The 144,179-nt window shown below is 40.0% G+C and overlaps 8 protein-coding genes and 1 long non-coding RNA gene across 10 annotated transcripts in view; 1 reads left to right on the forward strand and 8 right to left on the reverse strand.

The window, feature by feature from the left end:
* Positions 1-14,291: 14,291 nt before the first annotated feature.
* On the reverse strand, positions 14,292-26,334 carry LOC124159778. Its single transcript, XM_046535696.1, has 3 exons — positions 26,176-26,334; positions 15,325-15,547; positions 14,292-15,118 (listed from the first exon to the last, which is right to left on the reverse strand). The coding sequence occupies exons 1-3, from the start codon at positions 26,332-26,334 to the stop codon at positions 14,292-14,294; spliced, it is 1,209 nt and encodes a 402-aa protein (XP_046391652.1).
* On the forward strand, positions 24,454-88,809 carry LOC124159541. Of its 2 annotated transcripts, none has more exons than XM_046535421.1 (3): positions 24,454-24,588; positions 86,848-87,053; positions 87,822-88,809. In XM_046535421.1, exons 2-3 carry the CDS (start codon positions 86,911-86,913, stop codon positions 88,453-88,455), a joined length of 777 nt encoding a protein of 258 aa, XP_046391377.1. In that variant the 5' UTR covers positions 24,454-24,588; positions 86,848-86,910; the 3' UTR covers positions 88,456-88,809. The 2 variants fall into 2 exon arrangements, with proteins under 2 accessions (XP_046391377.1, XP_046391376.1); XM_046535420.1 differs by lacking the exon at positions 24,454-24,588 and adding an exon at positions 85,555-85,661.
* Positions 52,831-54,354, reverse strand: LOC124159542. The gene is made up of 2 exons (XM_046535423.1): positions 54,131-54,354; positions 52,831-53,585 (listed from the first exon to the last, which is right to left on the reverse strand). The coding sequence occupies exons 1-2, from the start codon at positions 54,289-54,291 to the stop codon at positions 52,943-52,945; spliced, it is 804 nt and encodes a 267-aa protein (XP_046391379.1). The 5' UTR covers positions 54,292-54,354; the 3' UTR covers positions 52,831-52,942.
* A 4,934-nt stretch (positions 88,810-93,743) lies between the features above and the next one.
* On the reverse strand, positions 93,744-103,175 carry LOC124159545. Its single transcript, XM_046535426.1, has 3 exons — positions 103,062-103,175; positions 95,214-95,476; positions 93,744-94,612 (listed from the first exon to the last, which is right to left on the reverse strand). The coding sequence occupies exons 1-3, from the start codon at positions 103,089-103,091 to the stop codon at positions 94,282-94,284; spliced, it is 624 nt and encodes a 207-aa protein (XP_046391382.1). The 5' UTR covers positions 103,092-103,175; the 3' UTR covers positions 93,744-94,281.
* Positions 103,176-110,775: 7,600 nt separating this feature from the next.
* On the reverse strand, positions 110,776-112,549 carry LOC124159546. Its single transcript, XM_046535427.1, has 2 exons — positions 112,475-112,549; positions 110,776-111,601 (listed from the first exon to the last, which is right to left on the reverse strand). Exons 1-2 carry the CDS (start codon positions 112,540-112,542, stop codon positions 111,259-111,261), a joined length of 411 nt encoding a protein of 136 aa, XP_046391383.1. The 5' UTR covers positions 112,543-112,549; the 3' UTR covers positions 110,776-111,258.
* Positions 112,550-112,557: 8 nt separating this feature from the next.
* Positions 112,558-114,153, reverse strand: LOC124159547. Its single transcript, XR_006864972.1, has 2 exons — positions 113,874-114,153; positions 112,558-112,698 (listed from the first exon to the last, which is right to left on the reverse strand). It is a non-coding gene; the product is annotated as an uncharacterized LOC124159547 (long non-coding RNA).
* Positions 114,154-115,478: 1,325 nt separating this feature from the next.
* On the reverse strand, positions 115,479-118,957 carry LOC124159543. The gene is made up of 3 exons (XM_046535424.1): positions 118,859-118,957; positions 117,729-117,955; positions 115,479-116,625 (listed from the first exon to the last, which is right to left on the reverse strand). The coding sequence occupies exons 1-3, from the start codon at positions 118,901-118,903 to the stop codon at positions 116,178-116,180; spliced, it is 720 nt and encodes a 239-aa protein (XP_046391380.1). The 5' UTR covers positions 118,904-118,957; the 3' UTR covers positions 115,479-116,177.
* Positions 118,958-121,695: 2,738 nt separating this feature from the next.
* Positions 121,696-126,182, reverse strand: LOC124159544. The gene is made up of 3 exons (XM_046535425.1): positions 126,099-126,182; positions 124,105-124,331; positions 121,696-122,776 (listed from the first exon to the last, which is right to left on the reverse strand). The coding sequence occupies exons 1-3, from the start codon at positions 126,141-126,143 to the stop codon at positions 122,335-122,337; spliced, it is 714 nt and encodes a 237-aa protein (XP_046391381.1). The 5' UTR covers positions 126,144-126,182; the 3' UTR covers positions 121,696-122,334.
* Positions 126,183-137,979: 11,797 nt separating this feature from the next.
* LOC124159548 overlaps positions 137,980-144,179 on the reverse strand; it is a 12,952-nt gene continuing 6,752 nt past the window's right edge. The window contains exons 3-4 of the mRNA XM_046535428.1: positions 141,641-142,355; positions 137,980-138,183 (exon numbers count right to left, since the gene is read on the reverse strand). Of these exons, the coding sequence (XP_046391384.1) occupies positions 138,037-138,183; positions 141,641-142,355 (862 nt within the window). The 3' untranslated portion in view covers positions 137,980-138,036. The remainder of the gene's footprint in view (positions 138,184-141,640; positions 142,356-144,179) is intronic.

The raw sequence follows: 144,179 nt of genomic DNA on the forward strand, positions 1-144,179 counted from the left end.
CCACGTGACGTCACAGGGACCTAGTTTCTATAGGAGAAGATAGGAGTTATACATCGTCTGAGGTTAAAACTGGCTAAGGTCGGAAAGTTTTCTTCGTTTGATAAGGTATTAATAATCCTTATTTAAGCCAAGCGCCACCAGCCAGCACGGTACTCAGCTACCCGCTAGCAGCCTGCGTCGTATCAGCACTAAGCCTCGCCTCAAGGTCACCTCACAGGGCGGCAGCGGGAACCAGAAATACGTCGTACGGAGAGATTTCCCGGCATTCATACTTACGCGTCGCGTTTTCGCGCGCTTGAAAATTTTCACTTTTCATTTAATCGCGAAAAATAGATATCGTCATTTAAAAATCTAAAAGCGTGAAATACATACTTCAGGAGTAATAATCTTTCGATTTAGGGAATAAAAAATAATAGGAAACCACCCTATTAAGGAAGTGAGACATGTTTCCTTGTACCTATACACACGGAGCGCTGTAGAACGAACTTTTTTTTCGCTGGGCTTGTAAATTTTTCCAGACTCGAACCGAGGTCCTCAGGGTCAAACACCGCTCGTATTCGCAAATATACTGTAATTTTCTATGACCAAGGGAAATTTCATATACCTGACTTCTTTAATCAGGAAGTTAGACATGGTTCCTTGTACATGTACACCCGAAGCGCTGTAGTACGAAATTTTTTTGTCGCGTGGGTTGACAATTTTTCCAGAGTCGAACCGAGGTCCTCAGGGTCAAAAACTGCCCATGTTCGCAAGTATATTATAATTTTCTATGACCATGGAAAATTTCATGTACCAGACTTCCTAAATAAGGAAGTAAGACATGGTTCCTTACAACCCATGCATCCGAATGGCTGCAGTGCGAAATTTATTTTTCTCGTGAGTTGACAATTTTTCTAGAATCGAACCGTGGACCATAGTAGACTCAAAACACAGGCGTATCATAAATTTTCATATTATTAACTATCTATAACAAAACTTTCACTTCCCTGCATCGATTACGTTGAGAGAAAACTGTGTTTCCTTTTACCTATGTCTCCCGTTTAAATGCACGTAAAATTTGAATTCCCGCCGCGCTGGAGAATCAAGATGGTGGATTACATTGGTCAAGTGCGTGACACGACCTGTCTTTTACTGACCTGGCCCCACGCTCGAAACCAGTTTTGCCCCCTCCAGATATTTACAACCTTCTTGATCCACACACAAAGTCCCCGGCGTCCTTCTCGACTACAAGTTAAGTTTTAATCCTCACTTAAAAATCTATTGGTGAAGCAATTGCAGTCCGTCAAGCAACATACTGTCTTTCTTCCCCTTTCCCTCCACCATGCCACAGCTCTCGTCTCCGGTTCTACAAGAGCATCATTCGTCCGATGATACTGTATGCCTGCGAAATTTTTGCCAAAAATAGAACTACTCGTCGTAAATTAGAAAAATTTCATAATAATTCTATCCGCTCTCTACTCCACGTTACTAGATTAGTTAAAATATCGCATGTCGTATCATTCCACAAACTCCCCTCTATGAATGATTTTACTTCACATTTAGTTGTTAATTTAAAGTCCAGGCTTCAGGGAAAAAATAATACACTACTTACAGTTTTATGGGATTACGATCCATGTATCCCAACTACATATACACTGCCTCACCAAGTTATTCATCTATGGATCTCTCCTATATCTTTATTTCCTTATTATCATAGGTTATTGTTTAATATGGTTTAATTAATTTTCATTTAAAAAGAACAAAATTGAAAAAAATAATATCGAAGAAAAATTGTTGGTACTCATACAATTGAAGAAAAAATAAAAAAAATAATAAAATGATAAAGAATGTTACCAAAATCGTAACACAAAAAATATTTCCAAGATATTGAAAGAAAAAATAAAAAAGTATATTTTGTCTATTGTTGTGGATTCTTATTTTAGAATCGCTCTGTTTTTTGTAATAAATTTTAAATTGAAGTTTGTATTTCACACAGGCAGCACATTTTACCAACAACAGTGTACATGTGCTCTTATTTTAAATGAACAATTCTGAAGTGGCTGGTTAGGGACATCCAAGGCTTACGGTACAGCAAGTAAATTAGCCCCTTCGGTGCGATCACACAGTGTGATTTTTTTTATGAAAAACGTGGGAATTGATGAATTAAGTTATACTTTTTCATTGGTTTTGCTAAATTGGTTTGCGTTTTGTGAAGATTTTCCCCTATGCCGTCGAAAGATTTGGATCCCTGCAATTTCTATTAATTTCAACTGATCTTTCAAGTTTCAACAAGTTATAATGCTATTATTGCATCCTGATCTGTTATTCTTAATATTATTATTCAGAGAGTCATAAAATGCGGCGAAGACATAAGCCTATTTTATTGCTTTATGTGGAGGCTAGCTTGAGAAGAGTTATGAAAAGTTCCAAATATAATCTTTTTATTGTACTTGATTGACTGAGAAACACATAAATATTGCTTTTCGTCCCATATTTTCTGAATATTTCTTTTGAAGTTTCGCTTTGTTACACAGGTATTCAGGGATATATGTATACATACGTATATCGAGAGGTTCTGGGTTCGAGTCCCAGTCAGGTAGCATTTTTACCCTCTGATTTCTGGCTTTTTCCATCTACCACAGCACCGTTGTACTCGTCCTTTTTTATTATATGTTCCTATTCCTTGCTTTCCTTACCTCTGAATTTATTTGAATGTTTACGGTTCAGTTGTCGTGTGAATAAATGAAGTAGTATATATTTATAAGCGATGCCGTTTGGCATTATTCTATGTTAGTTTTAATTCGGTGTTGACGAGGAAAGGAAGGCTGACGCAACACTGTGGGTGTGTGTACGTAGTGAAACGTGAATTGACTCAAGCGCAAAGTGTTCCCCTCCTCCTTCTACGATTCCCTCCGATTCCCGATTTTGGGTTTTTTTCCCGCGTGCATACGTGCCCAGTGTAAGGTTCACGTTCTCCCCCACCTCATCCTCCCAAACAACACCTGCAAGTCGCGAACGGAGGGGTGATGCAATCCACAAATCCCCCATCCGCAAACTGAAAGCATGCTTCGGCTAACCCCCCTCCCTCGCGATGGTGACGATTTGACGAAAACCTGGTTTTTCCTGGGTTTTCCTCTCCTGCCCTAACTCCCCCCCCAAAAAACAACCCTCTCTGGGTTATAAAACCCGGGTGCATTCTGGCTCGAGAGGGACACATCTTCCTCGACTTTGAATTGCGGCCGAAGGCTATGCTCGTCGGAGTCGCGTGCCAATTATTACGTGGTGGAGAGATTGAGAAATAAAAAGAACGTGGACGTCACACGAAGGGGTAAAAAATCGGCTAAGTAGAGGAAATAGGAGAACCGAGGGTAGATATCCTGCGTCCAGAGGAAGGAAGTCACCCCACGACATCCGGATTTAAGTATCCTCTCAGCGCACGGTGGACGAAGACGCAGGAACTCTGATTGGAGCCCTACGAGGAGATCCTCTCCATCCATGACCCAACGAGTCGATAAGTATAACTGTCATCCCACATTACGTCCCCCCCTCGATTTGAAGATTTACGCAGAGACCCCCATTCCCCCCCCCCCACTTCAAGAAAAGAATAACCATAAAGAAGACCCGTTGCCCCTTGCATTTTTTTTAAATTCATTTTTGCCCTCACGCTTACCCCGTGAATGTGTGAATAATTTTAGCATTTAGTACAACGTGTTCAGGACTAGTGCTAGCGTTTTCAGTTCGTTTGTTTTGTTTTTCACGCCAGACATTCATAAGAAGCGAAGATTTTGTTTAATTTTTTTATTGTATTATAATTCTCTTTTGGTATTGGGTACATCTGAGTAACTTTGTTTTTTTTATTTCACTAGCCAGTAGCGTTCTTTCAAGTGAAAGATAAACGGTCAATTTAATGTGTTTCAGGGTATATTTCAATGTTGTCTTTCGCATTAAATGTTTTGTTGAATTCGTAATTTGTAATATGTCACATTTGAAGGACACCACAGGTGGTATAAATATAAAAAATGCCAAGAGAGGCCACAGAAAACTGAAACCTTACGTGTGAGTGTCCTTTTATTTGTGTTTAAGTTTTTTTTTTGTCCTCTCTTGGCATTAAAAAAAATATTTATTTCCTCGCCTCTGAATTTATTTGAATTTTTTATGCTTAAGGCGTCGTGTGAATGAATGAAGTTGCGTACTGTTCAACTCTATAGCGGGCATTAGAAGTAATTATGCTGCGGACCTGAACAGGATCCCTAAATAGGCTTACCAGGCAGTGTTCGTGAGCTGGAAGAAACGTTGCCAATGGTGTGTCTTGAGACAAGCCATGTACTTTGAGAGTAATAAGTTCGATTAAGTTGTATCCGTCGATATTAACAAGTTATAAAATCAGTCCGGCCTTTTTTTGATCACACTTTGTATATACTTAAGCTAGCTCAACGCCATGAAGACGATGACAGAGGTAGCCATCAAATCTTCACCTGTGCTCAATCTACTCACCTATTGGTGTACCCGTATTTACACCTCATCAAACATCTCAATCAAAAACATTACGCTTCCAATTATAAAGTGTGTCCCAAAAAGAATGACCCGATTTTAAATAAGATTATTTATTAGGAGGAAGGGCTTAACATCAGCATATTGTGTACTAAATTACATCTACATCTACATATAACACTGCGAGCCACCTCTAAGGGGTTTGGCAGGGGGTGATCAATCACCAGCATGCAGCATGCATTTGGACTCCCTCATGCACACCACACCGTCCAAAAAACGTCCCGTATACTAACAAACTATACTACTATATGCTGTTAGAAATAATAATTGAATTAAGAAACATGCATTAATTTTTACATAGGTTAGTAGGCTACACTACAAGTCATGCAATCTATTTACGAGTTCTATTGCTGCCGTTATAATCTCTCATCGATCGTGGAAAAACTGACATTCTGAATCTGTCTGTTCTACAATCCATCTCTCTTATTTTATTTATATGATCTGATCTTCCGTAGTATGTTGGCGTCCGTAAGATATGGTTAACTTTGCCAGAAAAGACACTGCTCTTGAATTTATCTAAAATGTTTAGTCTACTTTTCAATCTACGGCCCGACAGAGATTCCCATCCGAGTTTATCTAAGAGGTCAGTTACACTAACAAGACTATCGTAACGACCTTTCACACACCTGGCAGCTCTTCTTTGCACGCGTTCTAACTCTGTTATTAAGCCTTTTTCATGAGGGTCCCAAACACTGGCAGCGTATTCCAAATGTGGTCTAACGAGGGAAGAGTAGCTAATTTCTCTCACTTTGTCGTCGCACTTTCCAAATATTCTTTTAACAAAACCCATTTTACGATTATCTTGACCGGTTATTTCTCGAATATGTTTATTCCACGATAGATCATTATTGAGTCTAACTCCTAGATATTTCACGGATTCAACTGCCTTTAATTGGGTGCCCCGAATGATATAGCTACGTTGTAGGGAGTTATTCTTCTTCCAGAAATTCATTACGACGCATTTTTTCAAATTTAATTCTAACTGCCAAGCATCGCACCAAGCTTGGATAGCAGCAAGGTCAATCGTAAGTTCATCTATATCTTTGCTGGAACGGATTTCTCTGAAAACTACAGCGTCGTCTGACAAAAGTTTATAGAATAAATTACTCAAAAAAGACAAAAGTTTATAAAAAACGATCGTAAATGTTCAATGTGCTGCGCGGACGACATCTAGCCGATAGCTGAATTCATCCCAAACTGAGTGTAAGGTATCTTCTGTCACTGAAGCTACAGCAGCTGAATTTCATGTTTTTGTTCATCAATGTCACGAGGTAAGGGAGGAACGTAAAAACGCTGTTTAACATTTCCCAAAAGGAAAAAATCGCATGGTGTTATGTCAGGGGACCTAGGAGGTCAAGAGTGTAAAGCCTGTTCTCGCGGTCCTGTACGTCATCTTCAGCGAGATTGGCTGCACCTTATTGTTAGACCTAATTGTTAAACCAATGATCTAAGGGTTGCACGCTCCACATCAGCGCTCGTAGAGACATTCAGCGGATTTTTCCAAAACTCAAAATAATGCCGATCACATCTGGCGCTGTTTCGCTTGCCTCGTGACATTTGTTTCAATATTATTACGAGTTAAAATCGGGTCATTCTTTTTGGGACACACTGTATTATACCCTTTATAACACACCCACCTGGGTCATCTCCTTTCCATGACCTTGGGAGAACCCTATATTCAATTTTTAATTGACCAAAGTAAAAAGATGACTATTTGTAGGGTTAATAAAATAAAGATTTTATTTAGTCTCAGTTCCCAAAATTTTTATTGCATCTCAATAAATAATATTGCAAGGCAAGAGTCACACAGATATTGACAATATGTCAGATGCTTCCTCGGAAGAAATACCAATGAAAGTTTTCAAACCATGAACCTGATTTGAGTGTACAATGAGCTGTGTTTAATGATATTCAGTATGGTGCACAGTCTTTTAGCTTCATTATGATATTAGTAAGACAAATTTAAAGATTAAAATGATTGAGGTGTATGCGGGTCTTCATACATCAAAAATAAAAAGTAAATTCTCAATCAGAAACCTGTGCTTATCAATTCAAAGTTGAGGACGGCGACAAGACTGTAGACAGAAAAGTATGCATCCCCGATTTCTCTTCTTCTGCTGCGGACTAATATTTTTTTATTCGCGTTGATTACACAGGCCAGCAATGAAAAAACTTCTTTACTGAAAATACCTTATTCTTATGTTTTTAAAGTTGCTGAATCCAAATATGATGGTTTTAAAGTTGTATCACCCACCATTTATTCACATTTTATAGTTAAATTTATGAAATCCAGCAATATTTTTAGAATTTAACAGCTTTTTTATAGCTATAATAAAATTGAAAAAGTAGGTCTAATGAACGAAGATAATGGGGGACTACTGTTGGTACCTCACCGAGAAGTTCAGCAAGCGATTCATCGCAGAAAAAGCTTCACAAGAAGCTTCAAGGAAAAAAGGGAAAGAAAAGGTAGACCAATTCCAGTTGACAAGTGAACCCTGCATTATCACGCTGTAGTAAATACAAACAATTTTATGACGATTTAGTGAACAGTAAATACAAACAATTTTATGATGTAACACAGTGTTTCATTGATTTCCCTATATACCGTATAGGGGTATTAGACTAAATATATTAAATACATATTGCTTGGAAACTATGGGTGATACAAAAAAAACTAAGGCCAGGTTTGGATTCGGCACATACAAATCTATAAAGATCAGCTATTAAAATAAAAAAAGTTTTCAAGCAAAATTTTTTTTTTTGGCCTGTGTTATAGGCTTACGCTCGGAAACTGCCTTTTCCATCTTTGCCGTGATTTTCTTGATACTTTATGCTGCCGTTGAAGAGCGAGGGAACAGTGGAGTTGGGTTCACACCCCGTTTACATTACGAGTGTCCTTGCAATCGTCGGCAACAACGCCACTAAAAATAAAGTGTGGGTGAGCGAACCAACCAACGGTACTCGTACCTCATGGCGTGTTGCCGTTCCCAGAAAAAAATTGCAATACATCGAATTACGAACGGTTGCCAATTACTATTCAAAGTCATAGAATCGTGTCCAACCCGAGTTTAAAGCCCTGAAATTGAGTCAAGTCAAAACTTCATTCAAATTCCTGAATTTGGATAGAAGGGGCTGTACGAGGAGATATGTGTGGGGGTTTTCGTCAGTATGACCGCGTAGTTAGGTCCATCCAGGATTTTGACATGGGGGTGAGAGCTTACCGGAGATTTCTGGGTGTATGAAAAACACCCCAGGGCAAATGTCGTTATTCCCCCCGAAAATTTTGGGATTTGTGATATTGGAAACGTAATTTTTAGGACTCGAAAGTTATAATTTTGTACGGGTACATATTGAGGCCGCCTTACTCGTTTTTGACGCCTCTTTTAAATGCTCAAGCCGGGGGGTGGGGGCTTGTAACCCTGAAAACCCCCCTCCCCCGTGGCTTACGCCACAGGATAGGTCCATATTAATCCAACATAAAAAATATCACCAGCGATATCCTTTTGAAATAAAGAGATATCATGAGGATATCGCTATGGCGCTTAGAGTAGAGGAGACCATACTCAGATCCGTGTGAGCTTGTTTGTTCTCTTTATTAGGGCGTTATTTAATCGGTTTTCGAAGATGTCCGCTGAGTGGCTATGAATACAGAGCGATCGATGCATTCTCAATATAATATAACTTACCTCCGTAGTTCCGATTTTTTTGTTCCAATTTCCCCTTTGTGAAAGGTCTACCTGTACGGCGTGTAGGGCTGCCGCCCGCCCATCGGCTGAAATATTTTTTGACAATTTTAAATGAAATATTTTTTTCCTTTTGTAGTCAGAATTTTTCCGTTAATTTCGTTATTTGTTCCATTCCGATGCACATGAAGTTTTGCTTGGGTGGCCCGCTCTCACGGGAAAAGAAAACATGGTGTCGGTGTCGTAAGGAACTAAAATTACGAAGGCATAATTTTTCGGTGCAGTCTGATTCAAAGTCTATATTTTATTCCTATGTTGACGTACTTAAAAATAATTCGACGAATTCTAGTTGCTGCTTCTACTTTTCCAGTTTTCCGGCGTTTTCGATAATCCGGTCGCGTGCATGTCTAGGTTGATAACGAGATCGAACTTTATTTTCGATTGAGGAATTACACTCCTGAGAAATAGCAGAGGAAAGTAATGCTTTCTATAGATTTTACAATCATGAATATCAATTTCCGTTGAAAGTCTTAATTAAAGCTTTTCTACCCTTTGTGAAATACGGACCGCTTCGTCATTAGCGACGCGATTGGCGAACCCATTTTAATTCTCGGTGGGTGACAACATGTAGGTATATTGGCAATGGCTGGTAGAAGAGTCGTGTACTGAAAGGTATGAGCTTTTACGTGGTGAATTTAAGGCTTTAAGGTAGTGACGGCTGCGAGCCGCTCTGGGCGACCGAAGCCGATCGTTTTTTCCCCCTGCCGGAGTTCACATACCACTCAATTGCGGTACAATTAGAAGATGTAGGGACTTGCGGTTTTCTTTATTGTATTTAGGAGACGTTTAGTCACATAAATGAAGGAAATAAATAGTAAATATTGTAAATAAATAATATGTGCTCAGGTGATCGAGAAAATCAAGATAACCTGCCTCCAAGCTAAAGCATAAAGACATTAAAACCATCAATCTGTGGCTACATTTTTCTTCCACAATCACCTCGAGACCCACAGTTCTATGTGACTTCGCGTGGCCTAAAATGGGTGCACCGTGGAGTACTTCAGGCCCAAAACGGCGACAAAGGACGTGATTCGGGCCCGAATTTCGCATCCCCAGCCTGCTGGCCATTGTACAGCTCATCATCCATGTTGAGGAGAGACTCCATGATCACCGCAGCCCAATGACATCAGAGTACCACGACACTTTCATCCTCTTAGTTAGAAGGATTCTAGTCTCCGATGAAAACTCTACGACCAATACTTTCAAGATAATCTATTTTTCTCATGTTTTTTTATGCAAACCTGCATTCAAGTTGAACAATAACACGTTTTTATGTTTTTAAGGTCTGGAGCGTAGCCCAGATTATTTCTTCTCTGCATCGTATTGAAAACAAATGACACACGATACACGGTTTTTCACGGAGTTTATAAGGATATCAATTATACTCGCAGGTCATTAATGCAAAGAACTTAGCTGACTGATAACCCATCTGAATTCTACATAAAAAATTATGTTCCAACGAAATTATTTTTATCAGCTGCAAAGTAAGCTAAGGATGACTAAAATGGCAAGATGCTTATTCTTTTGTGTACACAAAAGGTTGGAGCCACTAATTAGAAATAATTTCCCCCAACTATGAATGGTGGATGAAGGAATGAGAGCCCAAGCACAAAGTTTTTTTTCCTTTTTTTGGTTATACAATAGAATTGAAGGCTTGTACAATTGCATCTAATTTTCTGTTATAGATTCTTCTTGTTGCCAGGAATAGTCCTACCTAGGTACGGCAAAAGGCTTTGCCTTGAAGATATAAGAGAAGCTGCTCATATCAGCAAGTCGATAGTGGAAAAGAGAGCGAGGATATAATTTCTCCCAAATGTAATTTTAAGCAAATATTTCACATAGCTATTTTTGTTGTAATAATTCTAACTATTTGGATTTCTGCTTCTTAATTTAAGATTTTTCCTCCAGATTATGTTAGAAAATATTTTTGAAATGTGCCACTTCTCAACTGTATTTTCTCTCTTTACTCTTTCTAATCGTATCTCAACTTCCAAAAATAGTAACAAAAGTAATACTTATATATGCTCACTATAGCTGTAGGCGTGATTTTTGTCATTTTGTCAGTTTTTGTAACTGTATTTTTTGCTAATCGATTGTTTATAAAAAAAAGTCTATTCATCGTTCACCTCGATAATATCTCTTCCCAAGCTAAGGTTGTCCAACTAAACCGTCCAAAATTCCTTCTCCTACACTCGCAATCCATTCAATCATGACAATATTGTAAAACCCCTGTACTTCGTTCGTTAATAAACCCAATATTTTGTCAAACACTTCCTCTACTTTATGAATGTGGAAGACTTAATTTTGTGTTTTGAAAAGAATTGAAGAAGCTACTTCTTAAGCTACAACGATTAAACAAGATCAAGGTTTGAGGCTAATGCTTTTACCACTACCGATTCTCCCAACGAACATAAGCTTCAGAGATTTCATTCCATGCGGAGGGGGGTGAGGGGAAGTAACAAAGTCGAATTGGCCCGAATTACGTCCTTTATCGCCGTTTTGGGCTTGCAGTACTCCACGGTGCATCCATTTTAGGCCACGCGAATTCGCATAGAACTTTGGGTCTCGAGGGGATTGTGGAAGAAAAATGTAGCCACAGATTGATGGTTTTAATATTTTTATGTTTTAGCTTGGAGGCGGGTTATAATTGGCCAAAGTCCAACTTGATTTTCTCAATCACCTGAGGACATATTACTATTCATTTCCTTTATTTATGTGAATACACGTCTCCTAAATACAATAAAGAAAACCGCAAGTCCCTACATCTTCTAGTTGTTCCGCAATTGAGAGATATGTGAACTCCGGCAGAGGGAAAAAACGATCGGCATCGGCCGCCCAGAGCGTCTCGCAGCCGTCACTGCCATAACGCCTTAAGTTAATCAGGGATGCATATATTTCTACCTTTGACTCTTGTCACCGTTCGCACCTCTGTACTTGAGCCTGCGTTTGCGATAGTCGGTATATTATTAGGAGGTATTTTATTATACCTTTCATGTCCTATCCTGAGACGAGTTGTGCGCAGTCAAAATACATCAGGGTGAATAGAAAACATGTAAGTTATGGGATTGCCTTTGTGGCGTTTTTTAGTGTCCCCCCCCAAAATTTCTGGTACCCCCCCCAGAAATTCCTCGAACTTCCTCGAACTTCCTCCGAACTTATCCGCAGAACTTCTCCCGCTAAGGACTTTTCGCGCTAAGGTTTTTCGCGCAAAGGCCCTGTAGCAAAAGGCCCTGTCTCGCAAAATTCTGTCTCCGGAAAATCCTGCCTCCGGAAAATGCTGCCTCCGGAAAGCAGCATCCGAAAGCAGCATCCAAAAGCAGAACCGGAAAGCAGCATCCAAAAGCAGCACCGGAAAGCAGCACCCGAAACCAGCCTACCTGCAATCCAAGACTTATATAGGACTACTGCGGAGGAATACTTACTACTTGGCGAGCAAGGGGAAATCGGTGCTAAGTTCATAGTTTTGCACTTTGGAGTGAGAAGTTTTACCATAGTCCTATCAACTCTCTCTCCCTCCAACACCTCACCCCACTATGTCTTTCCCCTCCTTGTGTTCCAATGAATATCCCTCTGATTCGACTGATGTCTCCAACCCAGAAGTTTGAGGGGAAAATTCTGGCTGGTATGCTGTTAACTCCAACCCAGGGACGTTGCTTTGCGGAGCAGCCTGTCAACAGGGGCAGTGTCGCAGCGGATGAATTCGCCCTGGCTACCCCCTCCGCTTCTTGGAAAAACCCCTCCCCTCAAATCCTGTCTTGTCTTGCAATACGCAATCTCTCTCTTCTGCTCGAGCCCTGGTCGTGGACGCATGGGTAGTGGGACATGGCGAATTTAGAAAAATTATACTGCTGGTATTTAGCTGGTAATGTTTCCTATGGGATCATTAATTACTATCATTGTTTTCTGTAATACTTCTGATTTTGAATACTCTACTTGGATAGATATAGAACGAAAATACTCGTAAATTATTTTTTGCAATTTTTTTCTTGTTGAGCTGATTTCCTGTTTGTGGAGTCTTTTCCCTGACCCAGCTCGTGACCGACGGTTGGAGTTTTTCCCTATGTCTGGGCTTACGTGAACAATCAACCAGATTTACGACGTAACGCCACACCTTTTTTATTTTGAATACGATCGGGAAGAATTGCTTGGCTAACCTTGAATGTTACATCATTTATAAGCGTAAGGAACGGAAAAGGCAAAGAATCGTATGAATGGTGGCTAAACGAACGATGATATTGGGAGCAAGAATTAGCATTTTCCATGTGCGAAATTAATACTGATGTTGCAGTTGTTTCGGGTTTCCCACCGGCTGAGGTTCTCCATCTCTGCCGACGTTTCGATGGCCGTGTCGAAATGGTATACAACCATTTTTATACAAAGTATCTGAGTAAATATCCATCCCCCATCCATCTATCCATCCATCCAATCAATCGTCCATTGTCATCAGCCCCGATGACGATAGACGACACGGACATCGAAACGTCGGCAGAGATGGAGAACCTCACCCGATGTCAAACCCGAAACAAATTCAACATCATCAAACGCCGGGAAAACCTCAGATCTTTCTTCTGCCAAATCCTGGATCGAAGAACATTATACCAGGGCTGCATTTTTAAAATAAGAGCCGTTTAGCTTTACACTGTAGCAGGTCGCACGCCGTCCGTAACGAGTGTGCGTGCCACCTCCCGGCATTCCTTTCAAACATCCACGTGTCAGTTGCAGTTCCGTATCTAACCTTTACGCTTTACTGTGGATCTTTTAAATGTTTATGATAATTGAATCCCCCGCTGCGTGTGAGATTCGGCCAGTGACACGATTTTTGAGTGCAAGAAACATGTCGGCTGCAGACATTCACCATCAGCTTTGTAAAATGGTTTCTGCTAATGCAATGAACTTGGTAAAGTGCGGAAATGGGTCGGAGAATTCAAAGATGACCGCTAAAATGTTCACGATGGCGATTACGATCGCTCAGGACGGCCATCTTTGATCACAAACGTCGTCGCGCTGCAAAATCAAGGCAACGGTGTTCTGGGACAGGCGCGGTGTTTAGCTAGTGGACTTTTTGACATTGGGAATGAGGATTAACTCAGAAGCCTACTATGCAGCCCTGACCAGGCTCTAACGCGCCATTCAGAGCAAAAAAAAAACTCGGCATCTTGCGTGAAATCCTGGTTGTCAGGGCAGGCGGCAAACTTCTTTGAAGAGTGGTTTCAAAACTTGGTTTTAAGGTATGATAAGTGCCTAAACAAACAAGGCAACTTTGTGGAAATATAAAAAAGTATGAAAATTCTAAAAATAAAAGAATTTTGAAAAAAAAATTTGGTTTATTTTGTACACAAAAACGCTGCCGCTTATTTAAAAAAAAAACAACCCTCGTTTATTCACATGTTTTATTTTCCGCTGGTTTTTTTCTTCTTCCGTGGTAAACTTGGATATGTGATTCAAATGCCAGTCCACCGGAATCTAGAAACCATTCCCACGAGGTCTATAACTTTAGAGAGAAAGCGTCAGCAATCACCGTAGGCACAAGAGGCGAATTTGGAATCAAAGTACATTCCACGGGGACATGTAAGGTGTTTCTTATTAAATTCTCCACTCGAGGAAATTGTGCATTTGTAGTAACTATGGCAATCCAACGGATCTGGAAACGAGCCCAACGATTGGCATTCGAAAGGCGGTGGTGTTGTCGGTTTACTGCACGAACCTCGCTCGCACATTGAATCGTCAGGGTTGAAATAATACCCTTTTTTACATGTTTCGTGCTTGACAAATAAGTTTCCGGAGGGGTCGCTGACGCAGTGGTAGTAACTGTGGCAGTCGTTCGGATCTGGATAATTTCCGAGACCCATGCAATCGTATTTAGTGGTCAATTCCGGAGTGGTTTCAGTGCTCATTTGGGTCGTTCCCGTGGTCTTCGGTGTCGTTTCTTGTGTTGTACTCACTTCCGTTGTCCCTGTTGTCTCTTGCGTGGTGCTTTGAGTCTCCGTAGTGGTCCCTGTAGTCTCCTGCGTCGTGCTTTTAGTCTCCGTAGTGGTCCCTGTAGTCTCCTGTGTGGTGCTCTGAGTCTCCGTAGTGGTCCCTGTAGTCTCCTGTGTGGTGGTTGGAGTCTCCGTAGTGGTCCCTGTAGTCTCCTGTGTGGTGCTCTGAGTCTCCGTAGTGGTCCCTGTAGTCTCCTGTGTGGTGCTCTGAGTCTCCGTAGTGGTCCCTGTAGTCTCCTGTGTGCTGGTTGGAGTCTCCGTAGTGGTCCCTGTAGTCTCCTGTGTGGTGCTCTGAGTCTCCGTAGTGGTCCCTGTAGTCTCCTGTGTGGTGCTTGGAGTCTCCGTAGTGGTCCTTGTAGTCTCCTGTGTGGTGCTCTGAGTCTCCGTAGTGGTCCCTGTAGTCTCCTGTGTGGTGCTTGGAGTCTCCGTAGTGGTCCCTGTAGTCTCCTGTGTGGTGCTCTGAGTCTCCGTAGTGGTCCCTGTAGTCTCCTGTGTGGTGCTTGGAGTCTCCGTAGTGGTCCTTGTAGTCTCCTGTGTGGTGCTCTGAGTCTCCGTAGTGGTCCCTGTAGTCTCCTGTGTGGTGCTTGGAGTCTCCGTAGTGGTCCCTGTAGTCTCCTGTGTGGTGCTTGGAGTCTCCGTAGTGGTCCCTGTAGTCTCCTGCGTGGTGCTTGGAGTCTCCGTAGTGGTCCCTGTAGTCTCCTGTGTGGTGCTCTGAGTCTCCGTAGTGGTCCCTGTAGTCTCCTGTGAGGTGCTTGGAGTCTCCGTAGTGGTCCCTGTAGTCTCCTGTGTGGTGCTTGGAGTCTCCGTAGTGGTCCCTGTAGTCTCCTGTGTTGTGCTTGCGGTCTCCTTCGTTGACTCTGTTGTTTCCTGAGTTGTTATTTCAGTTGTCGTAGTTGCCTGCGTAGTCGTTTCTTCTACTGGATCGCACACGAAGTCTACATTTCCCGAAACCAGTGGCTGCCAGTTGGTGATGAATACATTGTCGCATGAACCCGCAACGCATGGTTTTTCCGGATCATCATCTGAAAATATTTTCCCATTTTGGCATGTACAATTTTCCCTTTCATAATTGCCATCAATTGTTGGTATGCAATGGTAGAAATTTTCGCAGTGGTCTCCAGTAGCTGCACAGTATCCTATGCCGAGGCATGTAAATTGGCCGGTGTCGTCTGTTGTGCAGATAGTTCCAGGATCCACCCTCTGTTTCCCTCCTTCCTCGCCCCTGACCTTCTGACCCTCGTGCGAAGCGGGGTTGTAATCGCGGGGCAAACTGTGCGAAGCGGTGAACGCCAGAACCTGTGCGGAAAAAAATGAACGTTGAAAGGTTTGGATTGAATATATAAACAAAGTTCCGAAAGGTGGTTGCGCAGTAGTAAAAGACTGAGTCGTACATTGAAACTCTCAGTTCAGTATGTTCATGACAAATGGAAATGAGTACGAAATGAAAATCTGACAGAGATTGGAAATGGAATGAATTTTACTTTGCGGGTTTCATTTGTGATTAGCACCACACAGAGAGCCACCAACTCCTCCAAAATCCAATATCGCAGTTCAATTTGCCTTCTATGTTAAGGTGATCACAAAATCACAAGTAATCAAAATGTCGAGGAGTAGGAAACATTATTGTGGCATGATTAAAAAACTTCTTGTTGGCCATTTTGTAATCTTTGTTCAGATTCGACGCAAAATAAATACTTATAAAATTAAGGGTTAAATCGGAAAATTTTTATGGGTCTCGTGATTTTACGCTTGTTGAGGGAAATAAGAGGTAAGACATCATCCGCCTTGACCGGGTTTCGAACCCGGATCCCCCGATTTCCGGTCGAGTGCTTTATCCAGTCAAGCTTCCGAGGCGTCATTCTTCCCTGTGGATATTTTTGGACACTACCGGACAAGGTGTTGCTGGACTGCTGAGCATATGATGCCACATGCAGTCCTAATCGTGCGCACAGCGATGACGCCTCAGTAGCTTAACTGGATAAAGCACTCGACCGGAAATCGGGGTATCCGGGTTCAAATCCCGGTCAAGGCGGATGATTTTTTTTCTCTCTGTGTATCTTTCGCACGATTGTGCATTGCGGGTGACTCCCGTATAAGTTATCACCGTGGCTAGTCCCAGTTTAAACAAACAGTAAACAAGGTAAGACATCACAGTTATGCAATTTAAAGCTACTTTTACCTACGTAAACCTTTAATCGAAAAAAAATCATGAGCACAACGCCATAGTCGTTGCCATTCAATAAACTGTGAGCAATGGAAGGCTGATAATGCCCCCTCCATCCACAAATGATTCCGAGAAATTGCGCATCTGGCCATCTTGAGAAGCACCTCTAGAATTGCGCCCCATCAAATACATGCACGGGAAATCGGGAAACAATTTAATCAGTTCATCACCCCTCCACAGCAGTCAACAGTGCTAAGTCTAGGCTTGGGGAAACCAATAAAACACTAATTATAGACATTTTTAATTATTACCCAACAATTCACACATATCCCATATTCACACATTCGTGGGGAACACATATAAAGAATATTTGCGGCATAGCCCTGAAGAAATTAGGATTCGTCAAGCGTATTGTGGGAAGATTTTCGGATGAGAAAGTAAAAGAAAGGTGCTATTTCGCTCTCGTCCGACCGCACCTTGAATATGCAGCGAGTGTATGGGATCCAGTGCAGAAAGACTTAATCCGCGAACTGAATAAGATACAAAGGAAGGCTGCGCGTTTCGTCAAAAACCGCTACGGGCGTACAGACAGTGTTACCCAGATGTTAAGCGAATTAGGCTGGGAGCCGTTGGAGACTCGGAGGCTGCGCGCTAGGCTTAGATTGCTTGAACAATTAAGAATGGATATCTTTAAGAGCGACACAGAGAACATAATCTTAGAGCCACACTATATTTCCAGGTCCGACAGAAGCGATAAATTAAGAGAGATTTTTTGCCGAACGGATAGATATGGGAATTCGTTTTTCCCCCGAACAATAAAGGACTTTAATAAACGCTTGTCCCAACCTCGTTAGAGCACTTCTTTTTTTTAATAGCTCTAAACGGCTGGTGTCCTAACACCCCCTGCCACACGCCTTTTAGGCGGCTTGCGGGGTATTATGTAGATATAGATGTAGAATTCCGACAGCATGCATACTGCCTCATCTAGTTACTCCTCTATTAGTCTTTCCTATGCCTTTCCTTCTTCTTGTTTTGACAATGTCAACTGTTAAAATTTTTTATCATGTTTGAAATATTGAAAAAAAATGCAAAATGATGAAAACTGCTACTTGCAGCAAAAAATAAAATAAATGAAAAATGGCGAGAAGTTATTAAAAGATAAAGTGGTGCAAATAAATAAATATTTACTGTATAATTAACATCTTGATGCAATTTTTATAAACGTTTTGTTTTGATTAATGTTCTCTCAGTTTAATTTTTAAGCTTCTTCTAACATAAAACAACACACAACTCACACAGAAGACAAGTGCGCACCATAATTATTATTTTGCTAACTGGCTATTTGGGGTGAACGTGGTTTACCCCAAGGAGGTTGTAATATACTGGTGAGGGCACCAATGGTTCCGATCGTGGAGCGAAGTGTGTCAGAAACAGGGACGCCGACTTACAAAAAATATTGGGGGGCCCAAACCGGGGATATTGCCCCGGGAAATTTTATAAGTAGTGAGTTTTAAGTTTTTTAAAGCATTTTAAAAGAGTCATATGATCAACATTAGAACCCTGATAACTCGAATCTCGATGTCTGGACACTCCGGGGAAAATCGCCAAGCCTGGCACATTTTTTCCTCACACCCTTAACGAATTTTTGAGGGGACTCGGGCCCCATGGAGTCGGCGCCACTGGTCTGGTTAGGATTAGCCACGCATACTTTGACCAAAACTTGACAATCTCACAAGGGTCCATGCGTATGTTTTGGTGAATTTTTTTGTCATAACTCGTTATTGCATTTAACTGTATAGAACGCACGCAGTAAACCATTTGTACCTAAGGATCAGTGCTATAGTTGGGCCGGTATGGCGTACCCCCTAAAATCCAAACTCGTTATAAGCATACCGGTTAAAATACCTTTTTAATTAAACCGGTTACCTTTTTAAATGTAAAAAATAGCTCTACTGTAAATTTTCCAATGGATTTAAGAAAGAAAAATGGGAAATGATTATTTACTTGTTCAGAGTTATCTCGAGACACAACTTGGAACTAATATAAAAGTTGGAGTTTGACATTTCAATCACGGCTGGATGTATAATACATGTTCAGCTGTTGGCAAATTTTGCGGAGTACCGCCTAATTTTTTTTCCCAACTGCGGCACTGCTGAGGATGATTGTATAACAATCGAAGCACGTGTTGTACTCTGTAAATAAATTGTGGGCATACGATATCTTCTTTTTTTGTCATTTGCTATGTTCCACGACATCTCTCCTAAGAAATTTGAGTATCTTTAACTACTTTTATGGTAGGCTTCGCGAATTAATGTCTCAAACATATATCCTAGAGTCGTAGGGAAAAATTGTTGTCAATCACCACGGTCACGTTCTACAACCAGTTTGGCTGAAAATGAAATTTTACTTGTGTAAACTTGCCATTTCCTTGCTATTTTAATGGTATTTAATATTATTACAGCTAATGGTAATCAGAAATAAAAAACAGATGCATTAACAAAGCATACTTTCATGGATATCGCCACCAGTAAAGTGGCTAAGAGTACACAGAGTTTATACATAAATGTATGTATAGCGAATGATGGGAAAAATCCGATTAAATCGCCTGTTAAATACTAGTGATTGTTACGAGTCATTTTTCACTTAAAGTAACACATTGTCAGAACAAAACCATACCACCTCAAAATAATGGTCGGACACTATTGTCAAATAAAATTTCAATAGTTTTGTTCACTGGAGCGTAATGCAGAAACTAAACGAAAAAGAATTTATCCCGGGGAGCTAAACTCATGGTCGAAATAAAATCGCAGTCAAAACTACTTCGGTTCGAAACTAAACTAAACCTCCAGGCCGAAATTATACAGATTATATTTCGCACCGGAGGGACCACGTGCTTCACCTTCAAACAGATAAGTTTCAACCCACACACCGAGTGCGAAGTATGGTTGAATGAAGTAGAAGTTCGGCCTACCCTCATTAGATGTATGGGGCACTTAAATTTTTATCACTAACAGGAGGACGGTGGACGCAAACTGGCCATTCAAATTTTTACGCTCAATACTTTAACCCATCCATATTCTGTCATGACATGGGTCGAAACTATTTCCTCTCAACATCTCGGATCGAAACTTAACTATGAGCCGCACAGTGTCGATTAATTTAGTTTCGTTCCCGGGAGTAAAGTTTCGTCCCTGGTCGAAACTAAACTCCGAGGTGATTTTAATTTCAAGCGGGAACCTAGGCCTCGTGTTTTCGTTTCGTTTCACTCGGCATCCCTGGAAAGAAGCAATTGTGTGAATTTATATCCTCAGCGCATAGATTTCGAATGAGGTTGACACTTGCGACAAGATATGATGTACTTGGATCCTAGACGACGATTTCTTTTCACCTCAAAATGTAATATTCTTTTTGTCGTTTCAATTTGACCGTTTTGACCGTTCAATTTTTGACGTTTCAATTTGTCGTTTCAATTTGACCGTTTTCAATTTGACCGTTTATCCGTTTTAAATAGTTCGCGGTATTTTCCATTATTGGAGCGCCCGAGCGAGTCTGGCTTCATCCAGTGGTGCAGTGAGGGGGAGGGGAGGGTTTGGGGGTTTCCCCCCTCAGAACTCAGAGAAATTTTAATCCATTTTACTTAATTGGATTGATATTACTGATAGAATAGTGTAAGGATTAATAAAATATCCCTCAGAAAGCCGTAAAACTCACCATTTTGAACCATTTATCTTAAAATTCCGCAATTCATTAATCTCGCACCTACCGCCTATCCTGGTGGGTGTTACATACCCCCACACACTCCGGTATTAGTTGCACCAAGGCCAACCCCCCTCCCCCAGCCTTAATTCCTAGCTGCGCCCCTGGCTTCACCTATTCCAGGGCTTTGGGGTATATTCTAAGCATCCTTGATTGTGTTGCAAAGCGACCGGAATTCCATGGTTTCGGTGTCATCGCTTTAAGGAATGTCTGAACCACACCATTCATAAATCCAACGAAAACTCAGGTAAAACAGGATTTCTAGAATTCGGATTTGCATAAAATCGACCGTCCCTTGATCTCCGCAGACCAAGCCAGAAAAATCATATTCGATTTTCACGGTTTTCACCTGTTCGTTTTGAGTTAGGCATGCGCGGTTCAACTCACGATGCGTGTGACCACGAATATTTCAAAAGAGGATCCTCGTGTCGCCTTATAAATGTATTTTCAACGACCGCGCATTTAAATGGATTTACTGATGTCGCCACTCGCGTCGCTGACGAGCGAAGTGATCCGAGTTTCGCGCGGAAGTAAGGTATAATTAGGGGTGTTAACCGACATTTATACACGTGACGATGTGATCTATCGAATTCATTACTTTTCAGTGCTATTCCTCGCCATTACAAACATTACACAGCAAGGTATTGGGAAAAATTGGATCACATTGCATTCATCACCGCGCCGCGGACATTATTAAGGCCGCGTACATGCCGAAAGCAACCGGTGATAGCAACGCAACGACAACGCAACGGCAACTTGAGTTGCCTGCGAATAACCCAATGAGTTTAGTGGGCCTGTGTAAACCAAAGCGACTGTGATGCGACGGTGATTCATCGGTCACGTGACTGACCAACGGAGGCAACTCAAGTCACGGCTGTGCTGTAAACTCGGGTCGCCAGTTGCGCAGTTGCTCTTGTGAAGTGCAGACCGTACGTAAATATGGCCGCTGAACAACAAGAAAATATTAAATTTACTCAGTTCTTTGAACAGTTTAATTGTTTATGTAACCATAACAAGTCGTACTGTGACAGGGTGGTGACAGACAAAGCTCGGCAAGCTCTGGCAGATGAGTTTAAACTAACAGGTAAGATAACAAAGTTAACCGATTTGTTAAGTTCTATAAAATATTTAATTACAGTTCTTTACTAAGCTTTGTATCTGAAATACAGAAAAGATGTTGAAATATATATCTGAGATGTGTATAAGTGACTGGACAAACTTGTCAACTTGGGTTTCTTTTGTATGCACACGCGGTGTAAATCTAAAAGGAACTCCAGTTGACTGAGTTGAGTTGCTGTTGCGTTGATATCACCGGTTGCTTTTGGTACGCACTCGGCCTAAATACCGAACGAAATGCGACCGAAGTGGCTGCAGAAATCAACTTACTCTGGGGTGGAATTGGGCATCCTCTATGCGGACCCCTTTCGCGTGACGGTGGTAGTAGTAAGGAAACTCCTCATGAAAAAGTTATCATGCTCGGACCAATAAGGGCTCCAAGGGACTAATGATAACATAACCGCGGGGTCAGTTGAGAAACTTATCGTCGCTGCTTAAGTGTATTGTATTGACATGATACGGCAATCATAAATGCCAAGATATGCTAGAAATTGAAGAAAGAAATATTATTTTTATGTTAGAATATGACTGCCACGACCTTCATCCAATTACTTTCAATATAAATAGGTTAATCGAGTTTCTTTGCATAAAATGGTTATGTCAGTGGATAACGCGTCTTCATTTATGAAATTACGATTGGTTGGCATTCATTGCTTGCTGTCCTAGTTTTTCCTGTTCGTCCCTGTTTCTTGTGATGATTTCTTCTCAGACTCGATAATGAGTTCATTATTGCACTATTTCATCCTACCATTAAAAAATGCGTCTCAACTCGCGTTCTCATAATAATTAAACCCTTGGTAAATCCACATATATAATAGGGTGGTTTCCTATTATTTTTTGTTGCTTAAATCGAAAGATTATTACTCCTGGAGCACGTATTTCACGATTTTAGATTTTTAAATTACTATATCTATTTTACGCGATTAAATGAATAGTGAACATTTTCAAGCGCGCGAAAACGCGACGGCAAGGTATGTATGCAGGGAAAACTCCGTGTGACGCCATTCTGGTTTCCGCTGCCGCAAGTGAGGTGACTTTGAGGCGAGGCTTTGAGCGCTGATACGACGAAGGATGCTAGCAGGTAGCAGAGTACCCTGCCAGCAGATAGCGCTTGCCTTATATAATCATTATTAATACCTTATCAAACGAAGAAAACTTTCCGACCTTAGCCAGTTTTAATAAGTGATTATTGAGATATGTTTCCCTGAGCTCTGTCCCTCATGCATGCATTGGTAACCTCAGACGATGTATAACTTCTATCTACTCGTATAGAAACTAAGTCCCTGTGACGTCACGTGGAGTGGAATCGCATGGGCGCCAATCTAGCCTTGTCAAATGAGGATGAAATTGACCATTGCCATTCGTCTTAACCTGTATTTCAAAAACAAAATAATTTGTATGTATATTATGAATACACTAATTGTGGGTAACGAATCTCAATCAATACCTTTCGTTTTCTTTGATGAAGGAAACTACCCTATTATCCATATCATAACTTATCATGTATCTGTACACTGCGCAAAACCTCTACTAGGATCCCGTGCATGTGTCATTTTCGAATTTCATTGGACGCGAATCTCATGGATAATATTTCTCTAGCATGGCAGACATATTTTAAAAAATTGACACTGATTACTGAAGAGTTGATGTGGAGGTTGGAACTGCATAATTACATTTGTAAGATCAACGATAAAAAGATTTGTAAATTACGTCTGTTTTTTCTTTTGGAAATCGGTAGCATTAAAAATAAATCAATCAATAATTAATAGTCATTTCTTTAGCGAGCGTTTCGGTGCTCACTCCGTCGCCGTAGTTTTCATTCCTCAGTTTAGTGAACAAAGTAATACTGCCTGTGATGGCAAAATTTTTGTTTTCCGATTGAAACACGTTGAAGGTTTTTGGGCACAAGTATACCACTTTTAAGTTTTTGATGTTTTTCCCGATTCTTCGGTACACTGGTGTTACGGGCTTAAAAATCTGAGGAGAAGGCCTTCGAACCCATATTGAAGGCAGATATTAAAATAAAAGGAGAATTTAATGAGTTACGAAATAATACAGCAAAAGATTAGGGCATCGATGAAAAATAGCCATGATAATTGTACTCGTCGTACACAATACAGTAATAGAGGAACTGGCCATGACGAGTTCACTTGTCATACCCAGAGAAGTGAATTTTACGTTTATATAATTTTTGTTAAACGTATTATGACATTTTGTTCATCAAAATCGACCAATAACGAGCGAAATGTTCAAAAGAGTGGACGGAACATACAATGCGTTGATATTGCGCGTTATTTCCTTCTAGGTAGTCAAAAAATCCGTAAAATCCCCATAGTGTAAGTATTTAGGCCCTCTGAATTTCTGGAACCTCTAAGATATTGCTTAGTCAACCATCTTTTGTGAAAATGAGTGAGTGAGTCAGTGTTCTCCATTGTTTTATAGTATATATTGACACTCGACCAACTTCAAAGAGAAGCAGGAAAATTATAATCCGGAGTGGTCAAGACACAAGCCATGATCTATGAAAGAGATTATTTGTCCAACTCGTCAACTATTTTCTGTATAGATTCATTAGCTAGGCCCACGTTTTCGAAATCATAGGAAAGGATGTTTCAAACGTAAATGTAAAGTGAAATCTTACCGAAAAAATCAACGCCACCACCAGCTTCATGATATCCCTGTTATTCTATCGGAAGACACCCGTGGATTGTGTATGTAAGCCTGTTTTTCCAAAAATCACTTGTAATCTTTGAATGCACTCACAATGCACTTAGCCGGAGATAAGCTGAAACCACGCAGTTGGATCAGGGTGGAATAAAATCGTTGCTCATTATCTAATCGGGGTAAGAAGGCCAAGTACTTTCGCAGCATTTAAACGAAATTCGTCGAAAAAAAAGTTTTTTTTTCTGATTTATTGCGGCGATGACATGATTTAAATGCAAGATAGAATACAAATCTTTACAGGTTTTTTATTCAAGGACTGCTGCGGATTTTCTGATTCAGTTGAAGATTACTTTGACACCTGATTACCGTTTGTGTGTGCGTTTCGTCAGCACACACCACGTAATTGGATCATGCATTGGTGAACTTGCGGAGCGATTATGATCCGTAGATTTTTTATCGATCGGCCCTCACCGTCTCAGCCGCCGTTACTTTGGTCCTTTGGAGACGGCGGAGTGGAGAAATGAGACTATTCGAGAGAGAGAGAGAGTGCGAATATTCGGCATTTGGTGAGGTTTAAGACGTGACTCGGATCTCAGTTGCTGTCCTGGACCTGCCCTGAAACCACCGGATATCTAAGGTCGTATGCCAAAACTATTTAGGAAGTGTTTTCTGCGACTAAATTGATCAAATTAAATGCTAAGTATATTTCAAATTTTCTGATGCATTTTTCAATTGATTTTATAGACGTATTGGGTTCGTGTTCATAAACATTATTATCTTCAATTGCAGTATTGTTTGAAGAAATTAGACGCCATATCGTTTCATTCTCGAGCTATTAGTCGCATATCATCAGCGGGCCTTCCGCAAACAAGTTGATGGCGTCACCGACCCCTGCCAAGCGGGTCACCACGTATCGGACACTTCTGATCCGAATGCATCTTCTGTGGTTCGCAGCTATTCGTACTCTCTCGTGAGGAATTACTTCCCATTTGGTCTCGTGCACACACACCGATTTTGGACCGCCGGTAAAATATCGACGGCGTCTCCCATTGTTCACGGGATCGGCGACTCCCATTGGGATGAGTATGACGGCCGATATTTTGCCAGCCGTCCAAAATCGGTGTGTGTGCAAGGGGCCTTATTCAATCGGGGTGATCTCTCTCCGAACGAATTTCTCTGAGCGGTCAATGACAACTAGATAGTACAAGTAAAGGGAAATTGAATAGAAATAAGGATATTCTATGGCTTTACCATCGCAAAAACGAAGATAATGTCCGACGCAGGGAAATTTTGGACCTCTAACTTGACGACCTGGGCCATAAGGGTCTAGGGTGGGCATCTAGTGTTTGAAAATGAATGGCAGTGAGGGCGTATACAAAACATGTTTCAAAATTGTGCAACGGAAGCATTCTTAGACCGAAGGGAAGTAGAAAAGGATAACTCGGGAGCCGCAATAGGAAGATGTGAATTTTACTTGGCAATGAGGGAGCTTCGAATGAATAGGTAAGCCATCTGTAATGGATGTAGAATAAAAACTTTAGGGCTATGTCGTCCCGTCAGTTATTGGGTGGCCCCAACGTTTTCCGAGTAGGTTGTTGATTGTTTTTGCTGATTACGGGTTGCCAAGTACGGCTAATTTTAATGGCGGTGTCCCTGTAAAAATTGTCCTCCTCTTTAGATATTTCCAAGGTCTCTCTGACGAGTCTCTGTTTTTGAAACCTTTTACTTTGGCAACGATTTTTGCTTCCTTGAGGTCGATTGTGTGGCTCAGTGCTGCGTGTTCGGCTACCGCGGACTTTGTTGACTGCCCCAGTCGAATCGCTCTCTCGTGCTCCTCTCGGCGTGTTTTGACTGATCTGCCTGTTTCGCCGATGTAGTTCTTCCCACAGGTCTGGCAAGGTATTCGGTAGACCCCTTCGACTTGTAGTGGAGTTCTATCCTTGACGGTTTTTAAGAGATGTTTTATCTGCACTTGAGAGTAGATTGTCCCTATCTGTAATTTTCTTAGGATATTTCCTATTATGCCGGTCGTCCCCTTTATGTATGGCAGGAAGGCTTTCTTCTGGTCGCTGAGGTCACTTGTTGAGGAGTTGACGGCTTCTGCGGTGTTGTTTTTGATGACAATATTAAATGTTTGAGAGATAGCTCTGTTGTCGAATCCATTTCCCCGTAGAATGGCCTCTAGCTTCCGCCTCTCTTCGGCAAAGTTGTTCTGGCCACTTACCGTGTAGGAGCGGCGAATCAAGGTGTTGACCACTCCATTTATTTGGGCTGGGTGATGGTGAGATGAAGCGTGCCGGTCCCGATTTGTTGCTGTCGCTTTGCGATACACTGCATGCTCCAATGTTCCATCCTTCCTCTTTTCCACGAGAACTAAGTCCATGAATGGAAGTCTTCCGTCTTTCTCCACCTCCGTTGCAAACTTTGTTGTCCTTTATCCCGTTCAAATGAGTATAAAATTCTTGAAAATGAATTTGTTTCCTTGCCATGCGTAAAAAATTATACAAGTGTCGTCCATATATCTGACCCAAATCTAACGAAATCTGTAATGGAGTATTCGCAAAATGTTTTTGGAGACGGCGGTAAAAAAATCATTTGAGGCAAAAAAACCTGAATAATACCCCGACTCCTAGAGGGATAGCTGCAGCTTATTGATATAGCTATTCAAGAAACAAAAGAGTGATCTACATATACATAATACCCTGCGAGCCACCTCTAGGGAGTTTGGCAGGGGGTGATCAATCACCAGCATGCAGCATGCAATTGGATTTCCACATGCACACCACACAGTCCAAAAAGCGTCACGTATACTAACAAATTATACTACCATATGCTGTTAGAAATTATAATAAAATTAAAAAAACATGCATTGAATTTCGTAGGTTAGTAAAGGACTTCAATAAACGCTAGTTCCAATCTCGTAAGAGCACTTCATTTTTTTAGCTGTAAACGGCTGGTGTCCTAGCACCACCTGCCACACGCCTTTTAGGCGGCTTGCGGGGTATTATGTAGATGTAGACTACAAGTCATGCAATCTGTTTATGAGTTCTATCGCTGCCGTTATAATCTCTCATTGATCGTGGAAAAAAAGACATTCTGATTCTGTCTGTTCTACAATCTATCTCTCTTATTTTATTTATATGATCTGGTCTTCCGTAGTATGTTGGCGTCCGTAAGATATAACTTCGTTAGAAAATACAGTGCTCTTGAACTTATCTAAAAGGTTTAGTCTATTTTTCCATCTACGGTCCGACAGAGATTCCCATCCGAGTTTATCTAAGAGGTCAGTTACACTAGCAAGACTATCGTAACGACCTTTCACATACCTGGCAGCTCTTCTTTGCGCGCGTTCTAACTCTGTTATTAAGCCTTTTTCATGAGGGTCCCAAACACTGGCAGCGTATTCCAAATGTGGTCTAACGAGGGAAAAGTAGCTAATTTCTCTCACTTTGTCGTTGCACTTTCCTAATATTCTTTTAACAAAACCCATTTTACGATTAGCTTGACCGGTTATTTCTCGAATATGTTTATTCCACGACAGATCATTATTGAGTCTAACTCCTAGATATTTCACGGATTCAACAGTCTCTAATTGGGTGCCCCGAATTATATAGCTACGTGGTAGGGAGTTATTCTTCTTCCAGAAATTCATGACGACTCATTTTTTCAAATTTAATTCCAATTAAATTGGTGATTGGTGGTGTTAATAAGTCATGGGTTGGCACATAATTTTCTGAATCACGCGGTCATTCCACGTCCCTCTCTCTATCACTTCTTCCGCCGCTTTCCGTATTTAAAACTGGAATTCCATAGAAAGCCAATCGTGACGATGAAATCGCTGTATGCGGCAATGAGTTCTGAGCGGCTGAAAGAGGGTATCAGTGATGGCTTCAGCGACGGAGAAAGGGGCGTACCGAGTGATGTAAAAAAAAAGGATGGGAATCGCATCCCTGGAGCCATCGTGGGAAATGATCATGTTGCCCTAAAATCTAAATCCCCCCCATTTAAAATGTGAGTGGAAAAAATTTTGTTGGGCATATTTTTAATGATAAACAAACGGAGTAAACTCATTAGTTCTAAGTGAAAGAAGTTTCAGTCTTTCTGACCTCTGAGCAAACATTTAAGTTATTCTAAACTTGGCGCGGTGTTGCAAATAGCAGCATGAAAATAAATATTGCGCTATCTACTGTTTAAAAATGCATTATAATGTATAAAGAAACGCTGAATTAATTGATATGCCAATATTTAAATTACAGAAAAGTCTAGAAGCATTTCCTTAACTTTACGTCACAAACGTGTATTTTTTACTTATATCTTCTTCTCGCAATTGTCGTCTAGCCGTTCTTTGTATAGGATTGAATTCTGTAGAAAAAATTCTTCAAAGTATTTCTTTCTTGACCGTCTTCACCAATTTTCAGTAACTGATTGTGAGATAAAATGTGATTATGCCGATGTAACACCCTTTAGGACAAGAAAATTTGGATTCTTGTGAGGTAAAAAGTAGCCTTTTACTAACTTACATTCGTTACGTTGTAGTTTCCTATATGCGGTGTATAAAATTTGAAATGTACTACAAAGTAATTTTAAGTGAAATAATCATTTACTTATCTCAATTTTGAAGTGACTTACAAGGTTTTGATCGTAAAAAAAATATTATAGCGCCGCTGAGCCACTCTGCTTGCTTTGTATAGCCAGCTCCTTGCGAGCAGAGGGAAATTTCTGTGGAAGGAAAGGAGTTTTTTGTCAATGCTTTCTAGGAAATATATGCTTTATATTCGTTGGATATCCTGAATAGAGAATGCTCGTTCGCTATAACTGGGATGATTTTTATTTCAATTCATTGATGCTCGAAATCAAGCGAATTTTGACGGCTTGGAAATAAGATGTAAATTTCGCATTGGGTCTTTCGGCCTTGCCGCTAAAGAAGAAAGAATCTCATAATCCTTGCGAAGGACCACCCCTTCCAGTGCATGCCTTTTATAAAAGGGCATGTTCCTCAAGTTCCGTCCATTGGGTACAATAAGACATCGATAAATATATATGTTCTAATATTTTACTGCATTATTTTGTCACTGCATGAGAAGCGAACTGAGCCAAGCGAAGAATTAGCGAAGCTGTTCGGTTTGTCGTTGCAATTTTTTAGTAGTAAACGACTGTTGTGTGGTCTGCTTAGTTTGAGAGCGGTGTAGTTTTTATTTACACCAATCTCAGCTGTAACATGCCCAATCACCATGTCCATATCATGCCTAAAAAGCCAAGTGTTTCAACACTCGTAAATAAATGAGGGCTCAAAAGTCCTTTGTTTTCATTAATTTCGATGAATTTCTATCAAATAATAATGCGGTGATCATCAGAAGTCGTATGTCTTAAGCCTATTAGCTGCCGTCTGATTTTGTAAGGACTGCACGTATTCATTCGTGGTTGAGTAGGTGGTAGGCGGGGAGGAGCTGGGGTTAGGCCAGCTGTGCCCGCATCGGTCTCCCGGTCGGATCGGTTGGATTTCCCGCGGCAGCTCCTCACTGATCGTCGAGTGAGCAGTGGGTAGGGAATATTTGCAGTCCTGGCGAAAGCTGGCGGTCAGGCGGATGCATAAGAATAGGACCACCGGCAAAGTAATGCATGATTCTAAGGCTGAGTAAGGAAGACCATATAAATCATGTCAAGAACGGATTTGCTGTGAGATTTTGGCTATCAAGCAATACCAAGTAGTATGCCGCAGAAGCTACGTGGGGCAGAGCAAGCGTTCTATCTCCCAAAGGCTTAAAGAGCATGAAAGAGCGTTGAAACTACATCAGTGGGACGTATCAGCGGTCGCTGAACATTTTGCCTCCAGCCCTGGGCATAGAATAATGTTTAACGCTACACGGGTATTGGCGAAGACGGAAGAATATCATCCGCGTATTATGCGTGAATCCGTCGAGATAGCGAAAAGGCCAAACAACTTCAATAGGTAGGATGGATATAACCTAAGCCGCATATGGAGAGGTTCCTGGCCCAATCTAATGACCAACGACTATCGTCTTCCGTGAAAATTCAAAATTGGGTTAACGAAACCTATATAAGCTCGGGACGAGAACGGTTTCCCTCCCATTCTCTTGAAAACGCTCCCAGTAAGAGGAGTGAATCGTCGAGTCAAAAAATGTTACCTACGCAGCAATTCCCGAAAACAACCACCAACATTGGTAAAATAAGCTGTGAAAATCTTCATACGAAAAAGAAGATCAAGTATAGTTCAAAACAGTGGTATTCCAGAAAGGATTCAGAGATGGAGTTGAAGGAGATTCTGGTGAATGTGAGTTGGATGTAGATTTGATTAGCTGGAGAAATGGGTATGTGTAAAGTTAAACATTTATGAGTTGGTAGACATCAAATGAAAATAGCGATAAAGAAAATCAAGATACAGGGTGCGTTCCGAAAGTAATGCAACTGAATTTCCCGTGCGGATTTTATTTGTGGGAGTCATATAAAAACATTTGGAGTAGATGGGGTCAACTCTAAGATTTACCACCAGAGAGCTATACAAGCTGCGAAAGCGGCAGGACGTCAGTTATTGTAAACCTCTGCGCGCCGACCGTGTCACGGAAAAATGTATTCGTCTATTCAGCAAAGTGGAAGTTGCGATACGACAGTATTAATAGTGGACTCAATTCTGTATTTGCGCCGGGAGTCCCACACCATCCACTCACCTGAATGTCGGGCTCTCGTCGATGACTTCCTCTGGAATCGTCGGATTGAGACCCTTCCTACAATACGACACATTCACGACTGCCACATTCGCGGCCAACAACTTAGAAAACAATAAGTTTAAACAATTACACCCTCGCCCACTCGGGCGCACAACAAACAACAAATCAAGCGAGGGGCGATTGTAGTATGGGACTCCCTGTGGCGCGAACAGTAATTTTTGTGCTAGAGTGTATAAATCTCTGGAGGAGACTAACAAAATTATTCGTGAGGTTTACGGGGACTCTGTTCTGTCTTACACACAATTTTTGAAGTGGTTAAATGCCTTTAAGAAGGGCCTCGGAGAGGTAAATGCCCAAAATTGTAAAAATGAGCTAATCAAATGTGAAATCAGTGCTCGTTGTGTTTTTAGACACCGAATGAGTGATCTGTTAGGAATTTTTCTTCTCAAGGACAGATAGTATATGCTCTCCAGGGGCGCAGCTAGGAATTAAGGCTGAGGGGGGGGGGGTTTAGGTACAACTAATACCGGTGTGTGTGGGGGTATGGAATACCCACCAGGATAAGAGGTAGGTGCGAGATTAATAAATTGCGGAATGAATGGTTCAAAATGGTGAGTTTTACGGATTTCTGAGGGATATTTTATTAATACTTACACTATTCTATTAGTAATATCAATCCAATTAAGTAAAATGGATTACATTTTAAAAATTTCTCTGAGCTCTGGGGGGGGGGGGGGGGGGAGTTATCCCCAAAAACCCCCCTCGCTGCGCCAATGATGTTCTCTATCACATCTGCGTGCTGGAAACACTCCGGAAAAGTATCATCAGGACGAGGAAAGACATCTCCAAGATCTGGCAAATTCATCTCGACAACGCGTTACGAGTCCGCGAGTTCCTGGCAAAAGACGAGGTTCAAACGCTGCCCCCAATCCCTCGAGAGTCCTGAAGTCGCCTCAACAGACTTCTTTCTGTTTGCCTTACATTAAAGAAGCCCTGAAATGAACCCATTATTTTGCTCATGGCAGAGACGCAATCCGTCGTGACGAAGATCTTGCGAGAGGTTCCCGAAGACGCCTTCACCGGCGCGAAACAGTCATGGCGGAGTCGCTGAAAAAAATGTGTAGAAGGTCAAGGGCGGTATTGTGAAGAATTTAAAATGTTCGAGCAAATACGTGTGATAAATTTCTTTTAAAAATAATCGCATTGATTTCGCAACGAACCTTGTGTTAGAATGCAGCGGATTAGGTGAAGCGAAGACGAGCATTGAAATATTGGGAAATAAAAACTGGAAGGAGTGAATGCATTCTGTCATTCGGGAAGATAAATAACAAAAAATTGAAGGAGCAAGAAAGGCGTTATCATTAGAACAGCCAAATCAAAGAGAGCATTCCATTGAAAAGTAAATCTACTTAACATCGAGAAATTTAATCTTAGAATAGAAGAAACAATTTATCTGATCATGCATTCGGAGTGCGCTTCTCTACGTAAGTGAGGCGTGGACGATGACAGCAGCAGAGAAATCAAGAGTGGAGACTTTCGAAATGTGGAACTAGAGAAGAATACGAGTATTTATTATTCTTCTAAGTCCGTGGATCAAATGGTTAGACCGAGCAAGCATTGAAGAAGGCCTGAGGAGCCTCACGGAAACTTTAATAAGAAGACGAGACAACCTTATCGGCAATATCATGAGATATATGTTGGCCATCCTATGATGACCGGATGAAAGGAATCGTCGAGGGACAAGTAGAAGGCAAGAACGGAAAAGGGAGACCTCAGTGTATGGAACAGGCGAAGAAGAATATGAAAGAGAAGAAATACTTAGATGTAAAAAGATTAGCTGATAAGGGAATTGAGTGGAGAGCTGCGTCAAACCAATCTTAGGATTGTTTACCAGTTTATTTAAAAAATAATTGCATTAATTTCGGAACGCACCTTGTATTTGAATGCAGTGGATTACATGAAGCAAAGGCAAACTTTGAAATAGGGAAATAAAACTGGAAGAAGTGTACGCATTTGAGAAGTAAAACCTCAGTATTTACATCAGTATTCCAGATTTCATCAGAAATAAATTAGGTATGTTAAGTTTCCGATAGATCAGACATGCTGTATGAGTCGCCAGCATGGTGCGGAATGTTCAACAGAACTACCAAAGAAAAACTGGGGAAGGCGGAACGAAGAAATTTAAGGTCGATTTTCAAATGAAATTGGCGCACTATATATTGAGACCTATAGCAAGCTGAAAGAATTACATTCGTAAAAAATGGTGAAAATGCTGAAGGAAGAAATCTAAAATAGGATTCTTCCAGCGGCACAATACTGATGAATTATGCAGTTGATATAACGAAAAAAGTTCTATAACATATGAAAGGGATCTTCCATCGGAACAGTCTGAAATACGTAAGCTTCGAATTATTCTTGGATCAAAAGTAATCGCGATGTCTTTCACATTATTTGTCACGCCGCAGACGCGCTCATAAGTTGCCCCGGGAAACCATATTCACCCCTACTAGCCAGTCAGCAATATAATGGTTAAAATCTCTGCACTCTCTTCGGGTTGACATTGCAGTCAGCGAAACTGTTGTCGCCAAAACCCAATGGACGCGGTGAAAACCCGAAGAGAATGCAGAGATCACCTGATCAACACCGCGAAAATCTTCGACCCTACATACAAGAGTTATGGTACGCGTTTGCCTCTTGTGTGAGTAGTGTGGTATTTGTGATATTAGAAGCTTAAAAATTAAACAGAGTGAATACGAATCAAATTTAAAAAATTGCATTGGGATGTTTATTATGAAGTAAATACTTTTATTTATATTATTTTCTTTTTTATCACTTCCGGCCTTTTATTCGTTTTTTTAATTTTTTGCAGCAAGTAGCAATTTATATCATTTTGTAATTTTTTTGGTTTTCTTTTTTCAAGTAACTATTTCAAAACAATAATAATATTCAACAATTGAAATTATAAAAACTAGAAGAAGGAGGATACTTTTAGAATAAAAAATTGTAACTTGATGCGGCAGTATGTTGTTGGAACTGCGGAGTCATAATTCCACATGTCTGTGATATAGATATAAAACATAGGGTGCCATTTAAAAAAGACATACCGCTGTTTATATCTTTGTAAATAGCAAAGCTACAAGGAAGGCAGTCATGCTGATTAATGTTCCCCTGACGGCTAATGAACATTTGCTTGACACATTTTCAAATTTGCATCTGGACAAAAAGTTATTTCGGGTGGACAAGATAAATGGGACACCCTGTACTATTAAAGAGCAAAAAAATTAACTTCTGATGTGGCAACAATACGTAGCTAAAGAACCATGGATGTAGGGGGGCTGAGGGCAGACACGATATTTATAATTGTCTTAAATGGAGAAGCCAGCTCTGCACCGCAAAACTCCATGTTCAATGTTACCTACTTAAAAAACCTTTACGCAAGCGTTGTAGCGTAAGGAGGAGCAGGGTCGGATGTTGCCTTAATTTTTCATGCATAATTTACGCATCGGAAAACTTCTGTGCGGTATTGCACATGTAGTTTGAATCTTAAAATCAGTGGCGTAGCCTGGGAGGGAGTCCGGGGTGTCCGGACACCCCCCCTCCGAAATATAAATACACAAATATTTTTCCTTCGTAAAAGAAAACAATTTTTTGAAACATCAGGAATTTACAAAATGTTTCTTTAACAAAAAAAGCTTTTTTGATTATGAAAAGTGTTAAAATTAGTTTAAAACCCAAAAGTTAGTGCCCGGCTTTTCAAAAATTTTCGCTCCTGGTTTTACACCCTCCCCCCTCGAACGAAATTCGTGGCTGCTGGCTGAGGGCCAATTTGAAAGAATTGGATGCAACATAAACCTTCCTCTTGAAAAAACTACATACATTAGCCAACTTGATCGGCACACAGTGGTCCAGAATGGCGAAATGTGGAGGACGATAACTTATCGATGCCAAACTTGAGTATATGTTGATTGTTGAGGACGCTGATTTGGAAATTGAAATTAAAAAAAAACGAAATTGTACCGAGCATTAAAAATACGTTTGATAAGCTCGTGAATTTTTTAATTTTAGAATTAAAAAAGGTTTTATTGCTGAAACGAACGCCTAATTTTTAGGGCCTTGATAAATGCTATAATTTACAAGAAATTTAAAAAATGGGAAAACGTTTAACTACATGTATCGGGCTAAAAGGAGTCTATGTACAGGAATAAAACACTTTTTTGCCGAAAAAAATTAACTTTATTCATAAAGTAACGGACTTGACACACCACCCTCGTATGAAATTCTGATAAGGTATTCTCGAGATCCTGTCACCTGGAAAGTATACCCAATTTAGAATATTTTCAATAAATTCTTGTCATTTCTTCGGATGAAGCCTGACGAATGACAGGCACGATATTTATAATTGTCTGAAATGGATATGCCTGCACTACACTGCAAAACTCATCCTTGATCAAAGTCACTTAAAATGGCTTTACGCAAGTTGTAGCATAAGTATGATAAAGGTTGGAGATTGCTTTAATTTTTCATGCAAAATTTACGCATCGGAAAACTTCTGTGCGGTACTGAACATGTATTTTGAATCTTAAAATTAGGAATGCCATCTTAATACGTTTTTTTGCTACGGTAGACGTAGGTAAAACCGTTTACGGAACTCAAATACGAGGGTAAACTTGTTAGTAGGGTCTTCATTTTTTTGTAATTGCATGCGACCTTTATTTACATTGTTTGATACATCATTGAAAAGGTCAATGCTTCAACTTTTTTTCGATGTAATCACCCAGGCGCTCCGATGACTTTCCCCATCCGCACAGTGGACTTATGAATCCCGTCATCATAACAACTGCCGACCGCGTTGCGAAGGTAGGATTTGACTCATCTTGCTCACCGCCGTCCGTCACGAACTTCATCTCTCCTAGGTGTTCCTTCAGGTGGAAATCACTGGGTGAGTCCAAAATATGATCTCCCTCCTCTTCGAAATGGCGCACAACTTCTTCAGCACATTCCACGCGCTTCCTCTGGTGTTCTCCGAAGTGCTGTTTACTTTGCTGGTCCTTCACCTGGCAGCGGACATTTGCGCCGCAGGAAAAGAACTTGTGGCGCCACTTACGAACTTTTATTGCTTATGAACTTAATTCCACACCTGTTGTGTCGGCTTCAGTAAGTTAGCCCTATGTGGAAAATTCCTATGCAAACAGAATACTTTTACTAAAGCATATCTCGGCACATGAGGAGACTTATCTAAAAACTGCAAGAATCCTTCACTGAAATACAGTCAGCTCCGAAGCTATTATATGTACAATATTTGCACTTTCCTCATTTCTTGGTGGAAGAAGGAAATTGTAAAAATACCACCCGTTTACCGACTGGGTGGAACAAAGAAATACCCAGCAACGTAGGCTCAATAATATCCTACTCTTGGATGAAATTGCACAGATGCTATAGGAACTGAAAAACAAATTTCAACGGGTTGTTAGCAAACCAAATTCAGTAACCCGGGGCAGAATATAAATGAATGAAAGAACATTCTGTGATCCAGTAACGCGAGCAGAATGTAAAATGAATAAATAGGCATTCCGAACGGTTGATTTCACGTTCATGTCAACATATGACAGGAAGTTCTTCAACTTTTTTCTCCAAATGTTATGTAGGTGTGATAAATGTCTGTTTTGTAAACCCGTTTACCAAAATAGGCTATGAGGTAGAAACTTTATTTTATATCTCCGAAGAATTTTGGTTTGAAAAAGTTGTGAGTGCAGTTAGAACTCTTTCATTCTGAAGAGGTCACTTTCAGCGTGGCAAGGTTCAAGCAGCATTCCGGAAAATAGTCTTGGCAGTCTTCGTATATCTCACCTGAAATGGGCTGGCAGTAAAAGGGTTAACTAGAGGTGTCGTGGTGTCGGAACACCGATCCGGCACTGGTTATTACCAGTGGTGACTGTTATAAAAGAGAAATAAATGTCAAATAACATTTTTATCGATATTGTTCCCACAAAATTTCTAATATACACAATCGTAACAAAAACCAAAAATTTTGTAGTAAAATGTAAATAATTACTTGTAATAAAAAACGCCCAGAGCAATATTTCACTTCTAAAAAAAACGTTAAAGGAAGTGTGTTCCGGCTCTGCTAATTTTTCATTGAAGTCACTGCATATAACGAATATTGCGACGCACCTCAACCCGTTTGGATCACGTAATCTTCACTATTGTACGTCAACAGACACGCCACTGGATTTGACTCACGATCAGCAGCGAGACGTGATGCTTCCACAACAATCGCTCGGGTTTTCTGAAAATCCTACCCTCTACTCTGCGCTTCCAATGTTGGTTAGGTGGAAGGTAGGGGCTTGATGGAAGGATAAGTTAGTTGGAAGATCGAATTCCCTCATTGGCACGAGCTAGATGGAAGATGGGACTTTCTAGTCGCAATCTCGCCCGATAAAGACGGTTTATTATTATTATTGTGACTTCATCTGGTGCTCTGGCCGGCGACACGGCATTGGTGACAGGTAACACCGTTATATGCCGCCGTATTTTTGCTGCGTAAATTTTACTGAAGGGAGCCCCACTCTCGCGGGTTTTTCAATGTTGTACTATATGACCACGATTACGCCTTCATCAGGGTGTGTGGCAGTGGGTAATTCCATATACCAAGCAGCTGGAGATCATTATCTGAGATCGGCAGTCGAGGGTGGATTATTGGAGTTGACCTCCGCCCAAGATGTTTTTCCCAAAATTGTGTCGCGATTATTTTGCATCTCGTGCCATTGCCTCATCCCCGTATCAGTGAGTCACGTCTAATCTTAGCTGGATAAGCAGTCGATGAAAAAAATCATCATCCCCAGTCGATGAAAAACATCATCCTCCGCCCCAAAATCATCAGCGCGTGCGTACTGAAGGGAAGCCTTCTTCATAATGACTTTCCTTGCCAATGAACGAGTTGGCATCGAAATGAAAAGGGTTCTAAGCGATGAGCCACCGGTCGCATCCGCTATTACGCACCTTCAGGAAGGGTCGACAAAAGATCCACTAATATTAGGTTGGGGGAAAAAAAATCCATTATTTTGTAGGTTGGTGGCTCTAGGGATCGATATCTCGTAAAGTATAAATCGGACGATTTCAAATGTAAGCTCGTTGTCAAGGTGACATTTCGTAATAAATAAATTTAAATGTTGTTTATTGTTTGATCCACTCAGTTGTTAGTTACAGGGTGTTAAAAATGTAGGTCAGTAACGAGAAAATTCGGTACATTTTACATTTTTTCTTTGATAAAGGCGAAAATGCAGGCCAGGCGGCTGAAATTTTGCATGGTGGTTACGGTCCCCGTACTCCAACAGCTTTGGTCCAACGAGCAGTTTTGGTTTTATCGATTCCGTTCAGGAATTTTTGATGTTGAAGATGCACCTCGCACGAAGGCAGGCCCGTCATCGAAAATGTCGATAAAATCACAGAAATAATCGACGTTAGCCGGCATGTTAGTGATCTTAACATCGCCCGGAACCTTAAGATCGACTATAATACAGTTGAACACCATTTGAACAAATCTGAATCGAAAAAAAGCTCGATGTTTGGGTGCCATACCAATTAACACAAAGAAAAGGTGTATCGAATTTCCATCTGCGAAGCCTTAGGGCAATGGAACGAAAGCGACCCTTTTCTTAAACTGGGGATGAGGAATGAGTTTCGTAGACAATAATGTTCAAAACCGATCATGATCGAAGTGTGGTCAAGCTGCTCAATTGGTGGTCAAACTAGGACTAATGGCCAGGAAAGCTCTGCTGTGCACTTGGTAGCACTGGAAAGGAAACATTTATCATGAGTTGTTTTCATAAGGCATAACGTTAAATTCAGGCCTCTTCTGTCCACAATTGGACCGTTTGAAGCTAGCGATTGACCAGAAACGGCCAGAATTGGACAGCAGGAGAGGCGTTGTGTTCCATCAGGACAACGCAAGGTCACAAACATCTCACCAGAAAATCCGGGAGCTTGGCTGGAAAGTTTTAATGCATCCACCGCAAAGTCAAGATCGAGCACCTAGCGGTTATCATCTTTTTCTCCCATTGCATAACTTCCTGATTGTTAAAAAATTGGTATCAAGAGAAGATAAAGAAAAACGGGCACTATAGTTTTTCGGAAAAAAATACTAAGTCTTCCATGAGAGAGGCATTATGAAGCTATCAATAAAATGGCAACAAATTATCAAACAAAACGCTTCATATTTGACCGAAATCGGACAATCCAAAGCATGATTAATGAAGTTAATGCAAAAATAATGGATTTATTTTTCCCCAACCTATCATTTACATACCCTTAGGGTAGACCGGGGGTAATACCGTATGACGGGGCAATACCGTGCACCATAATTTTGTATCCAATGGAGTATGTATTGAGCCCTGGGAAGTACTGCCGCATAGCGGAAGGGAAGCGAAGCCGATAAAGACAATCTGGCAGCTTCTGCCTTTACGCACGTGTATGTGACGAATATTTTTCTGTTTTGTCAACTTTTTTGCGGTAATTTTAAAGACTAACTCAAACTGAGGCAAGGGAAACATAATATTGGTGACTATTCAAACTAGTGGGTTTTAATAGCCCATATCATGCGCTATTTTTAATGCTAAAAACAATTCCTATATTGTTCTTATTTTAAGTTACGGTTGAAAATTCTGCGTCATGTCGTTTTGGGGCAATATCGTACACCTTGCATGGGGCAATACCGTATAAGGCGCAAGGTGTACAGCATTTCCCCTTGTTGAACAATAATGCCCCGTATTGTACTATAAATTTTCTGAGAAACTTGAACAATGCTTATGTTAATTTTGAAGGACCTTTGAATGTGTGAGTTGCCAATCCTCCCAAGTGTAAGCGAACCCTGATAGTCCGAGCACACGACAGTCGGAACACCTCAATAATCCAAACGACCTTCATCCGTCGTGCCGTCAGTTTTTTCTGTACATGCTAATTATGGACTTTCGTATTTTAATGCTACAATAAAACATTTAATCGTAACTAGAGAAGGATTTTATTTAATCCTAGCTTTACGTTAGCTCGCTTTTATTACAACTAAGATAGGAGCAGTAGCGTAGCCAGGAATTTCGTTTGGGTAGGGGGAGGTCCAAAATTGGGGGGGGGGGGATTTTTGAAAAACAGTGCACTAAGTTATGGGCTTTGAACTAATTTTAATGCTTTCCATAATCGAAAACACTTCATTTGTAAAAAAAATATTTTGTAAACTCATAATTTTTTCAATATTTTATTACCTTTTATGGGGAAAATTAATTGTGTTTTTATATTTATGCTATATTTTACTTATTTCAATGATGGAATAAAACTTTAAATTAAATCCTCCATCTTTGCTTTCCCCCACAGTCTTGGCGATGTCGTACATCATCACAATCAGCAATTTCACTTGCTGGCAAAGGTTATTTTACAGATGAAGCCACGCCCGAAAGTTGCTCAGTACTAAATACAGAACAAACTTTAACTTTTAATTCTAGCAATGACCACATGTTTTCACTAAGAGGGAATATTTAAAACTAAACACTCTGTCCCGATTGTTGGCAGGTGAGAGTTAGTAACCAATATGCGAGTTACGCGTCCAATAATGCTCGGAGAGCGCAACAATATAGTCATGCATTGCGGAGAATACAGCTGCAGCCTACATTCGAATGACTTTTTCTCAGAAACGGTAAATCTTAGAGAAAGTGAAATGACAATTTTGTTGGTAATTTTCTTATCTACAATTTTGGTCTGAAAAATTTTTATCATAAAACTAACCGTTTGGCCAAAAAATGCAAAAACTCATTTTTGTGACCTTTGACCTTGATTAAAATTTTTGCACGCGCGGGATCGATGGGGACTTTTCAGGATTCAATTAGAGTGGTATTCCTAGCGTTCCTGGAAATGTTCAGCTTGTTGGCAATTTATGCAAGGGTACCCCTATTTTTTAGGCTAATTTGAACGGGCTTTTATCTTAATCTAACAATAAGTCGTTATTTCCGCAAATAAAAAGATTTAAAACGGCGACAACAAACTTTGCCTATGAGTCTTCACTTGTTTTTACCCTTCTTTCATTGCTGGGGACACGTTAGACGGCTTCTAACTTCGGATGTATTCGGATTTTCCCTGTTTGGGAAGGAGAGGGAACCGTACCGACTGGTTTGAAACCAATGACCATACAGAATCGCTGAAAGTGTCGTCGTCGGCACGGAATCATGTCCAGTCGGTGGGCTTGAAAGGGAAACCGATCGGTGCGGTACCGACGAAATACAGAATACGGGCCCTGGCCAGACCGTCCCTGGTCGTGCTCACTAAGCCACTGTCTAAGAGATAAACATCATTCTGTCGCCATTACGCCACGAACGTATTTCAAAGCACTAGAAGAAAGAAGTAACTTTGTACTCGGCCACGCGCCCAAAGTTGTTGCCAAGTTATAAACACCAAGGATGAAATTCGCCATGACAAAACATTTTGCTCGGCCGGGATTCAAACCCGGATCTCCCGATTGCCGGTCATAGTACACTCTACTGCTCTTTTTCTTATTTTCTTTTTTATGATTCAGTTTAAATTATGACATAATCACTTCGTTTTACTGCAAGTTCACAGGGCTTTGCCTTCAATAAATTGAAGTCATCTGCCTTTATTTTGTGAGGAAAATGAAGTGTATCTTTTTCTGAATTTTTGATTGAATACTTCTTGAGAAAGGAAACATAATAAAAGGTACACTGTTGTATTTTCCACAAAAGTTTACTTGACTGACCCAGGTATCGACATTGTACACAATGTCATTTTCAATTTCAATACATAGTATAGGTACATGTCAAAACCTGGGTCATTCAAGTAAACTTTTGTGGAAAATAGAACAGTGTACCTTTGTTATGTTTTCTGTCACAAATTTCCACCAAATATCGCCATCCAGCCTTAAAATGACTACTTGAGACAATTGGCTTTTGAACCAGTTTAGGAAACTATTTTTAAAAGTAAAAATGACGCTTGCCCTTTGGGACCTTATACTCGAACTTCGGTTCCTATGCGGAATGGGAATTTCGTACGTATTATTTTTCCGTATTGCGGCTGAATTTGTATGCTCGAGTTGTCGGGGAGGGCGATTCGTACGTCCTGGAAGCTCGCGTGGTCGTAGACTGGTCGAGTTTGTGTACGAACTGGCCTCAAAATGGCGGCTGTAATATTGCATATAATCTAAATCGTTTCTCGCTATCCCTCCCTAGATCCATCAGAAGCTCACATGGGATATTGTCCACGCCCACCGCTTTCCTAGCCGTCACATCACGAAGGGCTCTCTCGATTTCCGCATCTAATATCCCCGGTCCAAGATTATCCTCCTCCACTGCACTTTCCTCCTCTGAAGTCAATCTCTCCGGCCTGTTTCTTTCGTCATACAGATCCTCCACGTATTCCTTCCATCTACTCTGTACCCCTTCTCGCTCGGTTAGCATCCTTCCATCTTTAGTCTTAATGTTAGATGTATTCAACGGTGTTTGGCGAGATGTTGTGGAACATATTGCTGTTATAAATGAAAGTGAAAAAACTTTGTGAATGTCCACAGTATTTAATCAAGTAAGACGCGTTTCAGCGAAACATCGCTATCATGAGGTACAAATCCCTAGTCATCCTTTGTACCTGATGATAGCGATGATTCGCTGAAACGCGTCGTACTTGATTAAATACTGTGGACATTCACAAAGTTTTTTCACTTTCATTTATATTAATGTTAGACATTGTTTTCCTTCTTTTGCCGCCCGATAGCGGCTTAACTTTGGCGCACAACGCGCCTACCTCTCCCTCCTTCCGAATCATTCCCATTTCCTCACACTGTCTTTTCCACCAAGCCTCCCTCGCCCTCTTGGTTTCACGCCGTAATCGATTATTTATTTGTCTATATATTCTTTTGCCCTGCTCTGTGTCCACGTTCTCCTTTTACATGAAAGTGCGCAGCATGTTTGCCTATAATCCGGATGAGATTTTTTCTTTCTAAATTCAGTCGACGTAATAGGCGTCATAAAGGTAAGCACACTTTTTACGCCAAATATCGTAGAAATCAGAGGTCTGAGATAGATTCTTACGACCATGAGTTGCTTTAAAATTGAATGAGCGGCGTGCAGCATCAGCTGAGATGGTTGGCCGAATCCATGGATAAGTCAAACCCATCGCAAAGGAAAGGGGTCGGCCGTAATTTTTGATGTGAAAACTTCTTTAGCGGCGTTAAGCACTCTTGCGGGATGGGGAAAAAGCATAGAATTCGCGTGAGCGTCACCGACCCGACACCGCGATCGCTACATGTGTGTGTGTATAGTGTATGCAATGGTATAGGTTGCGTCACCGCTATACTTTTACATACTGAATACTCGCATCTATCTGCTTCTAGTTCTATACTGTACATATGTACTTTTTCTATACAGCGCGTATTATTTTGTAGACTGTTAATAGAGATTAATATATAAACTTTGTTAATATATTGTTAATATATAGACTGTTAAAGTCTTTTTGTTTTAAAAATATTAAAATTGAAAATAAAAATCTATAGTGTATATTGTATAAGTTCATTAAATATAAAGAGCTCGTGCATTAGCGTGCAGAAGAGTGTACACACTATAAAAATTCAGGTCAGTACAATTTAAGGCAGTTAGAATGCTGCAAATGAGAAAGATCTCGTTGAAGGAAAGCATTGGAGAATAGCCAAAATCGTAATTTTAAAGTCGAAAAGCATCACATGATCTATATTCAAACAGAAAAAGATATATCCAATAAGACTATAAAGTTTCGGCAAAGGCAATTTAAAGCAAATTACATTGTAGCATAATTTATAGATGCAAAAATTTTGTACGGTAAAGAAATAAAAGCATATTATATTTTAATATATAAATGATGTTACTTTCTATTCATACACATCGTATTTTAATATTTATTTAATAATAAACAGTTTGCTGAAAAAAATAATTTAAATTTTTGTTGAAAAATGAGTATTACTGGAAAAATTAGTTCTTTAATAATATTACGTCTATATAAAAAATGAATGGATAATAATGATTTCAGTTTTCACTTCTGTCGGCCAGTCCCACGACTGCCCCGTTTTTTTTTCTTTAAGAAAGGCATTCCTGTTTATTTATATCGGCTTATTTATCACCATTTATCACTCGGTTGTGGAGACTGAAGTACCTTTCTTTGATGACGTTCGAGGTAAGAAGCAACTTCGCTAACTTTGGCGTAAATGCAATCATGTAAATGCTAAAAATATTTGCGTGCACAATGGCAGGTATACCCAGCAAGAAGAGATAGAGATGGTTTTCACCGGACGAAACGAAAAAGCGCAGAAGCGCAATTCCGCATTCCTCCCTAACCACATCCCTTCCCCCTAAATAGCAAGGATCCCAGTAAGCCTTGAAAACCTTAAAACCGTGAATAAGCCGTGAAAAAAACCTGGAAAAAGCCGTGAATTTCGTCCTAAAGCCTTAAAAGTATCTCAATCTTGATTTTACGATCGTACAACTACGATTGACGGATTGAAAGAAAAATGGATATTTCGATCGCATTTCAAGGACAGTCACGCGCAGACATGGCCACGGATTTATAGTTTCTTGAAGTTCAATTATTGTTCGGTGCAGGGGCGCAGCTAGGAATTAAGTCTGGAAGGGGGCTTTTAGGCGCAACTAATACTTACGGGTGTGGGGGTATTGCGTACCCACCAGGGTAAGCAGGAGTTGCGGGGGCCCTCTTCCAGAAAATTTTGAAGAATAATGGTTCAAAATGGCGAGTTTTACGGCTTTCTGAGGGATATTTGATTAATCCTAACGCTCTTCTATAAGTAATACTGATCCAAATAAGTATTATGAATTAAACTAAAAAATTTCTCTGTGCCCCTCGCTGCGCCACTGGTTCCGTGTGCCATGATAACACAATGGCCTTAAGCCTGTATTAAAGCCGGAAGACTGGTAACCAAAGTGTTCATTAACACTTGCAAAAATTCAGACACTTCTTAACTTCCCCCTGGATGCACCCTGGTCCCTCCATTTTCCCACTCGCAACCTTTAGCCGAAGCTGAATTTTGCAAACTATATGTGACGTCAGGAGAGATAGCACTTTCATTCGCACTTCGTTTGCATTCAAGGCATCTTTTGCGTCTGTTAACTTTGTAGTTAACGTGTGGCCGATGATTGTTACGTGATCAATATTTCTGCCTAAAATGCCTCATCTACAAACCGTAAATCTGAAGACATTTAGACCGTGAAAACCTGGAAAAAACCGTGAATTTTTTAATTTAGTTCGAGTGGGAACCCTGAATAGTTTTCCACCTGCAAAGCCATAAATAAACATGATAAAATATACCTGATACGAAAATATTAAAAACCCAGTGGAGAGAGCCAAAACAGCTGGGACTAGTGTTGTAAAACAAAAACAGAAATTCCGGCGAGGTGAGGCGATGGTTTTGAAAATTATCCTTCCAATCTGTTTTTTATATCTTAATTCTGGATTTAGTTAAGCGTAATAACTTTTTCTCCAGTAACCCGACAGATTTGATCAAAGGTGTGCAATATTAGTATGACCATTGAAAGAAATACCATACTTAAATTACAGTTTAGTTTATTATTATATGAACTTCAAAATGGATAATATTCTAAGAAAAGTAAATAGTCAACGCTGTTGCATCGTCTAGAATAGCCGTAAGGTACATTAGGGCATTTATAATTTGATTTAAATACTAAGTTATTTAAGTACGTGAATAAGTATGCTATGCGGCAGTTGTTTCATATGTTTCTCTCCACTCCACCTTTTCAGGCACTGTTGAGTTGTGGCAGAAAAAGTATGCTATGCATTCAACGTGCAATATTTCTACATGGAGATTTCAATAATGGGAATTAAATTTTATTTTTGTGGAAAATTGCACGTCAGTGTTTCATTATGAATCAATTCCACTCCATCTCGCTTGATTCCTCGAATTTTCTACATGGAGAGTTTTCCCACTTTCCTCGCTGGATGTTAGGGACAAAGCGATAGCTCGCGGCGGCTGAATATGAACTCTTTAGTGACCAATGTAACTCGTCATTGTGATTGACAGTGCAGTTTGCCATTCGACCTGGCTAGCATGAGATATTTACACGTATTTCTTTGCACTTCAGGCGCTTCAGGCGATATAGCTCTGAAGAAACACGCGTTATATAGGCATATGTAAGCTACCGCTATCTCTCGGAGTTTTTCCGAACAACGTTGATGCCTCATGAATTTCAAAACGGTTTCGAGCAGATAAAACTATCTCGTTAATCATTGGTAAGCTTTCTTTTTAATTTATTGTTCATGGACATGCTGAAATCCATGCCATTTTGTTTTATGTCATTTCAATATGGAGTCCGTCTGCGTCCCGCGATTCCATCCGAGGCTCATTCGCTCAAACTCCATGTTTTCACGGAAGACATAGTTGGCAAGGTTTCCCACTTCCATTCCAACAGTGTTTTTTTTCGCGTGACACCATCACGTGGACTATCTTTCGTCTGGCTCCTACCCTTCGACCTATCTGGCATGGGTGGCCCTATCGGGAATAATTTAGAATTAATCCCGCCAGTGCAGCTCTAGGGGTCATAGGAACGCGCAAGCCTTTCCACCGCGATAAGGTTGTAGCCCAAGGGAAAGGTATTAAGAACTAAATGGTGGAATGAAGGAATCTTATGGTTGCCGAAATACAATTGGAGACTCAAAGTCCATTTCGATAACACTCGCCGCGCTCTTGGGAGAGAGGTTGTTGTCACCTCTCTTATTATTTTCGCCACGAACTCATCACCTTCGCTTCGATAACTCATGGATGCTCTGCTGGCGATGTGCTGGCTCTAAGATCCTCCGTTTTCCTTTTCTTGGCCCTTTCACTGGACTTCTCAAATTGTTTTTTTTTTTGTTCGACCAATTTCAATAAACCTTCAAAAGTAGCAATTTTTAATAACATATTGAATTAAGTAGAATGAATATCACTCTAAATTCATCACAAATTCCCCATTAAATACTTACTGAGTGTAATGGGTTGACGTTTAAATAAAATCGGAGGAAATTTCAACTTCTAATTTATGAAATCAGCGAATTTTCTTCTAAAAACCTGTCATTTCTTTTGCTTTCCTTCCACCGGCGAAGATAATTTGAGAAAAAAAAACACTTCTCCGCAAATGTTTTTAGGATAACTTTTGAATTAACGTCCTCATCTAACTCTAACTTGTTGCTCCAGCAATCCAATAAGTATTGATTTTTAAACGATACGGACCCTTTTCCACTTTCAAGAAATTTTTCATGCATCTCAAGACGCGTGAAAATTTTCATATCCACTGAGATCTTAGCCGAAGGCACTAACAACGACATCTAAATCATATACCCTTATGGCACCAAAAGTAATAACAAAATTGTTTGGCAGGGGTTATCGAACTAAAATACTATGGGCACTCTTCTTCAATCCTACAAGTCTTCTTTACAAAAGTTCGAGGATACTCGACTTTTTCAAGACTCGATCTTCACGCTTGATGAAACTCACTTTCATGTCTTTCGTTTGGAAAAATCTGAGTAAAACTGAGTTTTGGCGAGAAAATTTCGGGCAAGCGATGTCTAGAAGTAATTTGGGTTTTCCACAGTGTGAGGTTCGCGATGCTATTATCGTCATTTTCTAGGAAAATTCACATTTGAAGGGTGAAAAGGCTTACTCCGTTCAACCCCGGTGGCCAAAGTGCAATTCATTACTAGTGTACAGAGAGCTATGGTTGTGTTTTCCCGATGGGCTCAATAAATAGCCTAGGCCTTTTGGCAGTCGTTTGCCCTGCATGCGGTTGAGTAGGCCGCTAAGGAGGCGACAGAGAGACAATTTTCCACGTGAAGGCGAAAACTAATCCGTCTAACGGAAGGAAAGGGTGGAGTGGCATTTGAGGGATACTTTTTTGTTCTGAATGCATTCAAGTTTTTGAGGATTACTATAAGCACAGATGCGAACTTTCTTTCCATAAATATATCCTACCCCTCGAGTCCTTAGGCAAATTTTATGCTCGTAGACAGCATGGGCACGCGTAAATAAAAGGTAAGGTCAACTGGAAACTATTAATGATAAAATGTTCTGCGTATGGCAAGAGATGTTTAGTTATAGGATAAATATTTGTTGTAGAAATAAAATATCCAACAATGTTGAATAACACCCATAAATACTGGATCTCCTCGAGCCCTACCACGCACCAGCCAGGCCGCCGCCCGCGTCAGCGCATTGCATCATTGTACTTAAATCAATGCTGAGGTCGGAGTAGCAACTAGTAGCAAAAATTTTCTTTTTTACTGCGTAGAATATACTTTTCCCTTTGTATTGGTGCAAAAGACACCGCGTAGGAACGTGGTGCTCTAAACGATGTTGTACATTTTATTTGAAAATTCGAGTAAAAAACACTGAAAGTTAAAAAATATATATAAAATAGTAAACATAGTAAAATCAGAATAAAATTTATGTCCCACTGTGTAAAAATGTTAATATATGTAGTTAAAAATATTTTTGGCTAAAAATATCGCGTAAAGGTTGTCCTGCATGACGCTGAACTTCTTCAAAATCGACCGATTTCACGCAACTGTGATTTTTACGGTGAATGCTCCATGTTTGACGGATCACTGCAGCCGCTCTGATGAACAAAAATACTAACTTAACAGTGTATTTTGTAGACCATATTCTGTAGAATCCGAATATAAGGTCCAAAAATGCCTTGAAAAAATTCGAAAAAACGACTTTTGGCCAGTTATTTTTCTATTTGGGACCACTGTGCAGCGTTACTTTGCAAGAATGTAAGGGCCTCGCTAAGGTAACCTTGGGTCCTTCGTAGAGCTGATGGGACCCCATCACGGACTTAGAATAATCAGGACTGGGCACATAAAGCTTCATCTGTCATCGCTATTGTCGCCGACGAGAAATTATTCTCATAGATGGCAGCACTGTAGCTCGCCCGAAACATCTACGGAGTTTTATGGTGATTGTACGGGAGTGACCTTTTTTCAGCAAACTTTCGAATATAGAAGCTACTTGAGAACGATCAATTTTCTTGAGATACCAAGTGCGATGTATAAGGAAATTTTTCTCGATGAAGTTTTTTTATTCTTTCGAGGGAAAGGACGAATTCCTTGCAGTAGAATTGACTTCGTTGACATTTCCATATCTATCCCTTAAGATTTTCAGCCTCAAACTTTTCGACCACAACACAGTGGAAATGTTTATTGGAAGCCGCTATTCCTGTTGAAATAGGGCACCTTAAGCTAGTCTATTAGATAGGGTCTTATCATTTTATCCTGTTCCTTCCGCCTCGATTAGTAAAACAACTATGACGTGCAATTATTTCCAGTCTAGCATTCACTTTCGTAGCATCACATACGCAATGAAACGGAGTTACCTGTACACCACTTAGAAGCTAAATTTCACTTATAAATTGTTGAGATAAGTATTAACTGTGTATCCACGCAGTGTGTACAGTTTAATATTTTACATTGTTGACTGCCCTAATGAAATCCTAGCAGATGATATTTAATGAGACACTAAATGCAAATTTCGGGGGCCCACACTTAGGTTTTTCCACATTTCTATCGCAGGAAAGAAATAAAGTGTGTTAAAAATGCTATTCAGGACTTGATTCGATATTTAAAGGATTTAAATTTGTTGTTTAGAACCTCTTTTATAACATACGTTGATAAAATACTACCACCTCTAGTCTGGGACTGTTTCATAGCATGATATAATCTCTTTGAATCGGAATTACACGCTTATAGCTCAGGAAGTTGAATTCCACTGATAAGCTTTTGCGATAAGTATTAGCTATAATCCCATTCTGTAGAGTTTGTGCTTGATTGACGCCGTTGATTGATCTGTTTGAAGCCTGCGGATGAAATGCAATGAGGTAGACAATGTCCTGTTCGGGGGCTTATTTCATAGATCTCCACGCATTTATTTCACAGAACAAAGATTTTTAATTGTGAAAATAAGTTTCAGTGCTTAATTCAGTATTTAAAAGACATAAATTCATATTGAGAGCCTTTTCCGCAAAGTTCTAACAAGGTAAATGAATAGGAGCACACGGGCGAGCTTTGGTGCTGCCATCTATGTTTGAAACCATCGCCGGGCGACATTATGGACGACATCGCCTGGCATTATATACCAGGGTTCGGGAGTTGCACTGGGCTGGACCGTAGCCCTCGGTGGCTACGGCTGGACCCCATTAAGAATGTCAGGTTATTGCCACAAACAAACTTCTATGATTATGGTAACATCCTGGCTAAATATTCGTGAGAATTCTCCTTGATTTTTGCTTCCAGATGACCTCATCACTCGAAAATGGTCGCAAACATTTTTTTATGTGCAATTTAAATGCATTTTCAATGTTTAATTATAATGTTAAGCTAACTGCACCAAGTTTCGCCTGACAAAAATATTTTTTATTTATCTCTTTGGAATTTTACTTCCAAGAAAGGATGAAATTCACCACTGTAGCTATGTATTTTCTGGAAACTTTATTTTTTACGAGTAATATCAAATCTGAACTTACTATTTCCTACATTATTCATCCAATTAAAGCGAGAATCATCATGTTGAAAGCTATTTAAAATATTTTTGAAGTTCTTAAACGAATATTCATTGTATTATGTGTGAGTGGCCTATAAATGTTCATTTACCTTTCTTCCTGACTCATATTTGAAAGTTTAAATGTGCTCCCTGAACGTTTTTTGAACGATTTTTCACACTGGATTCCCTCTGGATTGTATTTTTTCATGCTTTTCCACTGTTATCATGTAACGTTGGTTGGAAGAAGTGGAAGAGTAGTTGGTTGGACCACTGGAGTGTTGGCCTTCCATTTTGGAGGCCCTGGTTCAAAGCTCCTCCGCGGCAGATATGTTTTGTGGCGGAAGGCTCAATCCATACTTGAAGAATTTTGTGGAAGGCAACTCATGTACCGTCCTCCGTCCGTCGGATGGGACGTTAATTCGCGGTTTCCTTGGCGCCTTTCGTTTAGATTAGACTAATTCTCTCCCGAAATTGTGAAATGTGGAAAATGGGAATTGCTCCGGCTTTTTCATTTTCATAATTCTCTCCCCTTCCCATCTCTCATGGCACAATTGGGGTATGTAGTCGTTTACCTCCTCCAAATGACGCATCTTCTCAATGAGCAGCTCTGAATTGATAAATGAACTTTTACCTTGGATTAATGATGAAGGACGTGAATGGTTAGTGCAGAAGGAGTCGCAGATCTTTAGGGGAAATTAAGTAACGTTTGAAGTAAAAATATGTCACAGTATCTGTGACCTCTGAAAAAGAATCAGTATATCATATATTTAGATATAAGTGGACACTTAAAAAAAATGTGTCGAGTATAAGATACCTAGGATTACTGACAGTATCCTACTTGTTTATCAATACTTGTGAGAACAAAGAATCGCCAGTTTTTGTGAAAACAGCTTTAAAAACCCGAGTATAATCCAGTGTCATTGCCAGTAGATTTAGCGAGGAATCGCAAGTATAAACTAATCGCTACTCAGTCCTCGGCACTGAAATTTACCTCTATCAACTGTAATCGATAAGCAATTGGAAAGCAATTGATTGGAATTGGAAAGCATAAGGAAAGCGGTCAGACCACTTCTACTTTGAGTACAATATATGCGGGGAATACTTCGATGCGATGCCAGGGCTCCTTGGGGTCGAAATCACGCCGGGTTGCGTATCGTATGGTAAGAGTACTACAACTGAAGCGGGAATAAGTTTTTACATCGGAATAAGAATCATCAATCATTTAGTTTTCCGAAGTCGTCAAGTTAGACGCTGTCAGGCGATTAATGGCCTTTGAAATAGCGACATCAGATTTCGACCTTATTGGTTAAGGGTTGTCTGATGGCGACTCCGATTTTTCTGCATACTTCCATCCTTCCATCATGGTGCTTCGAATGGACATATCTGTTGGTCACCTCCTAAAATTACCAACTTGAAAACCTTGTAAGACCATTAACGCCTCTGAGAAATAGTGGCTTGAAATTTATAATTTCAAATCCCACCGCACCCCAAATAGAGACGTTTAATGAAATAAACATGAGCGGTTTGGAAAGTGTTTTTTTAATCTTAAAATAAAACTTAGTTACCCTGGATATGACTTTTCGCAGGTATACGTCGGAATAAAGACGAAGCTCGTCTCAAGTATTTTAACTTTTCTTTTGATGTGTCGATTTTTGACGTTCAGGTACCACTGACCTTATTTAACCCCATTTATGGTTCGCTTGGCCAAAAATATGTTCACATCATTCAGACACCCTGCCCTGCTGTTATTAGTCAAGACTTTCCAAATTATATCTACAAGCATCGGACCTGATCATCTAAATACACCACCACCACCTTGAAGTGTTTATTTACACAGACTTTTCGCTCTCATTCCAATATGTTCTTAGAAATGTCCACTTCGTGGCAATGACTGCGGAGATATCCTCATCTCATAGAGCATTTGTGCTCGGGAGGAATAGCATTGATAAATTATGAATCCGAAGGAATGCGGACTATAGCTTATTTCCCCGCCAAATTGTGATCGCTCTTTAGTGAGCGACGCGAGTGGCGACTTTGGGAAACCAAATTCAAAGCACTTCGAATGATAAAAGACAATACATCTAGTACTCCACTGGAAAATCCTCTATTCTAATATTCCTGTTAATGAATTTGGATGGTGAATCAGTTTGCAGATAAATATAATGAATAAATGAACTTTTCCCCCTTACCAATTATTTATTATTATGAATTAAAATTGAAGCTCATTTGTCTGAGCTCTGTCACCGAAAGCGGAAGGTCCTTGGTTCCATTCCTGGAGAAGCTAAACATTTCCCTCCTCTTTTCTGCCTGCATTCCAGCCCAACACCGCAGTTGCGTCCAACGCTGTGCATTTGCGTTCAATCCATTAGTTTTACATGTTATGCAAAGAATTTAAACACAATGCATATTTTAAGTTTTTATATATTTCAGTAAAAATCATGTACAATGAAAATCATCGTGTATTCCTTAAATCTTGGCAGACCCAGTAGATATTTAAATAGAAGAAGGAGTGAATGAAGTATTGTATTTCATTGCACTCCTTCTTCTATTTAAATATTGACCGGGTCTGCCCAAATAAAAGGAAGACTCGATGATTTTCACTGTACATGTTTTCTTTTTACCTGACACATGATTTTCAATGTACATGTTTTATCTACAATGGAATGCGACTTAATCACCAGTCAGTTGACACTTTGTCGTGAATCGTAAGTGAGAATTCCGATGCATCATGCACCACGTCCGTCACTGGCTCAACAATCGTTTCCTGCGATGCACCGCTGAGCGTCCGGACTGAAGTAGGAACCGTCACGGCAACAAGTGTATTTCTCTTGTATTTTCCCGGCGTACATGTAGCACATGTGGAAGCACTTGCAATTCGACGGATCCGCATAATTTCCCACTCCAGGACACTTGTACCCCGGCTGAGTCGAGGTCGTTCCTATTGTAGTAGTTTCACTTGGGTTCGCAGAACTCGGTGTACTTGCAGTTGCTGCAGTTGTTGTATCATTTGCAGTTGATGCAGTTGTTGCCGTGGCTGATGATGCAGTTGTTGTCGGGGTTGTTGTAGCGGAATCTTCCGGGTTAAACATCGGGTAGAGAAATTCGGTACCATCGCCAGCGAAACCCTGGATACACTCGTATGAATAATTGGTGCCCGCGATCACTCCGCTCTGACCTTTCTCTTTGCACAGCGGCACCGGATAGTCTTTGCACAGATCCCCACTGTCGTCAACGCACTTTCTCTGCTTAGGGTCGAACGCAGTTTTATCTTTGCAGGATACTGATGTAGCCGTTTTTCCCTCGCACGTGTAGTACTTCTTGCAGTCGTACGGATCTGGATATGTGATTGTGTCTGTGCTGTCGGTTCGCGGGCAATGGAATTTGTCATTGTACCTGTGAATTGCAGAATTGTGAGCATTAATTTAAACTCCTTATTCAGTTACGGAACATTTACCGATAGTTTTGAAATCTTCTATTATGTTTGAATAATTTTTGAATAAACATATATTTCCGCTTTCGTCAACTTTTTTCTCCATTTGATGATCATATTAGTAACTTATGATTTATAGATAGAGATTTATGGAACCTTAGTCATCTTTGTCTTGTTTACATATCTTGACCACGACGGATTTAGATAGCAATTGACATCCTTTTCTTGTTTTGCCAACTATTATGCGAAAATCCACAAGAAAAATCATAGAAATAATGAAAATAAAATCTCATTTAGCAATTTGGATGCCTGAATTCATTATTATGAATCACCGCTAAAAACTATATTTGCTTTAGTAAATCAATTCAGGCTGCCTTCAACTTAATGAAAGCGAGAAAATTTACTCAGCAAATATATTTGCTCTCAGTTCTAAACGGGAAACTTGTGCAGACTGCAGACGAAATTATTATTTCGGGTTTGCGATCCATGAATTTAAATTGGGACATACCTGCAAACTCCATTGACAACGCATCCTCCGGATAGCTCGTCGCACGAGAAGTCACCCGTGCATGTCGTGGGTGATTCTTCATTAAATTTACCAGGGTTTTTCGAATCTGGTTTACAGTACACCGCATTTGTACAAGTCTCGCACATGAGTCCCTTCTTCATGCATTCCCTTTTGTATCCCGCTGGAGGCTCAGGAGCGTGTACGTATAACCCAAAGTCTCGGAGACAGGCCTGCAAAAATGGATACAAAAAGTGCTTCCGTAAGTATTTGAAGCAACAAGAATATTTGGTATTTGGAGAGTAGGGATGACAATAAGAATTTCTCGACAATGCTTGTTTTTGTTATTTTGGTACTACTTATTCTAAGCCATATTCGAGATATGTTTTTATAAGTTTTTATAAGTTTTAAAAAAATGCCGGAGAAAATACTGGAGTAAAAAAAATTAAAGAATTTGAGAATCATCGAGTGATGAACTGTCTACTCAATGTATCTGGGATTATCCTAATGATAGCCTAAGTGTTAATTGAGTAATCCGTCTCCAGTAAAGACCGGTTGAGAAGAAGGTATGCATGCTTATAAAGATAATCGAGGAGACACTGAGAATTCCCAAATTAATTTACACCATCATGGCAAGCGAGCAACCCGAAGATGGAAAAATGGTTTGACGTATCTCTATCTATCATCTAACTACATGTTATGTTTCTTGGAATGTAGGGACAAACGGCACGCAGCCAAAATATAGCGTTGAATAAAGGTTTTGAACCCCCCGCGAACGAATATTACAGAAGATGATCCTAGAGTCGGCTACCAAATGTTTTTGTTTTTGTCACCTAGCGCACTTTGAAATGTGTTTACAAAAGTCGCCACTCGCGTCGCTGACGGACAAAATGATCCGAGTTTTTTATTGAGAAAATGAGGTATAATTTTGGGCATAAACCGAAATTTATGCACACGATGATGTTATTTATCAAAATTCATTATTTTTCAATGCCATTCCTCGCAGTGACAAACACTATACTGTAAAGTATTGGTATAAAAGTGGATCGCATTGTACTCATCACCTCGCCGCGGAAATAAAAAAAATTATTAAAATGCGATCCAAGCGGCATCAGAAATCATTATTCTATTGGTTGGTTGGGTCTCTTCTATTGATTCTATGCAGTCCCCTTGCTCCCACGTTCGGGATTTGCACTCGGGTCCACCGGGGAGGAAACCTCGAAAAGTCTTGCCACAATACAATCCGTAGATACTTAATTAGGGAGGCTTGGCAACGTACGAGGTTGAAGTTCTGCGAATCTTATATTAGCAAATCCAAATTTACCAACTTGCTCATTATCCAAACTTGCCTTTAGGTTGAATCATCGAGTAATGGATGAGATTATGAAATCCCTCAAGCCTATAAACCCACCCATTAAGCTGTTAGGGTAACCTAACATTTTTTGTAGGTACCCTCCATTCCGTCCGTGAGTACCCGGAACAGTTCACAGTAAGCCTATCCCAACCATATTTTAGGCAATTGTGAGAAACGTCCATCGAATGTCTACACTGCGGCCCCAAAACAATTCAGCCTCAAAATTTCTTAACAGAATTATTTTGCTTCAAAGATGGAAAGCTACAAAGCCTGTTTAACTCGTAGTTCAGGATTGTACATTTTAAAGACTAATTTTTTTCTCAATCGGGCTTACGTTTAATTTATAATTGGCGCGGGGGATATTTTTCTCCTTTGCGTTCATGCATTTGTGTATGCGCTCTGATCAATTAGTTTACGGCAGGTTTTGTAATTACGAATCAAGATGCGCATTAACTTGCTAAAGTTGAATCCCCGTCCGAAACGGGGACGCTTTGGGACGCTTTTTTCGGAGGTAGTGCATAAGGAATTGCGTTTTATCGACAGGAAGGTAATCAAAGTTACAGAATGTTTTTATAAGAAAAATAATTACCACAGTAAATAATATTGCTCATTTGAAGGGCTTTCAGATTCTGAATTCGAACGGCGGAGGCGATTGGGATATACTGACCAGTATGACGATCACCGTCAGGAGAATCAGCTTCATCGTCTGCATCTTCGTGGATGAGGTGTAAAAATACTTCTTTCGCGCGCTTGCTAGCTTTGCAGGTATCTAAGCAGTGAGTAATTTTCTCCTTTTTATATACAATCACTATCTTTCCAAAATTTAATCGATCTAATCTATCTAAATTTGATATTTTTCGCGTCTTCGCGCACTGTCTCGAGGCCGCACGATTAAATATATCGAATGAAAGTGCTGACAAAGGAACCCTTTGTCGTCACTGCTAGTGGCTAAAACATTTCAACTTCTTCCTCCGACTAGAGATAAGACGTCTGAAACCATTTTTTTCTCCTCCTTGCTTCATCACTCGCGAATAAGGTCAGCTAAGATTGAGGGCATGTTTTTGAGACCCGAATTCGCCAGTTGCTTAATCGATTATACATATGCACAAGGAAATCTCCAACCTCCCGACGTCTGTCGTTGTTCTGTGTGCAAATTCAGACTCAAAATTCGAGGACTCGTTCAGTTCATCTTATCACAATAGAAAAATAATTTCTTGTGGTTTTCTCGTAAGATGGTCGAATTTTGGTGGCGTAGCAGTAAGCAATCATTTCTCCCACCAACTTTTTGGTTTTTATTTTGACCATCTTCTGAGAACGTCGGTTTCCGACTCGATAGAAACAGAGAAAATTATGGGAGACAGGGCGCAGCCTTGTCTCACTCCTTCCCCTATTCCTGCTTCTTCGGAGATATTTAAACAGATGTTTAAAAAAACTAAATGACACGTATATTTCACATTTCACTGTCCTTTGCCTTCATTTTCACGCGTACACGCTGAGACCCTTTCACATTGCCCTCACGTTTCATTATTCATCTCGAGATGCATACCCCAAACTTTTGATTTTCTAAAATTGAGAACTAAAATAAAATAAACCCTATATTTTACTGCATAACATGTTAGAGAGTGTAATAAAATATTACTCGTATTTAAAAAAAATTCATTGCATAAAACTTTTTCTCCATGTGAGGGAATGACGGAATAGTATTTAATTTCTTATTTTTAATGATAATTTTATAAACCTAAAATCTTTGATTGCCGTAATATGGTACAGTTTGAAGGTTTGTATGAACCTTTTTATATTTTATCTGTTGCACGGAGACTTTTCTTGATGCATGTGGGACAAAATATTTATTTTTCCATTATCGTGAGTGGAAAAACTAAATATTTTATTACCGATTGTGGTAACGGTCGTAATGTAAATATTTTTAAGGAAATTTTTAAGGAAGGAACTCAAAACTCCCCCCCCCCTTCCACCTACCTTTTCCTCCCCCACAGATACCACATAATATATAAAGATATTTTATTGCTTGTAACCTTTGTACCTTAGGATGACGCCGCTGCGTCGAAACTAATCGTACCACGAAAATAAATTTGTGGATTGATACAAAGTTTGTTCGTTTTTATTTAAGAGAAGAGCCAATTCAGCAGGGACACCGACCACAACATTAGCCGCGCGTGGCAACTAGTAATTACTCCCTAGAAACAACATCCAAGTCAGCTTATTAAAACCACTTGTCTGTTTCCACACACTTTTATTTACACCGACCATGGTTTCGGCTACTTGTGCCATTATTAAGTTGCCGAAACCGTTGTCGGTGTAAATAAAAGTGTGTGGAAACAGACAAGTGGTTTTCATGAGCTGAATATCAAAGATTTCCTCCGTATAACGCCGGATGCTGTATCTTTTCACATCCAAGTCAGTCAGCAACCTCTCCTCAACCACGCGAAACAGGTAGCATGTAAAAATATTAGTGAAGAACTTAGAGCAGCGGTTCCCAAACAGGGGGTCGCGACCCCCAGGGGGGTCGCGGGCCGTTCGGAAAGGGGTCGCGAGATGTGCGAATAATAAAGTGAACTATGTACTTAAACTTAGAAAACGATTTTTAGGGGGTCGCGGCTAAAACGTATGGGCTAAAATGGGTCGCAGAAAGAAAAAGTTTGGGAACCGCTGACTTAGAGTAATGATTAGCAAAGAGCGAAATTTCACGCATCAGTCACCCTCGTCTTGTCTCCAGTCCCGCCGAACAACTTGAGCTCACTTGGGGGGCGGAGGGGAGGATATGGGGCATTTGGAGCATTTCGTGGTTTCACTACTGACTGAGGCAACGTGTACCAATCCACCGTGAAACATTCTTCCGTTCTTACCATCAATTTCGATCGTCTCATTTCGGAAGTGACGTCACGCAGTGCGATTCAAATCCGCTTCAGGTTCTGCTCTGAAGAGCGCATAGTCGGAGAGCACGTGAGAGCTCAAGGATTCACCCTCACTCGCTCTTCAACCCTTCGGTCCCTTGCAAACACACCGATTTTGGACGGCCGGTAAAATATCGGCCGATATATGTAATATTTCTAACCCTGCCGCGTGAACGGCGGTGAAATAAACAAGAATTGCCATGAGAAGAAATTCCCCTGGACCGGGAATCGAACCACGGACCTTTGGCTTTCCAGGCCTATCCGCAGACCACTACGCTATCCAGGTTCTTTAATTCCCATCGCAATTATACCGAGGCTCATGGTACTAGTTGTTAAGCTCTCACGGTCCATCAAGGATGGCAACGCGAGGGAGAAAGGACTTCCAAGAAGCCACAACCGGCTTCTTGTACCGGCCGGCCTTGTGGCTTCTTGTAAGTCCTTGTGGCTCCTTGGAAGTGCCATCCTTGATGGACCGCGAGGGCCTAACACCTAGTACCATGAGCCTCGGTATAATTGCCATGGGAATTAAAGAACCTGGATATCGTAGTGGTCTGCGCATTGGTCCGGAAAGCCCAAAGGTCCGTGGTTCGATTCCCGGTCCAGGGGAATTTTTTCTCGTGGCAATTCTTGTATATCGGCCGATATTTTACCGGCGAAGCGATGCTTGCGCACACGCCGGATTTTACCGGTCAAGCGATAAATTGCTATGTTTTTGAGCCGGCGCCGGTGATCCACAGTGGCAATGGCCGGCAGGTAACCGGCGATTGATCGGTGTGTGTGCAAGCTCTCATGCCCTCCCTTTGTTCAATTGATTGGAATGCGGACGGCCGATATTTCACCGAACGTCCAAAATCGTTGTGAGTGCAAGGGGCCTTCGACTGCGAATACGAGAGGAGAAAGTTTCCGTTAATTTTGTGGATTCGGATGATGGGATTTGATTCGAGTCAAAAAATTCGGTTCTTCAAAGCGTTCACAATGGATCGTGTGAATCTCGAATCCGAGTGAATGTTGAATACATGTGAATCTCAAGGTGTCCAGCGACCGGGAAAATCGGGAAATGTGTGTGAACGTTTTAGTCCCTGTAATTATGCATGGATGATTGATTATTTTTTTCTCCGACCTGGAATTTCAACATCTTTTCTTTCAAATTCATTACATGCAATTTTAGATACAAAATACCAAATTTCCAATACAAAATTCAGTAATTTTAAGTGCAGTAACTGAGTAAAATTGTTACAGCCGCTTAGAAACGTGGAATGTCAGACAAGACAACAGAATCGAGATATCCTAGCTCTCTTTGACTTAAGTAAGATTCAAAAACACGAAGAATAGAAAGCCAGGTGACGTTGAAATCTACTTATGAGGTAGAAGCCGCTTCTTAGCTTGCATTGAATAAATTTAAATTTGCAATTCTATGTGTGTTAACTAGTCTATTATTTGTCCTTGTAAATGATAAAAATATAATATTATTTAAAAGTGTTGATGTAATTTTGTGTGTTTTAAAATTATTATCCATCGCAGCAATCACTTAGGGTCAACCGGGAATTATGCATGATTTTTTCACATCATTTAAGCAATTCATTTCACCAACGCAAGAGGAAAAAGTTGGCAATTTTCAGAAATAATCGAGGTTGGTAATTTTTCACCAAAGTTTATTGCTAATGTCGCAGGAAAGGAAATATCAGATCGGGTAATTTATTTACTGTTTATTTGAGAATATTTGCACGAACTCTCAACTTCTTAGTAAAAAAAAAACGCTTTTGGCAAGCTTTTATCGATTTCAGCCCATTTCACGACGCTGGCCTAAAGCAAGACACAACGACACGATTTGACTGACGTACTCAAAGGTGTTTGATACTTTGCTATGTTTATATTACATACTTCATGCACTCCACGCCAGACATGACTGGACCGTCATCTCTTTCCTTTCCCGTGGTCTTCGCATCCACATAGAGCGCGGCGGTAGCGTAGCTAACAATAAGATCGAACGAAATGATCAAAATCCAAGTTAAAAAAAGTCAAGTTTGTATCGAAACTCGAATATCTTTGCTTGACAGTGGTGTAGCGAGGGGGGAGGTCTGGGGGGCTCTGGAAATATAAAAAAACAATCACTTTCCTTCATAAAAGAAAACAAAATATTGAAAAATCATGTATTTACTAAAGAATTCTTTGACAAATTAATTTTTTCGACTATGAAAAGTGCTAAAATTAGTTTATAGTACTTAGTACCCTATTTTTCAAAAGTTTTCTGAAATCTGGACTAGTTAGAAACTTTCGGCATGACGAGCGTTGCATGATGGGCCATCAGTCACGTGAATGGACTACTGTGAGGCAGTCGTGCGAGAGTGATCGTGGTGATAAGTCAGTTATGACTGCGTTCTTCATACTTGTTTGTGACTACAGTTTTTCTGGAATCATGACCGAGTCTAACGCACTTATTTCGGTATATTTATTGCCAAAATTTACCGAATCATGCAGAAGTCATCGCTGTTTATGGTTGATAAAATCAAAGGAGTACTCAAGCAAACAATAGGGTGGTTTTCTATTATTTTATTATTGCCTAAATCGAAAGATTATTGCTCCTGGTGTACGCATTTCAGGCTTTTAGATTTTTGAATGACGATATCTCTTTTTCGTGATTAAATGAAAAGTGAAAATTTTCAAGCGCGCGAAAACGCGACGGCTACGTAGGGATGCTGAGAAAAGCCCTTTTGACGTATTTCTGGTTCCAGCTGTCGCCGTAAGAAGTTACCTTGGTGCGAGGCTTTGAGCGCTGATACGATGCAGGCTGCTACCAGGTAGCACAGTAGGTACCTTGCTAGCAGGTAGCGCTTGGCTTAAAATAAGGATTATTATTAGGGATGGTCGGATCGGATACCTCGGATCCAAATATCCGCAGATATTGCCCTTCGTCGGATACATCGGATCCAAAGCCGCGGAAGACATCGGATCTGGATCCGAAGTTACGTAGCAGAATTTCGGCCGTGGAAAATAAAAAAAGGGAAAATACGATTGGCACATAGTGTGACTCTTCCCAAGAGATCGAACAATCATCGGGGAATCTTAGCGTCGCGTAGGATAGTAACCACGTCAAAAGTAACTACGTCGCAGATATCAGAAAACCACCCTCGGCCGTCCATCAGCCCGTGCCTCTGTTGATTTTTTTGTCCGAAATCACACGGCCCATAAATAATTGTCTTCGTTAGGGGGGGAGGGTCCAAAACCAAGGGGGAAAGTTTTGAAAAAACAAGGTACTATCGTTTTCAAAAGTATGTAGACACCCAGGAGTCCCAGTTAACTGATGGGGCCGGGTGGTGAAAACCTCTGAGGTTGGCACATAAAGCGACCTGCATCCCTCACTCGCATGCCATCAAGAGCTGACGAGGATGGAGGTGGACGCGACCTAGCTACCGAAGCCGGAGTCAAACTACAGGGAAATGAGCCCAATCAGAATTAAGATTAGTGGATGGAATGCATTTGGGTAACTCACGTTGCGCGGTCTGAGTGTTTTCTTTCGGGATCCGTGGCAAGGTTTTCCTATCTCTAGATTCATATTTGGACTCACCTTTTATCTCTTACTAATACGTCGCTCCGAGGCCGAAAAGGTCTATACTGTGCGCGGTAATTGCGGTAAAGTTCTGGAAGGGTTCGAATCCGAATTCATAATATTTTTTTTTCTACTTTTTATAGGAGATGTCCTGAACATCAACATAATCGACGCAGATCACTCAAGAAAAAGTTGCACTGATTTTTTTTAAACCACTAAAGTTGTAAAATGATGACTTTATCTAAGCTAACACATTTCTAAACAGATTCGTTCACGGTAAAGAAATAATTATGGGAGGTGAGAATAGTTGTATCTTCATGTCTCTTCGGCTAATTACTACCAAATCTCCTTAGACTGTAATTCCTAAACATAGTCATTAAAATTCTCAAAAATATCAGATACACTCGTATTTGCAATCATTTTGACGACCCTATAGAAATAAAAATAATTGTAAGTCGATCGTTAAGTATAGTTTTTAAATTTCTATTTCTTCCACACCAAAATGTGGGAAACAACGTGATTAAAAGTTCCGATGCTTTCCTTTTAATGAGTGTGGGTCCACTATTAGTATAAGGACCATGTGGAAGTAAATTGGTTTCTTCTCATTTTAGTCTTGGCAACACATCATAGTCTGCTCATTCATCCCACCTAAATGTATCACAGCAAATTCCGGGGTGAGCGGTATTAATAAGTTTGAAGATATGGGTGATGTCAATTGCGTTCCTAAGTGTAAAATTATTAATAGTATTTCATCATCATTTTCATTCATCATCATCTACATACTACCCTGGAAGCCGCCTCAATAGGTGTTGGCGGGGGTGTTAGGATACCTGCCGTTTACACACAAAAAAAATGCTCTTACGAAATTACGCCTATTATTTATTAAGGTTCTTCATGGTGCGAGTGGAAAAAGAATTCCCATACCTATCCGTTCGGCAAGATATCTCTTTATTCATCTTATCGGACCTGGAAATGTAGTGAGGCCCTTATAATATATTCCCCGCGTCGCTCATAAATATATACATTCTACATTGCTAAAGCAATATAAGCAAGCCTAGCGCGAAGTATCAGAGTCTCTTGTGGCTCCCAACCCAATTCGTTTAATAACCGTGCAAGACTTTCTGTACGCCCGTGGCAGTTTTTGAGTGCGAAATAGCACCAATCTTTTACTTTCTCGTCCGAGAATATTCTCACAGTACGCTTTACTAATTCTAACTTCTTCAGAACTCTGCCTTCACCTTACCTGTCGCTTTTATGTTAGAACTATCCACTGCACATACATGGGGATAGTTGGATGATCTCCGAAAGAAATGAAGCGCCATGGATAATTTATGTATATAATGAATAAGTCTTGTCTAGTCTGGTAAAATAAATAAAAATGACCTTTTGAGTAAGTTGTACAGTTTTCTCTGTTTCTTGAGGACCCTCCCGACATTATTGTTGTAACAGCGAGGTTTTTTTACTACCGAACTTCAGTTTGTACGGAATATATATGTTCATTCGTTGGCGTAGAATTTCTAAGAAGTATTTCCATGATAATTCAGTGTTTTTATTATTTGTTTTAGCTACGAAGTCCGTATACGATGTATTAAGCTTCTCGCCAAATTTAATGAAGTTGCAGGTATCAAATAAACAAATATTCCGTTTTGGTTTTACAAATGAGTCTACTCCAATTTTTAAGGTTGTAAAAATTACTCTGAGTTCACTTAAACCGTAAATAATATAGATTTGTTTTATCAGCTTATGATGGCTTACTGCTGAAAGGCCTTGTGTTTTATTTCTCCCATAGACTTGTCAACTACTTGTGTAAGTGAATGAATGAAGTAAGATCACGATAATTTCCCTACTCTTTGAATTCAGTTTGCAATACCAATTTGGAAATGGGAGATTAAAATTTCCCCTAATAATTATTACACCTTTACTGTCTCTCAAAGTTAATGCGGATATTTGATTTTCCTATAGGGTGATTTCCCATGATTTTTTAATTGCCTAAATCGAAAGATTATTACTCATGGATTACGTATTTCACGCTTTTAGATTTTTAAATGACGATATCTATGTTTTGCGATCTAAAATACATGTAAATGAAAAGTGAAAATTTTAAAGCTCGTGAAAACGCGACCGCTAAGTATGAATAGTGGGGAAAGCCAGTGTGACGGATTCTCGTTCCAGCGGCCGCCGTGTGAAGCCACCTTGGTGCGAGGCTATGTACGCCGCTGCGATGCAGGCTGCTAGCAAGTAGCAGATTACCCAGCTAGCAGGTAGCGCTTGGCTTAAATTAGGGTTATTAATACTCGTTCAAACGAAGGAAACTTTCCAAATAATTTGTGTATTATGAATACACTAATCGTTGGTAACGAATCAGAATCAATGCTTTAGTTTTCATTGACGATGGAAACTACCTTATTGGTAAGTAATATCAATTTCGAAGTTTGGAGGTCTATAAAAAGAGCAAAAATGTATAATCCATTAGTTTTATTGCTTGATTGTAGACAATACTCTTTTTATTCACTGTCGGTAATTTCGTGGGCATTTCTGTGTAAATGTGAATTACCTGATATTAAAACTCCGCCACCAGTCCTATCGCGTCGATTGCATCTGTAAGTTTTATAAAGCTTTGCTGTCGCTTGTATATCCTCTTTAATACAACTCTGTTCCTATGAACATATCTGCGTCCTGAAATATATGCTCGAATTTTGCGCTCTTGTTTTTTATGCTCCGGCATTACCTACGCTAAACATGATATCATATTTTGTAGACTGACTTTCGGTTGACTCTTTTCCACGCTTATGCTCTAGGTGGGCAAATTACACTGGAATTGCCTATTACATTGATTTAATTACTTTCCCTGGAGTACGCGTTTTGGAATTTTTGTTCTTTTTTCCGGCACTCACGCTCCTAAGTTAATTTGATGTTAAAAGTTTCGTTAATAATGTTAGTCGTTTAAAAAATTCAGTAATAAATTTTTCTTGAGTCATATGGGTAGATTATGTTGATGCTCAGGACATCTTCTATAAAAAGTAGAAAAAAATATTATGAATTCGGATTCGAACCCTTCCAGAACATTACCGCAATTACCGCGCACAGTATAGACCTTTTCGGCCACAGAGCGATGTATTAGTAAGAGATAAACGGTGAGTCCAAATATGAATCCAGAGATAGGAAAACCTTGCCACGGAGCCCGAAAGAAAACACTCAGACCGCGCAACGTGAGTTACCCCAGTGCATTCCATCCGCTAATCTTAATTTTGATTGGGCTCATGTCCCTGTAGTTTGACTCCGGCTTCGGTAGCTAGGTCGCGTCCACCTCAGTCCTCATCGGCTCTTGGTGGCATGCGAGTGAGGGATGCAGGTCGCTTTATGTGCCAACCTCACAGGTTTTCACCACCCGGCCCCGTCAGTTAACTGGGACTCGTGGGTGTCTACATACTTTTGAAAACGATAGTACAAAGTAGATGGTTTCAAACTATGTTAACACCCTTTATAATCGAAAAAAACTTCATTTCTCAAAGAAATCTATTGTAAATTCACGATTTTTCAATATTTTTTTCCTTTTATGAGGGAAGATTAGATTAGTAGATTAGATTAGTTTATGCGGTGGGGGATCAGCTCCCAGGGCACTTAGACCTATAGGTCCATTGTGCTAACCACCGATAATGGATCATCCATAGAGGCCAATGTCCTTAACGAAGGACAAAAGGTCCCCAATGGGAAGATCTCTTACTTCCTTGGGCTCTATAAAAAGTGAGCCCAGGTGTCTATATCGAGTCCTCATGATTGCGGGACACTCGCATATAAGATGAGTTGTTGTTTCTTCTTCCATCTCACACCATCTACACCTATCCCCAGCAGGTGCATATGTCTCATTACGTGATAGTGACCCGTAAGCAGGCCTACTACCGTCCGCACTTGACTTCTGTTCATAAGAAGAAGTCTTCTCTCGAGTCTAGGAGAGATCTCTCCTATAAGGGTTTTTGCCTGACGTAAACCCGGTGTTTCCCGCCAGATCTTTAGGTGTTGGGTTGCTCCCCACACTTTAATTGCAGCCATCCCAATTGATGGGGCAACTGGCACAATTGGTTCTGGGCCAATTGGATTCTGTTCAGCGCCGGCATTTGCCAGTTCATCTGCCTTCTCGTTTCCGGTGATACCTGAATGTCCCGGTACCCAGAAAAGTTCTATGTTGCAGCGGCTGCCCAGAATATTGAGAGCCTTGTAGCATTCAGCCAATAGTTTAGATCTGCACCAAGGTGAGTTCAGGGCTTTTAGAGCAGCCTGACTGTCAGTGCATATATGGATTGGTCTCTTGTAGATACCTGTCTCCTCAATAGCGTGCACACAGGTTAGGATAGCAAACATTTCTGCCTGAAACACTGTGGCATATCTTCCTAGGGGAACATGTATGCTCCTAGGGGGAGACTGGCTGTAAACGCCTGCCCCTGCTTTCCCTTCTTTCATGGAGCCATCGGTGAACCACACTTGGGCTCCATTATGAAGGGCTTTCCCCTCTTCTTTTGCCCAGCATTCCCTGTTTGGGAAATGGGTTTTAAAAAGAGGCGGTGAAGAATTGAACGTCGCCATCATGGAATCCGAACCCATCTCAAAAATGGTGCTAGACTCCCTCAGTCCCGTCCACAGTTGTCTGTGTCCAGAGAAATTTCCTCTGTCGTACCACATACCTAGATTTCTCAATCTGTATAACGTGGCTCTTGCATGAACCTCTACTTCCACATAAAGTGGGGGAAGGTTCAGCAGAGTTTCCATCGCCAAGGTTGGAGTCGTCCTCATTGCTCCTGTAATGCCCATACAGGCCATTCTTTGTAGGTGGTTAAGCTTGTTCCTAACAGTAATTTGTTTGGTCTTATTCCACCATACAATTGAGCAGAGGAGGAAACTAGGTTTCACCACTACATTGTATAGCCAGCTAATGGCTCTGGGTTGAAGGCCCCATGATTTACCAAGGGCTCTTCTACATGTCCATAATGAGGCACATGCTTTTTTGAGTTTGCTATCCATGTGCTCTCTCCAGTTGAGCTTGGAATCTAGAGTGACTCCAAGATATTTGACCGATGAGGACGGTGTTAGTCTCTTTCCCAAGAGGTAGGGGGAAGTGAATCCCTCTCTCTTCCTTTTCTTATTGAAGAGAACAAGATTGGTCTTCTCTGGATTAACAGAGAGTCCTGTTTCGGAACACCACTGGGCTGTTTTGTCCAGGGCTTTCTGCAAAAGCTCACATACTGTGTCTAGGAATCTACCTGAAACCAAGATCACGATATCATCAGCGTATCCTTGTGTGAATACACCGGTATTGTGGAGGTTTGACAGCAGACTGTCGACTACCATATTCCATAGTAATGGGGACAACACCCCACCCTGTGGACACCCTCTTGTCACAGTCACCGTCAGCGAGCTCCCTCCAAGACGGGCGGTAACAGTTCTTTGCTCAAGCATGTATCTGATCCATCTCACAATGTGTGTATGGATTCCATGCCTGTCCGCTGCCAGGCAGATTTGTTCAAAGGATGTATTGTTGAAGGCTCCTTCTATATCTAGAAACGCTCCAAACCCATACAAACCATGTTCCAGTACGTTCTCTATCCTACAGACTAGGTTGTGGAGTGCAGTTTCCACAGACCTGCCCTTCTGGTAGGCGTGCTGATGCGGATGCAGAGGATAGTCCCTAAGGGGACCATCTCTGATATATCTGTCAACTATCTTCTCCAGCGTTTTCAGCAGGAAAGACATTAGGCTAATGCCCCTAAATGAGCTGGCCAAAGTGTAGTCCGTCTTCCCTGGTTTTGGGATAAAGACAACTTTGGTAGCTCTCCACTTCTTTGGGATATACCCATATGCAAGACAGGAGCGGAATATCCTTACCATGGGGAGTAATACCAGCTCCTGTCCCTCTTGTAAAAGTGCCGGGAAAATTCCATCTTCGCCGGCCGATTTGTAAGGGCTAAAACTCATTATAGCCCATCTAGTTACTTCATATTTAACGATGCTGGAGGCCAGTCTCCAGTCCGTCACAGCCGGACGGGTGGGAGGCTTCCATTGTTGCATCTCCTCCGACTCTTTGGAGCCTGGAAAGTGAGTCTCCAACAGAAGTTTTAATGCTTCCTTGTCAGAAGACGTATATTCTCCCGAGGGAAGCAAAAGAGACCCTACTCCGGCTTCCGGGTCTTTTGCAATGATTTTATGAAATCTTGAGAGTTGTGGAACTGACTCCACATTCTCGCAAAAGCGCCTCCAAGACTTCTTTTTTGAGCTTTTGATCGCTGATTTGTACCTACGTTGGGTGTCCTTAAAGGTTTCCCAATCTTGCGGCAACCTGGTTCTCTTTGCTTTATTAAAGAGTTTTCTTGTCTCCTTTCGGAGACTTTCTAACTCTGCTCCCCACCAGGGTGGATTACCACTCTCTTTCCTGGTTCTTAACGGGCAGCTGACCTCGTAAGAGGTGATGATGCACTTCTGCAGATGTTCCGCAGCAGCATCAATCTCCTCCACTTTGTTGAATTTGTTAGGAATAGTCTGTGACAGTCTATCCCTTAAATAGTCTCGGTACATTACCCAGTTCGTGCTACTAGGATTCCGGTATGTGGTTCGCTTTTCAGCGGCGAGCATAAGTGTGAAGAGAATATGCCTGTGGTCTGACAGTGAGGCCTCGTTGGATACTCTCCATTCACCCACTGAGCTTACCAGTGTATTGGTGCAAAAAGTAATGTCTAGCACCTCCTCCCTCAAACCGTTTGAGAATGTGGGTAAGGAGCCCCTGTTGAGCACCTGGAGGTTAGTTGTCATGAGGTATTCCACTAGGGCTCTGCCTCTATCGTTGGAGTCACTGCTCCCCCACACAAAATGATGTGAGTTAGCATCACACCCCACTAGTAATTCTAGACCATTAGATCTGCAATAACTTACCAACCTCTCCAACTCCGCAGTCGGCGGCAGCTCCGGAGAGTCATATGGTAGGTAGGAGGAACAGGTAACAATCCTCCTCATGTTGGCACCAGTCCCCAGAGTCAGCAGGACTGCCGTCTGGTCCCTGGAGGTAAATTGTGGTAAGAGCATGGCTCTCAACCCATTAACAAAGACACATGTCCTTGGTCTATCAGCATTGGTACAATGAAACATTTTACCAGATGTTGTACTCAAGCCTCTGACCCTACCTTGGAAAGCCCATGGTTCTTGGATCAGAGCAACATTGACCTTACCTTCATAAAGGATCCTTTGCAGGACCCCTGAGGCGGCCTTGGAGTGTTGGAGATTGGCCTGGAGCATAGTGATGCCTGCCATGACTATTTCTCCACTCCCTCCTTGCTGGTTGAGGCAGCTTCTTCATCAGGGGGTTTCGGTTTATCCGTCCCCCCTGCAGTCCCCAGGAAAGCAACCTCAACTTTGCTAAGGCCGATATGCCTTTGAAAGTTGGGGCCCGATATGATGTCGGCAGATGGCTCATCGACACCCAAAATGAAACGGGTGCCCTTTGCAAGCACCTGCCTGTCATACGTCCTCCAAAGGCTGATGTTAAGCCCAGGATTGACGCGTTTAAGTCGCTCTTGAAGAGGCTTGACCTCTGGCCTGCTGTGTCCTGGGACCCAGACCATCAGTCTCCTCCTCTTTATGAGGGTGTCCGCCTCAACACATTTACAGACGATCCCTTCTACAGGTCCCATCTGTTCCGTGGCGGTCACCAGCCACGACGCTGATAGATCGTTGCAGCAGGCAACCTCCATGGCACCATTGATGAGCCTGGTGCCCATAAAAATCGGGAGCTCCTGGCCCTCTGGGACAGCGTCCCAGAGTTTTTCCAGTCGCCCCTCGATCTCCGCAATCCATTCCTCCGTCACCACCCCTGTCGGGTAGTTATGAGGAACGATGGCCATCCTCTTGAGGTCCTTGGTGACCTCAGCATATGAGGGTTTAACCCTCTTATTGTCTCTCGCCTCGCCGGAAGGAGTGTCGCCAGGGGTTCGGCTCCGTTTTGCCGCGGCCTTCGGGGTCTCCGCACCAACCACACCCCGCTCGGGGCCCCTGCTGGGTATATTGTCCCCAGCAGTACACCCTTTCGCAGGGGGGGGCGCAGATCCTCCGGCAGCCTTAGCAGCCCTTTGCCTCTCCCTCTTCCGCAACCTCTTATTCCTCTTGGCGGAAATCTTGCTCTCTGTGAAGAGCCTTCTCATGTCAGAGGCCACACTCCCTAAGGTGGAAGCACCGGAGTCGGACTCCACTGTCATGGGAGTATGAGGCATCTCTTTCAGTGTTGACTCCGAGGAGTCTGATAATAAGCCCTCCTCCTCCCCCGAGGGGTTGGAAGTAGGTCCAACTTTGGTGGGGATCCCCGAAGGGCCCCCTTTTGTCAGGGCGGTTGAGTTGCTCCCGTCTCGATCCCCACAGGGGCTCATCAACAGGGCCTCCTCCTCCTGCCCAGATAGAGACAGAGACCGCCTTGCGGCAGCCTCCGATGAGGTTTTAGATTTTTGTTTTATATCCATGAAAATCCCACGAGTAGCTAGGGAAATAAAGGTCCTGCCCATACAGAGCCCCGCATGTATGAGTAAGGCTAAATAAAACCGGAGGTCGCCTGGTTTCCGGAGTCGCCCCTGCTAGAGACTTCTCACCCTCCGCCCCACCTCACGTGGTCACCTTGGCGCAGGGGCCCACCGTAGTGAAGGGAGCAGTTTATCGACCAGCCAGGTCTAGATCCGTCATGTTCTGCGAAAACCAGGGGCACCTCGTGGAGGATGTGGCTCTACACCACGCATGACGGTCTTGGCAGGCAGCAAGTCCAAAGGCCCGCTAGCCTGCCCTAGGATCACTTATCCTTCGCCCCCTTTATGAGGGAAAGTACTTGAAGATTTACTACGTTTAGTGGCAGAAATATGAAAATGCATTTTGATCCGAAAATATCCAATCCGAAAGATCCGGCTCCGAAAATCAAGGCACCCATTCGAATCCGGATACGAAAAAAATCCTGGGTCCGTCCATCCCTAAATATTATTACCCTATCAAACGAAGGAAACTTTCAACCCTAGGGCAATATTAATGGGTGATTATTAAGAGATGTTTCCCTGAGCTCTGTGCCCCATGCGTGCATTGGTAATCTCAGACGATGTAAAACTCCTATCTACTCGTATAGAAACTAGGTCCCAGTGACGTCACGTGGAGTGGAATGGCATGGGCGCCAATGTGGCCTTTTTCAAATGAGGTTAAAATTGACCATTAAAATTCTTCTAAACTAGGATTTCTAAAACCAAATAATATGTATATTGTGAATACGCTAATGGTGGTAAGGAATCGCAATCAATGCCTTTCGTTTTCTTAGATGAAGGAAACTACCCTATTGGGACATTTCTTTCAGTTCCCTCAATAAGTTCATGTCTCAGAACCGTTTCATTTTTAATAACCAACCTTTACACCAAATCTACCGTTTTCTTTTCCGTGTTTCACAATCACACTCACAATTGATTATTAAAATTTTAATAATAACTTGTCTTTGCTGATTGAAATTCATTGTCCACGGCACGACGAATTGGACTGAAATCAGACTTGTTTTAGGCGTGCCGTGCAGTGTATAGCGATCAGATCAAGTCGTGCGGAGTCCGATCGTGTATGGGCCGCTTTACGACCGGTTCACTGCGGGCCCTACCTTCGAATTAGTCGGGAATGTCGGTGAACCTAAAGGAAATAATACATCGCTCTGCGCACGCTTAATCAAGGCAAACGTTATGAAATCCAAAGCTATTTATATATTCTTAGTTACCAAATATTGAAAAATATTTCTACGTTAGATAACATTAGATTAGGGGTCTCCAAAATGCGGCCCGCGCACTCGTTTCAAGTAGCGGGTGATTCTCGCTCGTTTAACTCTGTGAGACGCCGCTAGGAGCATTGCAGCGCTGCACTGCTCGTCAAAGTCGCCTTCAACTGTTCGTAAATAAGTAATACGCCACCGGATTCTTCAGTAGACGTTGGTATCGAATACTTCAGTCATCGGCAAATTTGCTATTCGGCCCGCGGGGCGATTCGGAACTTTGATTGTGGCCCTCGTGGCCTAGTAAATTGGAGAAACCTGCATTAGACAATAATATCGCAGACAATATTAATTAATGGATTTAATGAAACTCACCTTTTTATGCGAACTAAAAAAAATTAACCCTGCTATGGCCGACTTTAGAAATTTTACCGATAAAATGTTCAAGTGTTCGAATCACTTCGAGATACTTGCAAGTATGGCTATTTTACTCCAAAGAGGATGGGAATGCGGCCAAAGTTGATCGCTCCATATACAGTTTTCTTAACGCCATAATGGTGTTGTTAATTCTGATTCGAAAACGAAATGCATTTAAATAATTCGGTTAATTAAAGGGACAGAGAAGTGAGGGCGAAAAATAAATCTACTCGTGCAGCCAATGGTGAACATGCATGAAGTTTGTTCAGCACGCTACTAAGTCCCATCGAATGGAAAAATTTCTCAAAAGTCCAAATTCCTAAGCCAAAACTCTACCACAATCATCATTGAATGCTGATTAAAATTGCTGGTATATCACTTGAAGTCACGTGACCCGAAACGCCTTCTGACGTCATCGCACGGTACACAATTCCCTTCGCTAAGGGATTAAAGCCTTGATTGAAACAGATCAAAGTAAATAATTATCGCCGTGCTTTATAGTTGTTCTTTAAAAGATATATTGACTTAAGTGGAGTTAAAGAAGGCACAATACGACAGTATATCTTTGGTCGATTCGCTTATGGCGGCTGATTTACTGAAAAACAGGGATTGCTTTGACACTACCGCGATGCGTGGAATAGAAGCGAGCAGGTAAATAACTATGTGATTGATATAGAATATATTACGAGCCTATTTAAATATATTCATTTATTTGTTGACGATTGAGATTTAATAGAATCATTTTTAGCTGAAAATCTTTTTAAAAAATTGTGTATGTTTCCCATTATCTTTCAACTTTGAAATGAAATGGAAGCCGAAGTCGCCGCCCTGTTTACATGAGTTGGTGACGGCATTGTATTTTTGGCTCATAGACTCGTTCAGAGAGACCCGATCACTGATGGGAAGAATCGCTCACTAGATTTTTAATGACCACTCGATGCGCGAAGCAGATGAGTAGGGGGAGAGGCTGTGACCAACCGTTAATGGTGCGTGACGTCATCCACTCATCAGTGAAATGATTTTGGCTGTTGAGTTTTCGTCGCGAGTATCTCTAGAAGTAATTGACGGATAGGAAAAGTGAAAAATAAGAGTAATTTTGTTTTCAAAAACTCCATAAAGGTATACGGCGGTAAAAAAGGTGAATACATGAATGCAGGCTATCGTTCCCGGACTAGCGTATGTAGCGGCTTTGCCTTATTCCGTACACAGCGTACATCATTCGCAGTGAAATTATTGTTGAGTTCAATGAGATTCAGTGTTACGTTGGGACTATTTTGGAATCTAATCAATCACTAAGATTACCGCAAGCAGGAAAAAATGCATTTTTTAAATTTCAATCCGTTAATGCCACTTGATGTGCCATTTCGTAAGTGTGGATTAAAAAAAAAGAAGTCGTAGTGCGTGTTCTTGGCTCGCTATCGTTTCGATCAGCTGCCTATCACCGAGCGTGAGCGTATTTTCTATCTTTCATTGTTTCTTTATCTCGCTTTATCTACGTTTGAAGATTTTTCAGATCCGTCAACTTATGTAGTGACGCACGCGCCCATTTTCCGGCTCGAATAGCTAGACGTCGGTGGCAAAAAAAATAGATCCGATAGATTTTGCGATTATCTGCGTTACTTTTCAATACGTTTGATCACCTGAGTTTTCTTACAGTGACCGCTTACGTCCACCCAGATTTTTTACTCTTGGTAATCGAATCCAATGCTCGGATTAGGAAATTAATTTTCTAAAAAAATTTCCTATTCATCGGAAGCAAGTATACCTACTAGAAATCTTCAGCCCACTCGAATGCATATTGAAGTCTGGTAAGCGATTCTTGAGTGCTCGGTACTGCGCAATGCCTTCAATGATCTATTGACGTCAATGCATATTCCGACTCCTCCGTGCCCCAATGATAACGAAACAATTGAATGCTATCCAGCGTGCGGGGGCAGTTGAGGCAGGTCTGTGCGGACCCTCCAAAAAATGGCAGACTCTCGTTTATTTTAAGTTTCAAACTGCGGAAACTTCGGTCGAAAGAATAGGGTAGCTTCCTTCATCAAACAAAACGAAAGGCATTGATTGCATTTCCTTACCCACCATTAGTGTATTCATAATATACAAATTATTTGGTTTTAGAAATCCCAGTTTAGACGAATGGCAATGGTCAATTTTAACCTCATTTGAAAAAGGCCAGATTGGCGACCATGCGATGCCACTCCACGTGACGTCACCAGGACCTAGTATCAATACGAGTAGATAGGAGTTTTACATCGTCTGAGATTACCAATGCATGTATGAGTCACAGAGCTCAGGGCTACGTCCCTTAATAATCACCTATTAAAACTGCCTATAGTCGGAAAGTTTCCTTTGTTTGATAAGGTATTAATAATCCTTATTTAAGCCAAGCACTACCTGATAGCAGCCAGCATCGCAGCAGCGCACAATATCCTCGCCCCAAGGTCACCTCTCACGGCGGCAGCGGGAACCAGAAATACATCAAGCGGGCTTTTCCCAGCATTCATACTTAGCCGTCGCGTTTTCGCGCGCATGAAAATTTTCACTTTTCATTTAATCGTGAAAAATAGATATCGTCATTAAAAAATTTAAGAGCGTGAAATATGTACTCCAGGAGTAATAATCTTTCGATTAAGGCAATCAAAAAATAATAAGAAACCACCCTAGAGTACGTTTTGGGGTGGAAACCCTGTTGCTTGGGATCCAATTATTTTAGATTACTTTTTGACATATCTCCCGTATTCGACTCTACCCTATCTCTCCCGCAATAGGTTGAGAAAACATTTTGAAGTTGCATGATTGTTTATGCATTTAAATGGGGCGTAATTGTAGAGACTCTTATCAAGCTGGCCAGATACGCAATTTCGTGGGTTCACTAGTGAAAGAGATAACGGAATTCCACTTTTTTAAGCCGTTTTACTCGGGGCACGTAACCTATAGGTGAATCCGACGTGTGAACGAAGGCGCAGTCAAAAATTCTTCGTTTAAAAGTAGCGGTGAATTTCGAGAACGCATGCGAGAATGCGCGGAAGTGATATAGCGAAATAACCCCATTCCCATTTCGTTCTTGGATTCGCGTAATTACGTGCCATTTATGATAAAGAAATGCTGTCCTAAACTGCAAAATGACCTTCCCTGTATAAAGCGGTCTTTAAAGTTTGTGGAAGTGTCCAGTACTTTTATTTTTCCAAGCAGATGGCAGAAGAAGGTAGGTAGGTACTCACAAGAGGCGGTCAACAGCTGAGGTCATTTCCCTCTTGAAGGCAGGGTAGGGAAGCAATGGTTGCAGAGAAACCCGGCGTCGGCAATCGCCTTCTCTTATTAGAAGGCGCCTAGGGAACCACTTCTCAGCTTCCCATCAGACAGATAGAGTGCTGTACCTAAAGTACCCTCTGAAAACCGCTGAAGCAAGGATCAGGTTCAGTTATAGGCGGTGTGGTCAGGTCGACTGGTCGGCAATCGCCGAGGGCCCCGAGAGGCCCTCCTTAGAGGGCCCCCACAACACAGGCGTCTATCGTGAAGCATACCTTTATGAAAGGCATAGTAAAAAAATTCATATTACTTGGACCAAAGTTTTTTTTTGCAATTAGAAATTTCTGCGTTTTCATTAGTTGCTTTACTTACAACATATTCATTAAAGAAAAGAAAAAGAATTTCTCAATTGGCCGTATAATTCTCCCTGCTCGTCCACCTTGCAAGTCGAAAAAATTTTACTGCGTTGGTGTGCGGGAAGGGGGAGAAATTCCCCGCAGGGACCAAACACTAGCCTCTCAACCGGAAAGCCCAAAAACCACACACACTCACACAATCACTCACACAAACATACACAACAAGATCCTTTGTCGGGGCTGTAGGGACCTCCGCTAAGGATTCTTGCTCCACAAAAAACCGGGAATCTTCACAGGATGGGCCTGTTAAAGACAGCCATGTTTGGTCCCTGCGGGGAATTTCTCCCCCTTCCCGCACACCTACGCAGTAAAATTTTTTCGACTTGCAAGGTGGACGAGCAGGGAGAATTATACGGGCAATTGAGAAATTCCTTTTCTTTTCTTTAATCCTTCGAGGCCGTGGAAGCTCAATCCCCATCTTTCCATTCAACATACTCATTGTAAAAAAGGTTATATAAATAATAAGTAAAATGAAGATACCAGAACAAAAAAGAGAACCCGATGCTTTTTTGAAAGGGTTATACGAAACGTTATTTTAAAGTTTTTTTTAAAGATTTCAATGGTGGAAACAATACACTAAATATATTATTCAACCATCAAAAATTATTAAATTTTTTTAGCTGTGAAATTATCACTTTTCATGGTATTTTTCTTGCGAAATTGCTATTTTTTACTAACTTTTTTTCTACTTTTTAGAGCAAGAATAGAGTCAAATCCATTTCCGGGCATATGATTTCCTAAAATTTTCCGATGGAGGACCCCCACATTCCTCGGTAAGGAGGGCCCCATCATGAGCTCCGGGCTAAGGGCCCCCAATCACCCAGCAACCCTTGTTTCAGTGATGAATATTTTTGACCACTGCCGGGATTTGAACCCGAGCCCCAAACCAACGCACCAAATTGATTCTAGCGATAGGGAGAGGCGCGGAGTAAGGGAAAATTCTGCATTTGGTCATTAGAATCTGTTAGGGTGCTCACCCTGAAGCTTCGTGTCCAATGGAAACTAAACGTCTCCAGACTTCGTGTCCATAGTCGAGTCACAAATGGAAATGGGAGTGAAACCACTCTCGGAGACCTCGTGCGATTGGTCTCGGGTCTTCAATTGTTGACAGACTTTAATTTTTGCCAAGAGAACATTATTACTTCAGAGCTCTCGTTGGAGCCAAAGTCTCAGAATTTGAAAAAAATGTCCTTCTGTGACTGGTCTCGGGTCTAACATGGGAAGTCTCTCAAGTGTCACCACAAGATCTCGTTCAAATTCTGTTAGGTTATAGAAAATGGATACCCGTGAAGTGTGGTTTTTGTTTCAGCCGCCAACGCTCAATACTTATAGAGATATTAGTGACGGAAAGTACCAGGGAAACGCCAAATTTGCGCTCGCAGTGCAACAATAGCCCCTTATACTCGGTTGCTAGGATTAAGACCACTGACAGTGCATTATTGTGCCGTGGGTTGGATAAATTTAGGCGTTTTCCTGGACCTTTCCGACGCTAATATCTTGAAAAGTATTGAGCGTTGGCAGCTGAAATATAAACTACAACCCATGGTGTATCCACTTCCTACTACCTAGAAAAATTTGAACGAGACCTGGCGGTGACACTCCAAGGACTTTCCTTGTTAGTTTATTAACATGGACGTAATTTTCAGTGATTTTCCTTCATTGGGCTAATTTTTTATATATATATATCTTCGAGACTTGAGTCTCGGAGACCTCTCAAAGGCAGAAACTAGTTGCCACAGTTGTAATATCAATTACGAGACTCTGTCTCCAGACTCGGTCTCGAGAGACTACTATCGCTGCAAAAAAGGTATAACGCTCAGCTTAAAGCACTAGTACGAAATTCTGCCGAAGCTCCATAAAGTCGTCTCATATATCGCTCAAGTCATTGTTTATTCGAATACAACAATGAATCATTAAACATTGTTTAAACGTAAATGTTTAGCTACTACAGTCGAAAGAGTGAATAAGAACGCGCGAAAAACTATGAAAACGGCGAAACGGTCATCGTATTCATCTCGTCACGGGCAAAATATTTGATTAATGCATTTAATTTTATTTTTTATAGAAAGAGCGACATTTTTTTAAAAAAAGAACTTTTTAAAATTAAATTTTACTCATTCCTAGATTTAAAATGGAGGAAAGGTAGATTTCGATTTCCGAGGTTTAGAAATAGTACATGAATGTTGAAGTTACTTATGTAAATGTATGTAAAAAATATTTCTAAACTTTCCATTTAAGGAAATGTTTATATTGATCCTCTTACTTATAATATTATTATGTTGTATATTAACTGAGTGTTAATCCCACATACATGGTTGTGTTTTCTTTTGTGTGGCTTGGTTGTATGGAAAAAACAAATCAAAGGTAAAAATACCAATGATTTTAATGATTTACCTGAAAGCCTTAAATACCTAAATCACTTGAGTGAATTAAAAAAGGAAGCTTAAAGAATATTTTAGCACAAGCTAGACATTAATCTTTCTGGACAAAGATTTTTTGCAGTGGATGTTATTTCTTTTTGGTGAAGGCATTTTTTGGTGATGGAAATTGTACTACCTAAATGAGAGATATTTTGCTTGTTGTAAATGAAATTATAATGTTGTATATTAACTGAGTGTTAATCCCACATACATGGTTGTGTTTCTTTTGTATGGCTTGGTTGTATGGAAAAAAACAATTCAAAGGTAAAAATACCAATGATTCTAAATGATTTACCTGAAAGCCTTAAATGCCTAAATCATTTGAGTGATTAAAAAAAAGGGGAAACTAAAAGAATATCTTAGCACAAGCTATACAATAATCATTTCTGAGCAAAGATTCTCTCTGCAATTGGATGCTATTTCATGTGGGTGAAGGTAATTTTTTTGTAATGGAATTGGTACCACTTAAATGAGAGATATTTTCGCTTGTTGTAAAGGAAAATATTATGTTGTATATTAACTGAGTGTTAATTCCACATATATGGTGATTTTTTCTCTTGTTTGGATTGGTAGTATAGAAAAAACAAATCAAAGGTAAAAAATACCAATGATTTTTAATGATTTTACCTGAATGCCTTAAATGCCTAAATCATTTGAGTGAATTAAAAAAAGAAGCTTAATGAATATCTTAGTACAAGCTTGACATTAATCTTTTTGGACTAAGATTTTATATGCAGTGGATGCTTTTTCTTGTGGGTGAAGGCATTTTTTTGTGATGGAAATTGTACTACTTAAATGAGAGATATTTTTGCTTGTTGCAAATGAAAATATTTTGTTGTATTTTAATAGAGTGTTAATTCCACATACATGGTTTTGTTTCTTTTTGTCTTTTCTTTATCTGTGAACGCACTCAATATGTATTTTTATGGATAATTTTATGTTTACACACTCCAGCCGGCACCTGCTGACAAGCCTTGATTGGCTTAGCAGGACCGTGAGGATATATTGCTGCTAATGTTATAAAAATCTTTTTTTTTGTTATATTGGTTAAAGCAATTGTTTTGAAACTACTGCTGTTATCATCATTATAACACATTATTTATTAATATGTTAAATCCTTGGCAATAAAGCAGAGTTTGTAAAATAAAAAAAAGAATAAAAAATAAACTAAGAAGACGAAAATCATCGTTTATGTGGAGTGCATTGACGCGGGGCATTTATCGACTTTTTTGTTCATTTTAAGTAAGAGGAACAATATAAACATTTCCTTGCATGAAAAGTTTAGAAGGCCATTTTGACTAATAACGCATTCTTCGTACAGTTTAAGCTTCATTATTTTGCGTTGGCGTACTGAAAGGTAAGGCCTGTTATTTTTATTTCATGGAAAATCAGTTTTTCTCAGCTTTGCTAATTTATTTAGAAAGGTTGGGCAATTGGGCATTTACCTATTTTTCTGCCTAGTCGCCTTGGCGATCAATTACTATTTGCATCATTCTGTCCGCCAAGGTGTTTTTGAGATTGGGAAACATGTGGTTGTCGCTGAAGGCAACTTTCGGGTGGTAAGGAGGGTGGTCGATGATATTCCAATCGAATTCATTGAACAGGGTAGTCGTTTGATGTGACGTATGTGAGCGCGCATTGTCTTGTTGCAAATACACTCCTTTGGTGAGCCTGCCCCTTCTTTTGTTTTGGATGGCTGACACAAAATTCTAAACGGAGAAGTAGCCACAATCTTCATTAAGACCTTCTTTCATCTCATGAAGGCTTAGTATTAGGTTATTGCGCACCATCTCGTCAATCTGAGCTTTTGTTGATTCCGGCAAACTCACCCGCCCCGACCACTCCTCAAATTGGACGTTTTCCCGTCCATCAGAAAACTCCAGACAATATTTCCGCATGCTTTCCGATGTACAAACGCTTCTCACCGAACACTTCCACCATCCCGCAATGAATTTCCATCGGAGAAACCTTTTTGGGATTCAAAAGATGAATGACTGATAGTAGTTCTCACCTGGTGGGTTAGCTAAGCAGGAGCCACGTCCGCGGCGACTGAGCTTCCTAAAGTCACGTGGGTGGTTCTACGCTCTGACGTAGAAACCAAGGAATGCAGTCTAGATATAAAAATTTGCCATGCGACTCGAGTTAGGAATTGGCGTAGTTAGACTCACTCTTGCGACGACATAATTATCAGAAAATAGTCCTTCTAAATAACAAAAAGACTCCTGAATTCCGTTAAAAAGGTTACATAGTAGCCAATTAGCAAATATGAGGCCGTGATTTTTCCACGTAACTATATGAAGACGGAGTGAATCACTTTTGGTTTTTTATGCTGCATGATACCCAGATAAAACAAAATAAGAAATTGTATTAAAGTTTTGATGGAGGATCTTAAATGTTTCAATAAATTTTAGATACTCCTGAAGGTTATGCACACCCAAGTCTGTGTGTGTGTTCTGTTATGCGTCTCTTTGGAATTGTTTGAACGCAAGAAGCCTAACATATAGGGAAGGTCAACAAAAGCATTATTTAAGTTTTCAATCGGTTAAGGTGGTGAAAATACGGCATTTTGCGAACTCTTCCTACCAGTCCACCTTCTCCAGTCAGACTTCTTACCTTATTGGACTTTTTCTTACCGCCAATGAAGGTTTGCATGGCATGTTTTGCCGATCATCCCTGTCTAACTCTCCTCCCTAATTGGACTTGCCTCTTTCATTCTCAATAAGGCCAACACCCTATTATTCTTTCCAGAGGCGTAACTAAGAATATAATTTGGAGGGGGGATGGCCTGAGGTTGTATCCATTAATAGTTTTCTCTTCCCTCCACTTCCCTTCCCCTCTAATAGTCTTCCTCTAACAATTTTTCCAACATCCCCTCCTCGCTCAGTACTCCCTCATACATACTCTTTACCACCACCGTATTTATGGTAAAGTTTCCTGTCCTCACCCACCATGTCCAGCACTTCATCGTTTCTCATATTTTCCGTTCACTTCACCTTCTACATCCTTCTCCTCACCCAAATCTCGCATACCTCCAGTCTTCTCTCGTCCTCTTTCCCCAATTGTGAAACCTGAGAAATATTCACTAGTAGGTTTACACAGTTGGAGCAAGGAAATCTCAAGATGTTTAGGCCGAGCACATACCAAAAGCAACCGGTGATAGCAGCGCAACGGCACCTTGAGTTGCTTACGAATAACACACGCAGTTTAGTGGGCCTGTTTATTCCAAAGCGACAGTGATGCGACGGTGATTCAACGGTCACGTGACAGAGGTACGGAGGCAACTCAAGTCGCGGCAACTGTGCTGTAAACTCGGGTCGCCAGTTGCGCAGTTGCTCTTGTGAAGTGCGGTGACCGTGCGTAAATATGGCTGCTGAACAGCAAGAAAATATTAAATTTGTACAGTTCATTGAATAGATTAATTGTGTATGTGACCATAACAACAAATCATACCGTAACAGGGTGGTGACAGACAAAGCTCGGAAAGCTCTGGCAAATGAGTTGAAACTAACAGCTAAGATAACAAAGTTAACAGATTTGTTTAGTTCTATAAAATATATTGTTACAGTTCTTTATTAAGCTTTGTATCTGAAATACGGTTTAAATATTGAAATATTAATCTAAGATGTGTATAAGTTACTGGACAATTTGTCAACTTGGTTTTCTTTTGTATGTACACGCGGTGTAAACCTAAAAGAAACTCCAGTTGATCCAGTTGAGTTGCTGTTGCGTTGATATCACCGGTCCCTTTTGGTATGTACTCGGCCTTTTAGAACATCAGACGATGTTAGCTATTGATAAGTTTAGAAGAATAGTCTTCACTTTGGAGGGAAATGAGAAGTTGAATTCTAAGGAGAGGAGAAAGATCGACTGTGTGTGAACGACAAGGTGGGCGAGTAGAGGAAACATATTGATGGAATGATTTACATCGATTTTCATAAATATTTGGAATTTATTTCTGTATTAATTTCCTTTTTTTAATTTCATAAAATTTTTATTACTGCTGCACACTTTTCATGAGTTGTTGACGTCATTTGAATCTCGGTTTATTGATTTGTTCCTAGAGAAACGCTTATTGAGGGAAGGAAGTGCCCTCAATCAAATACAAAAAGGAACCACGCAAGAGAGAGGATCAGCTGAGATGCGATGACCCTTGGGTCAGGAGTAGGTTACGTCATCAACTTATCTGCGTATGGCTTAAAGCCACCAATTTTTCCTCTCGCATAGCTGCACGAGCAGTTGAAAGATCCATAGGGTGTAAAAACATTTCTCTTTGCTTTTAAAGCTCCGTGATAATTGACAGTTTCAAAAAATTGGTGATGGAATAGTTTGCGTGATAGAATTTTGGGTTACTTCCTTGATTTTGTTCGCTCTGCCTAACGCGTGTGAGTTAAAAGAAGCATGCCAGTAAGGGTAGTAAAAAATATCAAATGTAATTACAGAACGGAAGTAGAGGTTAGAGGTAAATATGTACACTGCGTTTATTGACCAGAGTTGGAAATTTAGCATATGAAAACATAGCTAGTACTAGAAATTGGCCTATCCGTTGAGTTTTCTCAGCAGCTGTCTAGGCGATGAACACGTGTCGTAACTATTTTTGACGGTCGCACCGAATGACGCGGCTTATTAAATTCCTCTTTTCCTTCCTTTTTTCGTTCCTGTTCACTTTTGAATTTATGCATTCACAAAATAAATCCATCGGTTTGGAACAATACCATGGATTTGGACCATACGTCGGCATTCTTACGCTGGTAATGTAGGCCTTCTACGCTTGTTTCTGATGGGTGAGCCGAGAGGTTGCATAGGAGAAAAATGTAAATGTTTAAATGTTAAAAAATAATTTTTGACACATGAAAATTAAAGCTTAACAAAATTCACTAACTCATTCTTAACTGTGCGATATTTCATTACAAGCTTTCTTGGATAGTTCACTTTTACGTATACGACTACTTTGAAATAATGATATTCTTGAATAATTTGTTCACTGGTAGTCCAATTTTGATTCAATCCAGTCTTTGATATAATTGATCATAAGAACAAAACACGATGTTGGAAAACTTTGTGGTATTCCATAAAAAACTTTATTACATGAGGAAACTTTTGCTAAACCACACAAATAAAAACTAGAACACGATCCGGGTTTCAACGTATTAGGGCCCCCGTTAACTGAAAACTTTTACAAAGCAACTAAATAATTGCTTTGTAAAAGTAGTTTCCAGTGCGCGGGGGACCTTAGCGTCACCATCAGGTGGTGTTATTATTATTATCATCTGTAGGAAACTTGGGTCACCGTTTATTTTATGCAAAAGCAGTTTTCAATCTCTTCTCCTGAGCATTTAAGGAGTATTTGGAATGGAGAACGTCCCAACCACCTAATGAAACGCTATTTCTTTCACTTATATTTCATGTGTAGATCCATGAAGGATTTCCATTATTATTTTCCTTTGCTTGTTTTTTTATATTTTCTTTAATGCTTTTCTCGCTATCGTAATACCGTTTCTTAGAATGCTCTCTAACCTCTTGAACTATCCTCGAAACCTTAATTAATACTTACTTTTGCAATATTAAGGTAAAAGTTCAAAAAGAGCACTTGGTATTCCAGTTGGGTAAATTTATCTAAGGCAAGCGTTTTTCGGAACGATCTTTCTTAGTTCTCAGATCAGTAGTATTTGCGGAACTTAGAGTCTGTGTTTTTCTATTCGTATTATCCGTGGTAAACTTAAGTCGCCGTTTATTTTTTGCAAAAACAGTTTCCATTCTCGTCTCTTGAGCATCTCAGGAGACTTTGGAATGGATAACGTCCTAACATCAGATTGTTAAAACCTAGTTACACGACACATTAACACGTACAACGTACAAGTTAATGTATTAATGTATGAACGCGTGAATGAACACGAAAATGCACCGTGTAACCACCCAACTTGTGCAAATGCATGCACAGAAAATAGAACCTGTTCTAATTTGGTTCATGCATTCGCACATAATCCATTCCGGTCCACAAATGTCATTCACGCTTACAGAAATTAACTCGTGCATGTTAATTTACCGTGTAACCAGGCCTTTACCGAATAATACTTCTTAATGTAAATGTTACTCATAATTTATATCTGAAATAACTTTGCTAGGGTAGCAATGAAAGTTTCACGATAAATGGTTTTCTTTGGAAAATAATTTCTAAGTAGGTATGCATAATGCTTGTACTTGGGTGGTAATCGGTGGGTCAGCGATGCTGGGAAAGAGATTTGCGAGAGCGTTTTGACATACAAGCCAACCGTCCACCACAAGTGTAGAAAATTAAGAATAAATTAACACTGCGGCTATTCATAACTGAATATTTAAGATTTTTATTTATTATTTTGCATGTTCTCTTCGATTTATATATGAAGCCAATGGAGTGCAGAACTTATGAAAGAACACGAATACTTTCATTTTTTAAAGGTATTTTCACACTGTTTGATGGTTTAACCTATTAAGATGTACATATTTGTGATGTATTCTGGTTTACTTGGTAGTCGGTCGATTAAAAAAAATAAAATTGACTATCATTTCTACTGCCAACGCTTCATGGTAACCTTAGCGGTTATCATGCCGCAGTAGTTCTTAAAATATCATTCTGTTCAAATCAGTTTAATGCTAGCTTAACTTTCATTAAATATCTTGGACAAATGATGATATTTTGGTATATTTTATGTATTTAAAAATGTGACAATATTATTGGTCATTCCAGCTATTAAATCGATGTTACTTTAACATTCTATCTTTTTTCTATGCCATTTTAATAAAATAAAATATTTTAACACAAGAGAAAATTCCGTAAGTTCAACCAAATATTTTTCTATTCATGTATTGGTTTCATGTACCTTCATTAAACTCTTTCCTTTTCTATAAATGGACTAATTGAATTCACTTCTTACGTCGCCATCAATATTAATCCTTCAATAGAAAGCCTAATAAATATAAATCCTAGATATATGGCACATAATAAAATGTTTAATAACAGCGAAAACATATTATCATATAGTAATAGAAAAATGTGAGAAAACAAAACTATATAATATTCAGCTAAATTTTATGACTTACGGACTGTTTCTCTATTGAACTGCACGTCTCAGAAAGCGGAAAAAATATTACGCAGGATAGAGTGAGAAGTGCTTGTAATCTCATGGTTCATCTCATAGTCATCTCATTGTTAGCGCACTTCTATCCATTATGGATCCAGCGATATGGCATAAGATCGTTATGTGCGTCATCATAGTACTCATTAGGCGAGAAAAATTGTCGAAGTTAGATACAGTAGATAGATATAACTTAGGCGAGATAGTGACACACTATAAAATGAGTGAAAAGAACTGGCGATGTACATCACGAAGCATTGCTTACAGGCACGCGGTACTACCATTATTTTTACACCACGCTTTCGAAAATGCAGACGATGAAGCTGATTCTACTAACGTTTTTCGTCACACTCGTAAGTACAGCCATTTGCCATTGCTCGCATTAACAGAACCGTATACCTTAAAATCAGAAATACTATTAACAAATTATATCTTTTATTGAGTAATTTTCTTTTCCGAAAACAAATTCTCGGAGTTCGTTTATCTTAAACTGGCTTTAAATCAATGCCTACTGCACTTCCTTTAAAATGAGAATTCAGATACGGCTTTTCTTGATTACGTGGAAAATATTTTATTCAAGGAATAATGGGGTTGAATTTTTTCACTTAGAGAATAGTAAAAACATTTGGTGGGCATCTGATTTTCTAGCAGCTACCTGAAATAAGCAACTGTGAACTGTTCCGGGCTTCCCATTTCACCTACAATAATTATTTCACGTTACGCTATCAGCCTAATAGATCTTTGATAAGGAATTCAGGCTTAGGGAGGGTTCGGGAATGGAATGTTTTATCCATTAATCGATATTACATCGCACCAGGAGGATTTCCTTTGTGAGGGAAGATGTCCAAGGGCATATTCCGAGACGACCCGGGACTCTTAGATTAGCAGCGCTTCAACCACTCCGCTGCCTTTCCCTCTTCCTTCAACCCAATGAAATATCTACGGTTGTTGTGGTGGCTACGCAGTTGATTTCCACTCGTCTATCCCCTGGTTCACAACCTCAAGGTAGCGCGCCGCATGGATATCTAGGCTAAGTGTCATTCGACCCTATGTACTTGGAAAAGTGAATAATTAGACGCGGTGATATGAAGAGCTAGCTAGAGTAAGATGATGGTGAAAATCGGTTTGGGTTCTCTCATTCCTTTAGAATATTCTCAAGAACACGCATACCTCTCTCTCTCGACGAGTCTTTTTACTGGTTAAAAATTACTCATTTAACACTTACGCTGTCATCATGATTTTCCCAGATGTATCGAGTACACTTAGTTCATCAATTGATGAATCTAAAATTCCAAAATTTTACTCCAGTATTTTTCAGACTGAATTTTTTTTACATAAAACTGAGAGGCATGAAAATATTGAAATATGCCCACTTTGAATTCTTTGAAATTTCTCGAAAGTAGCTTTGAATAAGTTATACCAAAATGAAAAAAACAAGCACTGTCGAGCGATTCGTATTGTCATCCCTACTCCCAAAACAACAAATATTCATGTTGGTTCAAATACTTACGGAAGCACTTTTTGTATCCTTTAATGTAGGTCAGTGTCCGAGACTTCGGGCTATGCGACGATTTTGCTGCAGAGGACTACACAAGGAAATGCATGAAGGAGGGACTCATGTGCGATAAATGTTCGGAGGCGACGATCTGTAAAGCGGATTTGACCAATCCTACAAAGTTGACTTGCGGGGATGACTTCACGTGCGACGAGCTTGCCGGAGGTTGCGTTGTCAATGGAATTTGCAGGTATATCCCGATTTAGTTTCATGGATCACAACCCCGAAATGAAATTTCGTCTTCAATCTGCACAAGTTTTCCATTTTGAATTGAGAGAAAATATATTTGTGGAATATGTATTCGATTTTTTAAAGCCATTTCTTGACATTTTTACGGAATATTTTTCCAATTACGGTTTGTTTTTGCTGTGATATAGTTGGATAGCCATGATTAAAACCTTACGAAATCACCCGCAATGCACAAATTGTGTAAAAATACAAGGAATATATTTCCCGATGAGCGTATTATGCGCCTAGCAGTCCGTGATAGTCGAATGACCTCATCGAGAAAACGAGGTTCCAGACGTTCTTGTCCGGTATAGTCCACAGATTTCCACACAAAGGAAAGAGGCCTTGGCAGTTTGCATTGGTTATGATATCGACCGAAAATGGGAAATACGGGTTCAAAACCAGAATGTATGTGGCGAATGATTATTTCTCTTAGGAATTTTTGGACAGTAGTCGGCATCACATGAAAAGGAAGTCAATTGTTGCCTAAATCCGTCGTGGTCAACGTATTCAAGCATGACAAATCTACTGGGCGTTAAATAAATCTGTATCTATAAATCATATGCTACTAAAAAGATGGGCATTGGGAGAGGAAACATTTACTAAAGCTAACACGTAATGATTTAATCACAAGATTTTGACATATAACATTATGTTTAAAAATTATCTTTAAATAAAATGTAACTGAATACGGAGTTTAAAATAATGCTCCCAATTCTTTCATTCTAAGGTTCAATGATCAATTCCATTGTCCACGATCCGACAGCACAGAAACAGTCAACTATCCAGATCCGTACGACTGCAAGAAGTACTACAAGTGCCCAGGAAGAAATCCAACAGCAGAATCCTGCGGTGAGGAAGGTAAAAAGGAAGATGAGGCGTTCGACCCTAAGGAGGGAAAGTGCGCGAAGATCAGTGGGGATATGTGCAAAGACTATCCGGTGCCGCTGTGCAAAGAGGAAGGTCAGAGCGGAGTGATCGAAGGCACCAGATATTCATACAAGTGCTACTTGGGTTTCGATGGCGACATCGAAATGCTCTACCCGATGTTTAACCCGGTAGATTCCGCTACAACAACTACAACGACTCAAAGTCCTGTGAGATCAACCACAACGACACATAATCCAGTGGATCCAAGTACAACGACCACAAAAGTATCGAGCTCGACTCAGCCGGGTTACAAGTGTCCTGGAGTGGGAAATTATAAGGATCCGTCGAACTGCAAGTGCTTCCACATGTGCTACATGTACGCCGGGAAGATACAAGAGAAATACACTTGCTGCCGTGCCGGTTCCCACTTCAGTGAAGGCGCTCAACGGTGCGTCGCAGGAGACGATTGCTCAGCCAGTGTCGGACGTGGTTGATACATCGGAATTCTCACTTGCGATTCACGGCAAAGTGTCAACTGACTGGTGATTTTGTCGCATTCCATTGTAGATAAAAGATGTGCATAAAAAGAACGCATGTACAGTGAAAACATCGAGTCTTCCTTTTATTTGGGAAGACCCAGTCAATATTTAAACAGAGGAAGGAATGAATAAAGGATTTCACTTAACTGCAATCCTTTTTTCTGTTTAAATATTGACTGGGTCTGCCCAAATAAAAGGAAGACTCGATGATTTTCACTGTCCATGTGTTCTTTTTAAGTACATGTTTTATCTACAATGGAATGCGACGTACATGTTTTCTCATGTTCATTAAAATGTATAAATAACGTATACCTTGTTTTGTGTCTAAATCATTTACGTGAAACGAGAAGATGGCAAAAAACACAAACCTTGGGACACAACAATAGCAGAAAAGAGGTGCGAAATTTTCAGCTTCACCGGGAATGGAACCAAAGACCATCCGCTTTCCGTGAGAGAGATGAGATTCAATTTTAATCCATTAGTAAGGGAGAAGAGTTAAATTGTTTATTATATTTACCTGCAAACGAATTATATGTACAAATGCATTGACAGGAATATTACAATAGAGTTCCTTGTTAAAAATTTTTCAGTAACTGGTCGTGCCAGTGATAAACTAATGGGATATTTCGTCGCTACAATTTTCGTGTGGCATCAACGCTTTCCGACCGATTCTGGTCTCGTATTCTATAGATTCCCTTGAAAAAAGCGATTGGAAAATGTTGTGAAAACGAAATTTATGAGAGTAAATGATGGAGGAAATTTGAAAGTAATGATAAATGGGGAAAAGATTGACCAAGTTAGAACGTATTAATATTAAGGAGGAGTGCTGGCTGAAGACTGGAGGAGTGAGATGCAGATCAATAGAAGAAAAGCATTGGGAGAGAAAGGTTTCACTGAAACCTTCTCAACAATGAAATGTTCTCTTTTTTCCTTTGGAAAATTGAGTGGCATGGGTTGGGAAACGTTGGGGCCACCCGAAAACTGACGTGACGACATAGTCCAAAAGTTTAATTTTTCTCTCAAAGTGCAGTAGAAGATTCTCCATTGGGCTGCTAGCTGATGTGGGATACTTGGCGAGGCGATTTTTAATTGGGTTTAACTTAAACGACACTGACGTCGCTCACGTTAGAGCGATCCGAATAATGGCGGGTTAATATGGCTTGATTAGGACTTTTAACTTAATTCAGATTCGCAAGGGTGTATTCCATTTAATTCGTACATTTTCAAAGCTATTCCTCACGATTAAAAAGTCTCAATTGTAAATTTTGATAGTATAAGTGTATCCTCTCAGTTATTGCTGCGCAGTAGACATTTGTGAAAACAGATTGAAAATAGAGAGAAATTTCAGCATTAAGAAACGCTGTTGCAGCACGCACGGCGGATTTCGATATGTTGTAGTCATCTGAATTTAAAGTTATGCGATCTGGTTCTAATTGTTGTAACGAGCGTGGCGTAGCTATAGTTGCGAAGATTCCGAATGATAATAGCATCAGTATTAATATTATCAGTAAGCAAACAGAATCAATTAATAGATAATAGTATCAGTAGGCATATCTAACGATCTGATCGTTGGATGATTCTTCCTCATAGAATAATCCTCCAAGATCGTTAGAACATTAATGGCTTTGCCTGGTTTCACTAATTATTAGGGCCCTGTTCGCTTCTATAGCGTTGAGGTGTTTTTCCCTCGTCCCCTCCCATCCGCTCCTATCCTTTCCCAGAGGCGTCGGCGGGCTCTCATCGCGGCGGCGCCTCTTTCCTTTTTCCTTTCTCTCCAGCCCCTCCCCGGGTGATCGGGCGTATAAGCCACTGGCTTGGTTCCCGGCCCCTGTGCGTTGTATCCCTGAAGGGTTCACCTTGAACCCTCATACTCTCAGTATCAGTAGGAAAACAGAATCCTTTCCGTATTTCCTCCTCAATTAGCACACGTAAGAATTTAAATTTTTTAAATATTTGTTTTACACAAGGACACCAAATATTTTATGCTTTTTACCATATTTGTTTGATATTGAATAGTTATGGTATTTGGATGACGTTAGCAACTGCCTTGCCCATGAGCGTTATTTGGGATTGGTAGGGAAGAAAGGATGGAGAGAAACCCGGCGTTATTATTATCCTGCTTTCTACAAAAAGAGACTAAGGGACAACGTCTTAACGTCCCTTCCGACGGACGGAGTGCTGTACGTTAGTAGCCCAGCACGAGGCACTCAGGCAGACATAGGGTGACACCTTAAAATTATCGGCAACCCGCGGGAATCAAATGCGGGCTCTATGGGTGGGAAGCCTATTTTTTTGTTTACAAAGCTGCCAGATCCCCAATTTTACAAGGAAAAGTAAACAAGGGTTGAAGTGAATCAAATTCCAATCATCCAAGGGTTATACCAAGTAACTTTCGAGGTGGAATTGTGCACAAAAGTAGTTATTTAAAGCTGGTAAGTATCCTCAAAACTGAAAAAACTGAAGATTCGACAACAAGTTACTCGCAATTACTACATCATCCTACTTATCAATGGATACAATTATAAATCGCAGATGCAATGTAATCGTACTTAATACTGCCCTATGTATATATTGCATCGCAGTAGGACCTCTAAATATCAGTGGTCAATTAAGCAGCCCGAAGTATGAAAACATGAATGAAAAGAACGTCATCACTTGACGTGCATCGCGGGTAGCGTATCTCCAGGCGCGCGTCGTCGAGCCCTAGTCAAGCGTTGGAAAAAAATCAACCTCACAATCAGTTCTTTTTTATTTATTCAGATATGACTTCAATAATTTTCTCGACTGAATTTCCCGGCAGTTATATTTTTTAAATCATCTTTCGTTCCATAAATGATAGGTTAAAATTAGTCCCTAACCGGATGCAATGATTATTTTCCTCATCGCATGCATAAAAGAATAATAATCTGAAAATCCCTAGATAAATTTACATTTGATAAAGATGCTCTTGAAAGTTTGAAAATGGGGGCTTTATTTTCCTCTTGACTAAGGCCTCTACTTTAACGCACAGCCTCGCTCGCTGTAGTTACCTGACTCTTATAACATGCAACCGCTTGGGAATGGCTAGGCAAGTAACTCCTGCTGGAGCGAGCTCTTCTTGAGTTTGGCATGGATCTTCATAGAGCAATGCCTCCATTTCAGTATCTTCGAAGGTTTTTGGTCTTCCATCACGCGCAACGTTGAAACGACCGTCTTTGAAGTAACGGAACCAATCACTGCACGTTGTTTAACTAATAGCAGCGTCTCTGAAAACTTTTTGGAGCCCTCGATGCGCTTCGACCGCCGTTTTCTTAGAATTAAAGAAGAAAATCAACTCTTGCCACAAATGGCGGTTACATGGCGGTTCAACTCTGACATTTTCATGCAACAATAAGGATTTGACGCCAGCACAAACTCACCATTGTCGTGAAGCGGTTTGTTTACCAAATGCTTGGTTCGTGACGTTTGTGTCAGTCGAAATCGACCTGCAACAGAGTCCTCTAGATTGCTCTCTCAACACTACTCTTTAGTTATTTTATGGAAATATAGAGTACAGAGACTCTGACCTGTAATAACTGCTGGAGCCATCTAATAACAAACAGCGGGGACTTAGTTGCGCACCTAATATTATTTATCAATTAATATTTGCAGTAAATAATTAAAACTACTTATGAGGAAAGACTCCAACTGCTTAACCTACAGTCCTAGAATCAGCTCCGAATTTTCGGAACGGGCGTATTTGTAAATTTGATAGAAAAATGCCAAGTGAATAATTATGTTGACCAGAACTTGAGCCTGTGAGGCATGAAAAAAATTAAAATTTATAAAACCGTATTTTATTGATGGAACGGTATATAGGTGGCGTTGTGTAAAATTCAGACATTTCATCAATTCCAAAGGAGACTATTTAAGTGACGGAATTAATTAGGAATTAAGAGCGGGAAAATCTTTCCTAAGTAAGGGAAAAATTTAGATTAAATCTTTTGCGGTCGACTTCAAGCCGAATTGTTTTTTTTCTGGTGTTCAACATATTCTGAGAGAGATTATATGGTAGAAAGATCACGGATGAGATGAGGGAAATTGACTGCGGAACCGAAAGATTAACGATGTCGCTTTTTCCGCTTAAATATGGGACCATAATACTTGCGGTAGTTAAGCTCTAAGATAGCTTGACTCACACCAGTGAAAGTATGCTCCGCATTTATTGTTAACAATTTATTATTAGGGATGTGCGAGTACTCGAAATGTCGAGTCGAGTAGCTGGTACTCGACTCGAGTGATTCGAGTAGCATTACGAATGTCGAGTCGAGTAGATTCGGTTAGGCCAGTAAGTTCAGAAATCTGCCTACAGGAGGCACTATCATGAAGCATTATTACAATGGTTCAAATGCTTTTACTCAAGGCTGTTTCTGGCCGCTTGGATTCGTGTATATTAACTAAATTGGCCACATATTACTAGAGGTTAATTCATTTCAACAGTGCGTATGGAACTCTTCAAGACACTTTAATTTTTATTCGAATTAAAGAAGAAAATCAACTCTTCCCTCAAATAACGGTTACATGGTAATAACTCTGACATTTTCACGCAACAATAAGGATTTGACGCCAACACAAGCTCACCATTATCGTGAAGCAGTTTGTTTACCAAATGTCTGAGCTTGGTTCATGACATTTCCGATACGGACACAAATACCATCAAAATTCCTCATTAACTTTTCCTTTTTCCATCAAGCTAAGCATTCAGAAAAGAATATTCACAAAGGGATTTGAAAATGAGAATAAGTTGTGGCATATATAATACCATATTGCCAGATCCAGAAATGACCAGACTCGACTCGATACTCGACTCGAGATCAAAAAGCACTACTCGCATTTCCCTACTTATTATTTATGTAAATACCTACTATGTGCATTTTAGGCATTTTATACCTCATGCAAGAAAAACTAGCTATGCTAACTTTTCGTTTTTCTATTTCAAAGTTATAGTTTTCTTTCTATGATAGCAAGTTCGTGTTCTTAGCGCTCTCCTAGTTTCTGTTCTGACCTCGTGTCATTGCCCTGAGTGCTTTGCCGGTGTCCGGCGAACGAGCACGTTTCTGATAAAGGTTAGGATGAGTTCTGCATGATTGGTTTGGAATCACCCCGTGCCACACACCCTGGGGGTGGCTTACTCGGTGCCTTGTAGATGTAGATATTCTGAAGACTTGAATCGATCTCTATATTTAGGGGCATATCCTAAGTGTAGGGCTAAAGGAATGCATTAATTATTTGAACACTTAAAAGTTTGCCTATTTATTATGTAGGAAAGGATACCATTGACAAATATCGTTCAAAATGCAAAATTTGCATTATTACATCTTATCATCATGTGATCATGATTGAAATTTGATTATCATATATATATTTTTTGACTGTTATTACAACATTCAATTTCAACAATCTATTTTTGATTTGAAGAGGTCCTTTAACCATCATATCCCGGTCTAATCTACTCCAAGAGTCGAGTCGGTGGAGTTCCACTGGAGCCCACGTTAGAGCAAATCAGTAATTCTGTAACGATTTGAACATAAAAACGTTTATTATTTCATTATCTTGAAATAGAATACCACGCACAAATATCGATCGTTAGAATGCGAAATACTTTGAATTATTACATCTGATCATGATATGATGCGATCGTTATTTTATTACTCTATATTTTTTTGTATAGATTTTTTTAATTGGCATCCCCATACTCAATTTCTTTTAACTATTTTTTGTATTGAAGAGGTCCTTGATTCTACTCTACTCCGACAAGTCGATTCACGCCGAGGTGGAGTTCCACTGTAGCCTCGGGTAGAGCATGTCGATGCCCTCCGCGAAGTCCAAGACGCATCGGAAGGAGTAGAGCGACCCCTGGATGGACCCCTTCTCGCCCTCCTCGCGGCACAGAGGCACGGGGTAAGACTTGCACACCTCCCCCATCCGTGCGACGCAATCGCCTCTCCGCGGGTCCCACGCCTGCTGCTTCGACTCGCACTGCTTCGCCACGTCATTCCTCCCCGTGCACTCGTGGTACTTGGTGCAGTCATACAGGTCCGGATAGTCCATGGGCTCCAGGTTATCCGTGCGAGGACAGATGAACGGTCCGTTCCTACGGGAAGTGAGAGATCATATGAAGCGAATCGCTTTCACTACGTGAGGGGAGACTCAGCCCAGGAAAGCGCCTTTCGTTCTGGGCCACGGCTACTGGTTGATCACTTTCGATTGGTCTTTTTTGATGGATAAATGGGCGAAGAGTCCATAATCAGGCGGAGTAAATGAACTTTTCTCGGGTTTTCGCGCGGGTGAGAACAGGGGCGCAGCTAAGAATTAAGGCTAGAGGGGGGTTTTAGGCGTCACTATAGTCTATTCACTTTACGTCTGCGGGTGAGATTTCGTGAGAGCCCGGACACTCTCGGATTTTAGTCATTTTATACCATTAATCTTAAAAAAATTTCTGGTGGAGGGCCGTCGCACTTACCCTGGTGGGTATGCAATACCTCCACACCCCAAAGTATTAGTTGCGCCTAAAACCCCCCATAGCCTTGATTCCTAGCTGCGCCCCTGCGGTCCGCACCACTTGCTAGAGCCTCCCCTTCCACCCCCTCCCCTCCCTCGACAAAGTCTTCGCTCCTATTGGCAAATATCGCGCATCGCTTGATCCGCGCGATTTTCTTAATACGTGTAAGGGCCGGCATACTGTTTCGCCTCACCTGCAGATCCCATTGCGCACGCATCCGCCCACCAATTCGTCGCACGGAAAGTCCGAGTTGCAAGTGACCTGGCTGATTTCCTTGAAACCGCTCGGCTCCTTGCTGTCCCTCACGCAGTTCACCAATTCCGTGCACGTTTTGCACATCAGCCCTTCCCTCGTGCATTCCCTCGGCTGCATACTGCTCACCAGCAACGAAAAATCCAATCCTTCTTCTTTTTCAAAATCATTTGGCAGGCACGACACAGGCCATTGGAGCGTGGCCTGCAATCAGAGTGAAAAAAGGAATCAGCGGGGCTATTCAGTAACTGTTTACGCGGTCGCGAAGACGAAAGATTTCGTGACGGGATCGCGAAAATCACATTGTTGCTATTCTGTAAGCCATTTCGAACATTCCGCCGCGTAAGTTTCTGTAAGGTCTGGATAGTCCCACCGCGCGCTTTCAATGTTTTTAGTTTAACTTTTCGCGAAACTGGACGTCAGATGGCAGTAGGGAGCTTTCCGAGGCTACTGTGATTGTTGAATAGGGTTGTTCAAGCCTATCAGAACGGTCTAAAAAAACGAATGTATATCACTTCTGATGTAATTTCATTTCGATTGGGATGAATGACAGATGCGTTGAAAAAGTAGTGATGGAATTATTAGCAATCAAAATTCGAACAATTTTAAACGCCGCCAAAAACGGTCGGCCATCTTGAAATAGAGGTGATGACGACACAACCCTGTACGGCTGGCCTGTACCCTCGATCGCTCGATGCCAAGCTGAGTACTCTGCATGCCGACTGGACATTTGCCAAGGTTATTCCTTATATTGAAATGGCCTATGTTGTGCATGAAGCTTCCGGATGGATCAAGGCGACATGAAATCCATTCTTCAAGTTAGGCAGGCAACGTATGTAGCGTTGACAGGAATTGAAAGTTTTGTATAGCTGCATTTGCTAGGAAACTACGTGCAGTGAACTTTCATTGTGCCTCTAGTGCAAGTGAACACAATTTGTGCCCTTAATGTACCCCTAAGTGAATGATTGCATATAGACGATGAAGTAAAGAGTGAAGTGAGTTGTGAATGTAACTGCTTCGACGAAATTATTTATTTCTTCCATGCTAGTTCAATCAGCCCTATACATTTCGATCTAAGGTATCTAACTATTGCCTAGGGGATATGTTTCATATTTGAGCTAGTTGTGCTTTAGGGATACATCGAACGCATATTAATTTTCAATCGTTTGTTCGCTTCTAAGTTCCGTTTGATTTTATTACCTATTCATTTTGAGCATTCACGAGTGTTTACATTTCACGAATTTCGTTGCGCTGTTGTTTGTTTTGGTCATATTTTGGTTACGGTAAGAGTACTAGTGAAATTCGAAGTTTTTTGATGTTACAATAACCGGTTTAGCAATTTGTTTCAGCCTATTCATTTCATTGTCCTCGAAATGTCAATGTGAAATAACGTAAACTGATTCTAAGTCGTTAGTGATGAGTGAGAAGTGAGGTGTGGAGAATCTTTCGAACTTCGAACCTGTGTCCACTGTTTCAGTTTCACTTGGGGAGGCATAATTTTTATGTTATTATCGATCTGACGTGAAGGTAATTGATTTTATCCGGTTAAAGCGTGTATTTAGTATGTTTACCCACGTGGGATACTATGATTTTCCTCATTATTTCATTCTGCGTCGGTCATTCCGCACACAATTACCTTTTTTGCTCTTCTAACATAGCCACAATTTGCGTCTTATCTGGACGTTATTTATCGTCTGTTGGTTAAGTCAAAATATTACGAAAATCTGTAAGTTTTAACTTTTATAGAATTCGTCTGATAGAAGCCTCACATGAACTGGTGGCGCCGCGTCGCGGTCGACTTCAGCAAATGGCAAGGTTCGGCGAAGTGCAGAGAATACCACCCATTAATTTTTAGTTTTTATGGGCACTGACGCACAGTGGGCTGGAATAAAAAAAGTTGGCCAAAACCTTAAAAACGATTATTTGAGATAGAAAGTTGAATCTTCGGATAAATGTTCTCAGATCATTTGTGCGTAACTTACCCGATTTATTCTTTCTGGTGCCATTGCATTATCAACACATGTAGTTTCAAAGTTGAGCAACTTTTATGATGAACGACAACCCTCCATTTTTTATGAAAATTGCCAATTTTATCCTTTTTGCAGTGATTTCATGGTTTGATTATTTGGCAAAACTGTAAAACTATGTTAATAAACACTTCTTTCTCTTCCACTTGGAGGGTTTCCTAAGATTTTATATCATTAATCTTCATTTATATATTGCAAAATGGCGAAGCCTGTTTACAGCCAAAGTTTTAGCCAACTTCAAATTTTACATCGCTTAATCGAGCATGCGGTGGACTGAAGCTCTAGCCGACGGCGGCGGAGAATATGGCGACGATTTAAAATTCCGTTTTGCATGTATGAACAAAATTTTACTTTACATTGGCTATATAGAAGTTTCATAAAGTCGTGGTGTAAGTCACTATGCGGAACTTTCAATTCAAATGGCCAAATGGCTAATGATAATAAATAAATTGCATTGAACTTTATAATATAATATTAATAATTTACAAGTGCACAACCATTCTGTAAAAATCATTTGACAGAGGTTCAAAGAAAAAAAAACACTACAGTAAGACTCAGTGAATGCAAAAAATAGAGAAAAAAAGCGAAAAACAATAACAAATTATAAATCTATACAAGCATACCTATACGTATAATTGCATCCCGAATACGGATACCCGGGTATCTAGACACACAACATTTTCAGATTGGAACTTGGCGGATTCATCTTCTTTTTCCCTACGTTTACGAAAAAAAACAATTGAGTTTCAAAATCGAAGAAATTCAAGACTTGCGGCCGTTGTCCATTACTCAATACTTGACCCTGAATAAAACTCAACTCGGTTGTCACGATGGTTTTACGTGACCTCACTTTAGTCCCAATGCTTACTTAGACTCAGCTCCAGCAAATCAAAATGAATGTTTAGAAAAAGTAACTTTCCCAATGAAGCGTATTCAGTGGGGTAGTTTCCTTCACCAAAGAAAACGAAAGGCATTGATTGCGATTAGTTTATTTATAATATACAAATGACTTGGTTTTAGAAATCTCAGTTTAGACAAATGGCAGTGGTCAATTTTATCCTCATTTGAAGAAGGCCAGATTGGCGCCCATGCGATGCCACTCCACGTGACGTTACAGGAACCTAGTTTCTATACGAGTAGATAGGAGTTTTACATTGTCTGAGATTATCAATGCATGCATGGGGCACAGAGCTCAGGGAAACATGTCTTAATAATCACTTATTAAAACTGGCTAAGGTCGGAAAGTTTTCTTCGTTTGATAAGGTATTAATAATCGTTATTTAAGCCAAGCGCTACCAGCTAGCAGGGTACTCTGCTACCTGCTAGCATCCTGCGTCGTATCAGCGCTCAAAGCGTCGCCCCAAGGTCACCTCACTTGCGGCAGCGGGAACTAGAACGTTGTCACACGGAATTTTCCCTGCATTCATACTCAGCCGTCGCGTTTTCGCGCGCATGAAAATTTTCCCTTTTCATTTAATCGCGAAAATTAGATATCTTCTTGTAATAATCTTAAAGCGTGAAATACGTACTCCAGGAGTAATAATCTTTCGATTTAGGTAGTAAAAGAATAATCGGAAACCACCCTATTAACCGAGAAAAGTTATTGAATGTGGAATCGGTAAAGTATTTAGGAAAAAACTCTTACCTTGGACTTATCCTTGGGAATTTCAGGACATTTGATGGAAAGCAAATCTTATACTTCATTTTTTAAAAAGAATTCTTGGACAATACGATGAAAAGTAAAATAATGATGTCATTATAATCTCGTGAGACCTCATTTGGAAGACGCCACTAATGTGTGGGGCCTTTTTACGAACGAAATGGTGTCAGATATGGGTAGAATACGCAGGGTAATAGGAAGGTTAGTTCAAAATCGTTACGATGAACGTTGTAATCTAACTGCATTAACTAGGAATTTATAATGGGAAAGTCTTTGTCGATCGTTAGGTAATTTTTAGATTAAATCTTTTGCGGATATTTCAAGTAGCATACATTGTACCTAACGTAAAGTCACAGTGGCGCCGACTCCATGGGGCCTGAGGGGGCCCGAGCCCCCCCAAAAATTCGTTACAGATGCGAGGAAAAAATGTGTAAGGCTTGTCGATTTTCCCCAGAGTCTCTAGATATTGAGATTCGAGTGATCAGGGTTCTAATGTTGATCATATAGCTCTTCTAAAATGCTTAAAAACTTAAAATTCACTACTAATAAAATTTACCGGGGCAAGGTCCCCGTTTTGGGCCCCCCAAAATTTTTTGTAAGTCGCTTAAGTAAATAACTTATTATGCTTGTAAATATGATGCAAAAGTAAATGATAAATAAAGTAAATAAATAAAGTAAATGATATTTTTGGCATGTTATGCCTCATGCATTAATCACTAAGCTAAGTTTTCGTTTTTCCATCACTAACTAGTAGTTTTATTTTCATTGTAGATTGCTCGCGTTCTTAGCACTCTCCTGGTTTCTGATCTGACCACGCGTCTTCGCCCTGATTGCTTGGCCTGTGTCCGGTTAGCGAGCGCGTTTCTCATTCAGGCTAGGATGAAAGACGCATGCCTTGTGTGAAATCAACCCGCAACACGCAATCTGATGTCGGCTTGTATTGTAAGTACCTCGTAAATGTACTCCTCATTTGACATTTCGAGTTCCGCATCATATTTTGAGTCACCTAGTTCCAATGGGGTGCTCTCATTAAATTAAAATAGATATTTCTTTACATGTATCGATAAGTAAGTTGAAGCTATTAAGGTTTGCAAAATATGACTTCATAATTCTCAATATTCTTGTCATTACGGAGCTTCAAAGTTCGCGAAAATCACTAAATTCTTTCGCGCTACAAAAACATCCTGTGACGTCAGAGTGCGAGTACGCAGATTCGCTCCATAGCAATAACAAACAGTAACGACCATAACGAACAGCTACGACGATACTGAGACATAACATTAAGGGTGTGTCAAAAACAGTTGGTTTTAAGACTTTACAAAGCACGTATTGCGCGATGGCTGAATCCGACTTCGTGAATGCGCATTCTAGGAACATTTTCAAGGTAGATTAATTCATGGTCGCTTATTTCTTCTCCGGCAATGAAGATTTCGCGGTGTCGAGAAGCCGGGAAATTGAAACGTAAGATAAATTAAATGAACTATCTCGTTCGATAGTAATCTAGAGCTCGTTTTGTATCTCATTTAACTACTGTCATTTGCTCATTACTTTGAGATGCATAGATTTATATGCTATTAGAGATACATAGATTTTTCTAAAACTGGGGCAAACAGTCTACTGGCACCACGTAAACGTTTTGTTTACTGGACTCTGACGTCACGCTCAGCCAACATGGCGATGGGTCGTTTGAAACGCAAGATTACTATACGATTTTCAAAGTGGAATCATGCGAATAATACGCATGTTAGAAAAGAACTGCTTTCACTAAAAATTTTTGCGTGGAGGATACTTTTTTTATTCCATAATCACCCATTTTTAGTGGAATTCCCCATTTGAGTCTGATGTGTGGATAAAAAAACGTGGCTGCGGGCCACCGGAAAATGGCCATTTTAAGAAAGTTAACAAAATCGTTATTTTTCATCGCAGAAACACGGTTCAAAGACGTACTTGATTGCTTGATTGGCAGAAGTGCGATGAAAGCAATCATTTTTTGATGATCGGATTGATTGATTGATTTTAAAATTGCATTCAGAGCGGTAACTTTTCGGAAGGGAGGCCCCCCTCTGGTAGGGTCCTGCGTGTGTGAGCTCGTCGAGGAAAGGGTACCGGATTAGCGACCCTTCGGAGTGTGTGTCACGCCCATTCTTTGAGTAACTGTTCCATGACCTCAAGAAACGCATTTTAACCCCATTTCTTGTACTATTCTATTGTATCAGAGTGGTATCCAGGAATTTCGTTCGGAGAGGTGGTAGGGGGGGGGGCCAAAGCCAGGAGAAAATTTTTTTTTGAAAAACTGGGTACCAAGTAGAGGGTTTTCGACTGATTTTAACACTTTTCATAATCGAAAAAACTTAATTTGTCAAATAAATATTAGGTAAATTCAAGATTTTTCAATGACTTGTTTTCTTTGATGAAGGAAAATAATTATGTTTTTATATTTCGGTGGGTGGTGGGGGGCGGGGGTCCGGACCCCCTGAACCTCCCCCTAGCTACGCCACTGTATTATATACTCTTGTACTATTCCTAGTTGTATATAGTATCAATGGAGCTTTCTTGTCTTCGCAATACCCGCTGGTATTTATTTAAGTATTCTACCGATTTTGGTAAGTTTCCATGGAGTATTGAAGATGTTATCTGACAGTCTCCCCTTCCTACATGGACTTCCCTTTTCTAGGTCTACCCCCTTTCATTCTATCTAAAAAAAAACATTTACTTCCTTCCTCTCTATCGTTAACCCAACATTCTTCCCTCCAACACTGTTTTCAACATCCTCTCCCCGCTAAGTACTCGCTCCATCCACACCTGTTTTCTCCGTATCTCATCTAATAAAAAAAATTACTAGTAATAGTAATTTCCTCTCCTCACCCACCATGCCCAGCACTTCATCTTTCCTCCTTCTCTCCGTCCACTTCTCCAGACCTACATTTCTAACGCTTTCAGTCTCCTCAGCTGTACATATTTCTTGTACACACCCTTCGCTTCCATTGTCCTTTAGGCCGTTTTCACGGGGCACGTACTTGCACAATCTGACGTGTGTACGAAGTCGCAGTCAAAGTTCCGTCGTATAAAGCTGTGACTTGCTAATACTTATGCGAGAATGCGTGGAAGTGAGACGGCAAAATAGCCCCTGTTCTAATTTCGTTCATGCATTCGCTCAGTTCCACGCCATTTTAGAAATCAATGCAGTTCTAACCTGCACAATTCCGTGCTCCGTGTAAAACGGCCTTCAAAGTCAGAATACGTGAAACTTACGCGAAGTTGGTTAGTTTTGAAGTATCTAAGTGCGTCGGAAAAGGTGAATATTGATTATTTTTCCTAGGTAACCAACATTATTTATTTATTTATTAAATCCACTCCAAAAACAGCACGAAGCCAATTACAGAGAACTCACAATAACAAGAGAAACAATTTAAAAATATTAAGCAACGTAACCAATAATGAACAAAAAATATTCAACAGTATTTACAAATAAATAACAAAGAAAAGTAAACTTCATCGGATGGCGCGAGGAATAGGGGGAAAATTACGATAGTGATGGTGCAAGATGGATGAGGGATGAAAAAAAGGATCAAAATTTGGAACGCATTTGACATAGGAGTTAATGGACGAAGGAAGTCTGATTAGAAAAGGACGTTTAGAGACAGAAAGGCGGGAGGTGAAACAATGAAATAGGTCACTCGACCTCGTCGTGCGCGAAGGTACACGAAGCGGAAAAAAAGAAAGAAGGTCAGATGATCTGTATTTGCCATTAATGATATTTAAGAAGAGTCCCCGGTCATTGAGGATAAGGCGATCAGCTAAAGTAGCAATGCAAAGAGAGGATCTAATCTAATTGAGGGAGAAGTTACGAAAAGGCAAGTGGCGGTAGCGGACAATAGAAAGGAAAAAATTCAATGGGCGTTCTAGGAGCTTTAATGAAGAAGGTGGTGCCGTAGACCAGATTTGGCTGCAGTATTCAAGGACCGGAGAGACACAGGAAAGGAAGAAGGTGCGTAGAGCAATTAAATCCAACACCTCACTGTGGCGATACATCATACCCACCAAAGGCATAGCGCGGTTGGAAATGGATTTAATAGGACACATAAATACTCTAAGTACTCACCAGTAAAGCGAAAGCAAGCAGCAGCTTCATCTTTGCTTCTCTCGTTCAACTTTCAGGTTCTGACAGTCGTAACTACAGTATTTGTAACGGCGAAAGAGAAAAATTTATCACTGCTCTATCGATTTTTGTCGGATACTTCTGAAGTAATGGCACTCTCTCAATTTGTAGATATGAGCTATCTTGAAAAAAAATACTTTTAAGATTAATCTCTTCTATTACAACGGGTTGCAGCAGTTACTCCATTGACGCACGTTAATAATCTATCAATCACGACATCGTTTCTTATTTTTCTGTATCAGTCTTCAACCAACTTTTTTCTCACTCATAAACAATAGACTCAGGTTTAATTTTGTGGAACTTTTCAATCCTTATGACAGGAGAGCACAAAAATTTTGTAATTACCCACACTTTTATCAAACTTTCACTGACTTCGCGCGGGTAACCGTCGTTCATGTGATAGAATTACTTGAGGATGACAGTAATTCGTTGAATGATAGGCGAGTTTATTGAGCCTTATTTTTTTTCTTAAAGTGTGGATGATTATGGAGTGTATGTTTTTGATAGTAATTATTGTTGGCTCATCGCTGAATTTGTTTGGAAACTTTCTAAAAACCTGCGGAATTCAACGCAGAAAAGTAATATTTTCGACCAGATCCTGTCATTCCTATATATTTTGATAACGCTTGTATTCATTGATTATAAATGCAAATTTCCAGAGTTAATTAGCAAAAAAGAGACAGGTCAGCAAAGTTAGAATATTCAGCGAATTTTTAGGTGTGACGCCGTATCCATGCCAACAGTAGACGCATCATTACCATTTAATTTGTTGAAAACTCTATTTATTCCCTTCGAAAAAATTTCGTGCGAACGCTGTTTACGAAAAGAATCATCTGTAATGCAAAAAATAGGACTTGAGTCCACGGAATAGGAGACAATGGAAAGAAGGAAAAACACGTGGCAATGACCAAAATGGAGACTTAGCTAGCGGACTAGGGCCTAACAGTAAGTGGCAAAAACCTTCATAGATAGATAGGTGATTATATTTTGTCTTGGGGCGTTGTCCTCTAAGTATTTATAATAATATAAAATATTTGTCAAAGTTTCGTTGACGGCAGCAAAAAACATACAACAAAAAATTAGTGATGAATATCAATATCTGGAGTGAGTATTAGAACTAAAACAGCATAATGGCACCGCAATACCATTAGATTGCACATAATGCAGAAAGGAACACTAAATTGCGATAGAACATTTCATGAGCATACTTCCGAATGAAAACTCACGGACTGCACATTCCGTACGTTAAACAATAAAGACCTGGTTACACGGTACATTAAAATATACAGGATTCTGTTCATTATTTCTGGATAGTTTCCTGTACAGAATCTTGTAAATTTACATGGGCAAGATCAACGAATATGTAGTTACGAGGCTCATTTATTCAGACAAGTTTTCTCTCATTTTTTTAAATGCGCATTTTAAGCGTTTTAGTTTGTTTTCCTCATTATTCGGCGCGTAATATAAACAACTTTAAACGTAGGAAAGCCGTCGACTTTTAGTAAGGAGGCGAAAGCTGCATAGATTCACCTTATTATTTCTGTCTGGTGGTAGAAATTGGAAAAGACTCATTCAGTTGTCATCTTGTTGTTCCCTTAACTACGTGAGCTCGAATTGTTTTATTTTACTTTGACCTCTTGCTTGTCTTAGATTTTCCTCTACAGGTTTGACTTTCCTTCGCTTGGCCCTAAACTCCCCGGATTTGACCCCTGCACCTCATTGCACTACCCGAACGTAACCGTATCAAAAGAACTTGCATTAGACCATACTCTCCCGGTTTTGATCTCGCACTGCTAGTACTATTCTCATAGTTCACATATTATCGCCTTTCATTCAGATAATTGTTTTTACCCATCCCCTTTTATTCTGTTCCTTCCTCTCGCTGCCCCTGTCCAATCAGCGAAAATTTCAAGACGAGCAAGAAGTCAAGACAAAATAACTATCGAAGCCGCACGTAAACAAAGGAGTCGCCAACCCAACCCGAATGGACAGAATGTGTCGTTTGCGTAGTCTGCCATCACGTGACTTTGTTATTGCGTACGAGCAGTAGCGAGTAAATTATGTTTTCTTCCTGCGCAATCGTAATTTGTGCAGTTGTTTTATAATCAGTTCATTTTACCTCTGCGGGTGAGCTGGTGTGGCCAAAGCAAGTGGAGATGAGGGGAGGGAAAGTTTCTCGACATGCAACTTTGCCTTTGCCAATCAGCAAACAGTAGGCGTGGCCTAAGTGAGTCGCTCTCAGACCTCCGCCGACTGAACATCGTGAATCTGCTCGTGGAGCAATGTTGCCATACCTCACGCGTTCTCCTAGTATGTGACGAAGTATGCCTTCCACCAACGGCGTCTCATTCAGTGCCGTAGCAGACAATGTCATGGGCTTCTGAGGAAAGATTATCCCCAGTGCCTTCCGAATGAGTTGGTATATTGTCTCGGCGCCGGGGCCAATATACCTGTGGCCACCTATGACTCGCACGTTTTCATTGACAAAGTAGGGCGGATATGTACATTTGGCAACGTTATGTTCGCTCCTCTCTCTCGGTACTACACATCCCCCATCAGCGAAGCCATCCGAGAGTGTCCGGGCTCTCACGAAAGCTTACCCGCAGACATAAAGTGAATAGACTATAGTAAGAAGTTACTCGGTTCCGCTAATTTATTTTAACTCTTTCCTGCAATAGTCTCGGAGTGTAACTCGTCATATGGAGAACCACGTCTGCTGAAGGTTTTTAAGATAAGATAGGACAATATCATTGTGATGTAAGTTGTCAACTGGTGCGATTGTCTGAACGAAATTAGAACAGGTTCTATTTTCTGTCCAAAAATTTATATATTCGTAGATTTTTGCGTGGTTACACGGTCAATTTTCGCGCTCATCTGACAATGGGATTTAGACATTCTAACATTAATTTGAAAATTCTAATGTACCATGTAACCAGGCCTAAAGAAATGCCATAGTTCAGCTCAAATCGCGGCGGCACACGACGACGCCTTAGTGGGGCCGAGCCCCCTCGAAAATTCGTCATGGGGGATGAAGAAAAAATATGTCAGGAGTGACTCCGGAGTGGCCCTTCTAAAATAAATTTTTTAAACCTCCTGTTTGTAAAATTTCTCGGAGCAAGGCCCCCGGTGTGATCCCCCCAATTTTTTTTTAAGTCGGCACTTCTGCGACGCCTCCAGGGTAGGGATAGGGATGGAAGATTTTTCTCCCTAATTTCTTCTAACAACGTGAGAGGATATCATTTGGGGACATTTTTTGGTTGATTGTGGCGTAAGTTAATATCATTATGTCTTGCTATGATACCATGCTTATTTTTGACCTAGGTGTGACCTACAGAAACTGTGTTTTCTTATTATAACACCAGGCTCCCACAATTCATTATTTCTTGGATTGACCCATTATTTTTCTCCAGCACTAAATTCCTTGCATTGATTCCTGGAGGCTCTATCATAATATTTCTTTACGTCGGCCTGCTTAGCTTCGAGTACTGTATAAAAACCCTTTGTACCCTTGCTTTCAAAGCTTCCAAAGTGACTGGAAGCAAAGAGCGCAATTGACAGCTGAACAATATCTGGGCCGGAAACACATTGGACCCTCTAAATGGGGAATTGCGGTACTCCCTTCACAAATCACTAAAATCTTTAACCGATTCTTGGCTTTTCCTTATAATTTGTTTCCATATGAGGGCACTCATTTCTGCAAGCCCATTTCATTGATGGTAGTGGGCAGTGGCGCAGCTAGGAATTAAGTCTTGGGAGGGGTTATGGTGCAACTAATACCGGGGTGTGTGGGGGTATGGAATACCCATCAGGATAAGCGGTAGGTGCGAGATTAGTAAATTGCGGAATTTTAAGATAAACGGTTCAAAATGGTGAGTTTTACGGCTTTCTGAGGGATATTTCATTAATCCTTACACTATTCTATTAGTTATATCAATCCAATTTAGTAAAATGGATAAAACTTAAAAATTTATCTGAGCTCTGGGGGGGGGGGGGTTTAACCCCCAAAACCCCCCTCGCTGCGCCACTGGTAGTGGGGACTACAATTCTTCAACTTGATCACCTTCTCTTTTAAGTATTTTCGTAATTCATACGTCATGAATGGCATATCGTAGGCAATACATTCTATGAGGATCTCATGCGTCGCAAAAATGTTCTGCTATGCATCTTTGAAAGATTTAGCAGTTTTGCTTGGCGAGGGGACTAACTTCAACCATTTAAAGTAACAATCAACCACGACAAGATATCGATGGCTAAGTTAAAACAAATCTGATCTAAAATTAGGCCGGTTTGAGACAGGTATTTTAAACAAAGTGTAATAACGTCAAAGATATAAAATACAAGCAAAGAACAACTCTTCGTTCGCAAATGAATGCTTCTTTTTCAGTTTTATGAACATTTGGTTGTTAGTTTCAGTGTCAAAGTGTAAGAAACGAGCGTGATGCGCCCGCCTCCAGAGGGCTTCCCCCGTTCTTTTCAATGCAAGTCCACAGGCGCGTTTCTAATTTTAAAATGTAGAAAAAAAGGCAGGGTCTTATGTACAAATTTAATTGGAATATTCGTGTACAAATTGAGGTCAGAAAACCTCTTTAAACACAACATTGGAAGTAATTACACTATTCTCTGTTAATATTTGTTTAGCGTTTTCCTTAATATATACAAAAATATTTTGAAAAGATCTTATCCTAGAGAATGCTACATAAAGTTGGCCATGAGAGAATACAGGGTCAGGCAGGAATAAACCAGCTCTTTGCAAAGTCTGACCCTGAGCCTCGTTAATAGTCATCGCATAGAAAACCTTAATGGGAAGTTGTCTGCGAGTTAAATTAAAAGGCATGGTGGGGTGCGACGGCGTTACCTGTATTCTTGTAATAATATGTATCTGAAACTAAATTGATATCAATTAAATATCCTGAAATAAAAGTTTGCTCTGCACCATGGAGCAAGTGCGTGACGTCAAGATGGCGGATCGCCTCATTCCCTAAGAGAAATATCAAGGGCCATTTTTTAAAACCAATTTTAGGAAACAATAGCAATATTTAGTAAGTACCGTCGCATGTTCTCTGATAAATTCTGTGCATTTTGGTACCTCATTTGTAGAGTTTGGTTGCGTATAGGTTGAGAAAAAGGTATCTATACAGTAGAAATAATATAGAGGATTAATCGTTTTTTTGCACTCATGAAAAGTTGCTATTTATGAGATACGTGTTGTTAGAACTTAGCCGTCGATATGTTTTTTTAGCAAAAATTCAAACGACGCAAGCTACCTGTAGATAAACCAGATTCTTCTGCTCACTCTACTCATCCGTAAGACGAATGCCATGAAGAGGAAAGCCTCTAACTCCTCCGTGTCCCCATTCTAATTCCGATGAAATTGGTGAATCCCAAATCGGGGCTTTAAAAAATTGCCCCCCCCCCCACTGGAGAATGTCTCTGAATATTCGCCAACCGCCTTGACATATCTTCAAGTGTTACAATAGAGATAAGTTACAGTGAATTCTTATCTACTTCAAGTGTTTACCATCTTCTTTATCTAACGAGGAAAAAAATTTCTGTCAGGTGCTGTTTATTTTTGCTCTGACGAACTTCGCCGCCTCCCGTGTGACAAATCACGATTGAATCAGGAAGCTATATCTCTCCCGCTATATCAGTCTTTTTTATTTGACAATTTGGCCTTTCCAAATAATTTTTTTTTTCATTCTTGATTGAGACATGAATTTGGAAACCATAAATTGGCCCGCCCACTTGACTTTTTTAAGAACCGTCACCATCTTCTCACGAGCTATTCGGAACGGAAAAAGAACGACGCCTTTGAAAATATTTTGTTGACGTCACGTTCTCTGGCGTGGGCGTTGTTCCCTTAGATCAACGATAAAAGTAGGTGTTGGCAGCTGGCATCCTCATCAGAAAATACGTATAACTATCCTTCGTTTGTACCAAGCGACTTTGGAAATTGAATCATAACTGAGCTAGAGAGGTAAAATAAGGCGCGTATCGAAATGAAATGCTGTATGAAATAAGGTTTTACGAGCGTGCTGCGTCCGCTCCCAGCGGGCTTCCCCCCCTCTTTTCAATGCAGGTGGTCCACAGAGGGATAGGCGCTTTTCTAATTTTAAAATGCAGAAAAAAGGTAGGGTCTAATGCACAAATTTAATTGGAATGTTCATGTACAAATTGAGGTCAGAGGACCTCTTTAAACACAACATTGGAAGTAATTACACTATCCTCTGTTAAACGCACGTGATGACTCATACTTACGTATCAACAGGAGACTTGAATGTGGAATCAGCCGCATTTTGATAAAACTTATTTAAGGAATACGAGATATTGTTGCAAATGAACAAATGTACCAGTTTGTGCGCCGTTAACGTCAGGAATATTTACCGTTTTTTTATTATTTATAAACCTATTTTAGGAAAGTATAGCAATATTTAGGAAGTAAGATATACCGTCGCATGTTCTCTGATAAATTCTGTGCATTTTGGTACCTCATTTGTAGAGTTTGGTGCGTATAATTTGAGAAAAAGGTATCTATGCAGTAGAAATAATATAGAAGATGCTTTCCCGGCGAATAATGCAGATACACTTCTCTCGGGATTCCAAACGGGTTAAAAACTATTTTATTGCCGACATTCGTTTTTGGATCCGACTCGGGGCTCATCCTCAACGCTCAGAAGCAGCTCGAAGCGTCATTAAAAAAATGGAATCTTGAACATGCTGGGAATCCCGGGTAAAGGGCCTAACAAGTTAAGATGGTGAAAAGTGCCCCCAAATATTTTGGAAAATAAAAAATAGACACTTAGAGTGCATCACAAATAATGTGTTTCCCCAAAGTTTCACGCTTAAACAATGGAAATTACAAAAAATAATTGAAACACGATTTTTAGTTTTTTTTAACCATTTCTTGTGTTTTTATTTTTGTAAAATTGTTTTCTTGATTTTAAAATGCATATACTATTACGCTACTCCATGCTTACATTTGTGAGACTTGTAGTAGTGTAGACTAGTAGAAGGTAAAAGTACAAGAGTACCGAAGGGCCACGAAGAATAGACAATTCCAGCTGTCGGCCATATCAGAACATGCCTGGACCCGGGGACATGACATTAAATTCGACTTAGCCAATAGATTAGATATATAATAGTAGAAGGAGGCAGATTTATCCCAGACTTATGCGAGAATCAATCGAGATAGCCCGGAGGGACACTTTTAATAGGGACGATGGCTACCAATTGGATGCCAATGGGAGCTTTGTCGCCGCGTCAATTTTCGGGTGGCCCCAAAGTTCCTCAACCCATGCCAGTCGCCTTTTCAACGCGACAAGAATCGTACGGGAACCGTTGGGGCCTCCCGTTAAACACTTGGCGGCATAACCCAAAAGCTTGTAACAAACATGACGAGTCCCCGCGAATTTTTTTACAAAAAAACTTAATATTCCTGGATTAATAAATTTGGACACTAAATCAGTTTGCCGGTAAATATAATAAACAATTGAACACTTTTTCCTTCCTAATGAATTAAAGTTGAAGCCCGTTGGCCTGATCTCTCTCAAGGAGTAGCTGTAAATTTCCCACCTCTTTTCTGATGTTTCTGTGTCCAATGTTTTGTGTTTTCGTTCCATCTTCTCGTTTCGAGTAAAGAACTTAGGCACAAAACAATGTATACGTTTTTTATGCATTTTTATGAACTTGAGAAAACATTTACAGTGAAAATGATCGAGTCTTTCTTTTATTCTGGAAGACCCAGTCAATATTTAAATGTAAGAAGTAGTGAATGGAGTCATTGAATTCCTTCTAATGTTTAAATATTGAATGGGTCTACATTGGAATGAAACATAATCAACAGTCTGTAGACACTATTTCGTGAATCGCAAGTGAGAACTCCGTCGCATTGACCACGTCCGTCACTTGCTCAACACTTGTCTCCTGAGATGTTGCACCGTTGAACGTCATTACTGAAGTGGGAATCGGGACGACAGCAACAGTGTGTCTCATGTAACTTCCCATCGTACATGTAGCACATGTGGAAGCACTTGCAGTTTGACGGATCCGTCCGCATGATTTCCCACTCCAGGACACTTTTAACCATGCTCAGAGGACGTTCCTGTTGTTGTAGTTCCAATCAGTACTCCTCGATTTTCTGGTGTTACAGTTGCTGCAGTTTTTGCAGCGGCAGAAACATCGGGTAGAGAATGTCTATGCCATCGTCAGTGAAACCCAGCAGGCACTCGTATGAATAATTGGTGCCCGCGATCACATCGATTTTACATTTCTCTTTGCAAAGCGGCACCGGATAGTCTTTGCACAGATCCCCACTGATCTCCGTACAATCTCCCTTCTTCGGGTCGAACGCTGGTTTGTCCCCTGCGCAGGATGCTGATGTAGGCTTTATCCCCTGGCACGTGTAGTACTTCTTGCAGTCGTACGGATCTGGATATATGATTGTGTCAGTGTTGTCTGATCGTGGGCAATGGAATTGCTCATTGTACCTGTTAATGGCAGAATTGTGAGCATTAATTTAAACTCCATATTCAGTCGCGGAACATTTACAGATAGTTTTGAAATCTTATATTACATGTCAATAACATGTGACTTAAGCTTTACGTATTAGCTTTCGTCATTGTTTCCTCCCCCAATGATGATCAAATTAGTAACTTAGGATTAATAGAGAGGAGATTTATAGAACGTTCCTGAGATAGATTTGTCATATTTGCATATATTCACCATGACGGATGTACAATTGGCATCCTTTTTTGTGCTGCCAACTATTGTGTGAAAATTCCAAAGAGGAAAACCATTCGCCATACGCCTACTGGTTTTGAACCCGGATTTCCCATTTTAGGTCGAGCGCTTAACCAGGTAAGCTAACGAGGCCTCTTTCCCCTCTGTAGACTATACCGGAACCCCGATTTCCCGATGAGTGTTATGACTACAAGGGACTTCTAGACACATAACACGACCTTCGGGAAATCGAGTGGTCTGGGTAATTATCCTTGTCCTAATGGATAATTTTTTTCTGTAGATTTTCACACAATTTGTTCATTGCCGATTACTCCGTAATATTTTCACCGTACATAACCAACTCTATTGAACAAAGCAGCAAAGAAAGGTGATTGCGAGCACATTCCGTTGAAAAGTCAATACAGCGCTTAAAAATCTATTTGGATGGCAGAATTCATTGGTATCAATCATCGTCAAATACTATTTTCACTGTTGTAAAGCTGTTCAGTCTCACCTCAAGTTAATGCGGGAAATTTATTCAGCAAATATATTTGCACTCAATCCTCAAAGGGAATCTGTTGCAGATTTGAGACGAAATTTTACTCCGGGGTTGCAATTCATGAAAATCAATCGGGACATACCTGCAAACTCCATTGACAACGCATCCTCCGGCCAGCTCGTCGCACGAGAAGTCACCGACGCATTCCATGGCTGAGTCTGCGACGAATTTACCAGGGTTTTCCGGATCTGGTACACAGATCACCGCCTTCGAACATGTCTCGCACATGAGTCCCTTCTTCATGCATTCTCTTGCGTATTCCTTTGAAATAGAACGGTCGCATAAACTGAAGTCTGGTAGACCAGCCTGCAATAAAGGATACAAAAAGTGCTTCCTTAAGTATTTGAAGCAACACGAATATTTGGTGTTTGTGGAGTAGCGAAGACAATAAGAATCGCTCGACAGTGCTTACTTTTGTAATTTTGATATTACTTATTAGAAGCTATTTTCGATAAATTTTAAAGAATTCAAAGTGGGCATTTTTCAATAATTTTCTGCTTCTCTGATTTAGAAAAAAGTTATGTCTGAAAAAAACTGGTTAAAAAGAACTTTAGATTCATCAATTGATGAACTAAGTCTACTCTATACATATATCTGACAATGAAGAGATCTAGATGATAGCGTAAGTGTCAAGAGAGTAATTTCTGATCAGAAAAGACCGATCGATAGAATGATCAAACCGATTTTCACCATCAACTTACCCTAACTAGCTCTTTATATTATGCTGAACAATTCATGTTTCTTGAAATATATGACCAAACGAAACAGCCCATGTATCCACGCAGCGCGTTACCATGAGGTTGTGAACATATGTCAACGGGTGGGAATCAACTGTTTATCCGTAGATATTTCATGGGGTATGGTGGCGTAGTGGTTAGAGCACTACTAAAATAAGTGTCCCAAGCTAAAGTCTCGAAATATGCCTTTGGACATCCTCCCTCTCCAAGGAAATCCTTTTGCTGCGATGTAATATAGGTAGATCAACTTGCCCCTCTTCCCTGATCATGTCAAAATCCACTCACCCCTTGCTTGTTACACCGCGTTGAGCTCTACCATCACCTATCCAAACATATTCTTAGGCTGAATCATCGCATAATGGATGATATATTCAATACCCTAACAGTCCCTAAACCTGTAATCCTTCGAACCGTTCGAAGTAGCTCATTCAGGTAGCTGCTAGGAAATCTTACGCCCATCGAATGTCTTACTATTCTCTACGTCAAACAATTCGGCCTCATCGTTCCTTGAATAAAACACTTTTCCTCGTAAACAAGAAATGTCATTACTGAATTCTCATATGCAGAGGAAGTGCATTAGGCATCGAGTTGAAAGGCCAGCTATAAACAAATAAATGAAATCGAAGAATGGTAATTCGAAAAAGAAAAATAATCAAGAAAATATGTAATTAGATAATTATATTTTTAATTTTAAGGTATTCGGTCTTGCTCATGCGAGTATCAATGGCGAATGGTTATACTCACGAGTATGACGAAAAACGTTATTAGAATGAACTTAATCGTCTGCATTTTCGTTAGCGTGGTGTAAAAATAATGGAGTGCCACGTGCCTGTAAGCGAAGCTTAGTGATGTATATTGTGAGTTCTTTTCACCCATTTTATAGTGTGCTACTATGTCGCCTAAGTTATATGGATCTTTTGTACCTAACTTAGATAATTTTTCTAGTCTAATGTGCTCACTTGTGGCATAGGTAACAATCTCATGCCATATCGCAGTGATTAATCGATAGAAGTGCGCAGGCAAAAGAAACATGAGATTACAAGCACTTCTCACTATTTCCTGCGTGATAATTTTTTTCGCTTACTGACACGTGCAGCTCAATAGAAAAACGCGTATAAGTCCAGTCCGTAAGTCATGCAATTGAATTGAAATTTATATAGTTTTTTTTATAATTTTTTTCCTTTAACTTTGCATTGTGTTTTGGTTTCTATGAAACTTCTTACCATGTGCCGTATATCTTTGGTTTATATTTATTAGACATTCAATTAAGGGATTAACACTGACGGCGATGTAAGAAGTGAATCCAACGAGTCCATTTCTATGAGAGGAAAGAATATCCTGCATGTATATGAAACCAATCCATAACAATCAATATTTGGTTGGACTTTCGGAAGATTCTCTTGTGATAAATATATTAATTTTATTGTATCATATTGCTTAATAAACAAAGAGAAATTTTTTTTAATGTAACATCGATTTATTAATTAACTGACGAATAACATATCCCATTTTTAAATATATAAATTATATCAATATATCGTCATTAGTCCATCATTTTTATGGAAGTATAAGAAAGAATAAAACTGATCTAATTACTACTTAACTAATCACTAAAAACTAATCATTACTTAACACTTGATAGAGGAATGTACCACTGTCATTTGAAATCGATAGGAATACGAAATAAATCGCTAAGCCTTCTAGTTTTAGTGCCAGACGATCCTTATCAAGTCCTTCCTCACTAAATGATCATTTTAAGCCTCAGTGAACTAGTGGCGTTTGGTTTTGAATGTTTCATCCTACCGTATCCCAAATAAAGATGTTAAATGAAAAGCATATAGACATAAAAAGCTATAAGGATAATTTACTTGATTATCTATAATAAGGAACAAAAATGCCTTAAATTTTTTTCTTCCAGAGATATATTCAGATAAAAGTCTCAGCTTATCTTCAATATTTTATCTTGTCTTTTATTTTTTTTATTTTTGACGATCAAGTAATGCCGAACCTCACTTTTGATAAGAAACGATAGGGGGTTGCTATGGAAATGAATTACTACGACGAGAAGAACTTACTCTTTTTCTGTGAAGAAAGGAGAAGTAGATGAGTTTAGACAGTGAATCAGTTTGCAGGTGAATATAATAAACAATTGAACACTTTTTCTTTTCGAATGCATTACAGTTGAAGCTCGTTTGCCTGTCTTCTTTTCTAATGAAGTGGAAGATACTTGGATCAATTACTGGGAAAGCTAAACATTTCCCACCTCATTTCGGCGGTTGTGGTGTCCAAAGTTTTTTCCCCTTCGTTCCGTCTTTTCGTTTTGTGTAAAGAGCTTAGTAACAAAACAAATCATGCCTTTTATGTATGTTTTTATGATTTTGAGAAAACATTTACAGTGAAAATTATCCAGTCTTTCTTTTATTCTGGCAGAATCAGTGAATATTTAAATAAAGGTAGCAGTCAATGTAGGATTTTATTTATTTGAACTTAATCTTCTATCTAATTATTGACTTGTTTTACATTGGAATACGACATAATCACCAGTCAGTTGACACCTTTTCGTGAATCGCAAGTGAGAATTCCGTGGCATCGACCTGATCCGTCACTGGCCTAAAAATCGTCTCCTGCGATGCAAAGTTGAGTTTCAGCACTGAAGTGAGAACCGGGGCTACAGCAAGAGTGTTTCTCATGTATCTCCCCGGCGTACATGTAGCACATGTGGAAGCACTTGCAGTTAGGCGGATTCGCATAATTTCCCACTCCAGGACACTTGCAACCTTACTCATCAGAGATCGTTGCAACCTTACTCATCAGAGGTACTGTTGTAGTAGTTCCATTGGGGTCCGTTGGATTTTGTGGTGTTGCAGTTGTTGTTAGCGTCTGAAACATTGGGTAGAGATATCGGTGCCTCCGTCAGTGAAACCCAGGAGACATTCGTATGAATAGTTGGTGTCCAATATCACTCCACTTTGACACAGCGGCACCGAATAGTCTTTGCACAGATCCCCGATGCTCTTCAAGCGCCCTTCTTTCTTCGGGTTGAAGGCCTCACCTTCGTTTGGATGGGGTACCAATGTAGGGTAGCGGCTGTTTCGGGATCAATCGTCTTGGCATCTTCGTACTCGGGTGCACCGGCTTTGGTGACGTTGCAATTGGTGCATTTGTTGTAGCTGAATCATCCGACTGAAACATCGGGTAGAGAATTTCTATGCCATCGGCAGTGAAACCCAGCAGGCACTCGTATGAATAATTGGTGCCCGCGATCACATGGCTTTTACATTTCTCTTTGCACAGCGGCACCGGATAGTCTTTGCAAAGATCCCCACTGATATCCGAACAATTTCCCGTCTTCGGATCGAACGCTTGGCCGTCTGTGCAAGTCTCTGCTACAGGGTTTCTTCCTGGGCATGTGTAGAAATTCTTGCAATTGTACGGATCTGGGTATTTGATTGGCTCCACGTTGTCGCTTAGGGGGCAATGGAAGTTCGCATTGAACCTGTGAATGTCAGAATTAGGAGAGTTAAATAACTTATTATTCAGTTGCCGAGTACCTGTAAGAATTTTGTAACATTACGTTATTTGCCAATAGCTTTTTATAAAGCAATTACATTTTAGCTCTCGTATGATCTCCAAATAATGATAATATTTACGAGTTTTACGTTTACAATTAACGTTTCATACACTGAAAAAAAGGTTTGGTTAAATATATATTATTCTGATAAATTTATGAAGTTTTCCGCTTCATATTGAATATTTCTTTAATGATTACATTACCAGTTTGATATATGCAGTTTCATAAAATCTATAAATAATATTTTTCTAAATTGTAAATCATAAAGTTAGTAGTTTTACTTAAATTTCCGTAAAACCAGCACAAAAATTGGTAGAAAAATACGATATCAGGAAGCATTGAACGTCGGCTCCAGGCGTTGTAGCAACGGACTCTGCACAAATAAGGATGTTTCATTAAAACTATGAAACTGTTGTGATGGTGAGTATTTTTGCTAAACTATGATATAAATCATTAGGCACTTGATTTATTTTATCAAGCGAAAATTTTAATATTTCATAATTTAGTGAATTGTACGGATGAGTTTGTTAAAAATAACAATTAATTAGATACGCTTCAGATTTTGGTAACTTTCATCGAAGTTATGATTAATATTACGAACGCGATGGCTTGATTAGTAATATTTATCAAACTTTATATTATTTGGTTTGATAGAATATACTGAAAGTGAAACGGACTGTCGTTCCTGTTTTGTTTATACCAGTACACAATCGGAGTAAAAAGATTCCTAAACAAACCTTACTTAAAATATAGTTCGTGAAAATGATTATATTTTCATTGTTTGGGATGGCGATAATTTTTCATTTTGTTTACGTTATTTTTTTCTGTTTACTTCTGCTTCAATGTGCTATATTATCCGTAAGCTGGTGCATCAAAGACAATGATCAATAGAATACGTAGAATAAGTGCATTCATGGGCATTTCATTTTCAATTGTTTCATTGCGACGAACACGTTTCCTCGAGTGACTAAGTTATTTATCTTTTAACATGTTAAGAACCGCAACTTTAGACGCTTCATGGGACATACCTGCAAACTCCATTGAAAACGCACCCACCATACAGCTCGTCGCACGAGAATTCACCCTTGCATTCCGTTGCTGACTCCTCGTCTGGAATGAATTGACCTTCTTTTTCCGGATCTGGTAAACAGAACACCGCCTTCGTGCATGTCTCGCAAATGACTCCCTCTTTAATGCAAGTCCTTGTATATGGTGTTGGGGGATCTTGGCATAACCCGAGGTCTGGGAGACAGGCCTGCAATAAAGGATACAGAAAGTGCTTTCGTAAGTATGTGAAGCAACAGGAATGTTAGGAGTTTGGGAAGTAGGGTCGACGGTAAGAATCGCTCTTAAGTGCGTGTTTCTGCCATTTTGGTATTAATTATTCGTATAGTAAATATTCGAGTAATTTCAAGGAATTCAATGTGGGCATCTTCCAATATTTTCCTGCCTTACAGTTTTAGAAAAAAGTTAAGTGTGAAAAAATAAGCGGTAAAAGAAATTAATGAGTCCCAAGCTCAAGTCTAGGAGTATGCTTTTGGGAATCTTCCCGTAAGCAGGAAATCTTACTTGGTATGATATAATACAGAGAGACCAGCTATCCCCTTTTTCCTGACCGTGTCAAAATCCACTCACCCCTTGCTTGTTACACCGCGTTGAATTCTACCATCACCTATCTAAACATATCTTCAGTTTGAATAATCGATTAATGGATAAAACATTCCATTCCCGAACCCTCTCTAATCCTGAATTCCTTATCAAATATCTATTAGGCTGATAGGATAACCTGGAATAATTATTGTAGGTGCAATTAATTCCTTTCAGGAACGTCCGGAGCAGTTCACAGTTTCTCATTTGTGGTAGCTGCTGGAAAGTCTTACGAACGTCAAATGTCTTTACCATTCTCTGCGTCAAATAATTCAGTCTCATTATTCTTGAATGAAATACTTTACTTTGTGAACAAGAAAAGTCGTTACTGAATTCGTATTTCAGAGGAAGTTCGTCAGGCATTGAGTTGAAGACAGGTTTAGATAAACAAGCTCCATGAAAACTATTTCGGAAAGAGATCAAGAAAAGATATAATTTGATAATTGTATTTTTAATTATAAGGTCTTCCGTTTTGTTTATGTCAGTAGCAATGGCAAATGTCTATACTTACGAGTGTGACCAAAATCGTCAGTAGAATCAGCTTCATCGTCTGCATTTTTGAGAGTGTGGTGTAAAAATAATTCTAATACTGCGTGCCTGTTAGCGATGCTTCGTGATATAAATCTTGAGTTCTTTTCACCCATTTTATATTGTGTCGCTATCTCGTTTAAGTTATATTGATCTACTCGAACTAATTTAGATAACTTTTTTAGTGTTACAATGGCTATTGTGACGCATGTATAGATCTTAAGCCATATCGCAGTGATTAAGGTATAGAAGTGCGCGTGCAAATGAAACATTAGATTACAAATATTTCTCATTATTTCCTGCGTAATACTTTTATTCGCTTGTCTATTTTTCTCCTACTGACACGTTCTGCTCAATAGAGAATCGCCTATCAATCAGTCCGTAAGTAATACAATTGAATTAAATTTTATGCAATGCTTTTATCATATGTTTCTCTTAACTTTTCATTGTGTTTTGGCTTTTATTAAAATTTCTATTATGTGCAGTATATCTAGGGATTATGTTCATTAGGCTTTCTATTAAAGGATTAATATCGATGGCGATCTAAGAAGTAAATCCAAGGAGTTGATTTATATTAGAGGAAAGAATATTCTGCGTGTACACGAAACCAACCTGTAAACAATCAATATTTGGTTGGATTTGCCGAAGAGTCTATTGTGTTAAAGATATTAATTTCGTTGTATTTTATTACTTATAAATAAAGGAGAGTGAATTTTAAAGTAAAATCGATTTAGTAACTAACTGACCTATAATATTATCCTATTTTTTTAAATATATAAATTATTTAAAAATATCAACGTTGTTCCATCATGTTTAGTGAATGTTAAGAAAGGATTAAATAAGTTTGAAATGATATATATGATTCTTCGTAAAGACTTTCGCGTCAATTCTTGGGTGGCTCCAACGTTTCCCTACCGATGCTGTTAGCTTCAATAATATGCGGTGCCCCATAGAGAAAGAGGCGCGTTGGACGAGAACATTTGAGTGAATCAAGGGCATTTCATTCACCGGGAACGATTTATGCTTTTTTATTCGGTCACTTTCAGAGAGTTTTATTAATTGATTTTATATTTTATGCAATTTGGCCCTCGAACCAAAGGCCGAGATATCGATAACTCTCTAATACCAATTATAGCTGAAACTGTCATAATATATTCCAGTTTCAATAACAAAGTAGCGATTGCTTTGTACTACCGATTTCTAATTGCATATAATAACAAGTAAGACGATATAGTACTTGCGAGTAACTTGTAGTCGAATCTTCAGTTTTTAGGGTACTCACCAACTACAAAGTATTTATAACGGACACCTCAACCTCGAAAATAACTTGGTATAACCTTGGGATGAAAATGAATCTGATTCACTTCAAGTCTTGTTTACTTTTCGTTATACGATTGGGGATCTGGCCAGTTTGCTAGGCTATATAATAGGCTCAAAATCCACAGGGATCTCATTCGAATCTCACGGGAGGTTGATAATTTTTAGGGGTCATCCAAAGCCTGCAAGAATGCCTTGTGATCGGCACCTAAAGTACAGCACTCCGTCCGTTGGAGGGGACGTTAAAGCGTGGCCCCTTAGCATCCTTTTGTTGAAAGCAGGATAATTCTGACGCCGGGTTTCTCTCCACCCTTCCTTCTCTACCAATCCCATATGACGCACATGGACAAGGCAATCTCTGACGCCATCCAATAACCTTAAACTTTCGCTATCATATTGCCTTGGATTAATGGAAACTGATGCGAATGGTTAGTGTAGAAGGAGTCGCACATCTTGGGGTAAACTAGGTAACTCTTGAAGAAGAAATTCGTCTAAGTATCGGTCACCTCTTAAAAAAAAACCGACATTCATATTTTCAGATACAAAGATTTAATGCAAAACAGGAGTGACGACTGCATGATACTAGTGATTACTGACAATTTCCTCCTTCTAAATGTATAACTATGAACTACTCGAGATTTAAAAAATCGTCAGTTTCGGTTTTTTAGCGCCAATGCGAGTAGTAGCGACGAGAAATCGCGAGCAAAAAATAATCACTACCTAACGCTCGATACTGAAAAGTACCAGTGTACCACTGTCATTTGGTATCGATAGGAATCCGAAATAAATCGTTGAGCCCTCCAGTTTTAGTGACAGACATTCCTTATCAAGTCCTTACTCACAAAATGCTCATTTTACGCCTCAGTGGATTAGTGGCGCTTACTTTTCAATATTTAAATCTACAGTACCCCCAAATACAGGTGTGAAATGAAAAGCATATAGACATAAAAATCTATGAGGATATTTTTCCTGCTTATTTAAATAAGGAACAAAAATGCCCTTAAATTTTTTTCTTCCAGAGATATATTCGAATAAAAGTCTCAGCTTATCTTCAATATTTTATCTTGTCTTTTGATTTTTTGATTTTTTTTTACGCTCAAGTAATGCCGTATCCCACTCATGATAAGAAACGATAGGGAGTTACTATGGCAATGATTTACCTAATACGACGAGAAGAACTTAACATTATTCTGTGAAGAAAGGAGAAGTAGACGAATTTGGACAGTGAATCAATTTGCAGGCGAATATAATAAACAATTGAACACTTTTTTTCGAATGAATTACAGTTGAAGATCTTTGGTCTGTTCTCTCTCACGGAAAGTGGAAGGTCCTTTATTGCATTTCCGGAGAAGCCTAAAAATGTCCCACCTCATTTCTGCGCTTGTGGTTCCAAAGTATTCTTTTCGTTCCCTCTTTTCGTTTTGTGCAAAAAGCGTGGTAGCAACAAAATTATGCCTTATATAAACATTTTGTATGATTTTGAGAAAACATTTACAGTGAAAATTATTTCTTATAGAAATTTCTTTTATTCTGGCAGACCCAGTCAATATTTATATGAAGGTAGCAGTGAATGTAGGATTTTATTTATTTGTACTCAATCTTGTATCTAATTATAGACTTGGTTTACATTGGAATACGACATAGTCCCCAGTCAGTTGACACCTTTTCGTGAATCGCAAGTGAGAATTCCGTCGCATCGACCACATCGTTCACTGGCCTAAAAGTCGTCTCCTGCGATGCAAAGTTGAGTTTCAGCACTGAAGTGAGGACCGGGACTGCAGTAAGAGTGTTTCTCATGTATCTCCTCGGCGTACATGTAGCACATGTGGAAGAACTTGCAGTTAGGCGGATTCGTATAATATCCCACTCCAGGAAACTTGCAACCCTACTCATCTGAAGTCGTTTCTATTGTAGCAGTTCCACTGGAGTCCTTTGGATTTTTTGATGCTGCAGTTGTTGAGTTCTTGTTAGCGCCTGAAACATTGGGTAGACATATCGGTGCCTCCGTCAGTGAAACCCAGGAGACGTTCGTATGAAAAGTTGGTGTCCAAGATCACTCCACTTTGACACAGCGGCACCGAATAGTCTTCGCACAGATCCCCAATGCTCTTCAAGCGCCCTTCTTTCTTCGGGTTGAACGCCTCACCTTCGCTTGGGTACAGTACCAATGTAGGGTAGCGGCTGTTTCGGGATCAATCGTCTTGGCATCTTCGTACTCGGGTGCACCGGCTTTTGTGTCGTGGCAATAGCTGTAGTTGTTGTAGCTGACTCATCCGACTGAAACATCGGGTAGAGAATTTCTATGCCATCGGCAGTGAAACCCAGCAGGCACTCGTATGAATAATTGGTGCCCGCGATCACATCGCTTTTACATTTCTCTTTGCAGAGCGGCACCGGGTAGTCTTTGCAAAGATCCCCGCTGATATCCGAACAATTTCCCGTCTTCGGGTCAAACACTTTGTCGTCTGGGCAAGTCTCTGGTACAGGGTTTCTTCCTGGACAGGAGTAGAAATTTTTGCAGTTGTACGGATCTGGGTATTTGATCATGTTGTCGGTTCGGGGGCAATGGAAGTTCGCATTGAACCTGTGAATGGCAGAATTGGTAGCAATCAGTCGTGGAGTACATACAACATTTTTGTAATCTTACAATATATGTCAATAGCTATCTATTAAATATTTACATTTTAGCCTTCGTCAATGTTGCATCTCCAAATGATGATAATGTTTACGAATTTTTCGTTTATAATTAACGTTTCATGCATAGGAGATATAAGTTTGTATAGATATATTTAATTCTTTAATTTTAATTACCAAGCTTTCCGCTTCATATGCAACATTGAGTATTTTGTTAACGAGTACAAAACCAGTTTGATGGATGTAGTTTCATAAAGTATATCAAACTGGCCACAGTAGTTCCATAAAAACTACTGAAATCATAAGGATAATAAAACCGATGTAGCATGCACTTAAGAAAGTTTTTTAACCATGAGAAACATTGTTTTAAATTGTGAATCATAGAATTAGTAGTTTATTTAATTTTCTGTAAAACCAATACAAAAAAGGGAGAAAAATACGATTTCAGGAAGCATTTAACGTCGGCCCTCGGCGTTGTAGCAACGGACTCTACAGGGAAAAAGAGATTTTATTAAAACTATGAAACTGGTGTGATGGTGAGGATTTTTGATAAACTTTGATGAAAATCATAAAGCACTCCATTTATTTTATCATAAGAACATTTTAATGTTTTATAATTTAGTTAATTGTGCGAGTGAGATTGGTAAAAATAACTGAATGAATTAGATACGTTTCAGAGCTTGGTAACTTTCTTCGAAGTTCTGATTAATTTAACGAACGCGATGGCTTGAGTAGTGACAATTATCAAACTGTATATTATTTGGTTTGATATAATTTACTTAAAGTGTTTCGTAATCCATCGAACGGACTGTCGTACATGTTTTGTCGGCACCAATACACAATCGCATTTGAAAGATTCCTAAACAGACCATAGTTTAAAGATAGTTTGGTGGAAATGATAAAATTGTCATTGTTTGTGATGGTGACAACGTTTTCATTTTGTTTACGTTCTTTTTTCTGTTTACTTCTGGTTCAATGTGCTATATTATCCATAAGCTGGTGCATTAAAGGCAATGATCACTAGAATACGTAGGATAAGTACAATGATGGGCATTTAATTTGCAATTGTTTGCATTACAAAGATCACGTTTCATCGAGGGACTAAGTTATATCAAACTGGCCGTAGTAGTTCCATAAAAACTACTAAAACCATAAGATAATAAAACCGATGTAGCATGCACTGATGAAAGTTTCTTCACCCAGAAAAACATGGTTCTAAATTGTAAATAGCTTTTAACATGTTAAGAACCGCAACTTTAGACCCCTCACGGGACATACCTGCAAACTCCATTGACAACGCATCCTCCGGCAAGCTCGTCGCAAGAGAATTCACCCTTGCATTCCGTGGCTGAGTCTGCATCTATCTTGAATTGACCTTCATTTTCTGGATCTGGTAAACAGAACACCGCCGTCGTACATGTCTCGCACATGAGTCCTTCCTTCATACAAGTCCTTACGTATGCATCTGCGGTATCTTGACACAACCCGAAGTCTTGAAGAAAGGCCTGCAATAATGGATACAGAAAGTGCTTCCTTAAGTGTGTGAAGCAACACGAATGTTAGCCGTTTGTGGAATAAGAATCGCCCGAAAGTCCGTGGTTCTGTCATTTTGGTATTAACTATTCGAAGCTATATTCGAGTAATTTCAAGGAATTCAATGTGGGCATTTTTCATTATTTTCCTGCCTGACAGTTTTAGAAAAAAGTTAAGTGTGAGAAAATACAGCAGCAAAAGAAATTAAAGAATTTGAGATACGTCAATTGTTGAACTAGGTCTACTTTATATATATGGAAGTGTTATGATAATAGCGTGAAAAAAAGCCCGAGAAAACACTGGATTAAAAATACTAAAGTATTTGAAATACATCAATTGACGAATTAGGTCTACTCTATGTATCTGAAAACGTCATGACGATAGCCTATGTGTTAAGTGAGTAATTTTTAACGAGTAAAAATACCAGTCGGGAGGGAAGTATGTGCGATGTTGAGGATACTCTAAGAGACACTGAGAATACACAAACCGATGCTCACCATCATTATGCTAGCTCATTTTATTACCTTTCAGTACAATTCATATTTCCTAGTATGTACGGTCAAACGAAATTTAGCACAAATATCCATGCAGCGCATTTGCTTAAGGTTTTGAACCTGAGACAGAAGGTGGAAATCAACTGCCCTGAAGCCACAACGACCTTAGATATTTTGTTGGGAGCAGGTGTTTATGGCATAGTAGTGGTCGAAGCGCTGCCAATCTAAGTGTCCCAAGATCTAGTCTCGGAATATGCTTTTGGGCATCTTCCCTTACAGAGGAAATCTTCTTGGTAAGCAGGGGCGCCGACTTATAAAAAATATTTGGGGGGCCCATATCGGGGGTCTTGCCCCGGAAAGAGGTTAAATTCAAAGTGTGTCGCAGCGCCGTAACACTATCATAATTCACACCACTTGTTTTCAGTTAACCTTCTTACTACCTTATAATTATTTGTTTTAACACATTGTTGAATGTATTTTAAAAGGTAACTATCGTCAAACATGGGAAATAAAAATCACCAATATATTTTTGTGATTTCACAAAGCATAATATAACTTAATTATTTTCTTGAATTATTGAAGGGGCTCCGCCCCCCCTAACGAAACTTTGAGGGGGCTCGGGCCCCCTCAGGCCCCATGGAGTCGGCGCCACTGTTGGTAAGATATAATACAGAGAGAACAGCTAGCCCCTCTTTCCTGACCGTGTCAAAATCCACTCACCCCTTGCTTGTTACACCGCGTTGAGCTCTACCACCACCTATCCAAACGTATCTTCAGGTTAAATCATCGAGTAATGGATGAAACATTCCATTCCCGAACCCTCCCTAATCCTGAATTCCTTATCAAATATCTATAAGGCTGGTAGGGCTTCCTGAAGTAATTATTTTTGGTGCAATGGATTCCTTTCCGAAAACCCCGGAACCTTTCATAGTAGCTCATTGCAGGTTGCTGGTATAAAATCTTACCCCATCACGTCCTTACCATTCTCTACGTCAAACAATTCAGCCTCATTATTCTCGAATAAAATGCTTTTCTTCGTAAACAATTGAATTGTCATGAACAATGAATTATCATTTCAGAGGAAGTTCGTTAGGCATTGAGTTGAAGACAGTTTTAGATAAACAAACTCCATGAATACTATTTTGGAAAGAATCAATAAAAGATATATTTGGTTGATAGTATCTCTATTTTTTGAGTGCTTAGGTCTCGTTAATGTGAGTAGCAATGGCGAATGGCTATACTTACGAGTGTGACGAAAAACGTTATTAGAATCAGCTTCATCTTCTGCATTTTCGAGAGCGTGTAGTAAAAATAGCTGTAGTGCCTGTAAGCGATGCTCTGTATTATATATATCGTGAGTTCTTTTCACCCATTTTATAGTGTATTACTATCTCGTCTAAGTTTTATCGATCTAACCTGGATAATTTTTCTCGTCTGATGAGCACTATTATGACGCACGTAACGATCTTAGGTCATATAGCAGTAATTAATGCATAGAAGTGCGCTGATAATTGAACAATGAGTTTATAAGCAATTCTCACTATTTCCTGCGTAATACTTTTTTCGCTTATCTTTTTTGTTCGCTTATATTTTATTATCAGGCAGTGGTAAAGATCAAGCCGTTGCCGTGTATCAGTCATTGGAGCAGTGGAACCAACATGAAAAACTCCGGCCTTTCTGCAGCGATGTTACTGCCGGCAAACACTATGAGACCCAGTGGTGCATTTGCTTTATTACAGCTTCTTCTCAAAGGGGATACTTTGATCCTAACTTGCCGGCACTACATATGTAAACAAGGTGGTTTGAAAACACGTCTTCGACGTTCGGGAAGTCTATGGCCTCTAATGTCATATGTGATTGGACGATCAACGTCCCTTGAACAGTTGAAAGAAAATAAATTCCCCAAGGCCGTACTCTTTGGTGGGCAAAGTGGGGGGGTGACGTTAAAAGGGGGGGTGGGTTTAACACGGAAATCAAGTTATAAGTGACCAAGAAAGATCTTCTGATACCTGGTGTTTCTCCTGCCAAGCAGGCCTCCTCAAAGGAGAATGTTCAAAAGGATTATGAAATGTATTTGGGAAGAACGTCGTTGATCTGACAAGTTTTTAGAAAATCAATGTCAAGGGAGATTGTGTAAAGTTTAGTCTTAATACGGTGGTATTATTTCGTTCAGAAGACTTGGATGCCATGATGATATAAGTCTTTGAACGATCTGCGGCCGTTGGGCAGGTGAAAGAGAAAAATTCCCCAAGGCCATACTCTTTGGTGGGCAAAGTCTGTCCCCACCTGTCAACCTTTTAACTGCCCCCAATTTGTCCACCAATGAGTACTGCCTTGGGGAATTTGTTCTCTTTCATCAGCCTCTAATGTTCCTCTGTTTTAAATATTTCACAATAAGTGGCCTTCATTAAATAAGGAGATTTACAAAACACGAATTCAAGACAGACTTTCGCTAGAAGTGCTGCAAGAGGAAGTTGGAAATATTCTACCGTGCATCAAGCGAGGTGGAAGTCGAAAGCGCTTAGCTCGCTGAAAATGTTTCTTTTTCGCGAATACTTCTCGTTTTTAGCCGATGATCCGTGATATGTATTTGCTTATTGTGCATATGTATGTCGAGGTATGGATAACGACAACTAATGTGGTTGAGGCTCCAAGGTGGTATTTAGTGTTCTTCAAAACGTTGTTTAAGTAAAGGAAAATCGGCTGTCGAGTTAGTGAGGTGACAATGAGCGAAGTTCGGAACCATTTATGGTATAAATCACCATAAGATGAAGCGCTAGAATTTTTCGATGATAATGCATATAATAGAGCCACATTGTCAAAATAATTTTGATATTTTACAGACAAGCATGCCGGCTCATATAAAAATTTAATATTAAAATAGTGCCTTATTATCAGGGTTGTTCGTCGGAGGATATGGGTGTGTGATAATTGCTGACAATAATGCTTCCTGAGTTAAAATAAATATATGGATAAGATAATTGAATCTTAATTAATGTTCACTGTTTATTTTAATAAGGTTTATAAATTGAAACTGTGTTAGGTGAATATCGCTTAGCAATACATTTCGTTGAAAGAATAGGACTAACGTCGAATGACTTGCGAGCTTCTGGCATCGGCGAGAGATGGCGTCTCTCGGGGTGACACGCGCTCACTCTTGGGGTCATTTCTCGGGAACCACTGGTCACAATAGGGTCGTTTCCTATAATTTTTTTATTGCCTAAATCGAAAGATTATTACTCCTAGAGTACGTATTTCACGATTTTAGATTTTTCAATGACGATATCTATTTTACGCGATTAAATGAAAAGTGAAAATTTTCAAGCGCGCGAAAACGCGACGGCTAAGTATGAATGCTGGGAAAACTCCATGTGACGTCGTTCTGGTTCCCGCTGCCACACCTTGACCTTGGTGACCTTGGGGCGAGGCTTTGAGCGCTGATACGACGCAGGATGCTTGCAGGTAGCAGAGTACCCTGCTAGCTGGTAGCGCTTGGCTTAAATAAGGATTATTAATACCATATCAAACGAAGAAAACTTTCCGACCTTAGTAGGAAACATGTCTTAATAATCACCTCTTAATAGGTGATTATTAAGACATGTTTCCCTGAGCTCTGTGCCTCATGCATGCATTGGTAACCTCAGACAATGTAAAACTCCTATCTACTCGTATAGAAACTAGGTCACTGTGACGTTAACGTGGAGTGGAATCGCATGGGCGCCAATCTGGCCTTTTTCAAATGAGGATAAAGTTGGCCATTGCCATTCGTCTACACCGGTATTTCTAAATCCAAATAATTTGTATATTATGAATACCCTAATGGTGGGTAAGGAATCACAATCAATGCCTTTCGTTTTCTTTGATGAAGGAAACTACCCTATTGGAAAGTATTTTAGGTGCAGCATGTCAGAAGTCCAATGTGTTGTTATTTACCAGAGAACGCCAATTTTTCAGAATTAAAACGAATTAAATTGCCATATAAGTTTTCTATTTGACTTGCCAAATTGCGCGTCAACCACGAGCTCACACTGACAAGGGGAGACCACGAACCTTGCTCCGCCTTTTTCAATGCCGCATTTTTTTATGAGATTCGGAATGGCGAACACATCTCTGAACTGATAGAGGTTCCATTGAATGGGCCTTAGTTTGGGTATAATTAATTAATTTCTTAGCGGTATTTTTAACAAGCTTTATACAATCCCAAAATAGCGCCACTTGTTTAACCGGGATAGTTGGTCTAGTGGACAGCGCGACCGGCTATCACTTGTGAGTAAACTTCTTGCTGATTCGTGACCCAAGAGGTTTCTATGCTTCCTTTTCGTCAAGGTTGCTCTTGAGAACAACCTTTCCGCTGGAACATATAATGCGGGAATATTGAGTAAGTCTCACGCAATTTTTGATAGCCCTAGAAAAGTTCCCTCATTTGCTTCCACCGTGTCAATATGTTTACATCACTAGAGGATCTCTGCAGTTTAAGATATACTTCAAGTTCTTTCCTCCATTTTTCATGCTGAGGCGATCGACTCGGCACAATTATATTTCTGGTAAAATAGTTCTCGGAGTATAGGTCAATATGTGTAAAAAAAGTTTCAGCCAATATTTCTGTTTATTTTAAACTATTGTGGCATTTTTTTAGCGTTCTGCCCCCCCCCAAAATTTAATAATTTTACCAACTTAAAAACAACAAATGGCTACAAATCGTAGAAACACTAATGTCTGAATTGCTACTGGCACTGGCAGTTAAAGAATGCTAAGGTGTGGGGTCGAAGCTATGGGGATGATGAAAACTCTGACAATTTTTTTAGGAAATCTAAATCTTACGCAGACTTCTCTGTCGTTGAACATTTACATAGGGTTATTAAGATCCCTTATTCGCCTACTTTCAAGAGGAAGAGCTTCGTTACCATTAACTTGCAAATAATCGTCGAAATCGTGGAGATCCAACCAACTTTTTACCCATCCAACTTTCGTTCACATATACCTAATGGACATTGAAAATTAATAAGGTTTCCTCGTTGTATGCTACGATACACAAATTGTATACATTTATGATCCAATAGGAGCAAGGAACAAGGGAAAGAAACACTATCCTGTAACATCAAATATCTTCTCATCACATCGATGATTTATCTCAATTTATAAATAAATTCATGAGTATTATAGAACGATAATTCCTATCAGAAAAGGAATGCATATTCGAAGGTCCACTGACAAATGCTACGCACAGTATGTTACAATAGCAGTAATCATAATCACTACATTTTGAAACCTTGATGACATGAAAGAAAGTAACGTGAAACCTAAAGCTAGTCCAAAACTTGAAAATCTTAGCCACAAGTACACAAAAACTTAGTAACTATTGCTTCATTGCACAAAAATATATTCAGTAACACACGATCACATTACCACAAACACTGTTGATTAAGCTGCAATCAGTCCTTCTGTATGCACTTATGTTACTTGAAATAGTGAATCGAGAACGCAAAATTTGTCGACAAGCTAACTTCCTATGACAGAAACGCCAATTTGGAACGAATTCATATTACCTGCTCATTTCACACTGACAAAGTTTAGTTCATGATCACCTGTAACATTTTAATACATTCCTTAAAGCTGAAAGTCTTTGAGGATACTTTACCCGATGTAAACCTATTTTAAGATAAATGTGATTCCTCTTGGGCTGTTCGGCGATATCTGTTTACTTGACGAAAACAATAGCAAAACTTTAATAGAAGACTCGCGGCAGTGAAGAGCGGTAAATTTGAACCTCGACGCGAGAAGTTATTTGAAAATATATTTCTTCGGGGAATATTAATGATGCATTACATGTCATGCAGGGGGTCAAAATACTTTTATATTACTTTAATATCATCATACTTTTATTAACAGAGGTTTATATGGTCATTGTAAGTTGATTTAAAAATCGCAACCCAAGCCGAGTCAAAGCCAGTCAGTAAGGTCCCCGTAATGTTTTAGTATTATTTTGAATAATAGCCGATAACATAAGTAAAATGATGCACATATGTAAATGAGTATATCTTTATTATGATATTTGCTACATGATATAGATTTCCATTCATAAAATCAGTAATTATTATCTGATTATAAATTATGCCAAATCACGGACCCGTGGACACCATGGGTTATCGGAAGGAACGTTAGTTGAACTTAATTAAAACGGCTGACGCCTCTAAACTAAATTATATTTGTTTAATCATGCTTTATTTAAATCACTGGAATGAAATTTTGTTGGTGGATATCGTTTTACTCCCAATATTCCGCTTTAAATATGCGAGGTGCTAACGGCAGACATCTTGAATCTTGCTCACTCCATTTGAGTGATCACTCGGAGTGTCCAACACAGGTCACTCGTTTCCGAGGGCAGTCCGAGGGAGCAACGTCACTCGAGTGACATCTTGGAATACCAAAGTAGCGACCGAGTGCAGTTGGAGTGACGAGTGAGGGAAATCAACACTCGAGTGACGTTCTGGAATATGCCCCTTAGTCTAAAACAGTGTAAGAATATAATCAAGTATTCTCTTCCTAATATCGCCTCTGATTTAAAATAAAAATGCTACAATTACTTCTTGATTGTCGTCTGAGTCTTCCGTTCGTTCGTCATCTTTGTAGGTAAATTAAACTTTCCATATAGTCAAATCGTTGTGATAATATATCGTCGTGAACATACTTTCGTACCAATATTGCGATAGGCCCGCTATCGTAAGATTTCCATTGGCTGTAATCTTGTAAATGGCGAGTAGAAGTGCTGGGAAATGGCTATTTTACACTTGTAAAATGCTTTTTTCGGATATGCTAGCTGCACCGCGGAACCGTGGTGATTGACAATAATTTTTCCTTGGGAAAAGATATTCGAGGCGTATTTTCACGTAGCCTTCCCATAATGATAGAAAAAAGGTTTACTGTGTTCGTTTGCGATCGTTTATTTCAATGTAACAACGGTCATGACCGAATATTTCACCAAATTGACTCTTAAAGCCTGTTTACACGATACATTAACACGTACGAGTTAATGTACGTTTGCGTGAACGATTTTGGTGGACCGGAACGGAACATGTACAAATGCATGAACCAAATTAGAACAGGTTCTTTTTTCTGTGTATGCATTCGCACAAGTTGGGTGGTTACATGGTGCATTGTGGCGTTCATTCTCGCGTTCATACATTTAGACATTAACCCGTACGTGTTAATGTACCGTGTAAACAGGCCTTCATGGGATTATCAATGTTTTGGTCAAAGTGGGCGTGGCTTTCCTACCCAAGCACCCCTGTTTTCTGCCACACTGCGCTCAACGCTCGGAACCAGTTAACGCCCCCTCCACAGTGTATTTACAACCTCCTTGATTTTCTCACTCACAAATGACTGACAGTGACTCCAAATGATCATAGTTTCCCTCTATTCCTGCTTTCTTCTCCGATTTCGGCTGGGCCAGCTGCTCTGACCATGCTTAAGTGGCAGAGTTGCGAACTACTGACATCAAAGTAATCAACGCGCGTTCAAAACGGTGGTCAAGAGTCGATCTCGGATACGACCGAGATTATTTGGACGAGGGAAATTCCTATTCGGTTTGTGAAGATTAAAATAAAAATACACACGATACATTCTGCGGTCGAACCATGTTACGATAGTCTCCACCCTTGATATCTCCGCTGCTGTCATGGTCCATGCCTCATTTCCATAGATATTCATACTCCAACTATGGTAATCTAATAATGGTAATCTAACGGAACGCCGCGCCGTTCCGGCACTGGTTTACAAAAGACATTATAGTAAAATAAAACTTTTATCAATTTTGCAGCCTCAAAATTTCTAATTTATACATTCGTAACCAACAAACATTTTAGATATAAATTGTAAATAATGACTTGCAATAAAAAACACAGTAACATTTCACTTCTAGAGAAAGTTGAGGAAAGTGCGTTCCAGCACTTCTAATTTTGCCATGACATCACTTCACTACAAATGTAAGTTCTTATAAATTGTTTCCTTACTTCCACCTTTGAATTCCCGCTGTCATTAGATCTTTCTTTTGTTGAATACCTTCCCTTGTCAGGTGCGAATTAAAAACTTTTTTAGTAGCCTAATTATGTAGCTTCGAATTTCCATCCACAATCATGGAAAAAAAGTGATTTTTTTCTCAGATATCATATTTACTAAATAAAATCTAAAGATCACTGAAACTATATTTTTAAATACTTATGTTAGTTCGAAAAATTTCCCATACTCCATGATGACTCCGCTTTTGTTTTAATAGTGAATCATACAATATAATCACGAAATAACTTTTCAAGCCTCCTGGATGCATTTTTAAAATATTCATTCTGACTCTTATAATATTTCGCTAATTTTATATTGTGATTTTTTTCGCTCTGCTTGTGTCAAAAATACAAATTAGTAGTGCAGGTATCCCTCAATAAATTAAACAATTTCCTGCAGATAACCTTCGAATTTGAGGAATGTTTCAAACAAAAATTATTCCTTTTAAATTTTCCATCTGCTTCTGATAAACAGAGTAAATTCGTTCTTTTAATTTTCGTTCGTTATAATAATTCGTTCTTTAACAGAGTAAATTCGTTCAGAGCAATTCATTTATAATAAATTCTCCAAAATTCGATAATTTCTTGGGTACAATTGAGGAAGTGTGCTAAAATCGACATCGGGCCTCTTAGTTGACATACAAACTAGATTTCTACCGTACGATGCTGTCACCTGGCTGTAAACTGTCAACTTGTTGATAAGCACAGTTATGAGGTGATTTTAATCGCGAAGTAATCGTTTTTTTTTTAGTTTTTTTCCCGCCTATCCTGTTGTGATATCTATGACCAGATAATTGAAGGTATTTTTTGTCGATTGATCACCATCCTATGGTGTATGAGTTCTTGGTTATGGTTAAGTCTATGGTTCAATTTTTGTATCATAATTAAATTTTAATGATTTAATTAGAAAATTTAGTATTGGAAGTGAAACATAATGAGAAGAGAAAATTGCCTTTCCTGCTGTTTTAATTTTATCTATCATTGCAAAACCATCTAATTTACGGTGTTCTCCAAACTTTAAGCTTTAAAATGAATTTTCTAATCAGCGCAGGAGTTTGCAGTTGCTAAGGATATACTTGACAAATGAAGTCAAAGCCCTACCCTGCTCATGCTTATGATGTGCAGTCACTTTCAAAGTTGGTCCACATACCCGGCGCAGCCGTCTCCGTTATGCTCCGAAGTTGACCTTTGCATATTTCTTACGTGTTCCTTGTCCTCTGGGGATCGATTTGACTTGATCGGTTTGTGAAAAAGGAGCAAGTTGACTTCTTTAACCCTCGCCAAGAGCATCAAGCAAGATTGCAGAGGTAGGGAGGCCCCGTGAACGTCCGTCTTCCCCCAAGATCCAAACAATTCCGCCATCGAAGAAAGCGGAGAAGAATTAATGGATTTTCGTTGAGTAACCCATTGCGCGAGGAAGAAAGAGGGAAGAAGAAACATGTGAGTCGTTGGTCAACTGACTTTCGCAGAATTTCGAGCATAATACTCCAATATTTTTTCTCCTCATCGTCATGTGAAAATACGTAAATAATACCAATGTTAATGTTGTCGTTTGTGCCACGGTTACCATCCAGGCTGGCGTTTACCCGTATCGGCGGCGAAGGAGTTTCAGTCATTTTTCAATGTTTACAAGTGAGATAGCAGTTACTCCTCAAGTTAAAGTTTATTCGAAATATAAGTGATGCCTGAAATAACAGTTACTGCCCAAGTTTAAGTTTATTCGGATGACAAGTGGTGCCTACATTTTGAATACCGCAACTTTTTCCCCTCCTTTTAATAAAAAATAAGAATTTCCGATTTGCTCTATTTTAATTTTTTTTCCTGGAAAAAACTAACGGTAATGCAATTTTTTATGAGAGGAGATAAATTATATTATTATAGTTGTGTTTTTCCGATGAGCAATTGGATTTTCTCGAATTGTTTTTAAGATAAATATATTTTTTCACTGAAAGAAGTAGGAAGATATTTATGGGTATGAGAAAATTGCAGGCTTTTAGACCACAGTGCGCCGCAGGGGGTGTTGTCCTTCTCATTCTGGGGAACACTCGTATATTCGTTTTATTCAGTGCTTTTATAAAAGAGAGAAGTACGAAAACGTCAGCGGGGCATTATGATTGTGAGTCAAACATTTATGGAGGTCATGGAAAAACATAGTTTACTTTCCCATCTGAAATGAAAAAGAGAGTACCTATATCTGATTATTATTGAAGGCGTCCTCATGAAGACAATGTTGGATCACATGGAAGATTTTACGAATCATCCCACCTGCGCCCCTTCCAAATTGAACTTACCACTTTAGTAAACTGTAACGTCCATTCGCATTACGTCGTTTCATTCAATCCATACCCTTACTTTCATCCTTTCCCTTACCACAAATCTCTCCACTAAGGGGAGCACTTCTTCATTTCTTCTCCGTTCCGTTCTTCCATTCTTTTCTTTTCCGTTCATTCGTTCTTTTTATACTCAAATCTCGGAGCCTTCATTCTTTTCTTTTCTCTCTTTCGTCGTCGTCTAAGTTTCCGCACCGTAAAGAGCTACATCCCCAGCAGCATATTTGGTAACTAATAGTTATCTTCTGCATTAATTGCGCACAAATAGTCATCAGGTACCCGACGAGATTCATTTTTACTTGATGAAAATTATACACGCGTAGTTCTGTGTGAGTAGGAATATGACCAGTATTTGTTCACTCGTAAAACTGACATAAGGTATACATTACGTGAGTGCAAGTTCTATTATTTCTGTGAAAACTTATATATAATAATACCTACAGAGGACAATGTCATGCATGATATTATCGGGCTCACATTACGACTGATTTTATGAAAAAAAAAGAAACTAAAAAAGGGAAATACTTAGTTTGACCTCTTAATTAAAGTGGCATAGATAAAAGATATACAAAACGTGATTTAAAATGATAGGAAATAGAAAAACAAGTCATGGAAGTAATACTTCCAATGGTTATGAAATTATCGAAAATATATTTATGATTACTTTCGAAAATCTCTAACTTTCAATGGACATGAAGGTGTGGGTTAATTACTTACTGATACCTAAAATGTATTAAGAATTATTTAAATATTTCCTCAGGTAAATTTAGTAAAGGTTGTAATAAATATCACACCGAAGTAAACATAATAATTTAGCACGCATTAGTATTTTTCTCATGAAAAATGGGCCACGTAGAAAACTGTAAGATAATATATATATTCCAAGACAAGGATTAGGAATAATTAATGCGCCTATTAGAGCAATATGGATCGATAGTGTTTAGTAATAATGTGTTAAATGCATTATCTAGAAGGTTATTTAGTAGGCAATTTTAAAAATGCTCTTTCATACGTAAATTCCGATTTTCGTTTTTTCCTTATATTTGCGTTGCGACGCAGGTGCGTCTAGGTATTTTTTTAGTACAAGGCAGACTTCTCAGACTACCAATCTCAGAATACTATCAGGGTGAGAATCGCGTGACTGCGAAGTTATGCTTCGCCTTGTGTTCAGACACCGTGAGTAAGGGAAGTGGCGAAGAATTTAGGAATAGAGAAGAATGCCTCCGTAAGACCTTCTCGGAAAATGAGAGTGAGTCAAACTGGCCCATTCAATGCACAAAAGGCATAAGCAATACCCGAAGTTTGAGCTCAGCTGAAAACGTAGTTGTTCGCGCAGGCCGTGGGGACCGACTTTTGAAAGTGACTGCACATACCTGCCTTTCGAGTATCCATTGCAAATAACTTGGAACGAGTATTCATGGTGAAATAAAAACACAGTATTATTCCACAAAATTTATATTTTTGCAGTCTACTAGTTTCAACGTTACAACGTCATTATCAAGACTAGTTAGTCTTGATAATGACGTTGCAGACTTGCAGTCTACTAGTTTCAACGTTACAACGTCATTATCAAGACTAGTTAGTCTTGATAATGACGTTGTAACGTTGAAACTAGTAGACTGCAAAAATATAAATTTTGTGGAATAGTACTGTGTTTTTATTTCACCATGAATATCTCATCGTTCCACCAAGTAACGCCTAAATCTGTTGATTTTATTGGAACGAGTAGTTCATTACGTGCGAGGAGTGAATGACTGGTCCGAAATGAGAGGGGATGGGGGAGCATTGTTAAGGAATAGGGCAGTTTCCTTCATCAATGAAAACGAAAGGCATTGATTGCGATTCGTTACCCACCATTAGTGTATCCATAATATACAAATTATTTGGCTTTAGAAATCCCAGTTTAGACGAATGTTAATGGTCAATTTTATCCTCATTTGAAAAAGGCCAGATTGGCGCCCATGCGATGCCACTCCACTTGACGTCACTGGGGCCTAGTTACTATACGAGTAGATAGAAGTTTTACATCGTCTGAGATTACCAATGCATGCATGAGCCACAGAGCTCAGGGAAAAACATCTCTTAATAATCTCCTATTAAAATTGCCTATATTAAAATGAAAAAACTTTGTAAATTTCACATTAATTTTATTAGCACGACCAGTTTCATCGCTGCGCGACATCATCAGGTGCATATACAGGAAATCACGGTAGGTATGACATTTCACGATCAAGCTATCAAGATCAAAACTGTGTGTGAAGTTTGTTATTCTATTATTTCAACGAATAGCAGTGAGAAAACTCACCTGCGTCACTGCGCCACTCACCTGCGTGGGCTAATTTAAGGCTTTCAATCACAAGAGAGGGTTTAGAAAAATGCACGAATGAAATCACATTATTTTATTAACGAGCAAATAGTCTTAGGGTTCGAACACACTGTTTTTACGATACCCAGCTCAATATCTATACATATCTCATGGTGTTCATTAGACCAGTTATTTTAAATTAGGGATGTTCATCTTCCATTAAACCTGGTTTGGCTCATGAGCTTGAGAGTTTTAGATAAATTAAATATCTCTGAATTTAATAAATCCTCGAATTTATAAAAAAATAGTTACATGCGGATTGGTCCGTATTTTTAATATTAAATGATGCCAATACATATTCAAATATATATATATATATTTGAATATGTATTGGCATATTATTGGTATATATATATTTCTTCTTCGATGTCAGGATCCGAAGGGTAGGCAGCCCTTGAGTCCGCAATCGTCCTGCGTACGCTTCAAGAAAGATCTTAGTTCCTTGTGGCGCAGTAGCCGTCGGTGCAGTCTCCGGGCCAGCATCTGTTGCCGTCGAAATGTGAGCCGGGTCGACAGCATTGGCGCTTGGACAGCAACTGGCCTCCCCACTCGTAGCAAAGGTAGAAGCAGTTGCAGCACAGCTGGAGGAAGTAGGAACAACTTGGCGTGATTATTGCTGTTTTTACTTTGAATATTACTATTTCATTAGCGTCGGAGGATTTCGTTAGCAGCTTCGTATTGTCAAGGGATCTATCGCGGCCAAAGCAGGACGCATCATCAGGCTATGAATGAAAATGGTGAGGTGGACGTCATTAATACGAGGTTCATTCAAGTTGTGAGACCTTCGATTTTTGTTTATAAATGGCTCCCTCTCCCGAAAATTATGAAACTGGCGATACTTCCCGACGTAATAATCTCCCCGCAGACACATACATTTTTCACAATGTCTACGCCATGATTCCATGACCAAGGCAGAGGCTTCTTGAGGACAAAATTCACTAACTCCTGCTTTACTTTGTGGTATTCCATTATAAGTTTTCCTGGATATACACAATTACTTATACCACTCATTTTTTTACAGAGCGCGACCCGGGTTTCAATGAATTATCATCATCTTCAGGCGCAAATTATGATTTGCGCCTGATGAGATAATAATTCATCGCTTATTGGTCGCGCTCTGATAAAAAATAAGTGGTATAAGTAATTGTGCATATTCAGGAAAACTTAAAAGTTTCTAAAGGAGTCTGCTTTGTCTACAGTATAATTGACTAGATTATACAGCAGAAAATATATACGAGGGCTGTTTTTTTTTAATAAGAGCCGTTTTGCCTTACACTGTAGTAGTTCGCACGCCGTCCGTAACGTGTGTGCGCGCCGCCTCCCGGTATTCCTTGCAAACAACCACGTGTCAGTTGCAGTTCCGTATCTAACCTTTACGCTTTACTGTGGATATTTTAAATGTTTAAGATTATTGAATCGCCCGCCGCGAGAGAGATTCGGTCAGTGATGCGATTTTTGACTGCAAGAAACATGTGGGCTGCAGACATTCACCCTCGGCTTTGTGAAATGTGTGCTGCTAATGCAAAGAGCGAAAGCAAATTGGGGAAATGGGTCGGAGAATTCAAAGATGGCCGCGAAAATGTTCACGATGGCGATGATGATCGCCCAGGACGGCCATCTTTGATCACAAACGTCGTCTCGCTGCAAAATCAAGTCAACGATGTTCTGGGAGAGCTGCGCGGTGTTTTGCTAGTGGACTTTATGACGCGAGGAATGACGATCGACTCAGAAGGCTACTGTGCAACCCTGGACAAGCTCGGCTCAGAGCAAAAGACGCGGCATCTCGCGTTAACTCCTGGTTGTCAGGGCAGGCAGCAAACTTCTTTGAATAGGGATTTCAAAACTTAGTTTTAAGGTATTATAAGTGCCTAAACAAGCAAGTAACTATGGAGAAATATAAATAAAAGTATGAAAATACTAAAAATAAAAGAATTTTGAAAAAATAATTTTGGTTTATTTTATATTAAAAAACGGCCCTTACTAAAAAAACTGCCTTCGTAGATACAGTAGAATTGTTTTGGTATGTTTTCACTCGATGTTCTGCTTTCATTAAACTGTCCCACCCATGGACGACGCACTTTCTACGCATAGATATTTCTATCATAACATGTCTCCATCAACTGTCGATGAATATCAATTGCTGCCACTTCACGAAAAATGCAGAGAACGAATGAATGCTCGCTGTTCGTGTAAGGAAAATGTCATCATTTCGAGCATCTAAAACAGGTCTCATTCTTGACGCTGCGGAAAGAGTTCTGTGTGTTCTGCAGTTTAGCCATCTCTTTCGCGTATTGACAAAGATTGCGCGCTCATTTTAAAACAATAAACTCGTTTCTATTTGTTTCCAGTTAGGAGTAAAAGAATCGAAGGCTTTAGAACTTGAATGTACCTCGTATACTCGTCGACCTTCCTCACTCCGCCGCAGTGACTTCGATCCATCGAAGTCGAGGGTCGACGATTGCATTAACGACATCCACCTTCCCACTTTTATTCGTGGCCTGCAGATGCGGCCTGCAATGGCTGCAAAAGCTCGTTTGACAATGCGTAACTGCACCGAAGCTGCATCCTAAAGAATCCGACGCTAATAAATCTCGCTGTGAAAGTCTGCGTCTCAAAATATTTCTATTTTATGCAGTAGGATGGATTTCCGAGTCTCGTCCGCTTTGTGAATTTAATGGCGATGTTTCATCTACTGAGCTGTAGGCGTACTTAGGCATGGCTGAAGTGAAGAATGCTTCTAACGTGTCCGATATTTATACGGTAACGCGGTATACGATTTATACGGTGACCGTGTAAATATCGGACGCGTCAGAAGCAATCCTGGCCTGAGGACGCCTTTAGCACAGTAGGTGAAACGTCGCCATCAAAATGACAACGCGAACGAGACCCGGAGATAAACCCTACTGCAAACCTGAACGCCGCAAAAACCTGCATCAAAAATTTACTATTTTACGCTCATTTCCTCATGAAATTATTCTGGCATAATAAGCATGACGTGCAGAAAAAAAGGCTATCTACTGGAGGGTATACACTATAGAATGTCCTCCAAAAGTTACAATCCCTATATCCTCGATTACAGTATATAATAACGTTTTTATGAACGTGCTTTTTTGTTTGACAACTTGTCCGGGTCAACTCTTGCAATTCAAATACAACCCATTTTTCGATTAGCAATAAAGCTGAAAATTTCTAAATAAATCAGAATACAATGAAAAATTCTCGCGTCTTTATTAATATTTCAAGTGTGTCTCGATTTTGATTCAGGTGATTTAAAATTAAATATGTAGATTAGACCAAAGAAATGGCCACCTAAATCCGATGGGGGCGCTGCGATCATCGAAAGGAGCGGGAAAGATAAGGAGTCATGGCAACGAATTTGTTTACAAATTAAGTGCTACAGAGGAACATGCGCCCTGTGTTATTCGTTGTATATGGAATGAAAATATACGACCCTGGTAACTTTTCACTGGAAAATTATTTATTGGTACGACGTGTTTCGACGCTGAGGCGTCATTCTCAAGTACACTGTTTATAATATCGACAATTCAATAAATACCCAAATTCTGGCAGGGGGGGAACCAGGGTTGTGAAAAATGAAAAATCAGGAGCAATTTCCACAATCTTTAAATTTAATAGTGCTACCGGTTTCGCTTTACAGCATCGTCAGGTACCATCAGTATCTGATGGTACCTGACGATGCTGATGGTACCTGATGATGCTGTAAAGCGAAACCGGTACCTAGTACTATTGAATTAAAAATTGTGGAAATTGCTCCTGCTCTTTCATTTTTCATTATGTCACGTTTCCACTCCATCTCGCCTGAAACCTCAGATTATACCAGGGTTGTGTATTTTCATTTCAACACGGATTTTCGCAAAGTAAAAGCCCAATCGATTGAATTTGTTGTATGTGAAACTTAGAGAGACTGTCGGGCTCGTAGTGAATTTTTATATTTTCTTTTTAGTTCACGATAAAAACGTTGTTTTTTTAAATAAGATTTTATATTCATTTGGCATTGTTATTTTTGATGTCTCTTACCGGGTCCGCAATAGCTCCCACGGCAGTACACTGGACGTGAGGGGTCGTGGAAGGGGTGGAAGGGGTGGTGGAAGGCGCGGAGGCCGTCGTCGGGTACGAAGTGCAGTCCCCGGCCATGCACCTGCCAGCCCCCGCGTCGAAGTGCGATCCCCCACGGCACGTCTGAACCGTGTAGTTCATGGTGCCGTTGGGAAGCTTGTAGCACAGGTAGAACTTGCGGCAGTCACTTGGATAAGGGTACGCCCCCGGGCCGTGGTTTTTGCACGGGTTGGGTGGCTTCGCCGTGGTGGTCGATGCCGTTGAGGATGACTCCGGTGTGGAAGGCGAAGTCGTAGGCGAAGACGAACCCGAAGGAGTTGACGAGGATGTCGCCGGCGTGGTACCGGTTGGTGGAACGCTGGAACTGTCGTTCTTCAGGATCACCTCCGGGTAAATTCTGTGCAGTGGAGAAGTCTCTTCCTTGCATATGTACTCGTACTTTCCCAAAGTCCCCGTATCGCCGGCATTCATGCAAGGTGGTAAGGGCGGATTTGGGCAGCCGCTCTCCGGATCGTCTAACTTCTCGCATTTCGACGATTTCGCGTTGAAGAATTGACCTGGATCGCAAATAACGTGGAAATGCTTCTCGCCTATGCAGAGATGATACTCCAAGCAAGAATATGGATCGGGAATTGTTTCCTTTCCTGAATTCGACGGGCACTCGAATTCCTTGTACCTGCGAAGAAAATTATTCATTTCAGTTCGTTTTCGGCATCGTGCACGTAATTAACAGAGCCCTCTACATTTCACTCTCAACGCTAATCCGTGACCAATTTGGGTCATTGCTTTCACCATGGGAAAGGTGGTGTCCGCCATTGTTAGGCTCAAAAGACGTTACACACGGGGCACTTCATTGCGCAATATGGCGAATGTACGAAGGCGCAATCAAAATTGCGTCGTGTAAAGCGGTGTATTGTTGGAATACTTGCGAGAATGCATGGATGCGAGCCGGCTAAATAGCCCCTGCTCTAATTCCGAGCTCGCATTCTCGCAATTTCAACATTTTTTCCGATAGATGTCGCTTTAGTAACAATCGGAAGGAGCTGAATGACGATATGTATTAATTATACGGTATTACTCGAATTAATAGCATCGTTTACACGACTGTTTACGGACGACGGACTGTTTACGCGAAACCAGTATGTCAACAACGTTAGGCAATGAGTTTAGTTTGTTCATTGTTCCATCAAGTAACTCGCTATTCGCGCCCTCTTCAGACGAAATTTCGTGGATGGCTGCTTGATTGCGAGTGGCGCTTAAAGCGTTAACGCATTCGTCAACGCAATATTTACGAGAATTTATTATTGGGATATGTATATTATTGGGAAATGAACGCAGTGCTAATCTGGGCATTGATGTGCCCCGTGGTAGCACTCGGCTTAAATAAAGATTATTAATACCCTATCAAACGAAGGCAACTCTTCGACCGTGGCTAATTTTAATAGGAGATTATTAAGAGATGTTTTTCCCTGAGCTCTGTGGCTCATGCATGCATTGGTAATCTCAGACGATGTAAAACTCCCGACTACTCGTATAGTAACTAGGTCCCTGTGACGTCACGTGGAGTGGCATCGCATGGGCGCCAATCTGGCCCTTTTCGAATGAGGATAAAAATGGACCATTGCCATTCGTCTTAACCGGTATTTCTAAAACGAAATAATTTGTATATTATGAATACACTAATGGTGGGTAACGAATCGCAATCAATGCCTTTCTTTTTCTTTGATACGAAGGAAACTGCCCTATAAGAGGGAAACGTTCTCGTCCCTATTTCATATTTTCCCTCTTATTCTCTGGAAAACGCTCCCAGTAGGACGAGTGAAACTTTGAGCAAAAAATATTTTCAACGCAGCATTCCCCGAAATGAACTCACTATATACATACAATGGTTACTTAGCTTGAGAAGTATTCGTCACTTCCATGCTTCAGTCTGCCAGGGTTGCCACTCAACCGTGAAAACCTTAAAACCGTGAATAAGCCGTGAATTTCGTATACCGTGAAAAACCTGGAAAAAGCTGTGAATTTCGTATAAAACCTTAAAAATTTCTCAAACTTGATTGTAGACCTACGATAGACGGATTAAAAGAAAAATCGATAATCCGATCATGTTTCAAGGCCGAGTCCTCGACTGTCCGCGCATTTTTCTTCACACGTGTATTCGAAGCACAATTATTAATTGGTCCATGTACCAAGACAGCACATTGACCTTAAGCCTGCGATTGGAAGACATTAACTCTGTCAAAAAAATCAGGCACTTCTTCACTTTCCTGCCACCCTGCTCTATCCATTTTCCCACTAATACCCTTTAGCCGGACCTGAACTTTGCTAACTATGGGTGACGTCATTAGAGGTAACACTTTTAGTGCTGCGTTTGCATTCAAGGCATCTGTTGCGTTTGTTACATTTTTAGTCAACGTGAGGCCGATGATTGTTACGTGATCAATATTTCTGCCTAAAATGTCTTTTCTACAAACCGTGAATTTGATGACATTTATGCCGT

Source organism: Ischnura elegans, chromosome 5 (genome assembly GCF_921293095.1).
Source record: "Ischnura elegans chromosome 5, ioIscEleg1.1, whole genome shotgun sequence".
NCBI classification, from domain to species: Eukaryota; Metazoa; Arthropoda; class Insecta; order Odonata; family Coenagrionidae; genus Ischnura; species Ischnura elegans.

Excerpts from the sequence above, each read along its gene's own strand:
- LOC124159778 (XM_046535696.1), bottom strand. The coding sequence starts at position 26,334 with ATGGACTTAGTTCTCGTGGAAAAGAGGAAGGATGGAACATTGGAGCAT. Across the intron at positions 15,548-26,175 it reads TGATTCGCCGCTCCTACACG|GTTCTGGCGTTCACCGCTTC; the intron begins GTAAGTGGCCAG and ends TTTTCCGCACAG. Across the intron at positions 15,119-15,324 it reads TTGCATACCAACAATTGATG|GAAACAACAGAGTCAACGAA; the intron begins GCAATTATGAAA and ends ATAACAACTCAG.
- LOC124159542 (XM_046535423.1), bottom strand. The coding sequence starts at position 54,291 with ATGAAGAAGGGACTCATGTGCGAGACTTGTACAAATGCGGTGTACTGT. Across the intron at positions 53,586-54,130 it reads GTTGTCAATGGAGTTTGCAG|GTACAATGACAAATTCCATT; the intron begins GTATGTCCCAAT and ends TGCAATTCACAG.
- LOC124159541 (XM_046535420.1), top strand. The coding sequence starts at position 85,617 with ATGCAGACGATGAAGCTGATTCTACTAACGTTTTTCGTCACACTC. Across the intron at positions 85,662-86,847 it reads TAACGTTTTTCGTCACACTC|GTCAGTGTCCGAGACTTCGG; the intron begins GTAAGTACAGCC and ends CCTTTAATGTAG. Across the intron at positions 87,054-87,821 it reads GTTGTCAATGGAATTTGCAG|GTTCAATGATCAATTCCATT; the intron begins GTATATCCCGAT and ends TTTCATTCTAAG.
- LOC124159545 (XM_046535426.1), bottom strand. The coding sequence starts at position 103,091 with ATGAAGCTGCTGCTTGCTTTCGCTTTACTG. Across the intron at positions 95,477-103,061 it reads TGCTTGCTTTCGCTTTACTG|GCCACGCTCCAATGGCCTGT; the intron begins GTGAGTACTTAG and ends CTCTGATTGCAG. Across the intron at positions 94,613-95,213 it reads GTGCGCAATGGGATCTGCAG|GAACGGACCGTTCATCTGTC; the intron begins GTGAGGCGAAAC and ends CACTTCCCGTAG.
- LOC124159546 (XM_046535427.1), bottom strand. The coding sequence starts at position 112,542 with ATGGAATGCGTCGGTGACTTCTCGTGCGACGAGCTGGCCGGAGGATGC. Across the intron at positions 111,602-112,474 it reads GTTGTCAATGGAGTTTGCAG|GTACAATGAGCAATTCCATT; the intron begins GTATGTCCCGAT and ends TGCCATTAACAG.
- LOC124159543 (XM_046535424.1), bottom strand. The coding sequence starts at position 118,903 with ATGCAGACGATGAAGCTGATTCTACTGACGATTTTGGTCACACTC. Across the intron at positions 117,956-118,858 it reads TGACGATTTTGGTCACACTC|GCCTGTCTCCCAGACCTCGG; the intron begins GTAAGTATAGAC and ends CCTTTATTGCAG. Across the intron at positions 116,626-117,728 it reads GTTTTCAATGGAGTTTGCAG|GTTCAATGCGAACTTCCATT; the intron begins GTATGTCCCATG and ends TGACATTCACAG.
- LOC124159544 (XM_046535425.1), bottom strand. The coding sequence starts at position 126,143 with ATGCAGAAGATGAAGCTGATTCTAATAACGTTTTTCGTCACACTC. Across the intron at positions 124,332-126,098 it reads TAACGTTTTTCGTCACACTC|GCCTTTCTTCAAGACTTCGG; the intron begins GTAAGTATAGCC and ends CCATTATTGCAG. Across the intron at positions 122,777-124,104 it reads GTTGTCAATGGAGTTTGCAG|GTTCAATGCGAACTTCCATT; the intron begins GTATGTCCCGTG and ends TGCCATTCACAG.